The sequence below is a fragment of the Lynx rufus genome, unplaced genomic scaffold (genome assembly GCF_022079265.1).
Source record: "Lynx rufus isolate CCGP_SWC_20201006 ecotype Redwood Valley unplaced genomic scaffold, mLynRuf1.p SCAF_15, whole genome shotgun sequence".
Lineage (NCBI taxonomy): Eukaryota > Metazoa > Chordata > Mammalia > Carnivora > Felidae > Lynx > Lynx rufus.
The window spans coordinates 50543888-50688066 of NW_025814829.1; the positions used below are offsets into that span (position 1 = coordinate 50543888).

The window sequence follows — 144179 nt, forward strand, 5'->3', positions numbered from 1 at the left end:
AGTATCCCATTTAAACATGGTCTTTCAGATTCCTGTCGAGTGGAGAAGCAGAAAAGTACATGGCTTTCCATCCTCTGAGTGTAATTCCCATAAGGTGTACCAGGATCTATCCCCATTCCACCGGAGCTCAGACTCCAAACTAAGAACACTGTCAGAGCCTCAAATAGGTTCTGATTTATTTGAAGCCCAAATGTGAAAATGAGACCTGTTCTCAAACAGATGCCCTATCAGTTGCTCTGTGGCCTTGATGAGAATTGTGTGTAGAGAAAGAAAGGAAACAAGATCCCTAAAAACATCTCATCACTGTAGAGATAAGGACAGTGGTGACAGCGTGAAACCTGCTTTTTGTAGTGTTTGAGTTTGCAAACTCAAGCTTGCAAGAATATTTTATATATATATATATATATATATAAAATATATAAATATATACAGTATATATATATAAGTGTGCATCTGACTACCCTTAAGGCACTAAAGAGATGTAGGCCATGCCTTTCACAACTCAGTCTCTGTTTTCCTAGAGAAATTTCTCTCCCTCTCTCAAGCGAAATATATTTCTTTTAACAAATAGCCCGTGACAGCAAATCATTCAGAAACAACAAATATCTTTAACTTAATGTGGCTGACTGCTCAGATGGGGGTGAGGGGCGGTGGTGATGGTGATATTATCATCTACAGCTTAGAGCTTAAATCTATAGCTTATAGTAAATAGAGCTTAGATCTACAGCTTGGAGCTTAGAACTAGCCAGACACAGCCAATCGCGTTGGATCTGACAAGCCAGTGGCCAGATGTGGTTAACAGTAGCTGATGGAAAAGCCGTACCGTGACCAACAGAGATGGAGACAACGAGAAAGGAAATCGTATCTGGCACAGATTCTGCAGAAAGACTTTGGCTTTCCAGAAGTTTCTAGAGCTTCTATACAGAGAACTGGGAAGAAGGAAAGGGTAAGGCACTGAAGTTCAAGCAGGTCACTGAGGAGACTATAGACAATGATTCTGAATATATATACGATTTCTTTGGCTGCTGTAGGTTTTTTTTTTTTAAACCCATACAATCATGGGGGTGGGTGGGCTGAACCTAACTGAAGAAGCTTGGAGTATATTAAAGCAAAGCGCATGAATAGAAGGAAAAACAAAATTAACACACACAGAAACAAGTGGTGGTGGGATCCCAGAGGGAGGAGAAACATTGGTTAACTAATTTTCATTTTGCTCCTCTCCTGCTTTTCTCTGCCATGGTCCCAATATTTTAGTTCAGGTTTTTGGTTTGTTTGTTTTTATTGATTTTTTTTTTCCAGCAGATGAAGAAATGACAGAGCAGGATAGGTGTCTTATGGTTTTTGATTTCTTCTTAGGCCTGCTTAATTATTTTTTTTTCCTCAGTTGACTGTTGGCACCTGGTTCCTCTGTAAACTATATTCCTTGGCCTTCAGTCTCAGGTTGGCAATGCTGTTGGCCATGTTGATGCCCTGTGCAGGGCTATTGTTGGCACATGTGGCAGAGTAAGTGGCCATGGCGCTGTAGGGACAAAGGAGAGAGCAGGGAGAATAACAGGCATTAGTTTCACGAAGCCGCAAGTCTGTGCCCCAGATGGATGCAATTCTCAGCACGGGGCAGGTGGGGGCAGGTGGGTCGGATGAATGACCTCTGAGGTCCCTTACTTACAGCCCCAGATCTCATTGGTCTAAGGCACTTGGGAAAGTGTTTGGAAGGGCAGGGGAGAGGGGGAGAGTGAAACAGGGCAGGGAGAGGTATCTGCTGTGTTGGACACGGTGAGTAATCATTTATTTCTGGGGTGAGAGAAGAAAGCTGCTTATGTTGAATAGCAGGTGTTTCGTCAGCCGACCAATTGAAACAGTATTGAATCTCTCTTCCTGCTTACATCGCCAGCCTGGGGGAGCGGCGAGCCAGAGAAGCAGGCATTTGAAAAGGAACTGAAGGGCATTTTGTCCTCTTTGCTCTGAGTAGCGGCCTTTAATTCTAACACATTTTAGGTAATCAAGGAATACCATATTAAATAGTGTACTTGAGAACCAGTTCAGCAGCCCATTCTTGATTGGTGAGTGGCGCTAAGTATAGCCAAATCAAGAGCTTCTTATCCCGACTGGGCTTGATTTTATAGCTTCTTCTCAAAAGCAGTGAGAAGCTCACGATGTCTTCTGGGTCAGTTATTTGGGAAATGTTGAAATCCCCTAGATACACCAGCAGAAGCTCCAGCCGGTTTCAGGATCCCTGACCTCAGAGGTAACGATTTCCCTCTGTCCTTATTCTGGAGGAAAACCTGAAGTTGTTTCACATTGTCAGAGATTGTAATTAAAAACCTAGAAATACAACTAGACAGAAATGTGCACTTGGGTTTTGTTTTTGTTTTTGTTTTTTTGCTAATTGCATCCATGAATTTCTTTTAAAGGAAAAAGCAGTGCTTTCTTAGCCTTGAATGTAAATTATTCATTACTGTGTACTAAACAGTTAAAAGGGAGCTCATGTTAATTAAGTGAAAATGTTTCTAGTTGTTTCTAAGATTAGCAAAATCCTTTTCAACTGAGGCCTGAAATGAGATAGACTTATAAATGGAATGACATGTGCTTTGCTGTTGCCTGCATTCCAGTGCAATTTTATCGGCCACACAGGAGTTTGTGGCTCTGGGGATCAAGTGACAGACCAGAAAGAGAGAAAAAGTAAAGCTACTCTACAAATAGAAAGACTGTATCATGAATACTCATCTGGGAGACCGTATAGTCAAGACTTATAGTCAAGACTCACAATAGCCTATTTCAGTTACTAGCAATTAACCCAGGAAAATTAGGTTAATGAAATGTAATTAGTCCCAGATCACTAGGTTTTTCCAGAAATGCACATCCTTAACTTAAAATCCTTACAGCACTGGTGTGTGTGTGTGTGTGTGTGTGTGTGTGTCTGTGTGTGTCTTATAACTGAGAAATAGCTACTATAATTAAACTGATTCCTGCTCAGTGTCATTGATCAAGCAGGGGCTGATGATTGCATATTCTTGATCCATTAAAAATATCTTTTCATAGTTAAAAAATGAACAAATATCAGTGCAGGTTAGACCTACTCAACAGACCATCATCACTCTACCACCGTCTACCGAATGAGGCAGAAGGGACCCCAGTTAAGGTAGTTTTCACTTAGGAGTGAGATAAATGATCAGAATAACCTCTTAAAATGGGGCAAGGTTTTTTTTAGTAATATCTCCAAAGTTCTCATTTGTTTTCGAAACCCATACACATATCATTCAATTCCTATATGAATTACGTGCTTCCATTCAAAACACTACCAGAAATCTAAGCAAACCTGTAAATCTTACACTCAAGAAATTGCTAGGATATACTGAAATCTAAGATTTCAGTGAAATCAAAGATGTAAATAGTGAAGAAAAGAGAACTGAATTTGGGAAATGTTCCTAAGTTATAGATAATAAAGTGAACCAAATCAACTGGGTTTCTGTGAGAGAATTAAGTCCTAAAGACGGTTCTTAGTACCATTTAACATGTGCAGGAGAGAAGCTGAAATGGTGAGTTATCTGTATTATTTGTTAAACACTGAGAGTCAAAATGAAAGACTTCTGAAAACAGAAGGCTAAAACTTTATGAGACAGCATAAAGAAAAACCTTCCCTGATGGTAAATTGTAGAATGTCATAGAGTATTGCATTTTTAAGCACTTGACCTAATTTTCCAAGGAGTCTGTTTTCCAGCCTTTGAGATTCTAGACAAGCAAAGTCCTATTTAATAGAGATTCCCTCCTTTTTTGATGGTCAAAGGTGTGGTCCATTTTCCTTGGCAGACAAAGGGAACTGGAACCTTGGGGGATTATTTTCATTAACTGAAGATGCTACTACTGTTTTCTAGAAATGTCTACTAGAGTTGTGACTTCAGTTTCATCTACTGTAGAGTCATTTCTGCCATTCTTGCATCATAGTTTACTAACTTCATCTGACAGTCTGGTTTGAAGACTTCATATGGTGACACATCTCTTAGAAATACTGAGATTCTCTAATGCGGGCCAGATAGTAACATCCCAAATGAGATGAATGTTGGTCCACTTTCCATCTCAAAACCAAATCAATGCAAATTAGACTTGTATGTCGCACTGGTCACACTGGAAATTGGATTTTCACTGGGACATTTTCCCTTAAATGGCAGCCTGAGCTGCTAGAGTTGAGTAAGTACCCCTGTCCGACTGTACTGTGGTGCCATTCTAAGGACAGCACTGTATTAGCGATACTCTGACGATGCCTTGTAGGTAGCCCTCAAGTTCGTGGGGCTTGAAGACAAAAAAGCAGCTGATATTAACGAGTTTTGCCATTCCCTAGGAGCTTAATAAATGATAACATTTGCACTTGATAAATGTCTAGGAAAATTATTAACTTTCAAAAATGGATTCAACGTACTCCAGCACCTTCCATAACCCTAAGAAATAGGACAAAAGAACAGAGGCAGTCTTACTTCATGGCCTCTAAACCAATGTTTAGAATATATAATCCTGCAAGTAGAGACCATAGGGAGATTTTGTGCACATACTAAAGAATTACAAGTCCGTGTTCCCTCCGGTAGTTTGACATGGGTCTCGTTTCTCAACTTGCACCGAGAGAGTCATAGAGGCAAGCAGAGAACAGTCCTTTGACACCCCGGTGGCAAGCAAGACTTGTGACAGGTCAGAGAAGACAGAATTAGTGAGTGGGTCCTCTAGAGCAGCTTAGTCATGCTTTAAAAACAGCATGAAAAGTAAGTTGGGGAGGGACCCGCTTCCTAAAGTGACAACAGATGCAAGAGAGCCTTGAATGGCCGCCAAAGTGAAAGATTGTTTGTGACCACCTGTTTCCCATGTCATCAAAACGTATAAAGCTCTGTGTTAGGAAAAGGGAACCTTGAAACGTTTTCTCACAGGACGGAAACAAGTGAGGATAGTTAGCTATTTTCGACAGATTTTATAGGCACATTCCAAAGGTGAAATACCTGCTCGTTCCTATACAGGATCAAGCTTCCCGAGATTAGAAAGTGAGACAGAAACTAAGTGATTTGTATAGATAAAGCACATGATAACTCCAAGAGCCTCCTTAGCAACCCTGAGAGATCCTGTGCATTGGTCCTGCCTTCTAAGAATCACCTGCTCCTCTAACAGGATGCAGACATGAGCTGAGTACAGGGACTGGGCTTATGGGATTTGGCCGAAGCATCATTTCTATTGAGGTTTGAAGAATGTATGTTCTTTGTGTCTGTGACCAAGAAACTGCATTGCCAAATACAATGCATGGAGGAATTAGAGATGAAAAGGAAATGCTTGTATCCCATCTGTCGATTCAGCAGATCTGCACCGGGACTTGCACAGACCTGACACATTGAAGCAAGCTTGAAATTTTTCCATCTCCTTATTTGGAGATTCCTAACAGATGGAGCTCGGCCATAGACAGCAGAATGCTAACCACCAGCGGGGTTCGAGTTCTGTTTGCACTGGGGACAAATCATTTCTGATCATTTCAACCTACCCCGAAAGGTTGTCGGGAGGAGGAACGTGTTCGAGTGACTGCCAAACACCAAGGAAGCATGGAAAATTCTATATACGGTATGATTTTAAAGCCAGGAAACTTACGGACATCTGCCCCTCTGCTTTCGAATCACCCGTGGTGTTATGTCCCACAGATCACAAAGCAATTGAGGAGCGCTGGGGGAAGAATAATACCTGCCTCAATTTTCAACTCTAACTTTGTTTTCTATTTGGCCCTTTTGGACAAATGATGACAAGCTGTTGAAAATTTCCCCCCAAAGACAAATCTGTCAGCCCAAGAAGCCCATGTGTCATCCTGAGATCCTAAGGTTTCCCCAGCTTAGGGTTTTTTCCAAAGGCTGTAGAGCTTGAGGCATGTGTGACCCTGTCTGCGAGGTGTGGAGGTTGGAGACCATCTTTCTGGCTTGTCCTCTCTGTGCAAGAACAGAGGTAGACCTGCTCCGTCTAAGACAACTCAATACCAGCTTTCCTGTGGACATTTACTTATAAAGAGAGACCCCATAAATCCTTTCGGAAACCATCTTTCGTGATTTAAATAGGCATTTCTAATTTCTGTTTTTAAAATTCAGGAGCTGATTTTTTTAAGGGCGTATTTAGCTCTTAAAGTAGGTACACTTGGACCACAGTTCATTGGCAAGCGAGCCTGGAGTTTGCACTGAAGGTTCTGTGAGCCTTCTGCCATTTTTAAATGTTCTTTCTAGACACGTCTTTGTACCTGGAGCCTTGCGTCTTTCTCTCGTCTCAAGGACTTTCTTATCTCCTGCTTGAAATGCACAGTGACTACCTGAAATCAAATGCCCCTGGCAGATACGCAGTAGGGAAACGTTGCTAGCTCAACCTTAGATGCAAGGCTGCATGAGGGACCGATGATCCAACTGGCCTGGGGAAGAGCAGGAGCCAGGATGAGAACGCAGGTCTTCGGACCCCTGCCCCATATCCTAGCAGTCATCGAACACCCGGTGTCGATAGCATCAGCACCACGTGGAAGCACGTTAGAGATGCAGACCCCGACTCCTGCTCCAGACTCACAGAAAGAGTCTGCCCTGTAACACGCTCCCAGGTGATTCACACGCTCAGCGATCTTCGAGGAGCCCTGCTCCAGGCCATCAGACTACCCTTAGCTTGAGGGACACGTATGCTCACGGCTCTGGTTTCCCGGGGGTATCCCCCACTCGAGGACCTCACTGCTGCCATTGCTACAGCTGCAAGCCCCGCTTTCTCGAACACGCTTCATTCCCACTGAAACCCTGCCCCCGCAGCAGCCACCCTCTTCCCCCTCTGACAAGTTACCTTTTCAGTGTCTTCCGTTAGAATCCGTTATGAAGCCCCTCGTGTAAACAACATCTTGGGAGGGACGAGGATCTATTTTTGAAAGCGTGAAAGGGAGAAATGAGCCAAATGCGTTCAGCGGATGTCAGGCAGCACCGTGACCACGATCAAATGGGGGAGGAGGAGAAGGGCGGGGGAGGGGAGCCGTGGACAAGGATAGCTGGCCTCTCTTTCGCTTGTCTCGACTTTTCTGTGAAGCCCAGCCCCCCACTCTGGAATGGGCACCACAGACCCAGCGCTGCAGATCCAGGCCATCCTCTACCTCCCAGAGGAGAGGATGTCTCCGGGGAGGGGCTTCTTGACCACTTCACGGAAAATAACAGTTAAAAGCCTAGGATTTGGTCGATCACTGCTCCCCAGGAGGCAGAGCACCACTAGACTAGTGAGTCTTAATGCCTCTGGTGTGGTGCAAGCTCTCCTTCGCCTATGGAAAACAGATCTGAGCTAAGCAGCGGGCCCATGTGCCAAAAACAAGCTTCCCTCAACCGGCTGTGAGTAAAGAAGACACCTGCCCGGACAGTAGTGTCTGTGTCGTCAGAGAACGCTTGCCTCCTCCTGGTGACTCAGTTGCCTGCCTGACGTCATCACCTGTAACATGCTCAAGGGAATGGACAAGGCCATGTCGTGCTATAAATAGGATGAACCATATGTCCCGGTTCCGCCTGTTGTCCTGGTGTAACTATTCACAGCGGTCCCCTTTCACTCTCAGCAGTGTCCCAGCTTGGATGATAAATTGTACAGCCACCACTCTGGATATAAAAGACACCCAGAAAGAAAAATGGTTGGCTGCTTCCCATCCCATAATTCTGCCCAGATGCAAACAATTGCTTTGAGTCTTGGTTTCCTCCTCTCTTCTTCCAGGGGAGAGCCGCGGAAGTCAGCGAACCGTCCCCCCTGGCCAAACTGCTCACTGTCCCTGGGTTGCAAGGCCAGGCCACATCCGAGGGGAGGCTCACACACCCCAGAAGGTGGCTTGCAGCTGTGGGCACGCTGCACCGATCTGAGACCGAGCCTGAATCAAAACGGCATGATCACACAGTCTCCCGATCTTCTAGTTTTTATTACGTCCAACGTAACGTAAGGTTTAATTTGAATGAAAATATGGTTATGTGGCCTAATATGTTGGACCGAAACAGGGATCACGAGCACTGGGTCTCGTTCTGCTTGCTGAAGCCTTAAACTTGGGCCACTGTTCAGTTTCTTCTTTGGAACCAAAGCAAGGACAGAGCCGCACACAGGCGCGTTCCAAGGATTGACCGAAAGAAATGCCTTTTAATGAATGTCACACGTGAGATAACTAACTTGACATAATAGTGCCAACAGAAATAGCCCATTAATTTTTTTTATAACACAAAAGGTCTATCATTGCCTTCGCTTTTCATCACGTGTTTCTCTTTTATGTTTCCGAAACAAGACATGTTTCCTACCAAGCTTCAATATGTGAAACCATAATGTATTTTGGTTCTGAACGTAGCAGAAAAACCTCCGAGTAACAGAATAGCTTTGCCACTGTTAGAAATTAATCAAAATAGAAACACTTCAGTCAACATTGGGTCAAAAACATTGAGGTTGATTAAATTACTGCTTTAAACCATCATTCTACTTCTGTCTGGAGATTAATTTATTCTTCACACAGAATATGAACAATCAGATTCTATGCAATTTTTAATTATTTTTTTTTTACAAATTCTGTATCTAAGAGAAAAATTATATAAAAGTATACCATGAAATGAGTAAAAAGCACTAGTTTATAAGATTTTAAATGAAAACAGCAGAATACAAAAATATGTAGACTAAGGCTACACTATATAAAATACTGTGCTCTAATGGCAAAAATAAACAAACTCGTCATGTAAAGATGATAGAATTATGTTTTTTTTAAATGTACCTACTATTTCTCCATAAACTTTCAAAATAAAAATAGAACATTTCCCAAAAAGGCACACACAAACTGCACGTTAATAATTTCAGTTAGATGCCCATATACAAAATACATACGATGGAGGCAAAGGAACTTGAACTTCCACTGAGGTGCAGGAAATCTAATCCAATATTAACGCAGGAAGGATTTCATCCCCACCCGCGCAGTGTCCCCTTAGACTCTTACTGGTAAGGATAACACAGCAGCCAACTGCACTGTTCAGAGCTGAGGTGAAAAGTTCCTAACGGGGACCCAGGCGGAAAAAGGAGCACTATTTCCTGGTTGTGACCAAATCCAAACCAGAGCCCTTGAACATCAAGCTTTGAATCACATCCATTTCCCAAGCCATGTAGCGAGTCTATGAGCTACCAATATATCAGAGAGACAAAGCAGTCCTCCCCTTGTTTAAAAGACTAAAGAACACGTGCTTTTACAACGGTCTCCAAACTGTGTTTTTAGTAAATCCTATGGGAAAAGAGTCTACGTTTTAAGTAAGACATACAGATGTGACTAACCTCTGGCAATCAGCAAGGCTTACTATATCGGAGAGCAATAGAAATTTCCAATTTCCCATGTATAGGGGTCTCTGAGTTCTAAGACCAACGTAATTCAGGCTGATTTCACAATGGGGGATTTAAAAAAAAAATCCCAAATACATTTATGGCATTTCTTTCAAGGAACTGATTTGGAACAGAAAGAACATTTAGGGGAGGCCTCATGCTTCGATTAAAACCATCAACTTTTGAAAATTATTTGTACATTTCGCAAACGTGGCATTTCACATCAGGAGTTCAGCTTTAGCTGGGAGATAATCTCCTATGATTAGTTTAAGACCTCTCCTTAAACCGCTAATTAACCTTAGCAATAAAAAGGCCAATAAATGGACAATAAATGAATTTGTGAATACTTCCTCCACTGCAAATGGCCAGAGACAGCACACGGCCTTGACCCGTTTTCTAAGAGTACTCAGATTTAGGTTCAAAGAAAGGCACTTGGGATCAATGACAATGTCTCAGGCACTCACGTCTCAACTTCCCTCTAGCATTCACCTGTATCGTAATAACCTGAACAGCGTAATAAAAGGAGGTTGAGAACCTCTCCAAGAGATTGAAATAGTACTCTATTAGTTGCTTCTTTAAAACTTTTCACCTTTTTAATATAAAAGTTTAGCGTAAATCATACATTGTTGTTTTTTTTTAATTTTAAAGACTCCACACCCACAAACCGACCCCCAAAGAACTTCAGGTAAGTAGATAAGAATTAGCAATAGAACAGGAAGGTATTTTAGATCATGAGACGTCCACACCTACTGACAAGGACAGTGGCCGTGAGGGTGATCGGGATGATTGTGTATACTCCTTCCTCACCTCTCTCCTTCCTTCCTCCCTTCCTTTCTCTTTCCTTCCTTTCCTGGTTTGGATTCAAAACCAGTTTTACTGTGAAATTTGCCTTTGAGCCTACACTTAGAGCCTTCCAAGTTAAATTTCTACTTGAGCATGGCGAAACCAATCTCTCTTAAATTTGGAAATGGAGTCAAGTTTTGTTCCTGCGTGGTTGCAAGAGGGACTCTGGGCATAGCTTATCAATCTTTTCTTTTAGATTCTTCCCCATCTTTGAAACCTTTGCAAGAGTTCCTGAGTCCAAGAGAAGGTTGCTGATGGCCTGCCCCTCTCTCTTCTGCCCCGAACCCTGCTCCTGGGGCAACTAGTAAGCTCCCGTGAAAATCTGGGGGTGTCAGCAAGTTGAATGTCTCTGAAGAGGTTAACCCAGTAAGAAATGTCAGCCAGCTGCACAAGCAGCTTTGCACGTGACCGAGCGCTGAGAAACGCATGGAAGCGGAGCAAGGGAGGGCGGGCCAATCATTCACCTGTACGGAGAGGCCGTCCCCCAGGACAGATAGTCGGTGGGTCTTGGAGCAGGACGAGGTACAATGGGTTGTTCCACGGCAGTCACGTCCCCTGAGTAGGATTTGAGGAGGGAAGCGTTTTTATTGGCCAGCATGGCTCTCTCATTCCTGCGGAATTTGGCTCTTCGGTTCTGAAACCACACCTGGAACAGCATGGGGAGGAGAGGAGGGCGTGAGGAGGGAGAGGGAAACAAAGAAGAAGAGGTTACACGAACAACGTCCTGGCTGACTGACCCTATAAATGCGTCCCCGAGGAAGACACAGGACAGGGACCGGATTCTTCCCAGAGCAATATAAATATGCCGCAGTCCTTCCCCGGTGGGCCAAGCTAGAGGGCCACTGAGGGCCAAGACCCTTACAACCGGACCCTGAGGTACTTCCCTAATCGAGCCTCCAGAGGTGAGATCCATGGCTAACATATGGGTTGTGACCCCTGTTGCTTTGTAATCAAGGAAAAGAGACAAACCTCATTAGAGTTCGGCCATGGATACAACGACATTTCTTTTTTAAGTTGTTTCAAAATTCTTCAAAATGTGACAAGACCATCTGCTTTCAAAGTACTTATTGGACATTTAAAGAAAAGTCTCTCCATCTCACCAAAGGGGCGTGTGGCAACAATTTACGAGGCAAGTGACTTGCTTGGAAGGTGCGGGGAGCATCGGTGTAAGAGCGAGGTGAAAGGAAGTAAAAGGAAGTAACAGAGAAGAAGAGCAGCTTCTAGAAGTGAGTTTCCAGGCAGCGCCCCCGTGATGGCCCAGCCCCGGGGCCCTGAAGACCAGTGCAGGACACAGGGCCCAGCCGGGGTGAGAGAGCCCACGATTTGTACGCTGGCTCCCATCAGTCGTGGGTGATGAATGTTCCAGCACTTCTAGCATGCGGAACACAGGCAGGGCAGTCTCCTGACGTTCTAGAAAGAAACACGTAAAATAGAAATGCAGATACCCAAGGTTGGAAGTGGACTGGAGCACGTTTCCCGGCAGGGTCTGAGGGATGTGGGCAGCTCGGCCACCAAGAGCTGCACCCGATGACACAGCAGCATTGATCAAGTGCCGCGAGGACTCGGAATTACGCGAGCACGTGGCGTACATTACTTCCAGTTATCGTGGCCATTCCATACTTTAGGTTGCACTGTTTTCTACTTCGGAGCTGAGGAAACAGGTTCAATGAGATTCGTCTGTTGAACTTCACACATAATAAGTGGCTGCGTGTCTGTGCTCACGGACATCTGACTCATGATCATACAACTCCTCCAGAGCACCACGGAATTCTATTCACTCGGTTACTCATTCAAGAAATCTTTATGGAGTTCCTGCTGTGTTCCAGGATCTGTGCTAATTGCCGGGAATAGACATGAGATTTACTCTCTGCTCATAAGCAGCTCATAGTCTTTTAAAAGAAGGCAGGCATGCAAATGTCAAAAACCGCCAAACAAGTCTTTTAGGTACAATTATAGAAATGCATGACAAGATATGGGAGAAAGAAATTCTCTGGTGTGGAGTGGGACAGGTGCACAGCCTTTGGGAGCAACATTCCTATAAAATAGCATGGGGCTGGTGCCCCACAGAGTCGCGTCACTGGAAGGGCCCTGGGGGAAATCGGTAAAGGAGAATCTGGACATCTCTTTCTGGCTTCGCGCGTGCCCGGCTCTTTCGTTTCTCATGTGTCCTTTGCATGGCTATTAGATTTCTCATCTTAAATGCAGATAGAATCGTGTTAGTGCCCTGCTTCATAGCATCCACTGACTCGCTCTCCATTACTCACAGAATAAAATCAAAACTTCTTACCATAGAGCAAAGGCTGTTCAGGAATTAGCTCTTGGTCCACCAACCCGGCCACATCGTGCATCACTTGGGCCTCACACGCTGGCCCTCCATCATTTCCAGTTCCTATCCTGGACTCAAGACTACCAGACGTATTCTCTCCTCTGTGTATTCACACCAAATCTCCCTCTGCCTGCGATGGTCTCCCCCTCTTTGTCCAGGTATCAAAAGACTTGTTTTTCAAGATTAAAAATTTTTTAATGTCTATTTATTTTTAAGAGAGAGAGAAAGTGGGAGCAGGGGAGGGATGGCGGGGGAGCAGAGGATCCAAAGCGGGCTCTGTGCTGACAGCAGAGAGCTTGATGTGGGGCTCGGGCTTACAACCCGTGAGATCATGACCTGAGCCGAAGTCGGGTGCTCAACTGACTGAACCAGCCAGGTGCCCCGGTTTTTCAAGATTTAATACATCACCCCTCCTTTGTAAAGTGGTGTAGTGGAAAGAATGTGACTTTAAAGTCTGTCAGAGTTGCATAAAAATACTGGCCCTATTACTTTAAAAAATTGTCATTGAATAGTTCTTTAATGTCTCTGATCCTCTGTTTCCTACCCAAATGGAGGAAATAATAGCCACAGGGCTCTTCTGAGAGTTGGCACAGAACAGGTGCCTGACATATGTGTATTTTCACCCTTTTTCACCGGGCAGGTCTGCTCATTCCTTCCTCTGGTCTATCGCTATTTCTTGTATATTCCTTCAGTGTAGGAATCATCTTACTATATCATAACAGTGTGGTATGCACATCTGTCTTCTCTGCCTCCAGTCTACGACACCCTAAAGGAGAGGGCCAATGTCTTACTCATCCCCAGCAAACCAAAAACAGTTCCAAGAGTATAACAGGTGCCTGATAAATGTTTGGGGGTGGGGGCGGGGAAAAGAGAGGAAAAAGAAAGAGGAAGAAAAATGACTTGTGCAAAAATGATACGCTATGACCTCCATCCAAGAGGATTCGCAGTCTAGTTGGGGAAGCTGGCCCACATACAAGTCAATATAATACGTGTCATGTGATAAATGCCATGAAAGAAAGCCAGAGTCACAAGGGACTGGTTCAGGCTGGGGAAGGGTAAGACTTCACGGAGGAGGAATAAAGTTGCACAGGGAGAATTCTGTCCTGCTCGTGTATGAAACGCCCGCAGCTCTGAGAGGCATGAGAACATAGTAGGGTTGGAAAGGAGGAGGAGAAAATAGTTTCAACATATATGAAAGCATTCGTTCATTGTTGGACTGGGAGGAAGACCAACTCACAAACTGCTCCTTCACATTAAAAAAATTATTTTTTTCCAGCTTTGCCCCATCCAGGTTTCCTTATTTACAATTCAGATCACCAGGGCAGAAGTGGTACTTCAAGGTACGGGGGGTGGGGGGGGAGGGGGGGCGGTTATTGGCCTAAAATGACTCATTACACCGCTGTAGGCCAAGCTTGGGGCACAGAAGCTATGGGGGTTTTGAAGGGAGAGGAAGGGATTGAAAAGTGGAAATACGGAGCATGTTTGGAGAGCTGTGGTTAGCTGCACAGGGGACGAGGATGTGGGAAGGCAGACCTCAGGATTTCGCTTTGGATGGTGGGATCCAGGCAGCAAAACCGAGTCCCGTCCCTGCACATCCTGCCGGTCTCTCTCACCCGGCCGTGAGGGATTGCCACGCAGTGCCCAGTGCCTCACGCTTTCTCCTGACCCACGTGGCGCCATGAGGTCTGGGCCACTTCCCCTTTGGTGGCTGACCTCTTTTTGTTCTCCTGGGGAGCACTTCTAGGTGAGGCGGATGCGTCCCTATGGGGAGAACTCTTGCAAAGTTTCTCGCCAGGCTGAAGGGACCTCCAGAACCCTCTCCGTCAACTCAACCGGTGTCCCTCACGGTACACTTCCTGTCAAGGCACAGACAGCCTCAACGCCCTGAGGGTCTAGCTCAAGCGCCTGTCAGTCGAGAGATCTGTCATCTGCAGAAGGGAATCCCTCAAGCCCAAACTGAACACAAATATACAAACAATAACTTCCTCAAGAAGACAAGACAGATTGGCCTGGTCCCCTTCCACTCTTACCAAGATGGCGGCCCACCCCCGGCTAGGCAGAGGACAATGAGATCTTTACTTCCAGCAGAGGTAGCAAAGGGCCCCTGGAAAAGCACTTAGCCAGCAGACTCTTATTTATTCAAAGTCGACTCCATGCTTAAAAGCATGAACTCTGCATATCTGCACTCAAATCCGAGCTTAGCTACGCTACGCCCTAACTGCGTGAGGCCCGGCAAAATAGTGTAACCTGTCTGTGTCTCAGTTTCCACGTCTGCAAGGTGAAGAATACTATCCACCTCATTGAACTAGCAGGACGATTAAACAGACAGTTTATATAAAGGACTTAGAACACTACTCGGCCTATAAGGGTTCAAGTAGTGTTATTATTACATTATTACCTTCATTAGTACTAATCCCGGGTTGTGTTATTTCTAGATGCCTGGATTGCAGTTGATGTGTCATGGCATTAATGTCAGAAAGAATTGCTGTTCTCTCTCTACGCGGTCTTACGTGCCTTTGCTCTTCATCGCTTCACAGAAGCACAGAATCATCTACCGGAACGTGCTCTTAACGCAGTTCCTAAACTCAAGGTCTCTGATGGGCTCATTTCTACTGCCACCAGGGTCCATAAGCGTGTATATTTGTAATACGTCTCTTGAAGGTTTGTATGTTCCCAAAGTCTGGGAAGGAAAACTGACGTGGGGAACGGAGAATTCATCTCCGTGGCCACCCTAGAGCTCAAATTGAAAGCTGGGGGGTGGGGGGGTGGGGGGGGGAGGGCCAAGTCAAATGCTCCGAAGTACAACGTTCATACCATGAATCTGAAAGGGCGGGCAACAAGGAGTGAGAAGTCAGAGCTGTAGCGAGGCATATTCTGCCCACCTAAGGGCTTACATCTGATTTTTAAAAATACTAAGCTGCCCAAAGAAACGCAGCTCGGATCCGATTCTCCCTCGTGCTGCCCCTTTATCATCTTTCTCAGCAGCAGCCCCTGTTTGAAACCAACGACCCGTGTTTCCGAGCAGTCTGCAGAGGTGTGCCCCTGAGGTGGTACTTTGCTTACCTGCACTCTGGCCTCGGTGAGGTTCACCCGGCGGGCGAGGTCCTCTCGCACAAAGGCGTCTGGGTAGTGTGTCCGCTCAAAGACGCGCTCCAGAGCCTGCAGCTGGCTGCTGTTGAAGGTCGTCCGGTTCCTCCGTTGCTTTCTCTTCTTCTTTTCCTCGGAGTTCAGCTGGTCATCTGGAGCAGAAGAAATTGATGCTAAGGAGCTAAAGTCATGTCGGAGTCCCCAGGTACACTCTGGCTGAATATCTATGGTAAGGGATCATCGCATTCGCTCACATTCTTATCAAAGTGTTGGAACCAAATGCCACTTTCAGGGGGCAGATTCGGGCATCGGCGCTCTTGAGTTCACAAGCCGACGACCCCCAGGGAGTTCTGATGTTTGGCTGTTGCTTCTAAATCTGGGACCAGACCCGAACCGACAGGGAGACATTTCTTGCACGTTCCTCGAACCCTGTTCTGTCAAAGATGGCTAAAGGAAAATCTTACTCCTACCCATGATCCCTAGACTTCTCTAGAGATGAGGGAAGAAGGGTGGATTGCTTTGGACCTTATTTGCCTTATATTATGTTCATTCAAACAATTTCACAACCAAGGAAACCAACTATTCCCTGGTTCCTTCTCCTCAACATACCCACACAAACACAAATGCAGAGTTACGGAGGGAAAAAATGTGTTCAAACTGATTAGAATGATTCCTGTTTTACCACGCATTCTCCCAGAAACCTCAAGTCATTTCTGACTGCATCTGCTCTCGCTAAGGCTGGCTAGGGAGGCCTCAGCCTAGTTCAAGGATGGTGCTCCAACACCATCAACCAAAGCCAGCATCGGCTTGGGATGTGCCCTAGGAGAACACAAGCACGGGGAAGAGTACTGAAAGATCTCTGAAACAGTTTCACCCCAAACTGGAGTTCTAGGGCCCTGAGATCTTAGGAACCTTTGGAGAATCGGGACCCCAATTTTTCACCTGTCAAGATCCCCCCTGCCTTGTTTTCCGCTGAGTTCTCCCAAAGGCACCTTGGCAAACTCATCGCCCAGGATGCTCTTGGAAGTAAGAGGGTAGCATGCTCCTATCCTGCCACCTGACACAGTCCAAGCAGGAATGACGGATGTGTGAATCCAAGCGGAACACCTGTTGTGCTACCATGACCACCATCCAGGTGAGGTCCAAACCACGGTAAAGGCCATGTAGTTCTCAGAGGTGCTGAGGCCTAAGACACACACTCTGCCTGAGGAACTGGACTTACACTTCCAATGGTCTTCCCCTAAGAGTCTCGGCCCAAAGAAAACCAGGAATGAGTGGGAAAGCGGGGCTTGGGCACTTGCTCCACGTTCGGTAGAGATTAGCTCTCAGCCAGTTTTATTTCCAACATGTGAGGTTGGAAATCCTGATCCTCTCTGACCATAAACATACAACCCACTCAAGAAAGGGACCAGCATGAATCATGATGTCCCAAAGAAAAGTGATGCCTACCTGAGCTATAGCATTATGTAGATTTGGGTGTGCATTCAAAGCATAGCTTGAATCCAAGAGCTCCTGGCCCAGATCTCTGAGCGCCTGACAACTGAGGCCTCTAAGTAGTTTTGATCAGAGTTTTCATGAGTGCTGCCTTCCCAGAATAGATACTTGGGGTAGAGACTGTGCATTTCCCCCGGATATTTAGTATATGTGCTGCCGAAGCGAGCACATCCCCCGGATATTTAAAGCACCTGGATAGAGTAAGTACTTGTTGCATTTGTTTTCAAGGAAAATGTGAAACTTTTCTTGTCTTTAGAAAACTGTTACTGTTGAAAGAAACCACATGATCCCAATCCCATTCTTCCAGCGAACAAGGTGCCGACACCCATTCTGTCAGCTTCGGGGTTGTGATTCACAGTTGACCACCTCCCTGGTTTCTTCCACTCGTGGTACCCCAACCAGGAGCCCTGCTTTGAAGATGCTGCTGTGACATTTTCAATAAGAATGTCAGACCAGTGGCATCCTGAGAATGAAGCCAATCTATCGTGATCTCTGGGATCTATCAAGGCCGGGAACATTCCACCCAGCATCCTGTTCGGCTACCAGCAAAACCCATTTGCAATTACATCTACACTAGAATTCACACACCTGGGGTCAAACCGCTCTCAGCGGCTGCCTCACATCTGTGTTCTCCTTCCTATTAAATATTGGGAGGCTTTCCTGTTGGTCTCATTCTCTTTCCCAAATCTCTTTGTCTACAGTTTGATCTGTCTTGCACTTCAGTTCTCTCTGGGTCGTCTAGGCCTTTTTCACAGTGCCACCATCTGGATTTCATGCTCCTACGAAGCCAAAGTCTGGGGGAAAAAAAATCCTTAGTTTCCATACCTGCCCAGGACGGAGACCAATTAGACCCTCGGCTATTATTCTTATTCCTATCAAGGAAATCCCTTCTTAAGCCAATCCCATGATCTATTTCTTCCCTCAAAGAAGTCTTCCTCAGGTATAACCACAAATTCTAAATCCTTTCTTCTGCTTTGTGAGCCTTTTCTTTTTGTGCTGCCACACTCTGATCAAGAACAAGGGTATTTTGCGTTTTGTTCTTAGTACTACAACCTGCTACATAATCTCTTGGTAGTTCTTTGAAATCGTCCACTGTTCACTCAAATTCCACCGACTGTCCACCATAAACCACCAGCTCCCCCGACGTGGGAGTAAGGGAAGTGGAGAATTATAGTTTGTGACACAGAATAAATAGCTATGATGGCCTGAAACAATTCCAGCAAAAGTTTCCCAGTGAATGTTCTTGTTGTTTTTAACAAATGAAAACACCAGTCCAGATCACGTCAAGGTGAGAAAAGACACACAAATAACAGGGGTCCACGGACTCTCGATCTGGCAAACGTCCTTCAAAGTGCAAGGATAATGGAAAGAGACACTGAGTGGGCAACAGAGACAGCTTGAGCGGCAGTCCTTGGCTCGTCTGTCTTTGCTCACTATCCACAAGCTGTGCGCTCCCTGTTTTCCTCCAAGAACACCGAAGACAGGACCCAACACGGTCTCCCGGGCAGCACAAGAGGAAACGTAAACATTGCAGAGGTTCACAAATGTGGGGCATCTGAAGGGCCTGTGATAAGCTCTTTTACCAGATTCTGGACTCCGGTTAAGTAGAGGGGAGAGAATGCAGTGTATTTTTATCACTGCAGGTAAATCATCTTTCTCGTAAAACCAGTTGCTTCGAAAGTTGATTTTGATACCCTTGCTGCCCAAGGATACTGATGTCCGATTGGACTTCGGGAAGCATATCCTGTTTTGAAATTCTGAAGTGGGTAGGAATCACCAAGCTGCAGAATAACCACAGAGGACACGGACGGATTCGTCTCAAAATCAATATTTCTATTCCAAGGTGTTTATGGATTTTATGAAGGATTCTGTATTTTTATGTATGCTGTGGATGACTAGTAAATTGCAAGTATACAGTTACTGCCACGATTTCTAATAAAAAACTTGGACTCACGAGTCATAAAACATTGGCACCAAGTGAAGCCAGAGAAATTGCCTAATTCAACCCCCTTATTGTATAGATGAGGTAAACGAAGGCTTGAAGGATGAAGTGACTTACCCCAAATTACACTACCAGCTGTGACTGAGCCAGAGCTAGAAGCCAGGACTCCTAATTCCACTCCAGTCTCAAGTACAAATGACAATAGTCATGTTGTACGAAGCATCAGAGATATAAATAAAAACCCCTATTCTGGGAAAATTTTCTGGGGAACACAGGTTTTTCCATATGAGCTACATAAAGAGGGTCTAAGATAGGGGGTGCATGTGTATCACATGTTGTCATTCCCATCAGAACATTTAAAAATGCAAACAGTCTCATCTAGAATAGCTACTTTGATCCAGATGTTCTTGAATTTTCTTTTTCAATGGCTTCTATAAGTCCCTGCCTCATCAATTAAACATGTGCAGGGGGATTTTTGCACAGTAGGAAACTCCGTCTTCCATCTTCTCTCCACATCCATATTAGCCCTTCTCTTCCTTTCGTTCTGGGACACAGTTCAACATCTCTGCTTCCTGTGGCACATCCCAAATGTTACCTCCTCTAAGACTTTGCTGATAACTTCTATCCATATTGATCTCTCCATTCTCTTAATCCCCACATATATTTTAGTATACTACCAAATAGTTTCTTTTAGAGGGGGGAGGGGGGCAAAGAGAGAGAGAGAGAGAGAGAGAGAGAGAGAGAGAGAGAGAGAGAGAATCTTAAGCAGGCTCCACGTTCAGGGGTGAGCCGGACTCAGGGCTCAATCCCACGACCCTGGGATCATGTGCTGAGCCAAAATCAAGAATCAGACACTCAACCAACTGAGCCATCCAGGCTCCCCTAACCAAATATTTTTTTAAAAATTATGGTTTCATCCTTTCTGTGTAAATGTTTTGTCACTTCGAGGCACTCATATATTCCTGTAGAAAAGGTATAGGGTCCCTTGATAAATGGCATGACAATAAAAACGTAAGAGTCAGGTAGTAATTGTAGCATAGAAGCAGTCTCAGAAAATCAGAGCTTTGGTGATTCATCTGGTTTTAAACGGCTGAATGATTTCTGAATTCCAATTATTTTTTTTAACAGCCCATAGCAAATAGTTAGGCTAGCAAATAGTAACCATTTAGGTTAGGTTAGGTTAGGTTAACAGTCTCTTTTGTTTCTGGATCACCTTACCGGTGGAGGAAAGAAAACATTTACCGTTTCTTTTTCAGATAGGTCAGTCGTCATCAGATCTAGACCTGGGAAAAATCTGCGTGCTTCCGATTCCTTTGTAAGTGCAGGAGTTAGTCCTTCATTTTTATTCCTTACTAGAAAAGCAGCTCCGAGATAAATGAATGGTTTCCACAAGCGGAAGCACAGGCGAGAAAGAGGTACTAAAGGTGTCTGCAATGGATCAGGATGTTAGAACACTCCAGAAAAGAGAGCCCCTAAGTCCTAGGCGGGACGTCCCTTGTACATTCAACCAGTAGTTAAAGGGAACACCAGCTCCGTCCCTGGTTCTGGGCTGAAATTCACGGTGGACTCCACTTATGGCTGCCGGAGGCTCCCTGGAGAGAGGGTGGAGAAGACAGCGTGAGGCGTGAGGAGGGCCATCCTCAAGCAGAAGGGCCAGGCGGCACGCCGTGACCCCCCCTCACTAGGGCGCCGCACGCACCACGCAGGCTTCATTAACTCCCAAAGACCTCGGCCCTCTTTCTGCCCCGCATCTGGTGGGAGATGCCTCGGAGATTCCAAATAGGTCAGCCAAATGTAATTTAAAGGTAGAGCAAAAACATATTTTAGGAATAAAATCTGAAGAAAAATGTGTTTCGTACGCCTGAGTCACATCAATTTGGAAAGAAATCTGATGCAAGAAGATAAAACGCCAGCTTCAGTAGCAGAAACCAACCACCACATCAAAGCGTGTCTTCTTCCTTTGGGTTGAAAACATGGCAGGCAAGCGGATCTAAAGAGCAGCCCGCTGATCATTTTATGGGCCTGGAAGAATGTTTTCAAAGGAACTTCCATTGCACAACAACTACTTACTTTAATGGGATTTGTGTGGTTCGGGCCCGGCAACCTTTGGAGAATTGAAGGGAAGTATAATTGCAAAAGCCACTAAAAACCGTTTAGCTTTTATTGCAAGGCCTATGAAAAGCAGCAAGATACAGCCGTGGTATTCGTTTGAGTTTCTTTGGTTACACTAAGCTGCAATTGCAATTGAGACAGCATCCTTTTAATACGCACCCCGATAGATGGCACATGGGTCACTTAACGGGGATGGCTGTTGCAGTGTGAGCTCAGTGCGTCACAACGACCAGAGCCAAATTTAGCAGCACATCTACACCTTCTCAAGAGTAGACCTGGTACCTTCCATCCCTGAACCCCAGCAACTGTCAAGAGTGCCCAGGTCTCTGCCAACGCAAGTGTCCAACGTGCAAGCTATTTCCACCTTAGGGTGCAGCTGCCAGACCCTGAACGTCGCGTGACGGTCCTTGATGTGTAGAGTTTTTTTCTTTCCTGTCAACTTGGCAAGTGCCACTCTTTCTTTTCAGTCAAGTATCAGTCCTAAACCCTAGAAATGAGCATGAAAACACGTTAAATGTAATTTTGGGGCCATCTGTCCTTTGGAGAATACAATACTTTTCTCATAATTCTCAATCATCTTATCTACTTTACCTCTCTTAAGACACTTTTCTGAAAAGATTCCTGATCGGAACCCCAATGAGACCCGATATAAAGCCAGCCTCCTCATGCAGTCCCATACTGGAACCCTAGCTTTCTTTTGGGACGAGGTGCATAATTTCCCCCTGCTGGCATTTTCCACGTGGCTCTGAGTTTATTTTATTTATTCACGTATTTCTTTTTTGTTCAAATTCGAGTTCGTTAACATACTGGGTCATCTTGGTTTCGGGAGTAGAACCTGGTGATTCGTCTCTTACATAACGACTCCTGAGTCCGATTTAGTAACCTCAGAGTACAAAGTTTATGTTTGTACTCAAATGAAGCTCTTATCAATACTCAATAAATACAAATTAGTAATCAGGTGTAAAATATCCTATACTGGAATTATTATTACAGAGGTTCAGCTGCTGAACAAGTTACCTTCTCTTTGATGAAAAATAAAATTCTGGCTTCAGATATGTAACCTACTCCCAATGTCTCTGTGGACGAATCACGTATACACTTATTTTCAATTCATTTTTAGATGTCAAAAAAAAAACCACTGAAAAATAAGAATGTTTCCATCAGACCCAACTAAACTGCCACTGGCAGGTGGGCACAGTGACAGGGAGCAGAAGTTGAACTGGCTTCAGAATCAAGATGACCCGTGCTCTCCCACAGGCCCTGCTACTTCCTGGCTGTGTGGCCTTGGGTAAGACCCCTCCCTACTCTGAGACTCAGTTTCCAAAACAATAAAACGGAAGACCACCTACCTCCCAGGGTCATTTGGAAATGTAATGACCACACAGTAGGCATAAAGTCTGGCACATAGTAGGCATTTGGTAAGTGGTGGATTATATAGCTACTTCGTTACCCCTCAGAGACAGGCTGCTCAAAACCCCTGCTGTTGTTTCTTTTTTCCTTCTGTTCACTGTTTGTTGGTATTTAATCGGCAAGCTTTCTATCGTAGCCTAACAGTGGAGAAAGCGAGAAAATCATTCACATGTGTGAGAGGGCTTCGTTCGTTTGAAGGAGGGCAGGACTGAGACCTAGGGAGCTTGAAAAATGAGCAAAAGCCTTAAAAAATCAAGATCTGAGACATGGTGGTTGACCAAAAATTGTACCATAGAAGTCATGCACAGACATTTGTCCAAAAAGCCTCATTCGGGACATGTTCTGTCATTAGTCAATCCTGGCTTTCTAACAAGACATTTTTCCTTTCTCACTTCAAATGTTGAGGAAACATTCAGAAAGCAGGCCGACTCTCCACTCAAAGACAGGGAAGCCATCGGTACCTTGAACAAGTAATCCCAGAAATGAATTTTAAAAAAGAGACAGACAGACAGGAAAAAGGAAGGAGGCCAAGGGCTAAAGCCAGGCTATGAAAATTCAATGATTTCCCAGCCTGTTTGCCTTGGGTTGACTAATTTGGTTGCCACATGTCTAAAAACACAAAACTTGGGTCATATTACTCAATATTTATTCAGTGACTTTTTTTTTTTTTCTAAATGTCTGAGCACTTTGGTAAATGCCAAAGGGATGAAAAGAAAACCAAGAAAGGCAAAGTTCTGGGAAAAGAGCGAGCTCTGACTGAGATTTTAAAAGCTTTCTAAACTTGCAGTATTCCAGGTGTGTGGTCCCCTTGGAAGTGCTGATGTTCCGAGCAGGATTACAAACACAGCTCTAGATGAGCCATAGGCTCCTGCCTTCTTCTGGTGCCATTTTTTCCTTTGTAGTGAGACTGTTGTCATCTTGTAAATGACACAACATCAATCTTGACATGAGCAGTAGAAATTGGTGCCTTCATGGGAGGTAACCACCGTGTGTTGGTTTTTTTTTTTTTTTGATGATTTCATTTTTTTTTTGGCAATAAATTTTAATGGTTTTAAAGAAAAAGCTGGTTAAAAAAAAACAGCTTTAAAAAAGCACAACTAAAAGCAGGAGGAATGAAGGAGATGTACCTCATTAATGAGGAAGCTCAGCTCTTGGAAGGACAGTAGCGATGGAACAACTCTTTTAGTTGGAGAAAAAGACAATTATGAGGCAATTATGAGGCATTTAAATACTTGAGAGCAGGGGCGCGACTCGTGCTTCCTTAACTTTGTCATCTCAAGGGTTTTCTCTCTCTCTCTCTCTCTCTCTCTTTTTTTCACCTCAAGTTTTAACTGTAGGACAAGAAGCCCACAAGAGAGAAAGCCACGGGGGACAGAGAATTCACGTTTCATTGCAATAAAAGACGGGGCCAAGGTAATTCTGTAACAACACCACATAGAGTAGAAGAGGGAGGCCGGAGAGAAAATAAAAGCCCCTCTCAGGTGTTGCCCCAGTCTTTGACATCAGACTAAGATGAAGGCCGAAACATATTAAAATGGTCAACATAAGAGGATTGGTATTTTTAAATAATGTTTAAATGAAAGGAAATAAAAAATTGTCCTTCAAGAATAAGAAAAACCACACAGTGATATAAAGCTGAATGTTCTTTGGAGGAATATGCCACACCATAACATCGCTGCATTTCAAATTTCTCATCTGTCAAATGGGTCGTGTTGAGATATAAACAATACATGTTTTTAAAACTGTAATGATTAGGCATGCACATTTCCTTCTATTTTTTTTTATTTTTTAAAGATGAGAATTCTTTTTTTTTCAAATGTTTATTTATTTTGAGAGAGAGACAGAGACAGAGAGAGAGAGAGAGTGAGAGTGCACGCCTGAGCCAGGGAGGGGCAGAGGGGGAGAGAAAGAGAGAGAGAGAGTTGTAAGCAAGCTCCACGCTCAGCGCTCAGCACAGAGCCCATCCTGGGGCTCGAACTCATGAACCGTGAGGTCATGACCTGAGCCAAAATCAAAGAGTCGATGCCCAACCAACTGAGCCACCCAGGTGCCCCTTCTATTTTGTTTTAAATGCTACTATGGAGCAATTGTGGAGACGGCTTTGGAGTGGCAATCAGGAGGCTCACATTCTACCCCAGCAGCATTCCTGGCCAAATCTGTGATGTAAAGCCTCGGCGGACTTACGGGCAAAGTTACAGGTTGGAGTAGGTGACTAAGATCTCTTTCAATTCCAACGTTGTGGGTTTCTACAATTGTTTTATATTTTCCATATCTTGCCCGATAGAAAAGTATGAATAATTGCTTATTTAAGGCAATGTCTGAATCTTGTCCTTTGTTGTTATTGTTGTCACATTTTTGTTTTGCCTTGTTTCGTTTTGTCTTTGTTCTGGAACATCCTTGGCTAGGTGTTATATTGGAAGAAGACTATACTGTAATTACCCGTGCCTGGAGAAAGCCCAGGTGATTGACCTGTTCCTCTATATCCAGAGCATACTGCAGAGGTCAGTCTCCAAGCTGGAATCAATGTGACTATTTTAAAAGAAATTTTAAAAAGCAGGGGGTCAGAAAGTGCCTGGTGGCTCAGTTAACAGTCTGACTCCTTCAGTCAGTTAACCAGCTGACTCTTGATTTTGCCTCAGGTCATGATCCCAGGGTCGTGGAATTGAGCCCAGAGTTGAGCCCCACATCAGGCTCTGTGCTGGGCATAGAGCCTGCTTAAGATTCTCTCTCTCCTTCTCCCTCTACACCTCTCCCACTTGCACACTCTGTCTCTCAAATAAATAAATAAATAAAATCCGGTCACCTTTAAGCACAGTCTAGAGAAAGAGGAAATCTGAGAGGTTCCTAAAGAGACAGCTATTCTAATCTTTAAATTTGCCAAACAGAAATGAGAATAACTGCTATTTCTTTTCTTTCTTGTACCGGCCTTGACCTCCTAACCACGGCTTAGCTAACCATGGCCTTGCTGAGAACACTGTCTATATCAACCACCTTAGGCTAATCCCAAAAGTGACATCACTAACAATGGTCACACTCAATCTTGACCTTCACAGGTTTTCACTAGCACCCAGTTCATTCATTTGAACAAATATTTACTGAGCACGTGCTAAGTGCCAGGCAAATAGGTGCTCTGAGAAATGTCGACAAACCCTTTCAAGAACTTCATCCCTGGTTTGGGGAAAGAAGTCACAAGTACTTGAAAAGTAAAGTGACAGTAACCAAGAGATATTCCAGGAGGGGTGGCAGCCAGCAGAGCCAATGATAGGCAAGGGAGGAGGGCAGAGACAGCAGCCTGAGTGGTAGGTCCAAAGACAGTCTGTAGAGGTTTTCTCTGTCCTATGAAAGTCCAGCATCACTCTCTCAGCCACATTGTGACATGTCACTCCATCACCCTACTCTAGTTGTGCTGCAGACAGTGGTGACATTTTCCTCGTCTTTCATTTACATTCTTCTTTCACCTTGATTCTGCCTAACCCCACAAGCTTACCTGGATCCACTGACTCTATACATCGATGGCTCCTTCCTTCTCCAAGCCTCAGTTTACCTGTCAGCAATTCACAAGGACCTTCTCTGATCACCAACCAAAAGCAGCCTTCCTATCATTATTCTCTGTCCAGCATCTGAACCATCTGCTCTACGACAACCCTTCTGACCATCTGTAATTACTGCTGCTGACTGCCTCACTCGAATACAAGCTCCGCGAGGAACGATTTCTGACTCGTTACCTGTAGCGTCCCGGCATCTGGCGTTAGTGTCTGGTACATTTTAGGCACTTTTCTTGGGACGACTGAATGAATATGTTAACCGTGCTTGGTGAAAATGCCTATTTGGCACAGCCTGATCGGTTCACATTCAGCCACCAAACCTGACAGCCCCTTCGGGGATGAGTCTCAGGTGAAGTCTCAGCACACAAATTTTCCTGAGATGAAGGTTTACTTCACTCTTTATAAGACACGTAAATTCCAAGAGCGTGTGTTATCCAGGTCTTGCACGAACTTCCTCCGTGCGAGACTTTGCATCAGTGATTAGCTCCCCAAATTAGAAGGCAAGCCTGGAAGGCGGGTGAGCCAAGCCTATAGAATGGAGCCCCCTACGTCTTGGCAGCCCCCAGTAAATGCTTGGCTTTGATAATGATGACCCGTATGGAATTATTGACCATTTTGGACATGCCCTGGCACGGTCATGTCTATGTGCCAAAAAATATGTTTAGCTTTGGGTTGTATTTTCTTCTAGTTAGTCATTTCTAGTCACTGTGTTTTCTGTTCCTTTTCACTGGCAGAGGAGCTTGGGCCAAAGCCTGGCTACTTTATTCTCTACCATACAGCGACATGACTCCCTGCCAACCACACCTAAACCTTAATTATACGGTGATTTCCTCTCCAAGGATGTGTGACTGTTTTAACTAGTAAGAAAGCTGATGCACTAAGGTCACATGAAGTTAAAAAAAAAAAAAAGTTTTGGGCAAAACACTCAAAACTCCATGCGGAATAATCTTAGTCCACTGAATCATGTCCCCTGTTGTTGAACAGCCCTAAAGAACTCCTTGTTAATAGGTGATTCTGTCCGCCTGGAGTGGAAATCTATGAGTAATCTATGTGTCACTGTGAGTCATGTCATGGCCACCACTTCCAACTCCCCATCATCTGAAAGTTGGCAAGAAGAATTCAGACTGCTCAACTCATAACAGGAAGAAGCCAGGATGGAGGAAAGACCTAATAACCAATTTTATTGATTAAAAAAACAAAAGATACCAGAAAAGGAGGCTAACCCAAGGTAAGAACAATGGCTTCTTCGTCGCCACTGAACACATTCTCTTCCTTGGCATCTGTTTCCAATGTGCCTCTGGCACTAACACAGGTGCTCTTCCTTCCACAACCTTGAGTCTTTTTCCAGATTTCCCCTAGTTTTAGAGGGCTTTCAGACTTGTGAATTACTTTCAAGAAAGGACTTTGATAGCAATATGTTGAAGCAAGAGGAAGGACAAACGGGGGCAGGCCAGTGTGTAATCCCACTACAGCCATTCCCCAGCCATCGATAGGACTTTCGTTTGCCAGCTTTCTTCTTATTACACTTCCATTCCTCTGCAATTCCAATTAAAATGGCACAGAGTTAATGATGTGATTAACTTACTGGGAAGTCAGCACATTCAAAATAAAGTGTCTCGAGGATAAACTGGAAGATTTTATGAACTCAAGGGACCCCAGTAAAGGACATATACTGATTTGGTAGGTAGGTGGAAGAAGAGATTTTGGAAAATCAGATTTTATAAGCAAACTGTTTGCCATAAATTGGTTAAAGGAAAGTATGTGTATGGCAGTGGGTTTAGGCAAAAGTGGGGACATCTTAGCGTGTACAATTTTTTATGTAGCCAATGAGGGAGTTATTTACAAGGACGTATGCTCCTCTTTGGCTCTTCAGACGTGTTTTGCAGACCCTTGCTGGGCTCCTTCATCTTATTCATTTGATTATTTCTATCAAGGTTTTTTTTAGGGATAGTGATCACACCTCCTTTGGTAGCATCAGTAAACTTCTTCCTTTACTACAGATCTGTTAGTTTGGGGGTAAAGCTCCTTGGTTAGAAGGATCCTTGTGATTTTCTTTCCTGAAGACTTCAGTTTTAGATTGAGTCCCAGCTCTTCCCAAGGCTAAAGGGACACTAGCTTTGCCGGCCGCTGTGGTTAGGTGGTCACTAAATAATATGAGATAGTTAACTTCTTGACTGGAGAGAGCCCATTTTTTAATATCAAAGCTTATCTCTAGTCACAGCCCCAGACCAGATTTATTCAATAGTTTTATACCCCTTCTCACATTTTCCACAATTCAATATTCTAAAAAGTTTTTTCATAGAATTTTATCATTAAGGCTTTACATAATGGTTGGGGGTGGGGCTTCGGTGGATTAGAAATCAGACAATGTGGGGTTTCACTCTGTCCCTAAAAAGTCATGTGATTTTTTTTTCCAGCCATGTAATCTTAAGAATGTAACTTTGCCAAGTGGGTTTCCATTTCTATTGCTGTCAAAAAGGGTACTGCACTAGATTGTTTCAAATATCTCTTCCTGATTTTAACTTACAAATTCCTTTTCAAATACTTGACCAATGGAGAAATCTAATAATAATATGTTTACTCCATGTTTGTAATCTACTAATTTAACAATGGATTAACTAGAGTTTATAGAATTCCACAGCTACAGATTTCTATAGTCAAATGTGTAATGTTCTCGATGTCCTAAATAACATTGCTGTCGAGTTTTGCGGATGTCAGGGTTATTTCAACATTGTATGGATGTTTATTTTCTTTTAAGTAAGTTTTAAAGAAAATGATCAGATCCGGCAGGTATTCAAACAATTGAGAAGACAGCAAAGATGAAAAACTGCTTTCGCAAAGTTCTTGAATTTTAAAATTATTTTACACTGAAGGATGGGGCAACATATTTCTCATAAAATGTCTGCGTACCTGTGCACGCATACGTGGCACGTGTGGGTGTCTGTACGAGCGTATGTGTGACTCAACTCAGAGAATCCTGGGTTGAACTATAACAGCGCTATAAACACGAGAACCAGAAGCAGATCCAATTGCCCACAGGGAAAAGGACAAACCTGTGGCACTGTGAGAGATCTTACTTGTTTGGGCTTTCTGTAGAGCCCACTAAAACTGCTGAGACCTATCATCATTACCTAGTCTCATGCCAACTATATCTGGTAACGCACTTTGACATATCAGTTTCTAGGTAGACGCTCCAAGACAATGGCTCATGTGATATCCGTGCCAGCTGGAGTCAGCTGCAAACAAAACACACACACACACACACACACACACACACGGTATTTTAAAATAGATATTTCAGATGTTTCAAATTTAAATAAAGCAAGGCGGAGTGTGTGATGTTCCAAGCGAAGTCAATTGCCAAGCTGTGCTGGTTGGTACAACCAAGTGCTGTATCAACGGAGCCATAAATCGCTGCATAACGCAGACACGGCGGAGGGAAAGTGGCAAGAAAAAAAAAAAAGAGCGTGTGTGCATTAAAGATGAATCCCTAAGGATACTCTTCCGTGAAACTCTGAGAGTTTCCAAAGTGACACCATCCCACCAGGACCCACGGAATATGTGAGCCTTTGGAACCATTTGCAGTATGTGTTTCAAAGTCCAGACAAAGCTACTAGGCAAGTTTTATTGGTCCCTCTAGAAAGCAGTTTTTTGACAGGGCTGGAAAAACGATGTTACAAAGGATCCAGTAACAACAGAGTCTAGGCCTGTTAGTTAGATTCCAAGTTGATGCCTCTTCCAAAAGCAGAGCATCCAGAAAAACACCATATTCCCCGGACTAGGAGAGGAGGTCCAACATTGAGGATTGAGAAAAGTTTGGTAGATAGTCTATTATACGCAGGGTGCACATCTGTTGGCGCAAATCTGTTTTACCCTCTTATTTGTTTCAACAAAGACTATCACAAAGGTGAGTTTCTCCAAGATCATCCCATGTGGGAACTTGAAACAAACGACGGGAGGATGTATGTATCGCTGGCTTTCCAAAGTCTATCTTGCTTCTCAAGTTTCTTTAAGAACTAGTACAGCCGAGAAGACAAGTTTGCATGCATACAGTCCTGTACAATGACCTCAGTGACCAAAGGCCAATGAATCAATTACATCACATGCACCCTACTTAACCTTTGGGTATGATGAATATTCGGAGTGTGTTTTTGTGGTCTCGAGCCAAAAATTAACCGCAGCCTAGAGGTTGTTGAACCTCAGGAAAATCTCTGTTCCCCACTTTATTTTCAGTGCAGTTGGGGAGGACAGAATTCCATTAGAGAGAGACAATGTAATGGTGTTCATAACTGTGCAGTTGAGAGGTTGCATTTATATGGTGCCTTTCTTCCAAGGATCATAAAACACCTCACATATGCTATTTCGTTTATATTTCAAACGTCTTTATGGTATAAGAGCACAATGCAGTTTCAACAAAACAAATGTACCAATAATTTATAGAGTTTAGCAAAACTAAGCAAAGTAGCATTTATTAAATTTAGTATAGAGGGGAAACCAACATCTACTAACATGCGGAGAAAAAAATGGTCAGTAGGTGGGTACATTATTTTTAACCTTTAGTGAAAATCTTAATTTTATTTTACTTTTCTCAGCTTCTCCAGATCACATTAATTACTCTCTTTTCTTAACTCTAACTGCACTAAGTGCTTGAGTCTGACAATTTAGTACATCGTTACACACCGTCATATTGTCTTCTTTGTTTTCTATGGGTTTGAGTCTCAAGAGCTACTAAGCAGAGATACTGGGGTATATTGAAAATGGCACTAGAAGGCCGAACTCCAGGGTGCCAATCTTGCCTCTGTCGCTCCTTATCTGTCGGCAAGCTCCCTCATCCTTCCCACGCTCCAGTGTTTTTACGAAAAGGTGACATTAAAGTCTGAAATGTCTTCAAGGATTGCAAGTGAAGTTCAAGTGAGATGACTTTTCTGAAAGCACGAGGCGGATAAGTAAGGCAGTATCACTGTAAACTCCGTGAAGGCAGAGACAATATTTTGTGCCTCTTTTACACACTTTCTAGGATCTGATGTTGGATGAACACGATTTCCCAAGTAAGGACTTAATAAACGTTCCTTGGTAACAATCACTGGAGCACTTACCATTTGCCAGGAACCACTGTTAAGCGTGTTACATGGAATAGTCTCATATTTCGCTCCCCGAAGAGGTCATGTTATTATTAATCCCCGTGCTGCAGATGAAGAGGCAGAGAAGGGCACACGGCTGAGGCTCCTTGACGCCTGGTAGTTTGGGCACGAAGCCCAACTTCTGAAAGGCTCTCCTCTGCCTGCCTCTCCTACAACCCGCGGTCCGGAATGAATGCGGAGGTTAGGAAATGTGCTTCCCAAACTATTAAAAAGCGGAAGAACTTTTAAGAAGTAGACAAGAGGGGCGCCTGGGTGGCGCAGTCGGTTAAGCGTCCGACTTCAGCCAGGTCACGATCTCGCGGTCCGTGAGTTCGAGCCCCGCGTCGGGCTCTGGGCTGATGGCTCGGAGCTTGGAGCCTGTTTCCGATTCTGTGTCTCCCTCTCTCTCTGCCCCTCCCCCGTTCATGCTCTGTCTCTCTCTGTCCCAAAAATAAATAAACGTTGAAAAAATTTAAAAAAAAAAAAAAAGAAGTAGACAAGAATCGGAGAGAGCGTGTTGGGTATCATGTCAATCCAGAAATTGAAATAAAGAGGCCAACTTCTTGATGTGATTGGTTTGCAATCATACGATTTTTGTGAGAGGTGTTTAGTTCTGAGAAACTCTCCTAAACATCTGATTTGGCAAGAAATTGAGAATTGAAGTTACGACCTGCAAGCTAGTTCTATTCTCCTCCTGATCATCTAGCTGCAGAACTCTCCCCGAATCGTGGGAGCATAAATCCGATTATGCACGAGGCCAATGGGAACGAGATAATTGCGTGGATCCAGTACCCATCCATTACGCTCGGCACCATAAATCACTGAGCTGCCACAACCTCAGCTTTCTGGAATCCCCAAGTTGTTTGAAATACTCTACGACTGCCATTTATGGAAGAACCATATTATACTGTCTTTGCCTTAAGTGCTGTCAAAATAAAATTTAAAAGTTGAGTGTTTACCCTTCAGAGGATGTTCATGTGACACAACAGTGGAAAACACGAGAAAACCCATCAAAATTTGTGTCTTCCAACATCAGCATGCACAGGCACGAAGGAACTGGCTAAGAAATTAAGCAATGACGTTGGGTAGTTCTCTTTTCCGTCCTTTGGTGATGAACATTACATTAGTTAGCAGAAATGTGGGTCTGGTTTTCCCTCACACACACCTCACACACGTGCCAACTTCGTGGGTTGGCGGGGGGAGGGGAGCTTGACAAATGGGTAATTCTTGAAACCAGCAAGCGAAGCATTTGGCCTTAGTAGAGATGGAATGATCAGATGGCCACAAATTAAAATGAGTTCATGCCCAAGGCTTATTTGAGCCCTTAAACCATGCAATTGAAATTAAGTTTTCCTACCTTGTATTTTCTTTCTATTCATTGTAACATATGTTTACTGAACACCTACTGGCTGCTGGGTATGAAAGGTGAGTGGCCTCCCTGCCGCCCCACAAGGAGCTCACAGTGTAGTGGGAAAAACAGATATATACACAAGTAAGTGTTTTAAACGAGCTAACTAAAATAGTGGAGGCAGACACCGTAAAGCTGCGGCACCAAGGAGGAATTAACTGTATCTTAATACGTGAGAAAAGAGTCACAGAAAAGGAGGGAGTAATCGCACTGAGTTCCGAGGGGAAAATACACATTGTGACGGGGAGGAAAAGTCTGGAGCGGATGGAGCAGAGTGATAAAGAGCAGTATTACTCATTCCTAATAGTGGATTTTCACCTCATTCATTCCTCACTAGGGTGCTGTGTCGGGGCATGTCATTGTCCCCATTTTAGAGGTTCAGAGAAGGAGACGTCTCAAGAATGCAGGCAGGGCTGGGAGGTGGGAGGATCTTGACCCTCTCGCACAGATGAGCATGGGGGAGCTCTGAGGAGAGGAGAAAGGGAGAGCTGGAGGGAAAGCAGAGCCAGCTGCTGGAGAGCCTCTTACAAGGAGCCTTGCAACTTCATTCTTCAGTGCAGGGGGGTCAGGAACGGATTTTTTGGCTGGGTAGTGGGCAACAGGAACACGTGTGCCTTTCAGACAGCATCCTGGAAACGGCACGGAGCTTGCCTTGGGCTGGGCATGAGACAAACATCCGTGCTTTATAGATTCAGAAAGTTAGCACAGATAATGCCGCCCATCCGGCTACTTTTAGTGGTCAGGATGCTTGAGGCTTCTCTGATTCCTAAACTGCCACCATAATATTTCACTGTCCACCGTCTCCCACGATCTCCCCGACCTGGGCCTGTTTTTAACTCTCCTGCTCATCTTTCTTCCGACCTATGAAGTACGTATGTATCAAAGTTACTAAAGACGCAAAGTACACGTTCAAGACACAAAGAAATGTGACTCTTAATGTGTGGACGTTCCAAATCGTCCAGATACGTATCTGAAAAGCCCACGCACCCCTAGGTGGGAAACCTGCAGTAACACAGCGCACCGAAGGCTCTACACCCACCGGAAGTGTGTCTGCCTTCTAACCTTCCCCCGGAGTGAGACGGGCGGAACCTGCCCGAACTCTGAGGAGCCTCGCTTTAAGACACTGGATTCATAAAAAAAGGAAAATCTCCAAAAATACAATATCGGATGTGACAAAAATTGATCTCGGGATATATACTGTTCTTATTTTAGAGCGGGGAGGGGGGCGGAGGGAGAGGAAGAGAAAATGTTAAGCAGGCTCCACGCTCGGTGCACAGCCGGACGTAGGGCTTGATCCCACGACTCTGGGAACGTCACCCGAGCTGAAATCAAGACTGAGGTGCACAATTGACTGGGCCACCCAGGCGCCCCGACATTAGTATATTTTAAATTGCTAACTCCACTAGTACATTTAAACTATAATTGGGGCGCCTGGGTGGCTTAGTTGGTTACATGTCCGACTTCGGCTCAGGTCACGATCTCGCGGTTCCCTTGAGTTCAAGCCCAGCATCGGGCTCTCCGCTGTCAGCACAGATCCTCTGTCTCCCTCTCTCTCTGCCCCTCCCCCCTCCAATAATAAATAAACATTAAAAAAAGAGAAATACTTAGATATGCTTTTAAAACAATAATTAAAAAAGAAAATAAAATACAGTTTCATATATAGGAAAAGCCCAGAAACACATCCATTTGTACTCTGAGGGAAACTAGTATTTCTCATTGTGTTTTTGTGTCGCTTCGTTTCATTTTTAAAGGCAGTAATCCCAATTCGAATCTCAGCAAGCCTGTCTCCATTTGAGGCCGCAGGAACCCTTATTTCTCTCTTCTTTGCCACTTTCCAGCCCCTTTCACTGTCACTTCTCCGCTCGGGCCTCGTGCCGACGGGCAGACCCCCTGAGACTCTCTTCCCGGATTCCACCGCTCATAATACGCTTTTCTCCAGGCTGAGGGGAGGCTCCTCCTTGCCATTCATCCGGAGGAGCTGTAGGCGAACCAGAGCTCCAGAATGGAGCAGAGGAAGAAGCGAGACACCCTGAAAAAACTCGAAGAATCCTCCTCCTTTCAGAGCACCAAACATTTACCTCTCTGAAAGAGTTTTGCGAAAGAATCAAAGTGAACCATGGAAAAAAAAGGAACACAAAACCTTCTTAATGTCTGCCGGGGAAACAGAAACGCTTTCTCCACGAGAAAAGTCCTTTCTGTACTGAAATTGGCAGCCAGACGGCCTGCACATTTATCTCCTGCACAGAAAGTGCTCTGTCAGGCAAGCTGTGACTAACAATGCACTGAAAAACACGCCACAGACTTCCCCTGTATTTTATTTGGCAGAGAGGAATTATTCCTCGGCACAAAGAATTTGCAACTGGCATCGGTTAAACAAGAAATTACAACCTTTAAAAGCCCTATTTATCATTAGCTGCAAAAGTGCAGACTTCACCGTCAATTACTCTGACAAAAGATTACAGATCATCAACGCCGCACGCGGGAGAACAACAGCCTTGGGGGCCAGCGGGCCTCTCTGAAGGGAGGATTAGAAACTTAAGGGCCAGGAGCCCCTTCTCCGGGGACCCCCCCCCTCCGCACCGCAACACCCTTCCTCACCCACCCTCCTCCCCTGTGCGGGCTGACTCTCCCACCTCCAGCATGCTCTCTCCCTTCGCCTCGCCAGCAGAGGCTGGTAGACCAGCAAGCCTTCCCCAGAAAGACTGGACGATGGTTGTGGAAGTCAGTGCCTGAGGATCGCTGGCCAAGTCAAGTCAGCAGCAACTTTGCTCCAGTTCTGCTCTCTGAATGTGTTCTGTTGATAAATATGGAAATCGCAAGATTGATTTCCCAAAGCTAAAGAAATAATATGGCGTTATTCCTCTCAGCTGCTCCATTTAGTGGGTCAATGGTCAGAAAAACAGTGGATTTTAATAAGCAAAAGGCCTCTACTGTGATGCTAAGACATCCTCCCAAACACTGAATGGTGCCTATGTATTCTTGGAAGAAGCCTTTTTGCATTTCACTGAGGCATCTACCCATCTTTAAATGATTTCATCCCCTAGGAACAGAAAAACAAAGAGATGCTTTGTTCTCCACACTTTAAAATTAAAAAAAAAAAAATGTATTCTCAAGTACTTATATAAGTGGCAAGAGATCTTTATTAAGAAACATACTTATACATCCTTACTTGGCTTTAACTGTCCAAAGTCTGAGGTCATTATGAGTGTCACCACCACCTTGTTGCCAGTTAAATCAGTTTATATAGTCCTGAAGCTTCTCTCAGAGGCTTACGGGTTAATATTATCATTTTCTTCGATATTTTATATTTATTGGCTATGTTTGTCTCAGTATACAAACATCAATATTTCATGAAAATGAAATAAAATAACATGTAAATTACTTATATATGGTTTGCTACAGAGTGTTCGATAAATGATGTTGGCGATGTTTCTAACGATGAGGAGGGGGGATACGCGATATGAATAGTTATATTTATAAAGGTGTTTTACTATGAGAGCACCTGTGAGTATACATGCATGTATATTCGTATCCATTTATATGGATACAACTTACACATATGGTGTATTCTTAACTATATAAAACAATATTCAGCAAAAAATCAAAAGACTGGAAGGAAATAAAATGTTAAGAGTGTTCACCTCTGAGAGATGCACTAAGGGATATTTTCCCCTTATTGCCTTTTCCGTACTCTATTCTCATTTTCTCTGATGAGCTTGCCTTACGTTGATTATGAGAAAAAAAATAAATAGGAAAACATAGATACAAAAATAGAAAAGTTACAGGCAAGGCAAGGATAAAAGCTAAAACATTATACTTGCCAGGTGATCGTGAATGTACACACTTGTTTATATCCAAGAGGATAACTCTTCATGGGAGACAATTGTTCCCATTTCACAATAAAGCAACTGAGAGTCCAGTGGATTTGCCCAGTGCTGCAACCAAAACCCTTCCTCTTTGCTGCTTCCTGGAGTAATGAGTGTGTGCGTGCACACGCACACGTGTGCATGTATATAAGCATGGGCGCAAGTGCGCACTCACGCACGATTGCAGGCACGTTCACATTCCACATCTTTTCCAGTTAATGCGTGTTTAAGGAGTGGGTCTATTCGTGTATGAAGCTCCTAAGCTCTCCAGATTAGAGCATGCCCTGCACATTCAGTCTGCTATGTGGATAAAAACTCTCACAGCGCTATCACTTGTGGGTGACCTCCTTTAAAAATCACAGGAGTTTGGATAGCTTTATTTAGCTCTATTAGGTTCAAAGAATGTACCAGGCAGATTCTCAGTCCAAAAATAATCTCCCTTTATTGGTGCTCTAAATTAACTCATGGAGGAGTGAGCTGAGCTAAATTAAAGCTTTCATACGGCGAAGCCCAGGGATTTTTACTGAGTGGTAAACGTTTTCTCTCTCTGTGAGAACTTTACTGTTTCCTTCCTCTAAGAGAGGCTGTGCTTAGACGCAAAGAAAGTAGCTCCAAGCAGATCTCGGAGAATTCCTTTTATTTGACAAAGACTCTTAGTTTAAGCCCCCTGGTGTGGGACATTTAAAATTTTATAGGTTTCCCTAGCTTTTAAAGTAATTTGCATGTAAATAAAGATACTAATCTCTAGCACAAATGGCAAAACGTGTCCTTCGCCCTTTTTACACTGGAAAACTGGATTCATAAGAGTCATTGGGGGCAGTATTTTTACGTATAAAGAACTTCAAATGGCTTGACAAATCTTAACCACATCCTTCTGCACTGCCGGCTGCACCTTGCGTTATCTTTTCATAACTGTTGGAATACTGTGGTACGTTCCCATCTGAGAACCACACACCAGGCGACAGCCAACCACAGACCTAAAATACGATATTGAGATTCAAGGTTGCCTCTTTTTCTATGATACAGGCGTGTCTCTGCTGGTCGCAGCTAGTGACGCATTTACCATCATTCCTGCATTGTGGGACTAACACCCACTGAGTTTCTAAATAGCCACAGAAAAGCGTGCCCAGCTTGTCTTACTTACTGCCACATGGCCCTGGGACTTCTCATGGGTCACTCTCTCCTTTGCTCCTGCCTACCTCGTACCCCGAATGAGTGACTGGCCAGGTGTGAGGTGTTGATCTTCTCTGTCTCTCTCTCGTACAGGATTTTGGATATGTGCACCACCACCGACAGAGCAACCTGAAAGGCCAAAGCCTTTCATGTTGAAATCTAGAGGACAGCAGGTCTCCATTTTATTTCTCCACACTGAACATCTGGAAGGTCCCAGAAAAATCATCTTAAGTTAGTCTAAGCCTGTGCTGGGTTCAACCGAGGTTCCGGCAAAGGTCCCCAAGAATAGAGCAAAAAAAAAAAAAAAAAAAGAATATACCCAGGTAAAGAAGTGACAAGAGAAGAGGGGGTCAGGATAGCCGTGGGGAAAAGATTCAAGTTCCTACCTCCGCCAGATTTCTTGTTGAATTTGAGGAGATATGAACTAACAGAAACTATCATTGGCTGGGAGCTTGTGCGTCCAAGTGAAAAGAACTCAGGCACAACTGGGAAGAGAAAAGGCTTCCTTCTGGTCCTGACTCGGGAAAAGAAAACACTCTCCTCTACCTAAGTGTGGCTGTGACTCTCCCGCATGTATACATTCTCAGCATGAAAGAGTGAACTTTCCACCCAAGGACACTCCCTTCCTCCACCAAGCATATGTGAATACTTTCCATGAAGATTTTGCTAAAAGAAGGGGGCGGAAGGGGGCAAGTGATCGAATGCATGGGTGCATAATACTGACAGAGCCTCTGATTCTGAGTGGTCACAACCAAAACGCAGCTATGGGAGGCCATCGGTGGAACGTAGTGGGCATTGAACGGGAGCTTGAGTTCCAGCCCCACTTCTGCAACTAGCCAGCTGGTCTTGTGCAAATGGCCTCAGTTTCCCCACTCTGCAAATAAGAGGCTTGGGTAGACCACCCTCGGCAGCCCCTTCTCAGCTCTGACAGTCCATCGGGGGCAGTGAATGCCTTCAGCCATTCTAACAGCAGATAGCTTATAAATCAGGACCCCAAAGACATCCCGGTGGGGGAACCCGACCCAACAGCATGCCATCTCTCCCAGGGCACTGGATTCTCGCTCTCTGCCAGTTTTCGAATTTGTTGCAGGAAGAGCCTGAAGGACAAATCAGAAGAGCTGATGCCTTTAGCCACCTCTTAATTTCTATACGCATTGTTACTCCAACAACAAAAACATCCTTCGATGTTCCCGTACTTTAATTTTTATCTATAGGAACTACTTGAAGCACAGCTGTTAGTCATTATCCTCTAGTGGCTGAAGTATTTGGTGACTCCAGGAAAAGGAAAAAAGGAAATCAGTTAAGTTTTATTTACAATCTGCTTTCGTTGTGAAATAGTAGAAGTCCCTGAATCAATAAAAAGATGCGCTTGTTTCTACAAGCATAAATATGTTTTCTTAAAACACTGGTAAATACTGTGGGCATGTTTCCCAGATTTTAAGTGCTATCCCCATTCTCTTATTTTCCCCATAAGTACGCTCACACTTCTTAGCCCACGTGACCAGCTTTTCAAAGAGAAAATGCAGTTACATAAAAAAAAATATATATGCCTCTTGGGGCACCTGGGTGGCCCAGTCGGTTAAGCGTCCGGCTTCGGCTCAGGTCATGATCCCGCGGTTTGGGGGTTCGAGCCCCACGTGGGGCTCTGTGCTGACAGCTCAGAGCCTGGAGCCTGTTTCGGATTCTATGTCTCTCTCTCTCTCTCTCTCTCTGCCCTTCCCCCACTCACGTTCTGTCTCTGTGTCTCAAGAATAAATAAACGTTATAAAAAAAAAATATGCCCCTTACAGGGCATATGTATTATACATGCACACAGGCATATACATACACACAATTTTCATATAAACTTTATAAAAATAATTTGCACCATACAAAGAAAACAGCTGTTCTGTGAGATGGTGTCCTCCCTACCTGTGAACATCTTTAATTAAGCAAGCCTGGCTTCCGTCTGCCAGGAATACCAGAGAAGGAGTTCTAGATTCTAGAGTAGATCTGATTCGACCACTTACAAACTCAATTTTGAATTCACGGATTCCCTGAAGTCACTATTTTTTTCCTAAATCCATTAAAAAAATTGATCCAACCTTCCACCTGTGTTTCAGGTGTTGGCCTGTACCCATGTGAGAAACGGAAACTTCTCAGTACTGACATCTGGACACAGGAATCGAAGTCCATGGAGTAAGTCCTTCGTGGTCATCCCCTTCCTCAACGAAAACTGCAAAGTGCTTTGGAACACAAAAACTGGATTTTGAATTCACGGATTCCCTGAAGTCACTATTTTTTTCCTAAATCCATTAAAAAAATTGATCCAACCTTCCACCTGTGTTTCAGGTGTTGGCCTGTACCCATGTGAGAAACGGAAACTTCTCAGTACTGACATCTGGACACAGGAATCGAAGTCCATGGAGTAAGTCCTTCGTGGTCATCCCCTTCCTCAACGAAAACTGCAAAGTGCTTTGGAACACAAAAACTGGATTTGCCTCATGGGATCTCTGGGTGGTACACGATATCATTCCCACTTCTCACAAGCAGAAAACATGAACGTTAGGAAGTAAATATTTGTAAGTAAGATGATTATTGCTCCAAACCGTTTTACTTGGTGGGCAGAAACTCACCTGAGTTCTACAGAATGTGGAAGCATCGCTTCGCTGCTACATCTCGCCTTCAGTTAAGATCAGATGTCGACGAGAATACGTGTTCCTGGATCCCTTGTCTCAGCCGGAAATGTAGTCCAATTCCAGATCTGAGTTTCTCAGCTTTCTAGCTCAGTCTCTGAGAAATCGCAAGGAATAAATGGACCCACTCCCCCTACTGTCCATCCTCCATCATGCTACCCATACAACCCAACTTCTTATTCATAAGAGTTTTCCTTTGAAGAGTCTGGCTGAGCAAGTTTTACCCGGCAACACAAAATTGCAAATTATTTACGATGGTGACTGTGGACTTCAGTGGGTGTGGGGGATGGGGAGGTGGGGGATCGCAGCCCAGCAAGAAAGTCAACTGTTATTCTTTCCTGGTCCCCTTCATAGGGAAGGCAGGACTGCCATATCAAATATCCTGTTTCCTGAGAGCCTGCCTCTGAGATCGGTATGTGCAGGAAATTACATCATTGCAGAATTCGGTCACACTGACCCTAAGCGCACCCCTATTCCAGCATTTGCCCTCTGACCCCACCTCCTTAATCACATTTGCATGCTGTCTCCACTCCTTAGAGTAATATTTAGAACCTTTCTACAGCATATTCTATGCTTGCAAGTCATTTATCAATGCTAATTCATCTTTTCTCACCTTCGTTCCGCTGAGGCAGAGCCCTGTGATTAGAAATAATAACAAAACCATGGTATTTGGCTTTTCTGTAGCTTCTGTCTCCTGAGAACTCTACATATATTAACAGCACGCACATGGGTCTCCCGGAATGGCTCAGGTCACAGGAGGGGTGGGGGAGAATGCTGTGTGACTAGCCCAAGTGGAATAAATTGAAGGCTGGGTTGGAACCGAATCAAGATGCCGGTGTTAATATGCCCGACTATTTAGGAAAAGTTCCAGGATCGCTTAATGATGAAAAGCAATAAGGCTGTCAAAATTCGCCTGGAATATATATAGGATTAGGCCAGCTCCTAAAATTTCCCAAGGTACCTCAGGGTCAAGGGCTTTCTGCAGAAGGTAAGCCTTCTTGATGATATAAAAATTTCAAAAGCCCCAGATGCAGAAAAATGTAAGAGAGGTAGGGGTGTGTGTGTGTGTGTGACAGAGAGAGAGAGAGAGATTGATTTAAGGGTTTCTTTCACTTATTTCCACAAAGGTTCTCTATTGGACACATTCCAAACCTCATTACTTGTTGTAGACTCTCATTTCTTATCTTGAAAAAGTGATTCTATATCCAGGACAAATCTGACTAATAAATAATAAGAGAATGCTAGTGGTCTGAAATAAAAAGTGTTAGTTTTCCATCAAATACATGTAATACAGCAACTTAATAATAATGTAAGATTATAATGCTTATTATAATGTAAGGTTATACTCAATAATAATGCAAGGTTATCCTTTAATTATATTCTAAAGAGTCAGCTACATAAAAATACACAATTCAACAGTGAATCAAGAAAGGATTTCCTGACACATTTACTAACTCCCATTTATTGAGGTTTTTAAGGCCTTTCTTTTGAGTTAAATAAAACTTTCAAATCAATTAACTTAATGAAAAGTGTTAGAACCATGGAAAAATAAGAAATTAGTTCTTAACTCATAAGGATTATTGGAAGTTATTGGAAGGACTTCCTGATCATGGACAATTGTAAACATAAACACCTATTCTTTCCTGGAAACATATAGAAATGTTTTTCCTGGAAATGTATTTCCAGAACAGATCCTTCTTATTCCAATTTTGAACTGCCAAGATAAAGATAACTCCCATATCATATAGTCCATTCCTCTTTCATAGTATCCCTTTCCACTTGTTATTATATTTATTTGTTTCCATATCTAATCTAGAGTCTAGATTCTAGACCCATCAACCAACTCTTAAGTTTCCTGAAGAACAAGGAACTTCATATCCCCCGGAGTGCTTAACATAGTACCAAGTACATACAGTTGTACATTAAATATTTCTTGAATAAATGTTGCAATAAAGCAGGCTTAAGTGTTGTGATAAGGCACCGTGTCCTCCACCCCAACAGAAGTTCCCATAGTTCCCTGAGACCTGCTGCCGGAACTCTGTGAGCCACCCAGAGCACAAGGGTTAATGTTTTCCCACTTCCCATTAAGCCCTCGGGACTACACTCCTTTATTTTATTTATTTTCAGTACTACACTTGTCCCTCACACAAGAACAGGGGAGGGAAAAAGAGGGGAGGAAGGGGAAGAGGAAGGAGGAAGGGAGAAAAGGAGGGTGAGGGAGGGGGTACAGACAGGCAGAAGGGGGAGAAATAGAAGAAAGGAGAGGGAAAAAGAAAGGGAGAGAAGGAGGAAAGAAGGAAGCTGAGGAACACATAATTCCATGTACCTGAAAAAAAAACATGAGAAAGGAAAAAAGAAGGAGAGAGGGAGGATGGGGGGAGGGACGAGAAGAAGGGAGGGAGGAAGGGAGGAAGGAAAAAAGGAAGGAAGAAAGGAAAAAAGGAAGGAAGGAGGGAAGGAGGGAAGGAAATTTCTTCTCAGTGGTGTTGGAATCCACTTGAGCGGCAGCTCAAAACAAGTTGGATCTCACCACTTCTCTGTTTTACCTGATTATACCCAGCAGCAGTCTCTAAAAAACACTACTTTATATTTCACTCTCAGGTTGGCTGATAAACATATTAACCCAATCTCTGCTTGCTGGCTGGCACCCAACCCATCTGCTTTATTTCACTACTCATTTGATAAACACCTTTGAGCAACAATTTTCCAGGTGTTGATTGGCACTGAAAAAACAGTGGTGAGCAAGACGCATCTCTCACTTGAAAGGCTTGCCTTACTTTCTCCACAGCCACACCAAACCCACATTACTGGTATGATGCATCCTCAAATTGGATCAGGCAAGCACCTTTTTATAGCATTATCCTCACCAGACTCATCTGGTCTGCCGAGACAGAACCTTCTCCCTGCAGTCAAGCCTCTTCTAATGAACCGCCTCTGATCAATTCAAGCAGTCCTTTGTTCCCATACCAATGACATCACCGGCCTGCGTCAGGCCAACTTACTATTCTCCCTCTGGGCTCTTGCATTTTCTGAAATTTCCATCTGTTTGAATAGTTTCTAAATTTTATTTTACTCATGCTCTTCCCGAAATCATACTTTTGGGACCTCTCCGGCACATAATCCAGGTACCCCGTGTCTATCCATCCTGACCTCCCCCCCCCAAATCTTGCATATTTAAGCCCAGTTTATATTATAATTACTCTTATCACACAAATTCTCACATATGACAGGTGGTGGAGAAGTCAAGTTTTGCCAAATGTGTATTCGCTCCCATTTTCAAATTCAAAAACTAGTCTACTAATGGTAACTACTGATTGTGCTTTCGAGCATGATTATGAATAAATGCTAAGACCTGACCAACTTTTTTTTTCTCATATGTGCCACACACTTGAATTGTTCATGGTGGCAAAATTAACTATTATAATAATCTCCCTCTCTCTATCTATTCTAAGCGATGGATATCTATTCATCTTTCACTATCCAGCTCAAAGTTCATATCTTCCATGAAGTTTTTGCTTGACCACTGGATAACAACTCTATCCTTTGCATCCCTTCTTTATCCTGCCCTAATCCTGACTCCATTCTAGAACCCATAACATACTGCCGATTTAGGATTCACACGTCTTCTTTTTTTAACCTCTGAGCTCCTAGGGGGCAGGGACCAGACCTTATATGTCCCAATATTTCTAGTGTTGTGCATAGACTATTGTAGGTGTTCTGCAGAGAATGGATGGAAGGGAAGAGAGTTGAGAGAATCTTAAACATAATGAAACACTAAAAAAAAAAAAAAAAAAGTGACTAGCAGGAGCTAGAGACCTTCTGGTAGCTCCTGAATTTTCCAAGTGAAATATTATCTGAAATCTCATGAGAGAAGTGTTTCATACAGATGATGAATGCCAACCTCGTCTTTCTCAGCCAAAAGGTAACCAAATCTTCAAAAAGTTTTCCCTTTTGTGATCTATTCATCTGTGTGTCTCTAAAATGCACACTGATCAATCTGCTCTCCGGATCTCCATCCACATGCTTTCCCCCCTCTCACATGACATGATCCAGTCTCAGTGCCCCACCCCCCGCCCCCCCACAAGCTCCCCACACCTCACCCCATATCGCCCCCTGGTGTCCTAAAGCAAGAAAAATACCCAAGAAATGAAAATGATTTTTTTTTAAGCTGATACATATCAGGACCCTGGAACTATATACTGAAAGTTAAACAAACAAACAAACAAAAAGCAAAAACAAAAAATCCACGTCCTTCTGAGCATAGACTTCTGGGCGCAAACATAAAAGATTAAGTGTATAAACCCCCCTCAAAGCACAGCCTTGTTTCCACATATATCTTCACAACATAGAAATGCTCTCAATCTTTTCAGCTCCATGGATTGCCTTCTCTCCATAGATTCCATGTTTTGCAACCCTTTCTACCAAGTAAACTATATTCCGTCACTTGCATTAATTAAATTCAAAATTGTCTCTCTACAGTACAATTTAGCTTGTGACAGGCAAGAATATCATCATTCATTACTGCATTCATTCAGTTCTTTGATCAGCCCCTACTGTGTTCAGGGCTCCACAGAATCACACTAAACTCACATTGATAAAGTCAAAAAATCTTAAAGTTTTTTTTTTTTGTTTGCAGAGGATAAACATATATTATTATGAGGTATCTTGAAATACTGAAAATTAGTAAAAGTTCCCTTTCCTGCCCCCTAAGACATTGGGGAATATGAGATTGGGTACCAGTGGATTAGGAAAAATATACATCCTGGTGGATTTAGTACAACTTCAGATCAATAATTCATGTCCCAAATGTCTACTTTTAGCTCAGATTCTCTTTCATCTGGTTTTAACTGTGCATTTGGTTATTCATGCATATTGATGATCATTTTATTAGCATGGAACTAGGAACCAAAAGATGTATAGCTAAAGAATAATAGCAACTTTGCTTGAACTTGGGTCACCACGAAATCATCAAATGAGTATCATTAATGAAATCAGCAACCATATAGTGAAGTGTAGAAAGCAAAAAATGCTTCAATCAGAGATTCCCAGTCAACAATCCTCAGAACAGAGACAAAGTTTTCAAGACTCCAGAATAAAATGCGGAAGGGGGGATAAGAACAGTATAGTGAGTTTCTTCTTAAGTTAAATCCATTCGTTTTGAGATTACAGTCATTTTGTTATTTTGGTGCTATAATGTCCTTTCTTTTCTAAAACAATATACACAGAAAACGGTAGGAAGTTTATGTAATATCCTTACTTAGCTAAATAAATAAGGATACTCAGATTTTTTTTTTAAATAAAACTTCACTGGGTAAATAAATTTCTAAAGACTAGATAACCCTGAGCATAAACCTAAAATTAATTTTGAAGGGATAACATTCAGAATCCTTGCAACATACTTTGCTTTCTGTTATCGTTAAGATCAAATTTAAAAATCAAATTGCTTTTTCAAATGGATTGGTTAAATAAAAGCAATCTTTTTAAGAAACATAGAAAAAAATCAGACGTCTTAATTTTGCCACAAGAATGGCCCAATTGCAGAGATATCTACTAACACTATGTAACATTACATCTTCCTGACCCACACTGTACCTTCAGTATTAGTGTTTTCTCAAGCTATTTTTTTATTTTATTTTATTTTTTTTAATTTTTTTTTTCAACGTTTATTTATTTTTGGGACAGAGAGAGACAGAGCATGAACGGGGGAGGGGCAGAGAGAGAGGGAGACACAGAATCGGAAACAGGCCCCAGGCTCTGAGCCATCAGCCCAGAGCCCGACACGGGGCTCGAACTCACGGACCGCGAGATCATGACCTGGCTGAAGTCAAACGCTTAACCGACTGCGCCACCCAGGCGCCCCTCTCAAGCTATTTTTTATTGCTTTCACAGTCCAAAGTTGTAGGGGGTTCTAGGTTTTATTTTCTCTCCCAAGATCTCTTGGTTAATAGGAAAAATGATAGTAACAATTCAAATTTCTAGAGAGGGATGACAGCAGACTTAGAAGTCACTCCACAAACATGTGAAGGGATAGGCTGATGCTCTGACTCCTACATGACGTAAGAAACACCATGTTGCTTCTCAATCAAAATATTCTTGATGCTTAGACTCAAGCAAAAGCTATTTCTCTCCCGCCTCTTCTTTTTCACCCTCTTTCTTTCCCCCTTTCTCTCATCACAAAACTTTCTGGATCTTACTTTTAAGTAGTTGGTCACTTGCTCTTTGACCCCAGAGTCTCCTGAGACTATATATTCATTTTAAGAATGAGTCCCTTTAGTTACCTAAAGTGTCCTCGGACTAAATTGCTTCCAGATGTTTGCGACTATTTCAAGGAAATATCCACACAGCTTTTATGGCTGAGTGATAAAGGACTCCACAGTGTCTGCTCAGTTGTATAATGGGAACCAAGTACTTATTATAAGACAACTTCCATCCAGTAAGGATCTGTCGCATGCCTGGCTCAGCGCTAAGCGTGTCCCTTACTTTATCCCAGTGCATGCTGACAACAGCCTTCTGGGGGAGGCCACGCGATCCTCATTCCAGAGAAAGGTGAGGTTCCAGAGAAACTGCACAGAACAATGAGTGACAGAGATGAGTGCTCCCCAGAGCCCGTGGTCTTGGCCTCGGGGTCCTCCCTCTCCCTCTGAGCCAAACTCTGTTAGCTTAGAACAGAGAAGAACAGAAAGAATTCAGGAAAGTCATGGGGTACTGCTGAGCCACCAGAGACATTTCCTATAAGACACTGCAGAGGGGGGTTCGCAGACCAAGAATCCTTGTTCAGTGTCAGTGAGCACCTCCAACCGAGTCACGCACCAAATATGACTTCAACAGACTATGAGCGTTCAATGCCAAGATGTTCTCATCATTTCAAAACCAGCTTTCACATATGGGGTCTGAACGCCGCCTGTTTAGCGTTGGTGTTGTTCTTCACTCAGTGTTCTGAGTTGTAAAGACAAAAACAAAGACACAATCCCAAATGGTCAAGGTGACCTTAAAAAAAAAAAAGAAGCTCTCAATATCATTGAAATCACGCTTTCTGTTTAATTCTGTGCTACCCTCAAAACAGGCTGTCATTAGTCCGAAAACTTAAAAGACTTGGATTTGGGGTGGAGGTAGGGAAGGGGCCAGTGGATTCTTGATTATTCTAACCGGTGGAAAGAAGCCGGGTGGAACCATTGACGAGGTACTCCGGGAATGTTAGTTCCATTCCCCCAAACAAAAGCCCGTATTTATTTCCCGGGAAATTATATGGGGTCCTTGCTTTCATTTACCCGGAAGGTACACACTTCTAAAGTTTCACCTAGGTTGACTTTCCAGATGACGGTGGATTCTCAAAGCGCATCCTCCCTGACAGCGAAATGAAGGAACTCCGGCGTGTGCGCGTTAGAAATGTCAACTGCAGATTTTAAGAAGAATCCACCAAGCGCGGAACCCATATGCAGGCAATTAAGAGGTGATTCTGTTTGTTCTGGAAATGCCTCCCATGGAATTGAGTAGGCAAGCTGCTGCAGCCGCCTGTCTCCTACCCATGTTAAAAGTCATCTGCTCAAGGCTTCTCTTCCTCTGCTCTCATCAACCAGCTACCCCCCTAAGGCTAGAATTTGAATGAGTGTCAGAAATTGCTGACCTTGGCAAATCACATTTTCCTTAGTCCCACTCCCCAAGGCACCAGAGAACTCTCAGACTTTTGACCTTGCTGAAAACCATGGGATTATTTGAATGAGAAATTCTCTTCTCCACTTCTCTTCCTTCGCCTTCTGCTTCTCCCCCTCCCTCTCCAGGGCCGCTCTAGCTCCTTCTAAAGAAAAGCTGGGTTATAAAATGCAGGGTGCCCTCTTAGGGTTTTGGTCCTCTAAGCCGGCATTTTTTCCAAGCTGCCATTCTCCACGCAGCAGACCATATTTTTTAAAAATATCTGAAACACAAACAGCAACTTGTTTTTTTGTACCCTTGACCAAAAATCTAACCGGGCTTTTTTTAATTCTATTTTTTTAATGTAATGTTGTTTCAAATCATTTTTAAAGGAGTTTAATGTTGGTGAAAGGTGCCAGATTGACAGCCTGGAGGCGGAGAGTCTGTATTTTTAACTATAACAGGGTGAAGCAATGTCAGCTCCTGCCAAGGAAACTCACAGGCCTCGCCCTTCTACTTGGAAGGGTTCTTATGGGATCGAACAGGTACGTGCCCATGTGAGATTTGCTTGCTTGGTGTTTATGTTGTTCTTAGCTCGCAGTCGTCTGACTTGTAAAACAAAATTTCTGGTACGCTTCAGTCCCGTTCAGGTGACGCATCTTCCATGAAATCTTTCCTCATGTGTCCCTGTCAGGTGTGAAAAGTCCACCCTCTGAATCCCTAGCAGTGTGTTACCCACTTGTTGTACTAGAGTCTTCCAGAAGTATTGATCCGAGCTGGAACCACATGCATCCTTTCTTCCACACTGCACCCCCGAGACGCCACAATGATAAAAATATCAGCAGACATTATCGTTCCATTTTATAGACAGGTGACAGAGGCCAAGAGGGGCACGCGCAAAGCAGAAATAAAGGCAGAACCGAAATCTAGATTTTTCTGATTCCGGGTTCTTTATCCTTCATCTCTGGAAACAAATATTTTTTAAACTTCCTAGTCTGAGCAAAAGTACTGTAAGTCCCCAATCATCTTCCCTCTAAACGTGTCTCCCGAACCGCCCCCCCCCCAGGGCTGGGAGTGAGCCTTTTGAGAGCTGCTGAGGCGTTTCCTAGTCAGCTGTGAGTCCAGACTTGAGTCAGCCTTTGACAGGACATCCCACGCCTGCCACTCTGACGGGCCTTCCCCACCTGGCACTGTCCTGCATGTCCCCTGACATCAGGAGGCGTCGGGGCTGGTGGCGTCAGTCACATATGGGGCAAGCTGCTCTCTCCTGACTCTATTTTCTCTGCTCTTTTTTTCAGACCATTAATGAAGACATTCGGGGATGCTCGGAAGAGAGAAGCCCAATAAAACCTCAAATAAACCCTCTTGCGAAGCCAACGTTTCAGCCTCAGGAAAAATATGGATTCGGTTCCCCGTGCTAAGAAATTAAGACACTGATTGCCTCTGAGTTCTAGCGTGGAAGCCTGTCGTCTTGTTCCGAGGTTTGGTGTATATGAAGCCTAGTCTTTCTATCCGAACGCTGAACTTGTTTGCACAGTTTGTTTAATCGATTGCATACATAATTATAAGTGTATGCTGACTATAACTTTCCATTTGCCAAATTACTCAAAATAGCATGAGGGGTGTTGGCAGACTTAGAATATTCCGGAAGATGAGCTACGAGGAGCTTCTCAACTCGCCGGGGCTACAAGTTGCAGAATGCCTAAACTACTTGGGGTTGAAAATCTTCTTTATTTACAAAAACTTTTTTAATGTTTATTTTTGAGAGAGAGAGACAGACAGACAGAGCACGAGCGAGGGAGGGGCAGAGAGAGAGGGAGAACCAGGACCTGAAGCAGGCTCCAGACTCTGAGTTGTCAGCACAGAGCCAAACGCGGGGCTCGAACTCACGGACCTCGAGATCATGATCTGAGCTGAAGTCGGGTGCTCAACGGCCTGAATCAGCCAGACGCCCCTCAAAATCTTCTTTAAAAGCAGGATGGAGCTATTCAAAATTTCTCCTGATAGTTTGCCAACTGGTGGTTTCTTACAGGTTTGAAATTCTTCCTCTAGGTCATAAAGTTCCATCTGTAAGGAACTGCGAGGAAAGATCCCACCCAGCCCCCCTGTGACACAAAATGTCTGCCCTGAGAAACAGGCCTGTAGAATGAAAGACAGGAAGGGGGTGGGGTTGCTGTTGAGATTTTTGAGCTGGTTCCTCCCCCATCCCCACCCCACAGCTTGAGATACTGTTGAATAACAGGGAAAAGAGGAGGAACAGTTTGCAGGATTGATGATTTCAGGATTGGACGTGTTAAAATTGCACAGAGGGGAGCCACATGAGAGCCAGTATTAGATTTATCTCACCAATTAGACAATTGGCTCTCTTGGCCATTGCCCATGGCCATTTGCTTCTTTCGGATCCTGGGGAGTGCTCCGCACTGGGCTGAACACAATAAATATTTGTTAGCTGAATGACCGGTCGTAGGTAAAACGCCCTGATTGCAGCTCAAGGGAACCAGGATTGCTATTCCATTGTTTGGAGAAAAGACCTGATGGATTTCTGACCTTGGGCGGCATTAATGCATACACACGAAAGCAGAGGAACTCTAACCTAGGAAATACAAACCCCTTCCTACGGCAACACAAGCCTTCACGTCTCCGGATCGTAGCTGTTAGCGATGCTGCCTTCTGATGTTTTTGCTAAATTACAAAGAGGCTGCTTTTGCAGAACTTAAAACAGAACCCTTCCTTTCTGGGAAAATTATAGGCAGTACCTGAATTACAGGCTCTAACTTTTCAAATAACAAACTCAAGAAAACACTGCTCCCATATCACACCCCGATGCATCCAACCACTCCCTCTCCTTTGTCAGCTGCTTCCAGGGAGCCCGCCAGGGAGAGGCTTTTGAGTTTGAGAAAAAACCCGGGTACAGAAATACAGAAAAGACGCGGCTAAGAAAAGCAAGTACCCTGAGTGAGTCCTCCAGGCAAGGCCTCTTGCAGCTACGAGGCCAGCTGGCTCATCAGCCTTCTGAGCCCCTACAGCGAGGCCACTCTGGGTGCCCACTGGGAACCCAGTCTGCTCCGCGCCTCACCCAGAAGGCCATTCAAAACACCATAATCCCTTAGCTGCCCCCATTGCAAAGGCCTCTTCATCACGTCTCCTTTCTCCCCCAATATACATTCTCAATACAGCAATCAGATTGTTCTTTGGGGGCGCCTGAGTGGCTCAGTTGGTTAAGCGTCCAACTCTTGATTTAAGCACAGGTCATGATCTCCCGGTGCCTGAGTTCGAGCCCTGCGTCGGGCTCTGCACTGACAGCACAGAGCCTGCTTGGGATTCTCTCTCTCTCTCTCTCTCTCTCTCCCTCTGTCTCTGCCCTTCCCCTGCTCACATGCCCACACGCACTCTCTCTCTAAATACATAAATAAATAAACTTTAAAAATTGTTCTTTTAACTACATAAATCAGATTACAAAACTCCCCAGTTTAAATCTCTCCAATGGCTTCCCACTGCCATCATTCTTAGCCTATAAACCCAACTCCTCACTGTGATCTACAAGGTCCCTGTCACCTGACCCCTACTCCAGTTCTCCGACCTCATCTATCACCTCCCATCACTTGCTATCTTCCGGCTATACTGTCCTTCATTCTGTTGCTCGGACTTAGCAAGTTTATTCATGCCTGGCGGCCTTTAAACTGGCTATTCACTTCTGCTTTGCCTGACAGACTCTTTAATCTCATCTCCACATAGTTAATATCTTCTTTTCATTCATATCTCTCTGCTCAAATAACCCTGGTTCGTCTCCTTTATAGGACTTATTATTATTTATGATTGACTTATTTATCTAGTTGTTTATTTGCTTGTGTATTGCCTTCTTTTCCTAGGAGAGCGTGAGGCTGATGAGAAGAAGCAAGTTGTGTTTTTCACCTGAACCCCCAGGCCCTGGAACAGTGACTGGCACACAGCTGGCACTCAATACACATTCGCTGAACGTAAGACAAAGTGAGTGACAGAAAGAGTAGACAGGGAATCTGTTCTGCAATCGTAACAGACTTAAGCCTAGGCCTCCAACTTTGTCGTATCAGCACATCCCCAAAGACGGGGCCAGGGCTGATTGAGCGCTTGTCCAGATGATGGCCATTCAGCATTTTATCCCCACTCATCTCTTGCTCTGTTGTTTCTCTTCCTCACTGAGAACTCTGGAGAAGAGGGGTGAGCAGGATGACGGAGGCACCGAGACGTCAGTGGCATTCTTAAAGAGGCCATGCAACGTGCCCATGCCATGGAGGGTGACGGGAGGGCACACAGGAGGAGCACCAAATACAGACACTGATAGTCAGGGTGGGTGTTGCAGCAGGCTGCCCGGAGATTAAATTCATTTAGGTCTAAAGTTTACCCGGCACTGGTCCTACACCAATAAAGAGGGCAAGACATCCCCTTGCCCCTCACCGCTGAGACGCTTTCTTCTAGAAGCAACACCCTGGCTGCCTCCACCATCACTACAGTTCATCTGCATCATACATTTACCAGCCTTTTGGGGGCTTCCAGGGAACCTAATCACTGCTTGCAACATTGCATCTGGAAAATGAATTTCGGGCTCCAAACAACCAGATCAGACTGTCTGAATCTTTCAAATATAATCCTATTCTCGGGGCACCTGGGTGGCTCAGTCAGTTGAGCGTCTGACTTCGGCTCAGGTCACGATCTCGTGGTTCATGAGTTCGAGCCCTGCATCAGGCTCTGTGCTGACAGCTCAGAGCCTGGAGCCTGCTTCAGATTCTGTGTCTCGCTCTCTCTCTGCCCCTCCCCTGCTCATGCTCTGTCTCTCTCTGTGTCAAAAATAAATTAAAAAACATTTTAAATCCTATTCTCAACTTTAAAAACACACATACAAACAAACGAGCACCACTCATTCCCATAGAGGAAGAGAATTGAACCAGAAATTTTGGATCTGCCTTTTTTTTCCCCCTCAATATTCCAATTCAGCATTAGAACTGACACAAATCCAAAGCTTTGTGCCACCTGCGAGGTAAGGTAAGACAGATCCACATACACCTGATTTAATCTTCAACAGACTTGTCAAAAATACATTGCTATTCTTCCAGCTTCATAAGATTATAGTTCAGAGGGGCGTGGTGGCATGTCCAAGGTCAGAGGCGTGATCCGAATCAATTCTTCACCTTCAGGAAAGCCCTCTGGTTCACCCGGTTTCTTCTCTCGTACTATCTTCCTACTCACTCTTTCATTCAAGTTCCCCGAGCCCCGTAATTAACCTCAGTTTAGCTGCTCAACTGTCACTGAAATATCCAGTGCCACAGGGGTTTTCTTTACAAAGATACAATTTCCTGATGGATTATTTGCATGTTTTCACTTATAATCCCAATACACAGTCCAGGACTACAATCACCGGAGTTCTGTGTTCCACTCAATAAATGTCGCAGAGAAGCCATTGAGCTCAACCAGCTCCTTCCAATTTTCTAGCCACCGGAGGGTAAAGGCGAGGACAATGGAACACAGTGTTCCAGAGGGGTCAAGACAAGTTCTGGTTTTGTCAAGACTACCTTTGAGGCTTCAGGCAAGTTGCTAAGCCTCCTCGGAGCCTCAAAGCCTACTTGTAAATCAGGGCGACAATATCTACCACTCAACCTTATTCTGAAAATTTAAACAACATAAGTAGTACAAATCACCCAGCACATCACGTGGTCATGTTGGGTGCTCAATAAATCTTAATTTCTTTCCTTTAGAAAAGACTTAGGGAATCTTAATTTCCTTCCCTTTTTTTCCCTTTCTCCCATTGAGAGCCCCCCCCCCAAGGCACTAGATAGGTGGGGACATTTCTGAGCAACAGGGCCCAACACGATGAAATACGGAGACTAATCCACCTTCCCTTTGCTAACCCAGAAACCTTCTTTGTTATCTGATTGATTCATTTTGTATCCTTATGGGACACTGGGAATAAAACCACATTTTATAGTTCCATTCTCAAAGTCAGTATCACATTCGGGACTGTCTTTCTATAGAAACTCAGAAAACTGCATTCACACTCGGAAGCCCAGCTGTCTTGGGTAACTGTTCCTGCAAAAGGAAAACTCATTGAGAAGGTGAGTCAGCCGGGACAACTTTCAGGACAATCACAGCCGAGGCCAGCATCTGCAAAGGTCTGAAATATGGGATGTTATGACACTTGGTGAATTACTTCTGACGTACTTAATTATGCAACGACAAGATTTGCAGGACCATAACCACACAGTTCCCCTGGGTATGCTGCCAGTGTGCTCCACAAATGATTAAATATAAAATAAACAACAGCTAACTGTGAGTTATGAAGTTGTAATTCCGCCAAGGGGGCTCCAGTGATGTCAGAAACCACCAGAGCAAAGTTCATGTCACCAAAGGATCCCAGATGGGCTCGGAGGCCTGTTACACAGCAGTTGTCTCTGCTGCAAAGAGGGCTCCAAAAAAGCCTTTCTCTTTGCTTTTTGGCCCTTCTCGTCTCTGCAAGCGCCCTCCATTCTTTTTCTCTTCCTCTGAGCTTTCTAAAGTCACACAAACCCTGCTTTTCCAAATGAGTTAAATGGTCTGTCATTTAAGAGGCTACTTCTATCGGGGCGCCTGGGTGGCTCAGCCAGTCAAGCATTGGACTTTGGCTCAGGTCATGATCTCGCAGTTGGTGAGTTCGAGCCCCGCATCAGGCTCTGTGCTGACAGCTCAGAGCCTGGAGCCTGCTTCGACTCTGTGTCTCCCTCTCTCTCTGCCCCTTCCCCACTTATGCTGTCTCTCCTTCAAAACTAAACAAATAAACATAAAAAAATATTTTTTTTTAAGAGGCTATTTCTATTCTCCCCTTCTCCCCATATACACACTCTTTGGAAAGCAATCTATGAATTTACACATACTTCATTAGGAAAAAAAAAAAGCTTTATATATAATAGAAAATCTGCTTAATACAAAAGCCTTGCAGCATACCTTAAAAGGAGACATTTCAGATGCAGCTTTAGTATATGCCAAGTCTAATACCCCACGGATGGAATATACTTGTCTTTAAACAGGGCAAGGTTGGAAAAGTTACATTGAAATTTCAAATACAACCTTCTCATGGCCAGTGTCTGAAAAACAGGGTAAATTTAAAGACTTGGTGCCTCCACCCAAAAGCTCCTGAATTAAAATTCTGGGAGTAGAGTCCAGCACTCTGTGTTGTAACACCCTCCAGTGATTCTGGTGAGTGCTAATGTTGGAGAACTACAGGTCTGTAACTAACGGCACCCAAGGCTGAGTCTGGACTTGGCTTCTACTCAGTAATGCAAGACCGTATCCGTCTGAAAATCCCACCCCTCCCGAGTTTCTGGTGGGTCCTCAGGGGTGCCTCCAGCATGCTGATGGATAGCCTAGTCAGTTACCACGTGACACCCCACAGTGGTTTTCCTCTGTAGTATGAGTTTATGAAGTTATGCAGCACCTTATCAACTCAGGCTTCAGGGTCTTGTTTAGAAAACGTTGCGATCCATCCTACTCATTGAATGGTTTTTAATAAAATTCTATATACCGACCAAAAAAAACCCACTTGGCTTTTTTCAGACCGTGTAGAGAAAGAGTAAGCAAAATTGCATAAACATTGGAAGAAAACTGGGCTTTATCAACCATGAGACAGCAAGGAAGGACTTTGTAAAGAAAAGAGACACACAATACTGAAATACGGCTTTCTAAATGTGGCATACTTTCATCTGAAAACGTACTTAAAACTAAAGTCAAATTGTAAATATTAGTGTCTGTGTGATAGCGTGCCCTGTCTTTGGCACAAGGTTTTTCTTCTAGAATAAGAGTTGAGAGGGGCGCCTGGGTGGCTCAGTCGGTTGAGCGTCCGACTTCGGCTCAGGTCACGATCTTGCGGTTCGTGAGTTCAAGCCCCGCATCAGGCTCTGTGCTGATGGCTCAGAGCCTGGAGCCTGTTTCAGATTCTGTGTCTCCCTCTCTCTGACCCTCCCCCGTTCATGCTCTGTCTCTCTCTGTCTCAAAAATAAATAAACGTTTAAAAAAAATTAAAAAAAAAAAGAGTTGAGATAGCAATCACCTAAAATTAGCCACAGTTAGGATTTTTACAACCTTCAAGAATCACCTTAGTTTCACCTTAAATGGTGTGTCTTTCTTTCTTTTTTTTTTTTAATATGTGAAGCAGTTAAAACAGTACCAGGCATCTAGTGAGTGCTTCATGCATTCATTTACTCAGTAACTGCTTATTAAAGTCATTTACAATAGGAAAAGCACCATCTGTTCTCTGACGTATAAAACATCTTCCTGTCTGCCCTTGTCTTGAAAACTTTACATACCTCGTTGAAGAGATAAGACTAATGCTTAGGGAGAATTTAGTAACAACGGACCACACGGGACACAATGGACGGCACACACAAAAAGACGTCATTCGACCGATCGGTATTGGTAGAGAACACGGTCTGCGTCCGTGTTGTCAAAACTTATGGTATATGAAAATCATCTGCAGTCAAAAGGCACATGTTTGGGAGATGCTGATTCACTGGCTATAGACTGGGATCCTGGAATCTGCATTGGAAGACATTTCAGTTCATTCTGATGAAGAGGAACCAGGCATCATCACCCTTTAAGATATGTAGGGTTCAACTGTAAGCACATTAGAGAAGGGATCCGATTATCTGTTATTTCTCTTTACCTCTTTCCTCTAAATCATTAGAAATGAATAGCATATGGGAGACACATAGAAGGTGGAAATGCAGGAAACAAGGACCAAAGGAAAGTTTTCCTACATGAGGAAGGATTCCGTGCTCTCTAAAGGAGAACAGTAATCCAGCTATCCACACCCCAAACAGAGACTACATACTACTGTAAAGCACACACAGCATTTTTAGCAAACACACAAACACTTTTCCATATGTCAGAATGGATATTCCTGACAGATCCGTGCTCCTAATCTCAACTAATACCCACTGAGCATGCTTACAAGCTGACTTGCCTCTCTTTTGCATAAAATGTACAGTAAACTGCTTCTCTAGACCAGCACACAAGTCATGTGACAAACTCATCCAAGTCCCTCACCCCCACTGACCCGTTTCCTCCCCATGGACCAAGGAGATGCGCATCTATTACCAAAGAAGCTCATCTATTACCAAGCATCGTTAATTGTTTGGCAAAAAAACAAAGAGCCCTGGATGCTTTATGATAGAGAAATGCAGTCTGAATACCTTCCGGGTTTCCCATATTTCGAAGCAACATATCTGAAAGCAGGTCACATATCAAACTGGGGGACAGATGTTTATCCTACTCACCTGGTTGGGAAATCCAAGTTGGCACAAGAATGGCAACTTCACATATGATCACAGTGTGGCGAGTATTATTCATGTATAAAAAATTAAATAAACCCAAGAAATCTCAGAGGGGTGGTAAGACAGTGCTATGTCAGAGATATTACACTACCGAGAAAATTTAACAGGGCTGGCGTCCAGGAAACCTCGTGGCTGTGTCAGGTCTGGGATGAGAAGTCTTGATGGCTGATGTCCTAAGCATATGTCGTATCTTCTCCATTAAACTCAGTGTCTAAACTGGGGTGAGGCATTTGTCTTCTTTAGTCACCGTTCAGTCCGCGGTGATGGATGAAGCAAGTGGAAATAAAAACGGTTGGGGCCAACTCAAAGTTTAAGAAGATTTAGATTACTGGTTCATGCTGATGAGGAGAAGGGGTGGCCTGAAGGAGTGGACCACAGACCGGGACTTCTGAGCCAGACTCCTGGCTCTGCCGGGCACACATGGTGTGGCTTCTGCCCGTCATTAAGAATCATAAGGCATCAGTTCCTGACCGTAGATCAAAAACATTTGTCTATTTGGTCTCTTGGTAAGGGACATGTTGTAAGAGCGTGACTTTTGGAGTATGGGAATATTCCTAGTTTTAACGACATTAAGTGGCCTCCGACATCGATTGGGAAACCACATTGAATACATATCCGAGCCTGGAATGAGTGACACTTGTCAGACACGTCACAGAAGTGGGAGCAGGAAAAGAGCAAGCATTTATCTGAGTGCCATCAATGGGATGGGAAATAGGGTATTGGGGTCTTTGTTTACACTACCTCATTATTCCAAGCAACAGACTTGTGTAATAGATATTAACGCGCCGGGTTTTTAGGTGAGGAAATCGTGACCCAGAGATGCATCTAAAGTCAAGCAGCAAGTAAATCGTAGAATCGTAATTTAGCACAGAAGTCTCTAAATACAAGGTAAAAGGCTTTGAAACCCCCAATGCCCCTAAATCTGAATGAAAGAGTCTTGCTTTTGGAGGGCTGGGCATCAATCTACTGAGACACCTTCTTAGCTTTAAATTTTTGCTTGATGACATCATTTAGAAAAGTCTCTACTCGATTCCTTATGTATGATGATAAATTTGGCCCTTTATTCCTCAAGTGTTTTCACAAAGGCAGTATCTTTTGGGGCCTGCTGCATTCCCACGAGGAAGACAGGTACAGTGGTTAACACGTTCCCTTTATAACACAGAATGCGAGCCAGAGGAAATAAACGAGAATTGTGCCGCATGGTCATGTGTTACGAAGTTGGCATGCTAGTCTCCCTATTCGTGACTCAGCATTGTTTCACTGAACTATAATGCATGAACAAGAATTTGGTTGACATCAAAGATGATGAGATAGAATGAAAAAATAAATAAAATGGGATCAAGAGAGAAATCCTCAAGTCACTTAACAGTAGCTTCCTAAAATTCTCTGAGCCAGTTTTCTTACCTGTAAAAGGAAAATAATCATGCTACCCCTACCTGCTTCTTAGGACGGGTTTTATAGCATGGATATATATGTTCTTGGAGTTTGTGAAGCAAGCTTTCTTTTTTTTTTTTATGTTTTTTATTTATTTTTGAGAGGCAGAGAGAGACAGAGCACGCGCAGGGGAGGGGCAGAGAGAGGGAGACACACAATTCGAAGCAGGCTCCAGGTTCTGAGCTGTCAGCACAGAGCCCGATGCGGGGCTGGAACCCATGAACCGCGAGATCATGACCTGAGCTGAAGTCGGACGCTCAACCAACTGAGCCACCCAGGTGCCCCACAAGCTTTCTTATTCATAGTAATGTTATTAATTCTTTAAGACAAACTAAGACATTAACTTACACAAGTAATCAGGGAAAAGAATTAAATCCTCCCACAGTCAGAGTATATATAGTAATTCAGTTAAAATGATCGTGCTTTAAGGCCTACCCAGGCACATCTGGAATTTCTTGGCTGCTCAAGGTAGCCCTGACTCTCCAAGCCAAAAAATGCAAAACAGGGCAGAAAACAGATATTCTTACCACCCTGAGAAAGAATACTGTCAGGGCAAAGGCGGGGGGTGGGGGGGTGGGGGGGGGAACCATACATTTAAATAGAGCTTCATATATTCTGAGTAAAACTAATCACACCCAGAAAAATCTCGTCTTCCCTGAGGGAAGCTAGGAACAGACTTCTAACAGTCAAGTGTACATGGTAGGATTTTCTGTTGCTCTTGACAGAAGGGATTCAGCCTTTGAAATATGTGGAGCAAAACTGCAGATTTCAGTTTCATGATTAATGAACTAAATTACGTTTTATTTCTTAAATGTGTTGAGGATTCATCCTGTGGTCTTCCTTCAAACTTGAGTAGGGCTGCTGAACAGCACATCTGGTTACAGGCAAAGAGCTCTCTGGGTGGTTCTCCTTTCTTCCCTCAGAAATAGGCAACGCAGGGAACTGCAGAAACTTTTATTGGACAAGTGTGGTTTTTTAATCCTCAAATGTAATGATTATTCTCTCTGCCCCCCTTTCCCAGGAGAAGGAGATTCATTATTAAGATATATCTAATTCATATTTTAAAAATTCTGTTCCACATGATTTTACATCACTTTTTAATACTTGCCTTAAAGAAAATATTTGCATGCATCAGGCAAATATTTTAACATCAATTTGCCTGGGAACGATGTTTAAGTATACTTCATAATAACAATTTATATTTTCTCTGTAATTATCACTTTAAGTAAGGGCTGTGGTACTGTAGACTTTCATATACGGATAAATGCGTTATTTTTTTATTTTTATAAGTGCTTCTCCTATCAAAACACACTGCTGTGTGATGAAATGTGTCACTAACTACCTGACCATCATTCTACAAGGTATATAGAGAAATAAATGTTGCCTTCCTCCTCCTATGTTACAAAAGCATGTATGAGTTTTAAAACATTTCAAAGAAACGTCAAGGGGGTTTGTGAATTCGAGCCCCACGACGGGCTCTGTGCTGACAGCTCAAAGCCTGGAGCCTGCTTCGGATTCTGTGTCTCCTTCTCTCTCTGCCCCTTCTTTGCTCATGCTCTTTCTCTCTCTCAAAAATAAATAACATTTAAAAATTAAAAAAAAAAAAAAAAAGAAACACCAAGGGGAGCCTGGGTGGCTCATTCGGTTGAGCATCCGACTTCAGCTCAGGTCATGATCTCACTGCTCGTGAGTTCGAGCCCCGTATTGGGCTCCATGCTGACAGCTCAGAGCCTGGAGCCAGCTTCATATTCTGGCTCTCCCTCTCTCTCTGCCCTTCCCCCGCTCATGCTGTCTCAAAAAATACATAAACACACAAAAAGTTTTTTTAAAAACATCAAGATCCAGAGATCTACAATAATAGAAAATGTGCAGTCCTTTAAGACACTTTCTCCCCACCAGTTGTGTGGAGCTCTTCCTTACCAAACTGTGTAAAAACTAATTTCTTGAGCAGTAGCCCTCCAACTGTGGTCCCAGAATGCCCTTTAACTATTATGCCGGCTTTTCCAATTTTAAAAGGAGACATGTGCTCATGTCTAGGGAAGGTTCCCCGCTAGAACAAGCAGAAAAGAAACAGCAACTGTTTACTCTGAAGGTCCTCACTGCTGGATGGAAATGGACCCACTGGCACCTGAGGATTCTGGGAAATGGCTGTGATGTCAGGGTTCCCACAATCCTTGAGGGGTTGCTGTTTGTTGTTCGTGTGCTGGTTGAATTTTTCTGATGAGAGCAAGTGGGTTATATGTTTGTGTATGTTCTGAATGTGGGGGAAACAGAGTCTTTGAAAATGAGATTAAAAATTCTTCTGTTGGGGCACCTGGGCGGCTCAGTTGGTTAAGCCTCCAGCTCTTGATTTTGGTTCAGGTCATGATTTCAGGGCCATGGAATGGAGCCCTGCATCTGGCTTCATGCAGGGCTTGGAGCCTGCTAGGGATTCTCTCTCTCTCTCTCTCTCTCTCTCTCTCTCTCTCCCTCTCCCTCTGCCCCTCCCCTACTCTCTCTCTCAACGGAAAACAAAACTGCTCCGTTGGTTTAAGAAAAATCAGTAATGGACGACACTAATACAAAATTGTGTAAAAAATAGAAAGGAAATATTTCAGCACCAAACTATGAACTGTGTCTACCTCAGGGTGGTGAAACATGGGTGACTTTATTTTCCCATTTAAACTTTTTAGTGTACAATAGAACAGTTTCTAAAATGAGCATGAATTGCATGTTGGTGTTATGCCTATATATATGCGTATGTATATGTATGTGTATATATATGCATATATGTATGTGCATATATATGTATGTGTATATATATATATATATACACATATATATATGTATTTTAGGGTTTTTTTGAGAGCGAGTGAGAGAGAGTGAGTGGGGGAAGAGAAGAGAGAGGGGGGAGAGAGAAAGAGTATCCTAGCAGACTCCACACTGTCTGTGCAGAGCCCCATGCAAGGCTTGAACTAACAAACCATAAGATCATGACCTGAGCTGAAGTTGGGTGCTTAACCAGACTGAGCCACCATGCTTTATTTCTAAAATATTACTCTCAGCTAGAGAGTGTAAAACCAGCAGAACCACACTATACAAAAAAGAAAGAAAGAAAGAACAAAAGAAAGAAAGAAAAGAAAAAAGAAAAGACAAGACAAGACAAGAAAAAAGAAAAGAAAAGAAAGAAATCTATTTACTTACACAGCTTTGCTATATACACTATGGAAAATGCCTCCCCACCTCCCTACAAAACTCTCTAATCTTAAGAAAATCCTCAGGGTAAATTAACAATCATAGCTCATTTAGAAAATAATTAAGCAATACTTGTAAAAGTGCCAATCACTTCTACCGGAAGCATGGAGGAAAGGGGTTCACTCAGGCCAAAAGGAAGCAGATCAAGGAAAGAGTCTCAAGGAAGGGAGATGGGAGCAGAACCTTGCAAGGGAGCACAGGTGGGTTTGCAAAGAGAGGCGCAGAGAAAGGACATCTCATCAGAAGTGAGAGAAGCAGGAAGGAGACTAGAGGACCTGGGAAATGTCCCAGCCTAACTAGCACGCTAGGGAAAAGTAGGGGAACAGTTCTGATCTACAGTGAATGGGCAGGCTGCTGGGACCTGGATGGAAATCCAGAAGGCACTGGTGATTTTAGAAGGTAAACTTGCTCGGATCCCGACATGGATTGGCCAGAGGTGGAAAGGAAGGAGTCAGGGTGAGCCTGTAATTTCTGAGGTTTGCATCCTGGGTTGTGATACAGAAACACAGGAAAAGCTAAAAGGGGATCGACTGGGAAAAGGGAGCGCCATAGTGTCATGTTTTGTTGTTGTTCTGTGATGTTCACATGGAAATCAGTTGAACAGGGCACTACCTATATGGATGTGCAGTTCCAAGGGGGGCCCTGAAGCTGTAACCTGGGAGTCATTAGTATGCAGACCTATGCTGAAATGGAGAGCCTGGGGGAGATCTCCCAGGCAAACAGTATAAAGTGGGAAGGGAAGTAGAGGGGACCCAGTGCTTGAGCTGGATTAGAACGGGGGACCCACTAAAGATGGGGAGGTCACCCATTCACTTAAGCATTCCCTGAGCCCAGGCAACAGTTTAGCAGCTGTCCCAGTGGTATGGGACTACTGTGACCCAGACAGGTATTTGGGACAGTAGCCCTGGTGGAAAATGAAAGAAAAGTCACGATGTACACAATTATTTAGTGTCACTTCCCAGTCTGGATTGATGACAATATGTCAATGCCCAGGCATAAAAGTTGAGATTCAATACCTATTTCCACTGGAAGATTCGACTTCAAATATTTATGAATCACCTGAAAAAGAAACAAAACAGTAACCAGTTCCCCAAACCTCTATTTCCGAGAAGTCTCTAAGTACGCTAGTATAAAATGAAATATCAGAGAGAAAAAAATACATGAAAATGCTTGGTTATGTTATAAACCATTGACCTCAACAGACCCTCTCCTTTTCTGAGGATTCTAGAAAGCAGCATTTAGGGGATTTCCAGGGTCTGTAGGCAGGAGTCTTCTGGGCAGCACACATACCTTGGGCAGCCAGTCGGGGCACAGGGCATGAAAAGAAAAGGATGGCTGACGAGGGCAGGAGGCTGGACACTGATTCCCCTACCCCCCACGAGGCCCAGGCCAACTCCACCAAGCCCTTTGCACCCTAGCATGAATCTGTGTGGATAAATACAATGGAGATTGGAGAAAATGGGCTTGTCTGTAAAAATCCCAAGTGCTGGAGAGGCCTTTCAGTTTGCCCCAGAGTCAAGCTGATTAAACTTAGCATGTCCTGGCTCAAACTTTGATTGAGTTGGGCCCCTCGGCCTTTAAGTTGTATATCTGAATCCTCTTTGAAAAGATTTGGCCTCCCCATATACATTTCGAGTGCTGGGAGAGTGCCCATCTGTTTTTATGCTTATTTATAACCACAGCACCTTCCAGCACCGTGAGGTCCTTAAAAATATAATGACATGACTGATGATGAGTAATTAAGTGAATAGGGTGAATGTTCTTACTCTCAGACAAACGTTTGTGGGAAAGCAATTTCCCTTGCGGCCCTGGCCTGGCACTTTTGCTTCTAGTGAACACCCAAGCTCCGATTATCTTGGAAGCTATGTGTGAACCACCACCTCTGCTAAGAAGACAAAGTATTCTTTCTGCCCGTTCGTTCCTTGCTCTCACTGCTGCCTTGCCTTGTTGACCTCCAAGTTCAGCGTGTGGTAGGGAGCCCAGTAGAAAAACCCAAGATTTACAGAAGGGGGTTCAGAATCTTCCTCAAATGTCCTGTAAGCCATTTGCCTAAAAAGGGAGGATAAGGGGAAGCCAGGGGTCAGATCTGGGGACACACACACACACACACACACACACACACACACACACACACACGACTTGGGGTAGCTGTTGTTCTTCCCTTGAGGGAAAGAGGGTTCCGCTAACCCCAGGGCCTGACTCTAGGGTGGCCAGTGTCTGTCCTGCGTGAAGACTGGGGTACAGTGAGGGTGTGTGTCACAGCTGGGCGGCCCCTCCCTAACACGCCAGCCCTCCCGCTCTCGCTCTCCCATCTGCCCCGGTTTCTTTAAGCACCTGGAGTTGATGTGCAGAAGCATCTCACCCGCCTCCACGGAGACAAAGCCTCTCCTTCCCAGGCTCCATCCCTAGCACCCGCTGACCAGGGGCATCTAGTCCCCCCCCCTTTCTCCCCCTTCCTGGAATCCTGACCACCCTCATGTCAAAGGCAAGAAAGGCAGAACTCCTACCAGCTAACTCCGTGTTTCTGTGAACACGCGTGTATGGCATACATTTATGCAGTCCCTGGAGTGTCTTCGTGACACAGATATTTCCTATCTGTTGCTACTTGCGTAGACGGGTCTTCCAGCTGGTCGCTCTGCTGCCAAAATCCAAGGATTTTGGAAGGCAAGGCCCGTCCCGCCCCGGCCCCGGGGGGAATGCGCCTCCTTTCGGCCGGAGAAGGCAAGCAGGCTCGCGGGTACATCCCGCGGCGCCCAGGGCAGCCGCCTCGCCGCCCTGGGAACTGGGAAGGCGAGGGCGGCGGTGGGGTGGGAGTGTTTGCATCTTTGTTCCGGCCCAGATGAAGAGCAAGAAAATCTAAGCCACTGTCAAGCTCTGTTTCGAAAGTTAAAATCTAATTTCTCTGTTCTATCAACTCCCTCCTCCACCGCCCCCCCCCACCCCCAAATGGAGAGCCTGCTGTTCAGGCCGGGTGCTATCTCCATTCCTGCAGAGAAGTTTCCCGAATGGTGTCTCCTCGCCCGCCCGTTAAGAAAATTCCCAGTCGCTTGCAAACAGCTCCAAGCAGACGAAACAGGAACCGGAGGACCTGTCCTTGTCCTTTCTAATAACGCGAATCGTGAGGATTCAAATAAAGACGCATTTTTCAGATTCGTTCCTCATTTGAAGCTGAGTCTGGGGGTATCAATAACGGCAAAAATAAGCCTCAGAGATCTTGGGAATTAGAGCTCCCTCATGACGTGGTGCAGCAAAGAGGCTGGGACATCCAGTACCCGAGGACTGATTTCTGGTCATGACTCTCTTCCTGTATCTGAGAACTGCGGGGCGCAGAACCCTTAAGATTCCGATTGTCCCTGGGCTCTTCTGAGAAGTCACTCGTGTATGTGTGTGATTGATTTGTTCTGACAAGTTTATTTTCTTTCATAAAATTTCCTTCACCAACCACTGGTTGTGTCTTTGTTCCCCACCCCACCCTTAAAGTGACTATCGTCCCTGTAATCAGCTTCCTAGATATTTTTTCAAGAAAAGTGGTTCCAGGGCAAGTGAAATGTAGTGATTTTTTGTTAAGTCTAAAGCTAAAATCGGTAGTTCCTAATTTTCTGTACAACTACTTCCTCCAGGCTGCCTCACTATATTAGACAAAATGACCACGCCAAGAATCTACTAATATTCAGACTACGGTGGAGACATCTTACTCAACAACTTCTACAGGTGGAAAGCAAACCCGCAGACCCCGAACACCGATGACTGTCCCTTCCTCAGATGTCTTGGCAATGCATTTCTGCATTTCCTGATTTAATAAGAAACAGCATTTAGAGAAAAGAAGGTCGTGGCAGTTTGTTGATATTGTTATTACTGTTTGAGATAGATTTTAATTGAGTGTTGTTAGCCTGCTCCTGGAGCTGGTGGAAATTACAAGAATCCAAATTCTTGTGGATAAACATTAATGCTGTTGACATAGACATCCTCTCTGTATTGTTGAAAAGGGAGTTGAAGGGAAACCGTTTGGGGTGGTACTCGGTCTGAGTTAAATTAAAACCGAATTCCACCACAGAGCACCCAATCAGATTACAATGGTGTGCACTCACAGGTAGTTCTGTAAATGTTTGGACACCAAGTGGACACAGGAAGTTAGACCTTATCCAAGTAGACCTGTAAATGTCTAATCTCTAGCTCAGAGGAATACTCCAAGAATCCTGTTGGTTGACCTTACAAATTGGCTTGAATAGAGGATGCTGAACTCCCAAATTTTACTTTTTTTTTCCGGGTGGAGTTCTTCCCCAAGAAACTCTTCTACCCCTTGGGGGGAAAAAAGAAGCAAAACTCAAGACTTATCTCCTTTTCTATAAACACTACTCGCCCTATTAAAAAAAAAAAAAAGTACCTCCTAGCGCTTCTTCTAGCTCCATCTCTCAAAGACTAAAAAATAAATATATGATCTTAGAACCGCCACGGACAGGAGGCACGCGGGGATCGCGTCGCGCGCACAAGCTCGCAGAGATCTGCGACATCCCGTTACCCTAGTCCCCGATGAGCCTGCGAAGAAGCCAGTTCTCTCTGGGCTAGCGGTCAGCTGGGGTGGCGGTCCCGCTGAAGGAGGGAGCAGGTAAGCAGGGTAGAGGGGAGGGATTGTAAAAGAAACGCATTTAAAAAAAATAAAAATCAAACTGACCTCTAGTTGAAATCTACAGATGCCATTTAAAAGTGAAAAAAGGTCTCCGAGGTGGCTGCTGGCCGGGCACGCAGTCCAAGACCCGGATCTCAGTTTATCGGAGCCAGTGGAGTAGGAAGGTATCTGTGGTTCTGAAGTTGCTGGGGTTCCCCACCCCCCGCAGGGCAGGGGAGCGTATGTGACACCTTGTTCGTTTGGAGATGGTTTATTCACTCGTGTTGTAAAATCTAAAATGACGCCGCTGGGAAGACGAAGGAGCTGCTGGGCCCCTTGCGACCCCCGGTCTAATCTAAGTATGCGGGGGACCCTAAAGTTCACCATGGCAAAATGCACGGGTGCCTGACGCCTAAGATGCGGCAGAGGCGCGCTCGGGAGTCTTGGAAAGGGCTTCGTCAGATAAATGAATGGTGGAGACACTCGCTCACTGTCTTCTACAGTCCAGGGGTCTGGAGACCCGGCGAGTATTGGCAGTCTGCGGCCTCGGACTGTACAGGCCCGGATCCCTGACCTTCGCACTCCGGGCTGCCCTTCTCCCCAGGGCGGGTGAAAGTCACCAGACTGTCAAATTCTCCAAAATATTAAGAGAAGGAGGCCATCCAGCGCCCTGCTCCTGCCTGTCAGATAAACAGGATTTGCCACCTCTCCTCTGGACTTGACTTGCGACCATAGGGGCTCCGTGACCTGTCTTGATTCTGGATTTCACTGCCTCCTATAAAGAGAAAAAAATCTCCAGGCTACCTTTAAAATGATATATTTCCTTGGCTCCTCTTTGAATCAAGATCACTGAGGCCCAAATTCAGAGTGCCAGCACCGGCTCCAGGGCCCCAGGGTGGTGCCGCAAAAATTTCTGGCGCCTTGGGCGTTACAAATGCTGAAACTCCAGGGAAATTGATATTCTGGTGTGAATTCCAACTAGGGAGCACCCTAGAGAACATTCCCGCTCCCCTGGGCATACCTCGTGCGGGGAGGAGCCGGCGGAGCTGGGCCCAGGGAGTGTGGCCGGCGACTCCTTCGCGCCGCGTTTACACCTCTCCCTTTGTGACAAATCGATTTCCCGCGCCGCTGTTCTGCATTTGCATCCCGCCGAGGCCCGGGGCCCAGCTGCGCCCGGTGCACACTTAGCACCGGCTTGGGACTGTGTGCGTGTGTGCACGCGTGTCTAATTGACTTTCCGTCTACCTTTTTATGACTACATGTGTTTCCAACAAAAGGTCTTATTAGGACAATCTGGTTTCACTAATTTAGAGGTTGGGAACGTGGAAGGCAGGCGCTTTTTTTTTTTTTTTAAGAGTTTGCAGAAGTTCAGATTAAGAAATGACAGCGGGATGCACCGTGGTCCTAGGAGTAGGTCTGCCTATTTTTATGACCTGTTCCTCTTTCCTCTCCCTGGCTTCCCCTGTTCCACCCCCTTCACACTCCACACTGCCCCATTAGCCACTGGATTCCTAACTGTTAAAGAACCATTTCTTTAACACTTGAGGCGTTTGAACCCAGAAGTCTGAGAAATTTACTGGGCTGGGGAAATCAGTAAGAGGGAAAAGAAATCATTCTACAGAGAAGAAAGTGCAATGAATATCAACCGAGGAGGAAACAGAATTGTGCTGAGGAGTGACAGAGATCAGTGAGGTCTTACTAAGGTCGGCCCAGGTTATAACTGGAGAATTTGCAATATCGTTGTAAATGAAACCTGTTTTACTAACGGGAGCTGAAAAGAATATTTAGGAAGAACAGGTTTCTATGTCACTGAGAGAGTAAACCCGGGTCTTCTACATGTGCTCCATCCCTCTGAAGATTATGGCTTCCCACTTTGGGGTACACTGCCAGCAGGCTGCAAGGGGCACCTGATTCTTGGGGTCATTCTCCGTCCCTGTCGGGCTCCAGAGCCCAGCTTTAGTCGTCTGCCTGAAGACTCCTCTCTTCTCTGACTCGCCCTGGGAGCCTCACTGTCCACTGCCCACTGGAAGCCCAGCAGGGCCCAGTGGGGGGCCCCACTCGAGCAGCTCAGGACAGCTTCCTTCGAGACCCCTGATGGCGGACCCGAGGACTGAGGACAAGGGTCCTCCTGAACACTATCACCCCACTCACCAGACCTTCCTATTCTCATCTCAGAGATGAGTGAGGAGGTTGAGGAAACAGGGCTTCTAAAAGCAACAACTGTTTGTTGGAAGAATAGGCCCCAGTCATCTCCAGAAAGCCAGGCCTTGTTGTGTTTCTCTGCTACTTTCTTAGCCCCAAGTGTCGGTCACTTTGTCCCCATCAGCGCGGTCTGCATTTCTGCTACCTTCTTCCAGAACCGTCTGTCCACCATCCTTCCTTAAACAGCCTCTCGTTGGCTGGCACCCGAGCCTCAGTTTCCTCTCGGGGGCCCACTCCCCACCAGGCCTGTCGTTACTCCTTGAAACTCTGAGATGCGTTCAAGAATCAAGGGGGCGGGTTCCCGAAGTTCGCATCCCCTTCCCTCCGGACACACGGTCCCCAACTTCGCCCGCTGCCCTTTTTGTGTCCTCCCGCACCATGGCGGACGCCACGTGCGCAGCGCGACCTCTGGCCACGCCAGGTCTGGGTCTCACAGGAGCCACCACCGCGCGCCACCTACACCTCAGGCGTTTCCCAGGCGGCCTCCACAGTCCAGAGTCGTTCCATTCGCACCAGGAGGCCACCAGGAACCCGAGCTCCCTTCTCGTGGCGTTCCCTCGGCAGCCCTCCAGCCCTCTTGTATCCGGCGCCCATCCAGGCCGACGCGGGCCCCGGACTCGCTGTGACCACCGGCCTTGGGCCTGCTTTTCACATCCCTCTGCTTGTTTTAGGGGTAAAGCCACACTGGTTGGTCTCGCCCGCCCCATCCTGGTCTTTTCACGCAGCCGTTTCTTCACGACCGTGTTTTCGGTTGTGGGTCCAGCCTCCAGTTCTCCGAACAGCGATAAAGGTGGCGATTAATAATTAACCAGGGCGAAAGGAGAACCGCGGAAGGTGCGGAATCAGAGAAGCTGGGCGATTCAGCAGCCTAGTCTCCCTGTGCTTTGCATATTTAAATTTTCCCTAGCGAAACGTTTAAAAAACAATCACATTCCGCCGCGCTTTCTCTTGGAGCTCCAAGTGTGTACGCCAGCAATTAACTCCTGCTGCGGACGCGTGCAGCGCGAGCAACCCCCCTCCCTTCCACCCCTTCCAGGCTCCAATATCTTCAAGAGAGCCTCCGCCGCTGTGCCCAGCCATTGCCCGGGACTTGGGGACACCGGGTCTTCATTCCTCAGAGCTGGCCTTCTTTCTGTAGTAACAGAGCGGGCCACATTTCCATCAGCCTGAACTCCCCGTCGCCCTCTGCCTCTGGGAATACGTAGGGTGGATCGACCCCAGTTCGATTTGGGCTGAAAAACGCGGAGGGGATCCTAGGCCTGGACCCAGGAAGCTGGGCGAGGGGCAGGCGGCCTGCCCGAGCAAGGGGCTTCCCCTGCCGCCTGCTTCTTTTCAGCCCTTTGCCCGGGCCTTGCTTCCAGCTGTCTCTGGGTCCTGTTTGCTTTGTCTATTTCCCGAGAGTCTGATATTGGCTTTTTTTTTTTTTTTTAATCATGGAATGCCGGCGGGTCTCCTGTGTCTACAGGTTCCCAATTTGAAGACCAAATAAATAATGACACGGAAAGGAATTAGCTTCATTTAAAAACTTCCAGCCAAGCTGAGACCCTTGAAATCTCAAAAAGGAAATATCAAGCCCCATGTCACCTGGGATGAGCCAGGTGACAGGTCTGTTACAGACCCCAGAACGCAGGGATACGTTTGGGGTCACCTTTTAAGGCATGGTTAATGAGGCCAGCGACATATCCACGGAGACGCGGTGTATCAGTAGGGAAGGATGGGGAAGGGAGACTGTACGGGGACTTTTCTCGAGGTCTTAGGGCCAATAGGGAGAGCTCCTCGAATGTGACACTAGGCTCGGCTTTGGGGCCCGCGCTTCCCCTGCGCATCTCTCGGGTGCGGGACCGTGCGGGCCGGGAGCTCGGGTTTCACCCCCAAAGGACACTCCCTCTGCTTCGCCGAGTCTTCCCCAGGCACAGGCCTTTGATTCCGCCGGGGGTCTCGAACCCAACCGCAGGTAGAGGGCGGCCACCGCCGGGCACAGAGAGCGGCTGGGCCGCTGGGGCTCGGCGCTCCAAGCGGCCCCTCCCGCACGCCCCGGCCTCAGGAGCCCCGCGCGCGGGGGCCGCGCGGGTGTCGCCGCTGTGCGCCTTGCCCTCCTCCTCCTCTGCCCCGCCTGCCTCCGAACCCGCGCTCGCGACTTGGGAGGAGCCCCCCCCCGACCCGGCTCGGCGCCTTTAACCTTCCGCCTTCCCGAACAGGGCAGGCTCCTTTACACCCCTCGGGGACCCTTGCCCAGCCAGCCCGGTTGCCCCGCGTCGCCGCGCGCGCCCCGGACTGAGGGGCGGCCCAGTGGGTTTCAGAGACAGTCGGCGGCGGGCAGAGTCCCCGACCCCGACCTCGGGGCCTCTCCCTGCAGCGGCCGCCTGGGCTACGCCCTCGGCAGGGCCCTCCTTTCCTCCCCGTCTGTGACCGGCCCTTCCTCCGGCCACTGCCACCACCTCTCCTCGCCCCCTCTCTCCCCTGGCCCTGGCGGGCTGCAGGCGCCCGGCCGGGACCCCCAGCGTCCCCAACCCCCACCCCCACCCCGTCCCGGACACACACTCCCGCGGGCATGCGCCCCTCACTCACTGTCCTGCTGCGGGGTGTCGCTGCCGCTGGTGAGTCCCGGCGACTCCAGTAGGCTCCGGCCGGCCTCGCCCACGCTCTCGTCCGCCTGCGCCGCCACCATGTCCCCGGCTTCCTCCAGGTCTAGCAGGTGACTGACGGAGAAGTTCTTTTTCGCCTGCAGGGTGTCGAGGTTGCCCGGGCTGTCCAAGCGGCCGCCCAGCGCCGGTTGCCGCTCCAGAACGTGCCCGTAGCTGGAGGTCATGGTCTCCCCCTCCGATCCCACCCACCCCCCTCTTCCCGCTCGAATCAACACCAAACGCTGTGGGCGCGAGGGGGGAGAGGAGCCGAGTGGGGAAGAGAGAGGGGGGAGTGGAGAGAGAGTGAGTGAGAGAGAGAGAGAGAGAGAGAGAGAGAAGGAGGGGAAGGACAAAAAAAAAAAAAATTGGAAAGAGGGCGGGGGACCCCCTTCTGCGGAGCAGAGTTCTGCACCAACAGCCTTCGACAGCCTCGGTTGCTTTCCTGAGGCCAAGTCCGGCGCGGTCCAAGGAGATAATCCACACCAAAAAATAAAATTAAAAAGTCACCCTATGTTCAAGTCAGGAGAAAAAAATTCCTTCCAGCTCTCCAAAAGCGTCCACACGCACACACTAAAAATAATAATAAGGGGGAGAAAGGAAAGGGGAGGCCAGCAGGGCGGGGGAGTTAGGCAAACAGAAGAAGAGAGAAGAAGGGGTGGGAGAGAAGAATCAAAGTGGGTTTTTTTTTCAAGGTTAAAAAAGTTATTCCCAGGCAAGAGTTCAAGCACCAACAGAAGAAGGCTTGTTCCAGCTTTAAAACATCTTCAAGAAAACGTGTTCCCCCTCTCTGCACTCCTGTGGATTCTCAGGAGTGACTAAAGTTTCAGGAGGAGAGGGTGATGTCTTGCAGATGTATTGGAGAGCAGGATTCTCACTTTACTTTTCGTAAGAAGAAAAAAAAGGGCTTCAAGAGTCCGAAGGAGGGTGGTGGTGGGTTTCCCCCCTTTCCCTTCTCTCTCTCCCCCTCTTCTTGCTGAGCTCCTTTTTCCTTCTCAGTTGGATCAAGAAGCTCTCTGGCACTTCAAAAGGCACAAACTGGCATGCAGAGGAGGCTTTGTAGGGAATACAAGAAAATTGGAGACCCCTGGGAGGGCAGATCTCGACTTAATAGGAGCCTGTAATTACGTGGCAAAGCCTTTGTGCGGTGCCTGACGTTTTACAGACCCCCTTTCTCCATCACAATCTCCTTCTTCCTCCTTTCCCTCGGACCAAAAAACAGTCTGATTAAGAAAACCCCCTTTGCCAACATCTGAGCTAGAGAGAAAGAGAGAGGGAGGGAGCCGGAGAGGGAGGAGGGAGCGAAAAGGGAGGGAAGAGAAAGCGAGAGAGCCCCTTTGGATTTTTTAAGTAAAGGTCTAATTATCATTCCCCTGCAATAGTATCACGGGGAGGAAAGACAAACTGAAACCCACAGTCACTTCAAACGGACTGATTATTTTGCTTGGGCATTAACTCCTCCAGATTTGTTTAAGATCTTGTTGGAAAAGCTCATTTGCATGTTTTGATAACAGCTGCGGGGAAACTTGTTGGAAAAAAATCCACAACTATCTCAATCAAATTTTCTTCTCTCTCTCTGCCTTTTTTTTTTTTTTTTTTTTTAGCGTTTCCTGCAGTTCTAACAGTTTTTGGGAGTGGGGGTGGGGGAGTGTCTGAGAGAGAATGAAGGAGAGAGCAAGCAAATTAAAGCTACGTTTGGCTCCGTAGAGACAGCCTCTTAAATAATGTAATAAACTAACAGGAGCGGTAATAGTGGGAGGCTCTCCCACGCTTCTTCCGCGAACCAAAGGCAGGTTAGGGGAGATCTAGAAGGCGCCGAATCGGTTCGAGTCTCTCGCCGCTAGGAATCCCGGGGCCAGGGCAGTGGGAAATTTACATATTTATTTAGCCGGAGGAAAGGACTCTGCGAGTGTAGCATAATTGCTCTCGCCCCCCCCACCCTGACCAATTTCGTAACCTCTTTGGTGCGGCCAAGGTCGCTTCCCCAGGCGACGACGCTAAGCCGGGAGGGTCGCGTTGCCCAGATGCTCGGAAGGCAGGGGCACTCCTGGAGCGAGCGGCCGGCCGGGCGAGGCTCCTGCTTAGTTCAGGGTCCGGCCCGGGTGCCTGGGCGGGCGGCGGGGGGCGGGGGGTGGGGGGTAAGAGGAAGGACGCGGAGGGATAGAGGAACCCCCAAGTCTACGGATAATGCTCTGCCGTCTGTCTGCTGAGCCCTGACTTGACAAGGAACAGAGAGGTGCTGAGGGATTTTTTTCATGACCTGTTGGAATTTGGTAACAGCTTTAATAGTCTCATTAGAAATGAGTTACTATATGACGAGTAAGTAAAATATTAAGTGCTTATTTGTGGCATTTTATGTTCTTCAAATACACACACACACACACACACTTTCCCACTGCCTTGATTACTAGACTCCCCCCCCCCTTTTTTTTCCTCCTCCTATAGCCGAGAGGCTCTACTGGAGAGAAAGAGGGGTCCGAGTGTGTGTAAATGCTTTCTGGGCTCCAAACGGCCATAGTTAGCCCAGAACTCCCAGCCCTGATCTGGGAAAAGAACATTTGATGCCATCAAAGGGCTGCAGATTGAAACCAGATGTGCTCGCCTCGGTTCTTTCCATGCATTTAATTAAGGAGCCGGGATGGAGGAGACTTTTTCATCATTAGTCCACCCACTGCCCCCTCCTATTTCCATCCCCTCGCCCTCCCCCGCCCCAAACCGGCCCGCGCGCACCCCCGACCGGGAGCCCAAAGCCCCGCCAGCGCCGCGCGGTGCGCCGCGCGGGTCGCTGCGTCTCCCCAGCGGTCGGGGCTCCAAGCAGTAAACATCTGTCCGCGTCTGGGCCCGTGCGAGCGGCGCGGCGGGGCTAGCGGGACGCCGGTGGGAGGCGGACGCGCACCCGGGTGGGCCCGCACCGAGTGCGGGCGCCGCGCCGGACGCCCTCCGCGGGGATTTCCAGCACCGCAGCCTCTGGGAGCCCAGGCCGAGCGCCTCACGTGGCACTGCCACCCGCTCTCTCGAACCGACGCGACTCGATCGCGCAGAGGTTTCCCCCAGACGTCCTGCTGGATGAGCTTAGGGGCAAAGGCCGAGGGGCCGTCTCCCCCTTCCCCGCACGCCGAGCGCGAGGCACTGCTGGGTTTGTTCCCGCAGCCGGGGGCAGCCTCCCCCGCTCTCCCCTAGCCTGCTCAGACCCGGAACGGGCCCGGGCCTCTCCCGCCTTCTCTGCCCTCGTTTACAGTTGAATTTCACGTTTCTTTCCGTCCTGACACTGACCGAACTGCCCTTTGGGACAAAGGGCTGGGTAAGAGGCCGTGGGGCTTCTGACGGCCCCCCGGAACGTGCTGCTGCCCCTGGAGACCGACCCAGCGATCTGTCAGTCGAGGAAGATCGCCCTTCGGAGAAAGTTGCCTTGTCCCTGGTATGCGGTCGGGCGGTCTGGTTACTGACCGAGAGGTAGCGACGGGGGAGATCAGGGATGGGCCGTTGGAAACAGAGTCGGAAGTCTCCACTTCTACTCCCCCGTGTTCTCGGGAGGGATCAGGCACTCCCTTAACATCATCCACTTGTCATTCGTGTAATAATGTCAACCAGTCCTACCACTACCAACGAGGATGCTAACGGCTTCCACAAAAACATCAGACACATTTGCTTAACATTTGCCGACTAAATATGTGTATGTGTGTATATATGTTATATTATATAGAAGTTTCGATGCACAACATTTCCCTAAAATGTCTCCGGGAGTGAGAGCTCGAATACCGCCGCCTGCGTGGGGCTCGCTCAGCGCTGGCGAAGCGGCCCCTGCAGGGGCTCCGGAGGCCCGAGTCTGGGAGCCCTGCTCCAGCAATTGGGGTGGCCTTTGAGGACCTTGGTGAGGGAGTGGGGGCAGGGTCCAGAAACTGGAACTTGGGAAAGAGAGATGCCAGTGTTGGGACAGGGATTCCAGGCAGGAGGCAGGGTCCCCGTCTCGCAGACCCAGAGCGCTTTTTCTGGAATCCTGCGGAGGAGGCCGCGGGAGAGGAGAAGGCTCGCGGAGCTCTTCAGCCCTCCCGAAGGCAGCTCCTTCCCAGGGCATCCCGTAGGCCGCCGTTGCAGGGGTCAAGCCCCAGAATCCCCCAGCCTCCGCCCCAAATCACCGCAGGGAGTCGGGGCTGCAGGGTGGGCTAGAAGAAGGAGCCGGCAGGATCCCCAAGAAAGTAAATCCCCGAGGCATAGACCCTGCAGAATTGATATTTTTGTTTTACTTGTTTACACCTTTTTAGTTTTTTTCTCCCCCCCCTTTTTTTTCTATTAACAATTGCTAGTGGATTGGATCCACATCCTGATTATGTTTACATACATTTGTAATTTGCTGAGATTCTGGATTTGCTGGATCGTAATTAAAAGCCATCGGGATAACCCTACAGGGAGACTCAAGACTGACTGGAGAGCGCAGTTGGCCCAAGTAAAATGGTGAAAAGCACGGGTTCGTGCCGCCAGCCGGCCAGGCCGGAGAAGGCTCTCTGGGACCCTCAGAGCCAGCGCCGCCAGGTGCTCTCTTTTAGGCACACAGAGGTGGGCAGGAGAATGCCTTTCCAGAGCACCCAAGGTCGCAGCCTGGCCTCCCCTTGCTGTCCAGGCGCCAGGCCTTGTTCACTAGAGGGGTGGAGGGAGGGGAAAATTGGTGGATCAAAGTTCTCTGGGCTCAGGTTGCAGGAATCAGAAGGGCCAAGCACCTCTAGAATTCAAGAAGGACCATCTGGCAGAAAGATGTCAGAAGAAGGGAAGCTGTGGCCGGGAGCACATGCCCATCTCAGCAAGCAGGCAGCAGGCCTGGCCTGGGAATTTAGAAGGCCCCAGAGAACGCTGTGGCCTGTTTAGTTCCTTAATCACTGCTTTGCTTTCCCCCTGTGATTTCCTTTTGGGAAGACTTGGAAGGAGAGCATTTCGAACTCACAATCTCTGAACATGTGTAGATCTTTCCTTGGCTTTCACTTTGACTTCCATCCATCCATCAATCTTTATTAAAATTCTGAAGCGCTGGGTGATGCAGCTAAACAGAACCCTCTTCCACATGATCCTTCCGGCATCTGAGCGCGCCTTTGCAACCCTTCCTTCTGCCCCGCCCTGTTTGAAAACTAACTCCTGTTTCTGGATTCCTCCATAAGCAAGTGGGAGCAAAGCTGGGACTAGCAAGGAAACATGATGAGAGATCAGACCATGGTAGGAAGGAGGTTTGGTTTCTAGCCACGTGCCCTTGGGTGGTCCTATTCATAGGCAGGTTTGGTACTGATCACTGTCCAGGGTTTCCCTGGCACGGGGAACTGGCAGAACACTGCCTCATCTGGCTAGCAGAATGTCCCCCACCCTAAGCATTTCTCCCCCTGAGGTGGGAACCAGGAGTTGCACTCCCTGATGTGTTAATAAGCTGATGTGGTAATCACATGTGACAGGTCACAGGTCCCACGACACATAAACAAGACAATACCACCCTCATGCAAATAATACGCTTTGGGGGTAGAAATGTTCTCCTGCTCCTGGTTGACAATCTAATATATTATATATTCATAGGCGATGAAACAGGGGAAGAAAATGAGATGCAAGATGGATTCCACAGGGGTGTCATATTTTAATGTTTCTGAGAAGAAGGCTCTCTGCCAGATTTGAAAGAAACTCTCCTTTGCCCTCCCAATTCTGGTTCTTATAACCATACGTGGCATTTTAGGAACATCCCATGCATTGGGTGAATGCTCTCTACCCACACCCACCTCCATCCAATAGCCCTATTGAATTATTTTGAAATTTTGCAAGAATGAAAGAAAATAGGACTAAAAACACATTTCCAAAATAGGACTAAAAACACATACCCATAAGATGGATAATGTGTCCATCCTACTCCAGGCTGGGAGACCCAATATATTCCCCGGGGCCATTTCACCACTGGATACTAACTTTGCACGCACCGTTGGGCCAGCTTCAGCTAAAGATATCTGTAATCTGGGGGCACCTGGGTGGCTCAGTTGGTTGAGTGTCTGACTTCAGCTCAGGTCATGATCTCAGTTCATGAGTTCGAGCCCTGGGTCGGGCTCTGTGCTGACAGCTCAGAGCCTGGAGGCTGCTTTGGGGTCTCTGTCTCCCACACTTGAGCACGCAGGCGCGTGCTCTCTCTCTCTCTCTGCCCCTCCCCCCCCCACACTCTCTCTCTCTCTCTCCAAAATAAATACACATTAAAAAATTTTTAAAAAGATATCTATAATCTGTAATCACATTGGCAAGTGCAATGAATATTCTCAGACCTCAGTTTGTTAAGTGCCTCAGCTGTAATTGACAGTATCGAACACTCTCATTTTGAAATTTCTTCTCCTGGCCCTCTGCTTCTCTGAGCACTTCTTGGTCTTCATAGAGTACTCCTTTGCTTTAGCTTACTCCTTAAATATTAATATTCTCCAGAGTCCTGCCTTTTGTCTTCACTGTCCTTTCCATTAAACAGGTTGTTACTATAAGATCTCATAGATTTTCATGTGCTAGCTGCCTCTTGTTTGACAGTGAGTCTAATATCTAAATCTTAAGCTTTCTCGTCTACTGACGGTTACCTGGGGCAAATTGAGCAAGTTACTTAATTCTCTACGCCTCAGTTTACTCATCTTTCCAATAGGGCTAATCATGGCCCCTACTGGCATATATTTGCAAGCATTAAATGAGAATGTATGCAAGCCATTTAACACAGTGCTCAGCATATAGTCAGCCCTGAAAGAAAAAATTGCTGTCTTCTTGCTGACATTCATTCATTCATTCATTCCGGAACCTTAACTCAACATGTCCAAAACTAAACTGACCTAATCGTTCCATGCTTCTCCTCTTTCCCCAGTAGGAAACCAAGGAATTACCCCCAATTCCTGCCTCTTTGACACCAACTCTGGCTTATCCAGGCAGTCACTAAGGTCAGCCTATTTTATCTGGCTGGCATCAAATCTGTCACCAAATAGTCACCAAGTGATTGTTGCATTGGTACTGAAGACTAAGTCATACTGGAGCGAACGAACAGGCGACATTACGTGCGAATGCATAGCTATGGTTATTATAGAGTGTTCACGTGACATAAAACATAACAACTCGTCAGGATGCCTTGCCAAATGCCCTCGGAGGAAATATGAATGTGCAGGTACTCTACCTTCTCTCTCCTGAGGAACTCAAGCCCTTCTCGCCAGGCGAATTCAGAGGGACCACACATGGCTGTTGGGAACATTAAGAAAACAAAAGCAAAGTGCCTTACCATAGTCGTTATTCGTTATTCGACAAACGTGAATTTCCTTCCTCTGCTCTTTCCCTTAGGCTCAGATGGCCGGGGCTTCAGGTAGCTCCGGGCACCACTGAGAAACAGGAGGCTAAATTCCTGCTATCTTCCTATTTTAGAAAAATCCTTTAAGGACAGGCATACGCATGTGACTAAGAAGCTGAAAACCGGGAAGGGTTCTAGGCAGGCAGCAGCACACAGCGCTGCCAGGGAAACCATTGCTGACCCTTCATTCCTGCGCCAGAACAGCTAAAGCCTGCTGGGTTTTTGTATCACACTCTGAGAACCAGAGAACCTGCGTGTTCACTGGATTCTTGGCCCCGCACGAGACATCTGAGCTGAGGTCCCAGGCTGGCTTGCTGCCTCGGCGGGCTCCCCAACTCCTGGGCCCTGGAGCTCTGTTTCTAAGCCAAGCAAAAGTGAGGTGGACTCTTACAGGATAGGTACAAAATGCTTTGGGCCTGGCTAAGTTTGGCTGATTTGAAACCCGTAAGGCCCTTCAGCTGACTTGAGTGCTTATTTATAGCATACCCAGTGGGTGTGCCGCTTTGGATAACCTTCTTTGGCTTGCTGCTTTCATAAATGTGGAGCCAAGCACGGCCCATTCTCCACCTGCTTTCTTCTTTGGAGCCCTTGCACAAACCCCTACTCCCAGACGGGGCTCTCTCTTCTCCTCTCCTGTTGTCCCCTCTGCCTTTAACAGTGGCCCATACGTAAACAAACTGGCTGTGTCTTCTATTGGCCAGTTACACTTGTTAGGTTAGGTGTATATATATTATCTTCTTTTTTTTCTATTTTTTAATCATATCTATTTTTTTTATCATGCCTTATTTTAAGTTTACAGTAAACAGTAGCAACACATTTCGGCGACATTTTTTTTTTTTCTGGCTCACCTCAAAAGGGTACCGTGAGATAGCAGGTGTGTGAAGGACTTAATATAAAAGGTATGACTGTAGATAAGGCCAGCTGTAGCTACCAATACCTCTAGTTGTCACATTTTCCTGACACTCTTTTCTCATTTTCATCACTACAGAAGGAAGAATTGATAGAGCGGGATTTATGAATTTTTGAAGTTTAAAGTCTGAAATAATGTATTATTTCAACACTTTGCAGCTCAGGACCCATTCACTTAAAGTCACTATTCACCTCTCTTACACAATACATACCTTTGCTTTTCAGGAACCTGGTGTCCAGCTTCATATTTAAAACACCAGAACCGTCCCTCCCAACATACATGATAAAAAACAAACAAAACAAAAACACTCACCTTTTGATCCTTTCCTCTTTCTGAAATTTTTCTTGTGAGTATCTTCTGCTCTTTAAGCCAGAAGTCTGAATCATTTCCTTCAAAATTTGAAGGGTGTGGTTTATTGAGCGCTCTAATTTGTCAGGTATCTTAGTTTCTCCATTAAAAATTAGTATACAGAATCTCGGATATCCAATTTTATGTTGTTTTTGGACCAAATGACCATTAATCTTTAGCCATTATCAGACAGGCTATTTTGAGCCTAGTGTGACAGAGAGAGTAGAGCTTTAGAGGCTGTGGAGGTACGTTCCTTGGTTCTGCCTCTCAAAAATTTTGAGCAAGTTACTTAGTCTGTCCGAGCTTCAGCAATTCAAAGAACTGCTGAAAAAATGTGAGCCAACACAGGTAAGGATCCATCAGAGTGCCTGGCAAATAGTAAATACTCAACAATAGTTCAGCATTTCCACTTTGGGCTATGACATGGTAGTTTGTAGCAGACCAACGTTGTTCCCTCGGAGAGCAACTGGAAAAATCTGAACTACTTATGTCGTCTTCACCCTAAATATCAGAGGGCTTCTAAGGCAACCAAGACTCAGTGGTTGGCTCATGGAAGTAATCATGTTCCAGAAAGAATGCTTTCTGAGGTAAACCAAACTTGATCCATTCTCTCTTTATCCTTGGGTTCTCTTCCACCTTTTGGCATAGAGCAACAAGAGGGAAGGACTTGAGTCCGGGCAGAGCTTTATCAATTGTATGACCTTAAAGGAAGATACATGTGAATCCGGGATTGTTGAGATTTCATAAAGGAGGGAGACTGAGACAAATGAGACCAATATTCACAATCGTTCTCCCCCTCCCACCGCCCCGAGGTAGTTGCCAGTTAAGCTGCACAAGGCCAAAGGTTAAGAGGCAATGTGAATAAAAAGCAGATCAGAGATTCTGGCAACCGGACAAGGGCCAAGAAGACCACAATTGAAGTTCATGGCATACCAAGGAGAATCCATGAGAAACACTTCAGGCTCTCTGTTAGGAGATCTAGATAACTATATCCTAAGAAAGAAAACAAATTAGATGTAGGCTGACTCTTACCAACATTGAGTTCAGTCACAAAATGAATTGAGCTGATTTGCCTCTCTGTTGTCCTTTAAGATAGGCTGAATCCTCTATGAAGAAATATCACATCCAGAGTCACCGTAATTTTCATACAAAATGTCCAGCATTTGATCCTAAAACAGAGAAGCAAAACTAGACATATTAAGAGACAAGACCAAGAGAAATGACACATACAACAGAAGTAGGTGGCCCAGGTATTAGGGAAAGCAGGCATGGACTTAAAAGATTAATAATTAAGGGGCCCCTGCGTAGTTGAGTCAGTTAAGTGCCCGACTCTTGATTTCAGCTCAGGTCATGATCTCACAGTCGTGGGATCAAGCCCCACATTGGGCTCTGTGCTGAGCATGGGGCCTGCTTAGGATTCTCTCTCCCTCTTTCTCTGCCCCTCACCCCTGCTAGCACTCTCTCTTTCTCTCTCTCTCTCTCTCAAAATAAATAAATAAACACATTAAAAAAATAAATCTTTAAATTAAAAACATTAATAATTCATATAACCAAAGGAACATATAAGATGAGAATTTCACCACTAGAATTGTAAAAACTAAATAGAATTTCTAGCACTGAAAAAGATGACTGAACTTGAAAGCCCAGTAAATAAGTTTAACTGGATATTTGACACAGTTCCAAAGAGAATTAATGAGCTGAAAAATAGACCAGAAGAAAATATCTAGACTGAGGCATGGAGGGAAATAAATACTGGGAAGCAGAGAGGATTCTGGGAGACTGGAGGAGTCAGAAACACCAGAAACTGTCTCTCTACCTAGGCAACAATTGCACTGGCAGAATCTGTCTAATATAATTAATTTAAAACTCCAGAGTCTATTAAAGGCTTGAAACTTCCAGGGGTAAGGCTTGGATGGTAAATTGAGGTTAATTTCAGTCAGTTTCTCAGCCCCATGGCAGGAAGCTGCGCACATGTTCCCAGAGCAGCTACACACAGTTTATTGGACCCTATCCTCCAATATCAGGGATTTGTGCTCTAATTGCTGGTTGTGGCTTCTGATCACAGAGGTGCAGACAAAGAGGGCGGGTGGCAATTATTTTTCCACTCCCCGCATTGTTGCAAGCCCCCTCCCCTCAAACTAAAGTGATTTCTAGGGGTTTTAAGTGGCCAGTGCCCTTTCTCCCCCTTCATTTTTCTTTTTCCCCATTTGGGAGATAGACAGTTTTTAAAGACGAGGACATTCAAAAGCAACTGCCTATGTGGGGAAAATTAGAAAGTGACCATGTATGCCCAAGGAAAGGTGCAAGCTCAAGAAAGACCTGAGAAGATCTTAAGTTTGCACCTCAGGCTGATCCGTGAACAGAGAGCCTGCAACAATAAAAAAAAACAATACACAAAAGCAATAACTGAAACCTTGGGAAAGGGGAAGAATATGATTTCCAGGATTACCAATTAATTAGATTCGAATGTCCTGCTTTCAACAAAAAGTCACAGGGCATACAAAGAAACAAGAAAGTGAGGCCTGTTCAAAGTAAAAAAATAGATGAACACAAAATGTTCCTGAAAAAGATTTGATAGAAGATCTGCTAGAAAAGCCATTAAAACCATCATTGCCTTAAGGATGTTCAAAGACTTACAGGAAGATGTGGAGAAAGTTAAAAGAAAAAAAAAAAGGTATATGAGCACATTGGAAACACTAATAAAGAGATAGAAAACATAAAAAGGAGCCAAAAAGAAATTCTGGAGCCGAAAAGCACAATACCTAAAATGAAAACTTCACTAGAGGAATTCAAAAGCAGATTTGAGCCAGCAGAGGAAAAAACCCACAAATCTAAAGGTAGGAAGGTGAAAATTATCACATGTGAACAGAAAGAAAAAGTATAGAAGCAAAGTGAATACAGTCTAAGTGCCCTGTGGGGTGCTATCGAGCAGGCCCTTTACATGTTATACGAGTTCTAGGAGAAGAGAAGGGGGCACAGGGAACATTTTCTGGAGAAATAATGGCCGAAAACTTCCCATATTTGAGGAAAGACACGAATAGAAACACCTAAGAAGCTCAACCCTGTGCAAATAAGAGGAACTCAAAGAGACTCACTCCAGGACGCGTTATAATCAAACTTTCAAAAGCCGACGATAAAGAGATCATCTGGAAGCAGCCCAAGAGAAGCAACTAATCACGTGCAAGGGAGCCTCACTACAATGATCAGCAGATTTTTTCGTCAGCAGCTTTAGAGGCCAGAAGGCAGAGGGTCAATATATCCAAAGCACCTGAAGGAAAAATAAAAAACAAAAAACCTGCCAACCACGGATCCTATATCTGGTAAAACTGTCCTTCAAAAGTGAGGGAGAAATTAAGACATTTCCAGACAAGTAAAAGCTGAGGGAGTTCGTTACAACTAGAGCTGCTTTACCAGAAATGCTCACAGGAATCTTGCAAGGTGAAATGAAAGGAAACTAGACAGCAAACTGAAGCCATTTAAAGGAAAAAAAATTATATATATAAAGTTAAATGGAAGCTAGTATTATTTGCAATTTCACTTTTTCTGTTCTACATTGTTTAAGAGACTAATGTCTCTTAGTCTCAAAAAAAAAAAAATATTGTCTAGGGATGCCTGGGTGGCTCAGTTGGCTAAGCATCTGACTCCTGATTCCAGCTCATGATTTCACAGTTCATGGGTTTGAACCCCACATCAAGCTCCATGCTAACACTGCAGAGACTGCTTGGGATTCTCTCTCTCTTTCTTCTCTTTCTTTCTCTCTCTTTCTCTTTCTCTTAAATAAATCAACTTAAAAAATTATTGTCTAAAAGCTAGTATCACTGTAACTTTGGTTTGTAACTCTACATGTTTTATATATAGTTTAAGAGACTAATGCATTCAAAAGAATTATTTGTTTAGGTTTGGGGACTCACAATGTAAACGATATAATTTTGTGACATCCACAACCAGAGAGGTAGGAACAGAGCTGTCAAGGAGCGGAGTGTGTGTGTGTAACTGAAGTTAATCTGCTATAAATTCAAATTAGAGTGCTATAACTTTAGGATGTTCAATGTGATCCCCATCATCACCACAAAGAAAATAACTATAGAATATATACAAAGGATATGAGAAATAAATTTAAATGTTTTACTACAAAAAAAATCAACTAAACACAAAAAAAGATAGTAATGCAAGAAATGAGGGACAAAATGCTGTAGGGTCTAAAGAAAATAAATAACAAAATGACAGAAGTCCTTCCTTATCAGTAAATGGATTAAGCTCTCCAATCAAACAAAAGACAGAGATTGGTGAAAAAGCTAAAGTGTGTGATCTAACCATATGCTGTCTACAGAATTCTTTTTTTTTTTAATTTGAGAGAGCACGTGAGCAGCAGAGAGGGGGCACAGGGAGAGAGAATCTTGAGCAGGCTCCATGACCAGCGTGAAGCCCGATTGGGGGCTCAATCCCATGACCCTGGGATCATGATCTGAGCAGAAATCGAGTCAGATGCTCAACCAACTGAGCCACCCAGGCGCCCCACAAGAGACTCACTTTAAATCCAAAGACACAAACAGACTGAAAGTGAGAGAATGGAAATTGGTTACTTTAGCAAATGGTAACCAAAAGAGAGCAAAAGTGGCTAGAAGAATATTAGCCAAAATGGACTTTATATCAACACAGGTTAAAAGGATAAAAAACACTATATATTAATAAAAGTTTCAATACAGCAAGAATATATAACAATTATGAACACTATGGAACTGATGACAGACCAGCAAAATATAGGAAGAAACTGACAGAATTAAAGGGAGAAGTAGCTCTATAATAATAAAAGATTTTAATACTTAACTCTCAGTAGATGGAGGTCTTCAACAACATCAGAGAGCAGCTAAATCTAACAGACATTACAGAACACTCTACTCAACCACAAAAGCACTTGCTTTCTTTTCAAATGTGCATAGAGCATTTTCCAGGTTGGACCATATGTAAGCCACAAATTAGGTCTCAATAGATCTGAAAAGACAGGTATACGAATCCTTTTCTCCAGCCACAATGGGATGAAATTAAAATTCAACAACAGAAGAAAACTGGAAAATTGACGAATTAAAAAACACACTCTTAAACAAGCAATACTCTTTGCAACAGATTCAAACTGCAAATAACCCAAATATTCAATGGTGTTATCAGTAAATAGTGTTAGGTTTATATAATTGAATACTACCTGCTGTTACATGCATCAATATGAATGAGTCTTACAGAGATCATGTTGATAAAAAAACGCCAGGCACAAAGAACAGATTTTGTTTGTTTATTTTTTTAAAAAGTTGCTTCCCTTCATATTCTGCTTCCCAAGCTGAAGACATCCCTTGTTACATTTCCACAGAAACTATAATTCAAGGAAGAAATTGGAGGCCCAATGGGTGTCATTTATCTATCATTTGTCTTTGACCGAGAATTTCTGTAAGGATGAGTAGAAACATGTAAAAAACAATACTTAAAACTGAATATTACTTGGTCTAACAAGCATCAAATATTTTTCAAATTGCCTTCTGACATTTAGCAGGATCTTAACTATATTTTTGTGTGTTTAATTAAGTGATATACTAAGTATATAGCATTGAAATCAGATATCTGGAACATACAGGCCATGAGATTTTCTCCAGCTATATGATTGTTCACATTGATCTCGATGTCGTAACTTTGGACCTGCAGTAATAGTAATAATTGCTATCATTAGATGAATACTTACTATGTGCCAAATACTGTGCTGAGTGTTTTATATCCATTACCTCAGCTAAGCCTCACAATAATCCCAGAAAATAGGTTTTACTATCCTTTTTGCCAAGGTTAAATCATTTTCCAGTGCAGGAGAGGTCACTCAGCCACGATTAGAATCTGGTTGACTCTGACCATGATCAGGCGTCTGCTGGTAACTCCCTTGATAAATGTTGTATCATGTTGGCGTGTGTATCAGTGATTTAAAGGAGTGTCAATTCAATGGTCTGAAACTGTAAATGTAAGTTTTAGTACAAATTTAGCCCTAAGAGTACCTATTTCCCATCCCTTGGCCTCTACTCTCACTTGACCCTCGTGAGATACTATAGCAGTAATGAGAAAAAAAACCTAGATATATCATGAGGAAGAAGTCCTCAATCCATTTGCTTATCTCACCAAAGGGTCCATATCCCCAAACAGGGTTATCATCAAGCATTTTGGACCCTGTCTTTGCTTTCTTCTCCTGGGAATGGAGTAAAGAGAAAAGTTGTACGGTAGCATTCAGAATGACAAAGCGTATGCTTAGATAGTCTATAAATCAAAGGATATTTGTACTTAGATTATTTTTTCTTTTTACCGTTTTACTCAGCTCTTGTTTGAAAGGTTCCAATCTTTTGTGTCTCATGAAAGATTCCTTTGTCGTGTCACATTGGGAAGAGTACTGTCATACGCATGTTCCTCAGTTGCCGGGACTCAGACTCCTGTCCTTAGATCGTAGGAAGGACGTGTTATCATGACCTTGGACTGTGTTGGTGAAATATGTTCTCTCTGAAGATAACAGTCTCATTGAAAAATGAATCTGCACTTCCATAGGTTGAAGAAGAATTTCAGCTCCTGCACCCTGCTGTAGCAAGAGTACTAATAAAAACCTTGAACCCATTACTCATGTATGAGAACAAAGAGACCTTTATTGAAAATCAAATAAAAAGTATAGAGAGTCAGGCAGCACATTAAGTGAAGATTCCAGCCTTCTTCTTCGCTCATATTGCTTTTCATGGCATTGAGATTAAAGGTTTGATAGAATTCAACACAGTGACCTTTGCAAGGCTTGATTTTGCTATATCTGCAGAGTCTATTCACCTCTTTACCCAGAACTGACCTTCACTTCTCGACAAGATGTCTGTCTTCATTGTACCTTTCATGCCTATCTCAATCCTCACCAACAAAATAGGTACTTTTAAAACAGTTTCTCAGGCCTTTCTGCATTCAATACGCATTCATTCACTCACTCAACATGTGTTGAGTGCCTACTAACACTGAGGATTAAAATAAACAGATAAACAAAAAAATTGGTCGCCTACAGTGTGCTCACTATCAAAGAGAAGATATAAACACATAATTAAAAATGTATTCATGTAGCAAAGTTGATGATTGAACACTATATTTTTCTCTTTATTTTCTTCTTTCTTTCTTTCTTTCTTTCTTTCTTTCTTTCTTTCTTTCAGAGAGAGAAAGAGAATGAGTGGGGAGGGGCAGAGGTCAAGTGCAGGAGAGAGAATCTTAACTAGATTCCATGCCCAGCACAGAGTCCAATGCAGGGCTCCCTCCCGTGACCATGAGAGGATGATCTGAGCCAAAATCAAGAGTCAGACTCTTAACTGACTGAGCCACCCAGGCACCTCTGAAAACTATAGTTTTCAAATAAAAAAGTAATTTATTTAATTTACAAAATCTATCTATTTCCCTAGTCCACCCCTCTGCCCCCCGCCCTTCATCCAGCAGGGCCAAAAGAAAAACTTAAATTCAACATTTAATGGTATCTCAGACTCCTGGGGAGCAAATATTCTCTTAAAGATAACTCAGTCTCTTTGGGGATGTTGATGCTCAATCTTTCCACTTGCTTTCCATCCCCCTGGCTTTCTTCTAGGATAGCATCTGAGCACATCAGGGAGGGGCTTCAAATCTCAAAGAGGAGAGAGATCCTAAGACCCACAAATAAGATCCACAATCCATAAATAAGTCCTGTTTTTATTTCTAGGTCCTCTGTGACAAGGCTTCTGGTTGGGACCAATTCCTGGCTTCCCTTTTGCAGGTATTATTGATGAAAGTATGATTTCTTGGTCTTAGATGGGTAGGCCAATGTTCACCATGGCTTCCTAAGCCACACTTTGGTGCAATCCAGCACACCCGTCTCAGTTTTCAGCCCGTGGGTTCAGCTCTCCAGCACTGGGATCCTTTTTACAAGTCTCCTCATCACTTGCCACAACAATACCATACAGGTGCAATGGTTCAACTCATTTACTTTCCTTACCCCCCATCGTCCACACCATTGGCATGTGAACCTCTGGGTCTCTTCTATACACTTAAGGAATTGAGGGAGTCTTCCTTCAGAGGGCTAACTCAGGCCTCATAAGCAAACCAAGCCTTTCCATGTTTTGTTTGTTTGTTTTTTCTTGATACAGGATAAAACTCTGTGAGGTCATCTCTTCCTGAAGTTCCAAATAGGAAATAGAAAAGCCCTTGGAGTTGGAGCGATGGGGGGGGGGGGGGGAATCTCTATGGGAGAATGCTTGAGAAACGGATTCTGACCATTTACTTCCTCCCATCTCTTTTTTCTTTTCTTTTCTTTTTTTTTTTTCCCACGATCTCTTACTCCAGAAGGTGGGATTTTTCACTTTCCTATATGGAAAGGACATGTGTCTTCTGAATTCTCTCTACCCGTGGGAATTTGATGCTCAGGTCAACCTTTCCTGGCCCTTGATGATTTTTAAAGAGTAGAAAAAGTTAGAGGTTTATTTTGCTCCCTCTACAATGCTTGGCTTCTAAGAATATTGTCATAAAGATTACTCAAAAATCCCATTTTGGGTAGCCAGTGATTGAATATCACCTCTTTCTTTGCTGTTCCTGTTTGGTATCTCCAGTAGATGGATATCGCTAAATAACTAGGAAGCTACATTCATGGAAATATAACAAGAAAGCTTCACATTTTCATATTTATTATATATTATGATTATTTATACATCTTCTGAAATTTAAAATAGATTACATATTTGTAGTTTTATAATATGTTATATGCTATTATATAAAACAGTCAAAGATTGCTTCTCAGCCTTATGGCTAAGATCAAGTGTAGTATCTGTTCTTATCAGTTTAATAAAACAGTCAAAGAATATTCTATCAGCTTCTGTGATTGAGTGAACAAACAAGAGTTGGACTGGCTGTAGTTATCACAATCAGGTGCCATTTATTACTATCGTTTATGCCAAACAGAAACTCATAGAAAAGCAGAAATAGAACAGATCCTTTTTGACAATAAGACAATATAGTTAAAAATTACATTTAAAAAAGTATAACATAAATTATGACAATTAAAATTAATCTTTATTAAAATTTTATTTATTTATTTACTTATTTGAAAGAGTGTGTACAAGCATGCATCACAAGAGCATGGGAGGGGCAGAGAGAGAATTCCAAGCAGGATCTGTGCTTTCAGTGTGGAACCCTACATGGGGCTCAATCGCAGGAACATGAGATCATGACCTGAGCCGAAATCAAGGGCTGGATGCTCAACCGACTGAGCTATCCAGGCGCCGCAGAAAATTAACATTTTAAATTTGTAAAAATACATGAACCTAAGCATAATGAAAACTAGAATTATAAAATATTTAGAAAGTTATATAGACTCCTGGTAAACATGGCAAGTTGAGTAGGCAAACGCCAAACCAATGAAAGGAATGACTGAGTCAGAAAGGAGACCCTGAAGGAGCCTCCTGAAAAATAACTTGCACTGAGTTTTCCTCTGGTGCCTTGATCCTCTCTCTTTGCTGTAATTGTTAAAAATTTCACAACTGTTTGAATATGTGTGAGCTTCTTTTAAGCTCCTGCTAAGGATTTGATATCTTCCTTTTCATGTCTTTTTTCAATTCTGGAAAATTTTTTAGTTCTTATCTCTACCATAATTGGCTCTCTCCCATTCTCTCTGTGCCCTCTGTCTGGAATTTTTTTAAACAACATATATCAGAATTGGTGATTACATCCTTCATGTTCCTAACTTCTCTATCCTATATTGTCTCTGTCTCTCGGTATGGTGTTTTGAGAAACTTGACTTCCTCAGACCTATTTTCCAATTCTTTTTTTTTTTATTTTAATTTTTTATTTTTTTATTAAAATGTTTTATTTATTTTTGAGACAGAGAGAGACAGAGCATGAGCAGGGGAGGGGCAGAGAGAGAGGGAGACACAGAATCTGAAGCAGACTCCAGGCTCCAAGCCGTCAGCACAGAGCCTGATGCAGGGCTTGAACTCATGAACCGTGAGATCATGACCTGAATCAAAGTCAGATGCTTAACCGACTGAGCCACCCAGGCACCCCCTATTTTCCAGTTCTTGACCTCTTTCTTGAGCAGGGTCTGGTTTGTTGTTCAACCTATCTGAGTTATTTTATTTCAATGACTGCCTACATTAATTGATTCTTTTCCATTCTGTCCTATTCTTGCCCAATGACTTCTAACACATCTTTTATTTTTTGAAATACTCTGAACATATTTATTTAATCTCTTTTAGATTATTATCTTTCGTTAAGGTAAAAAAATTCCCACTTATGCATCCAGTGCCTTCCCTCAAGTTGGTTTGCTCATTTTTGATGTTTGTGATTTTATTATGAGTAAATATAAAAATAATCACTAAATTGTTATAATTAAAAATCAAGCTTGACCAAAAATCTAGGCAAAAATTACATGGAAAATAAGAGCGTGGAGCTAAATCATTCTAAGGTTTTTTAGACTGTTTAATAGGAAGATATAGATAATGATTAAATTTTAAACTATTAAATTAAATTAAATTAAATTAAATTAATGTTACAGATTTGAGGTTAACCACTAAAAGAACATAAATGGAATGTATAATTCCAAAACCACTAGAGGAAAATAAAGAATTTAAAAAATTCAATAAAATCAATAGAAAACAAAAAAAAGAGGGGGGGGATATAGAGAGAAGCATGGTAAATATAAAACACAAAATCAAGTATATCAATACTCAAAATATTACAAACAGATTTAAATTAATTATTAAAAGTCCAAATTGGTCAGACAATATTTAAAGGACAAATCCAGCACTATGATACCAACAAAAGACACACTTAAAGTAAATTGCACCAACAAGATAAGTAAGTCCAGGGCAGGTAAGGTATCATGGTGACCATAGTTAACAATATTAAATTTTATATTTGAAAGAGAGAGTGGATTTTTAAAGTTCTCATCAGAAGAAAAAAAATGTAACTAAGTGTGGTGACGGATGTTAACTAAATTTATTTTAATCATTTCACAATACATATACCTATATCAAACCATTATGTTTTATGCTTAAAACTATATACAGTGTTATGAGTCAATTATACTTCAGTTTAAAAGAGTAGATTATACCTAAAGACTAAAAAATAAGAGGATGGAAATATTAATAAATGAAGGGATTAAATAAACGCTGGTTTAGTCACATGACAAAATACCATACAGCGGCTAAAAACAAATGAGCTCTCCATATCCAGATGTATCAATATATCAATCAATCTATATAGGTCCATTAGTATAGTTTTTGAAAATTGAATATAAAAGATGCAGAAGTATACATCGGTATGGTAGTATTATAACTACTTTAATAAGTGCTTTAAAAGCATAAAATAGAGGCGCCTGGGTGGCTCAGTCAGTTAAGCGGCTGACTTCGGCTCAGGTCATGATCTTGCGGTCTGTGAGTTCGAGCCCCGCGTCGGGCTCTGTGCTGACCGCTCAGAGCCTGGAGCCTGTTTCAGATTCTGTGTCTCCCTCTCTCTGACTCTCCCCCGTTCATGCTCTCTCTCTCTCTCTGTCTCAAAAATAAATAAACGTTAAAAAAAATTTTAAAGCATAAAATAATACTGTATTATTTTATGTATGTTATGTTATGTATATGTATATTATTCATGAATTTGTAGACTTGTAAATTTAAAGGTGTGGAATTGACAGTCATATCAAATTCATGATGATGATTGCCTCTGTGAAAAGAAGGAGAAAAATTATCATGGAACAGGAAACAAAGACAACTTCAACTTCATAATGTTTTATTTTTGCCAAATCCTAAGAAAAAGTAAAAACTAAAATAATGAATACACTATTTAATAAAGTAGTAATAATAGGAACATTATTATCAAGGAACATATTCTATGTGCCAGATATATATAATATTAATTATATAAGTTATTTAAGAAATAAAGAACGATAGAAGGAACTTACAATCATTGATTAAAAAATGTAAAAGCATTGTAAGAGAATACATCCTATAACTTGAAAGTAAATAAGCAAAGTGTTTCAGGAAAATGAAAATAAAATGTACCGCTCCTAGAAATGGTAAAAATATTTACTGGATCAAAATTCATGGAATAAATAAAGACATTTGTTAAATAATTGTCCCTTCAAAAGACACTGGAGCCAAGTAATTTTATGGATGCATTTATCCAAACATTCAGGGAACAAATAATTCTGGGCTTTTTAAATTGTTCTAGAACATAGAGAAAGAGGGAATGTTCCCAATTTCTTTTTTTTTCTTTTGATAGCTAACAAAACTCTGATACCAAAATTTTATAGAGAAGCGCAAAAACCAAAGGACTCACCAATTTCCCAAACAACCTAAAATATTTCTTAAAAGACTAAGCTATAATGACTAAGCAGGATTTGTTCTAAGAAGAAATGAGTGGTTTGATATTAGGATATGTATTACTATCATTCATCAAAAGAAAAGCATCAGAAGAGATGCTGAAGAGGCAGTTAATAAAATTCAACATCTATTCTCATAAAAGCTTTAAAAATAAGATTAGAGAGTAACTTTTTAGCATGATAAGATACACAGCTTAAAATAATTGAACAATATCATGTCTTATGATGATGTAACTCTACAGAAAGTCAGGAATAATGAAAAGAGCCTATGATCACAAAGGTTGTGTAGGATTGTCCAAGAAATGCCAGCTAACACAATTAAATAAGAGAACTGTGTAATGTTGGAAAGAGGAAGCACACTTATCAAGTGTTATAAAATGATATGATTGTCCACCTGAATAGCCTGAGAAAATCAACAGAAAAAAAACCCTTAGAACCAATGAGTTCAATACTGTAGTGAGTTACAAATTAAAATTTAAAAGTTCCATAGTTTTCCCACATTTCAAGTATAGTCAGATACAATATACAATATTAAATAAAATACCCTAATCATAATGGTAATAAAATGTCAAATGCCAAATGATAAAATGAAAAAGACATGTATAGGACTTACAAAAGGCCAACTGTAATCCACTCTTGAAGGAAATCAAAGGAGACTTGCTTTGAAGAGGAGAAACATAGCACATCTCCAGATGAAAATACTCAATATGTTAAAAATGTTGATTAGTCCTGGGGGGACGCTGGGTGGCTCAGTCAGTTAAGCATCTGACTTTGGCTCAGGTCATGATCTCGTGGTTCCTGAGTTTGGGCCCCATGGGGGACTCTGTGCTGACAGCTCAGAGCCTGGAGCCTGCTTCAGATTCTGTGTCTCTCTTTCTCTGACCCTCCCGCACTCGTGCTCACCCCCTCTCTCTCTCTCTCAAAAATTAACATTAAAAATCTTTTAAAAATTAAAAAAATAAATTAAAAATGTTGACGAGTCCTGAATAAATCAGTAAATTTAATGTAGTTGCAACAATAGTTACTTTTTTTTCAATTTCCAAAATTATTTTAGAGTTAAGCTAGAACAAAGATACAAGCCCAATTTTCTAAAGTGTATTCTGGCAAATTGTATCAAAAAATGTATGCTTTGATATAATAAATTCAGCTTTTAGGAATAAATTTCTAAAACATAATCAGGCAGGAGCACAGCAATGTATATACAAGAATATTCATAAAAGTATTTTTTATAATGGAAAAATGTGAAAAGAACTAAGTAATAGGATAATGATTAAATACATTATAAATTTATTAAATACTATGCAGCTATTAAAATAATGAAGTCATTGGAGTACACTAGTTTGGGATGATGTTCACAAGGTACGAGGGTTTTTTTTGTTATGTTTAACTTTTAATTCCACGATAGTTTACATACAGTGTTATATTAGTTTCAGGTGAACAATATAGTGATTCAACAATTCCATACATCACCCCAGTGCTCATCACAAGTGTCCTCCTTAATGCCTGTCACCTATTTCACCCATCCCCCCACTCACCTCCCCTCTGGTAACCATCAGTTTGTTCTCTATAGTTAAGACTCTGTTTCTTGGTTTGCCTCTCTCTCTCTCTCTCTCTCTCTCTCTCTCTCTTTGGCTTTCCTCATTTGTTTTGTTTCTTCAGTTCCACATATGAGTGAAATCATTTCACATTTGTCCTTCTTTGAGTTATTTCGCTGAGAATATACTCTCTTGCTTCATTCATGTCATCACAAATGGCAAGATTTCGTTGTTTTTTATGGTTGAATAAAAATTTTTATGGCTGTTTTTATGGCTGAATAGTACATTCATTGAATATAATATTACATTCTTTATCCATTCATTTATCGATGGATACTTGGGCAGTTTCCATAATTTGGCTATTGTAAATAATGATGCTATAAACATCGAGGTGCATATATCCCTTTGAATTAGTGTTTCTGTATTTTGGGGGTAAATAGTAGTGCAATTACTGAATCATAGGGTAGTTTTATTTTTAACTTTTTGAGGCACCTCCATACTGTTTTCCACCGTGGCTACACCAATTGCATTCCCACACGCTCGCCAACACTTGTTTCTTGTGTTGTTGGTTTTAGCCATGCTGCAAGGTGTGAGGTGATATTTCATTGCGGTTTTGATTTCCATTTCCCTGATGATGAGGGACGTTGAGCATCTTTTGATGCTGATGCGTTGGTTGGTCATCCAAATGTCTTCTTTGCAGAAATGTCTGTTCATGTTTTCTGTCCATTTTTAATTAGATTGTTTTTTGGTGTTAAGTTGTATAAGTTCTTTCTATATTTTGGATGCTAACCTTTTATCAGATGTCATTTGCAAATATCTTCTCCCATTAAGTAGGTTGTCTTTTAGTTTTGTTGATTGTTTCTTTTGCTGTGAAGAAGCTTTTTATTTTGATGTGGTCCCAATAGTTTACTTTTGTTTCCTTTGCCTCAGGAAACATATCTAGAAAAAAATTGCTATGGCCAATATCAGAGAAATTACTGGCTGTGCTCTCTTCTAGGATTTTTATGGTTTCAGGTATCACATTTAGGTCTTTAATCCATTTTGAATTTATTTTTGTGTATGGTGTTAAGAGAGTGGTCCAATATCCTTCTGCATGTAGCTCACCAGTTTTCCCAATACCATTTGTTGAAGAGACTTTTTCCCATTGCACATTCTTTCCTGCTTTGTCAAAGATTAATTGATCACATAATTGTGGGTTTCTTTCTGGGTTTTCTATTCTTTTCCATTGACCTATGTGTCTATTTTGTGCCAGTACCATACTATTTAGATTACTAGAGCTTTGTAATATAACTTGAAGTCTGAAATTGTGATACCTCCAGGTTTTCTTTTTTAAATGTTTGTTTATTTTGAGAGAGAGAGAGAGCACATGTGTGCAAGTAGGAGAAGGGCAGAGAGAGAGAGAGAGAGAGAGAATCTCTAACAGGCTCCATGCTGTCAGCGATGAGGCTGACACAGGTCTCGATCCTACAAACCGTGAGATCATGACCTGAGCTGAAATCAAGAGTTGGACACTCAACCGACAGAGCCACCCAGGCTCCCTCAGCTTTGCTTTCCTTTTTCAAAATTGCTTTGGCTATTTGAGGTCTTTTGTGGTTCCATATAAATTTTAGGATTTTTTTTATCCTAGTTCTGTGAAAAATGCTATTGTATTTTGACAGGGATTGCATTAAATGCATAGATTGCTTTGGATAATATCAACATTTTACCAACACTTATTCTTCCAATCCATGAACATGGAATGTCTTTCCATTTCTTTGTGTCATCTTCAATTTCTTTCATCAATGTTTTATAGTTTTCAGAGTATAAGTCTTTCATCTCTTTGATCAAGTTTATGCCTAGGTATCTTATTATTTTTGGTTCAATTGTAAATGGGATGTTTTTCTTAATTTCTCTTTCTGCTGCTTATTAGTGTATAGAAATGCAACAGATTTCTACACATTGATTTTGTATCCTGCAACTTTATTGAATTCATTTATCAGTTCTAGTAGCTTTTTTGGTGGAGTCTTTAGGGTTTTCAATATATAGTATCATGTCATCTGCAAATAGTGAAAGTTTTACTTCTTCCTTACCAATTTGGATACCTTTTATTTATTTTTGTTTTCTGATTACTGGGGCTAGGACTTCCAGTACTGTGTTGAATAAAAGTGGTGAAAGTGGACCTCTTTGTTTTGTTTTTGACCTTAGGAGAAAAGTTCTCAGTTTTTTCCCATGGAGTATGATGTTCACTGTTGGCTTTTCATATATGGCCTTTATTATGCTAAGGTATGTTTTCTCTAAACCTACTTTGTTGAGGGCTTTTATCATGAATGGATGTTGTACTTTGTCAAATGCTTTTTCTGCAGCTATTGAGCCGATCATATGGTTTTTATCCTTTGTCTTGTTGACATGATGTATCACGTTGATTGATTTGCAAATACTGAGCCATTCTTATATCCTGGGAATAAACCCCACTGGATCCTGGTGAATGATTTTTTAATGTATTTTTGGAGTATGTTTGCTAGTATTTTGTTGAGGATTTTCACATCTATGTTCATCAGAGATATTGGCCTATAGTTCTCTCTCTCTCTTTTTTTTTTGTGGTATCTTTATGTAGTTTTGATATCAGGGTGATATTTTCTCATAAAATGAATTTGGAAGTTTTTCTTTCTCTTCTATTTTTTTGGAATAGCTTGAGCAGAATAGGTTTTAACTCTTCTTTAAATGCTTGGTAGAGGGGCGCCTGGGTGGCGCAGTCGGTTAAGCGTCCGACTTCAGCCAGGTCACGATCTCGCGGTCCGTGGGTTCGAGCCCCGCGTCGGGCTCTGGGCTGATGGCTCAGAGCCTGGAGCCTGTTTCCGATTCTGTGTCTCCCTCTCTCTCTGCCCCTCCCCCGTTCATGCTCTGTCTCTCTCTGTCCCAAAAATAAATAAAAAAACATTGAAAAAAAAATTAAAAAAAAAATAAATAAATGCTTGGTAGAATTTGACTATGAAGTCATCTGGTCTTGGACTTTTGTTTCTTGGTAGTTTTTTTGATTACTGCTTTAATTTCATTACTGGCGATCAATCTGTTCCAATTTTCTATTTCTTCCTTCTTCAGTTTTGGTAGGTTATATATTTCTGGGAATTTATCCATTTCTTCTAGATTGTTCAATTTTTTGGCATATAATTTTTCATAATATTCTCTTATAATCCTTTGTATTTCTGTGGTGTTGGTTGTTATTTCTCCTTTCTATTGGTGATTTTCTTTATTTGAGTACTTTCCCTCTCTCTCTCTCTTCTGATGAGTCTGGCTGAAGGTTTATCAATTTTATTGATGTTTTCAAAGAACAAGCTCTTGGTTTCATTAATCTGTTCTATTGTTTTAGTTTGTTTATTTTGTTTTTGTTTTTAGTTTCTATATCATTTATTTCTGCTCTAATCTTTATTATTTCCTTCCTCTCGCTGGTTTTAGGTTTTCTTTTTTGTTCTTTTTCTAGCTTCTTTAGGTGTAAGATTAGGCTGTTTATTTGAGATTTTTCTTGCTTTTTGAGGTAGGCCTGTATTGCCATAAACTTCCCTCTTACAACAGCTTTGCTTTGTCCCAAAGGTTTTGGACTATTCTGTTTTCATTTTCATTTGTTTCCATGTACTTTTGGATTTCCTCTTTGATTTCTTCGTTGACCCATTCATTGTTTAGTACCATATTATTTAACTTCCATGTATTTTTGCTCTTTCCAGATTTTTTTTGTGTGGGTGATTTCTGATTTCCTAGCATTGTGGTCAGAAAAGATGCACAGTATGACTTCAATTTTTAAAAATTTGTGAAGGCTTGTTTTGTGGCTGAATATGTGATATATTCTGAAGAATGTTCCATCTGCACCTGGAAAGAATGTGTTTTCTGCTGTTTTATGATGGAATGTTCTGAATATATCTGTTAAATCAATCTGGCCCAGTGTGTCATTCAAAGCCATTGTTTCCTTGTTGATTTTCTGCTTGGATGATCTGTCCATTGATGTAAGTGGGGTGTTAACCTCCTCCCATTATTGTTGTTGTTATTGTTATTATATTGTTATTAACTGTTTTATGTATTTGGGTGCTTCCATGTTGTATGCATATATATTTACAATTTTTATATCTTTTTGTTGGATTGTTCCCTTTATTATTATATACTGTCCTTGTCTCTTTTTTAAGCCTTTGTCTTAAAGTTAATTTTGTTCAATGTAAGTATTGCTATTCCAGCTTTCTTCTTACATTCCATTGTGGGATAAATGTTTCTTCATCCCCTCACTTTCAATCTGCAGGTGTCTTTAGGTCTAAAATGAGTCTCTTGTAGGCAGCATATAGATGGGTCTTGTTTTTTTATCTACTCTTTCACCTTATGTCTTTTGATTTAGTCCATTTACATTCAAAGTAATTATTGATAGGCATGTATTTATTGCCATTTTGTTACTTCCTTTGTGGTAGTTTTTATAGTTTTTCTCTGATCCTTTTATCTCTTTCTCTCTTTCATGATTTGCTGATTTAGTTTAGTGATATATTTGGATTCCTTACTTTTTATTTTACGCATATCTACTAATTTTTTGATTTGTGGTTACCATTCAGTTTATATATAACATCTTTTGCATATAGAAGTCTATATTAAGTTGATGGTCACTTAATTTTGAATTCATTTTTTACTTCTCTCCACATTTCAGATATTTGGAATCATAGTTTACATCCTTTTATTTTGTGCTTCTCTTGACTGACTTTTATAGATATACTTAATTTTTTTTTGTTTTTGTTGTTATTGATTTTCTGCTTCCTATTTTTCTTACTCTTTTTTTTTACACTTAAAAATTTTTTTTTCAATGTTTATTTATTATTGAGAGACAGAGACAGAGCATGAGCATGGGAGGGGCAGAGAGAGGGAGAGACACAGAATGCGAAGAAGGCTCCAGGCTCTGAGCTGTCAGCACAGAGCCCAACGTGGGGCTCAGACCCACAAACCGTGAGATCACGACCTGAGCTGAAGTCGGATGCTTAACCAACTGAGACACCTAGGTGCCCCATATTTTTCCTACTCTTACTTCTGCTTTTTGTTTTCCACTCACAGAGTCCTCCTTAAGATTTATTATCAGGCTGATTTAGTGTCATGAATTCTTTTAAGTATTGTTTGGGAAACTCTTTATCTCTCCTTCTATTCTGAATGATAGTCTTGCTGGATAGACTATCCTTGGCTGCAGATTTTTTCCTTTAAGAACTTTGAGTACATCATGCCACTCCCTTCTGGCCTGCAAAGTTTCTACTGAAAAATTAGCTGATAGCCTTATGAGGTTTCCTCTGTATGTAATTGGCTCCTTTTCTCTTGCAATCTTAAAAATTCTTTCTTTATCACTATTTTTTCCCATTTTAATTCCTATGTGTCTTAGTGTGGACCTCATTGGATTGTATTTGTTTGGGGATCTCTGTGCATCCTGAATCTGGATCTCTGCTTCTCTTCCCAGATTTGGAAAGTTTTTAGTTTTCCTTCAAACACATTTTCTGCCCCCTTCTCTCTCTGTTATTTTGGGATCCCTATAATACAAATGTATTACCCTTCATGGAGCCACTGAGTTCTCTAAGTCTATCTCATTATGCAATATTTGTTTGTCTCTCACCTGTTCAGCTTGGTTGCTTTCCATTACTCTATTCTTCATGCCGCTAATATGTCTCTGCCTCCTGTAGCCTACATTTTATGCCATCTATTGTATTTCTAATTTTATTTATTGACTGCTTCATCTCTGAAATGATATTTTTTATCTTTTTGTGAAGGTCTCACTGATATCCTCCACCTTTTTCTGAAGTCCAGCAAATGTCTTTATGTTCACTACTTTAAATTCTATATCAGGCAGATTACTTATATCTGTTTTGCTTAGATCTTCTGCTATGATTTTGTCCTGTTTTTTCTTTTTTTTTTAATTTTTTTTTTACATTTATTCATTTTTGAGAGACAGAGAGAGACAGAGCACGAGTGGGGGAGGGGAAGAGAGAGAAGGAGACACAGAATCGGAAACAGGCTCTGGGCTCCGAGCTGTCAGCACAGAGCCCGACGAGGGGCTCGGAACTCACAAACTGTGAGATCATGACCCGAGCCGAAGTTGGACGCTTAACCGACTGAGCCACTCAGGTGCCCCTTGTTCTCTTTTTTCATTTGAGACATATTTCTCTGTCCCTTATTTTGTCTAGGTCTCTGTTTTTGTGTGTTCGGAAAGTCAGCTACATCGTCTGCTCCTGAAAATAGTGGCTTTATGAGGAAGAGGTCCTGTAATGCCCTGGGGTGCAGTTTCCCTTGCTCACTAGAACCTGGCACTTCAGGAAAGTCTCATATGTGTGTTCCTTGTGTCCCGCTACTGCGCCTGAGTCACTTTTCCTTTCGGTTCAGGCATATGCACTGACTCTCTGCCCGTCGTGGCTGTGCTTGCTGTGTTGCAAGTGATACCCAGGCAGGCCAGCTCTGAGGGGGTGTGACATTAAAAGAGCTTGGAGGCAGGGTGGTGGTGTAGAACAATTTTTGCTGAGCTTAGGTCAGATCCCCCACAGCCTGGTGGCTGCCGGGGGCACAGCACTCGGTGTTGGTGTTGGCAGCCAGGAGCATCGGCAGCAGGGGCGTGTGTGGTGTCTTCGCACCTGGTGGCTGGGCAGGCCGTGTGCAGTGTGTGCGATGAGCCACTGGTCCTAGGCCAGATCCCCTGAAATACAACGGCCACCAGGGGCATGACATGGAGGCAGCAAGGAGGTGGGGAGTACACAGCGTTAACAAAATTTGTGCTGAGCCTAAGGGTCAAGACCAGCAGGCTTGGAGTGGGTGGGAGCTCGTGGGTGGGGTGCACAGCAGGTTACTAGCTCGTGTCTGTGCAGTGCCACCTCCCCCAGGTGGAGGGGACTGGGGGAGGAAAATGGCACCTGCCAGCAACTTTGCTCCTGGAGAGGTTATCCCGACCTGCTCTGAAATCTTATAAACAGCTTTCCCGCCCATTGTGTAAACGATGGCTTGCACATTGCCTCTCCTCAGGCTGTTGTCTCTTTATGGGAGGGAGCCAGTGATCACTCACCCTCTCGGCTTGCCTGGTGCCATGTCAGCTGACTTAATAAAGCTCCAGGCTCCAAGTCCCGCTGGATATACAAGCGCACAAAACTCAGCCCCTCTGGTTTTCAAGGCCAGATGTTATGGGGATTCACTTTCCATATGTGGGCTCCCTGGTGCTTTCCCCTTTCTGCACCTGCGGCTCCCTCCTGTCTGTGGGCAGCTCCCCAGCACTGTGTCTGCCCTTCCTAACCTCTGCCATGTGGCTTCTTCTCTACCTTTAGTTGTGGCCCCTGTTCTGCCAGTATTTAGATCGCAGTCTGGTTTATTTACTCAGATGTGAGCGGTATCTAGTTGGCACCGTGGGAGAAAGCGAGCTCAGGGTCCTCCTACTCCACCATTTCCCCAAGCCTCTCTCCACAATGTAGGAGTCTTGTGAAAATTAGGCAAAAATATTTATAAACCAAATCTCTGTTTGCATAAAAATGAGACCAGAAGAAAGCACACGAAATATTGAAGAGTCGTCTTTAAGTGCCGGAATCTTTTAGTGATTTTAATTGTCTTATTTTTTGTTTGATTGTTTATTTCTTCCAAAATTACATATATTTCTTGTATTATAAACAAAACACAAAAGGCAATTAAAGGAAATAGAAAGAAACCATTCTATAGCTATAGGAGACTAAGTAATGTCAGTTTTCCTTTCTTTCCTTTTTTTTTCTTTTTTATTTTTCATTTATTTTTTTGTTTATTTTTCCTTTCTTTCCTTAATATCATTTGTCTTCACCCTTTCTCCACTGCCTGGACCATTGCAGCAATTTCCTCACTGGTTATTTTGTGGCCAATACCCCTCTACTCTGCCAAGAAAGTGGATTTCCTAAATTGCAAATATGATCATATTTGCCTCTTTTGGCATTATCCAGTGGTTCCTTATTACCTATGGGAGGATAAACACCTTAGTAAAGTGATTGCATCCACTTCCTTTCATGAACTAGACTGACCTTACCTCCCACCCTCCATTTAACATATCAGTACCTAAGCCATTTACTCATCCGTAATGGTCATCCCACCTACTTTGCTTAAGATTAGCTTCTGATCATTCTTCCGGTGTCAGTTCCAAAGTCACCTCTCACAAGAGTACTTCCTGGACTTCAAAGAGTTTTTCTGTTCCTCATCTCCTCTCTATTCTCCACCTTAGCCTTCACTTTTTTTCTTTATAAGCATTTATAATTAGTGCTTTAAATTTTTACATAATTATTTACATAGTACTTTTAAAATCTGGGCGGGCATGGGCTGAACACATCTTCTTCACTGTTTTAAGGAGTTTGTTTAATAAATGAATCAGCCCTTATTCTAAATGGCACTAGCTTCAGCTTTCTGAATGTACTGAGCTGTTTCAGCCTCTACCCTCACACGTTCAGTTTCCTCCATCTGGACCATTCATGTCCTTCTCTGGAAAGTCTGATGAATACATGGTCATATTTCATGACTGGGTTCAAGTTTTACTTCTTTAGAAAACCTGGTAGTGTTGACTATGCATATCTTTGTGTCCTGCTGAATCACAGTTCACCGTCTTCTCAGAATCTATCATTCAATTGCTTTTTATTAGTTCACATGTCTTTTTCCCCCTAGAGATGGCTCTCATTCATCTCTATTTTCCCCATGATTAGCACAACATATAGTTGGCCCTCAATGATCGATTGGAGCTGATTGGATGAATGCATAAATGCATTTCTCTGAAATGCTTCATAGCACTGTGACTTAAACTTTCATTTTATGTCAAGTGATTCTTATTAAAAACCGCCACAAGATTATTTAGTTCATAGTAGGAAAAAAAGACAAGAGGTTTCCAAAGGAATCTTCGAAGGCTATTTCATTTCTCCATAATCAATGGGATTTGTTAAAATAGCATCCATAGTCTTTGACCAATACCACCAAAAGCAACAACAAGAAATAAGAGTCAAAATAGAGGTTAAATTCATTGACTTCACCGATCTTAGCCAAGTACCATACTGTATCACAGTCGTGCAGCCCTTTGAAAGGACTGAAATTGGGCACGGTCTAGAATTCTCAAATCTTTGGCTTATATTTAATTTCTTAAAAGCTGCATTGACCTCATCTCAGCTCACTACCTCTGAACCGGAGACGCTTGGGACGCCTTCCTCTTTTGGTCTTGGGATCATCCTTGTGCTTTCCATGTCCAGGTCTATAGTAGTGATGTTATTTCCTCAGCTTCAGACTCACGCAGTTATGCAAGGACAGCTTCTGCTGCACAAATGAACATGAAACAGCCATCACTGCAGGTGCAGAGATGCTTTTATAATGAATTACTGCCTCCTTACTGGGAACCAGGAGAGACCTGCTGTGTTGTCACTTTTTAGTTATTAGGCAATGTCTGCAGGCACTCAAAATTTCTATTCCATGCTTACCCTTTTCTGGAGCAGAAAGCAAGTGCTATAACAGCTGTGTGTGTATTTGTTTTCTTTGGGGGCAAAGAGAGGCCAAAGAAACCACAAAACGGTCTAAATCACAGCTCTTCCCTCACTTACGTAAGGATTACAGAAGCAGGTGCACACTATTTGTTTCTTCTGGGTGTGTAATAAGGCCTCTGAGTTTTTCTATTACTAATTTATGAGAAGCCTATCATTACTGTCATATGTGTGGGGTGAGTGCTGTCTTAGCTACACGATAGAACTCCTTCGAAACACACACCCGATGGGGGTCTGGGACTGAACATTTCAGTCCTATCTCAGCGTCATCGTTCCTCTCATGTTTGAGGAACTGCAAAGTGAAAGGTCACAGCTACCTGGTGTGAGAGAGGTCTACGTTCAACTGAGGCTTCATTCTAAACCTTCTAAATTCCGCGGAGCCAAAAGGGTCGAGCAGAACATATTTGACGTTTTAGGGATATTTCTCACTCCACTCCATTCTGCTCTTGATCGTTCACTAAGGGGAAGAGTGGACCGTTTCTGAAAGATTCACATCGTGACACACCTAAAAACGAAGACTGGCCTTTTCCCTGATCTTCACACACTCCAAACTTGTATTCACCATGAGGGTCACGAGGAATTGCTTGCTCATAGACTATCATCACGTTTTTCATTTTTATAGATACTGCCAAATTGTGAAGCACAAAATTTCCCAAGTTTCTCACACGGGATTTCATGTGGATAATGGTGATGGGCGAACAACATCTTCGACCACAATTGCTAGTAAATACAATAGCCCGTCATGTGTTTTGAAAAAGACTAGTTGTCACTATCAGTAGTAAGTAGGCATAAAGCAAAATGCTTTTGAAGCCCAAGGTGTGGCTATTCAGTTTACTTTTCCTGATAAGTGGGAGCCTAAGGAATGTTGTTGTGCTGCTGTGTTTCGTGGGGTGGGAGGCATCCTGCATCTGATTTCTGTGCCTGGAGCAAAAAAAAAAAGAAGTTATCAGAAGCAGCATCCCAAGGTGACGTCGGATAAAGACAAGTGCGTTAGTTTGCTAGTGCTGCCTCAATAAAGTGCCACACAATTGTGTAGCCTACACAACAGAAATTTGTCATCTCACAGGTCTGAAAGCTAAAGTCTGAAATGAAGGTGTCGGCAGGGCTGAGTCCTTCCGAGGGCTGGGAAGGAGGGCTCTGTTCCAGGCTCCTCCTTGGCTTGTAGCTAGCCTTCTTCCCTCCGTGTCTCTTATCATCTCCCCACCATACACTGGTGTCTGTGTCCAAATTTTCCCGTTTTGTAGGGACACTAAGTCATGGTCAACACCAGTCATTTTGACTGGATCGCTTCTCTAAAGACTCTCCAAATCCGGTCAGAGTCTGAGCTACTGGGAGACACGACTCCAACACATCTTTGGGAGGGGGCAACACAAAGACACAATGAGGGTTGGTTTGATGTCAGGTGACCAACAGATGAGAAATCCCAGATCCAAAGGCAAGGGGAGATTTGAGATTTAAGATAACCAATTTGTGAGGGGGCTCAAAGAGTTCAGAATGATCAGAAATTTGGAATAATTCCTGGGCTGAAATGGCAGTGATTATAATAACTTATGTGATGCACATAGCCCCTGAAATGTTTGGGTTAAGAGCATTTGAAGGGGCAGAGACGTTGGACAGGAGGAGGAACTGTGGTAGTAATGACATAAACAAGGCCAAGTTGTGGCACTGTTCATAATTAGGAGATGACAATACCGTTTGGTATTAGCATGTTTGACCCTTCTGAGTTCCTTATTGGTTATAATTTGGTTGTTTGGTTTTTTTCTTGTTTCTTTTGAGCTCCTTCCTATAGCTTTACACTGATTTAATTTAGGTTGGGTTTAATCCAAAGGGGATTTTGCAGAAATAAAGTCTACTTTGCTGAAGCCCTCTGTGTTCCATATTTATTACTTTTCTGACAATGGTGAATCCTGTTAAAAGAAAGCTAGAGAGAGGCGCCTGGGTGGCTCAGTCCCGGTTAAGCATCCGACTTCGGCTCAGGTCATCATCTCACAGTTCGTGAGTTTGAATTCCTCGAAGGGCTCTGTGCTGACAGCTTAGAGCCTGGAGCCTGTTTCAGATTCTGTCTCCATGTCTCTCTGACCCTCCCCCACTTGCGCTCTGTCTGTCTCTGTCTCTCAAAAAGTAAACATTTAAAAAATCTTGCATAAAAGAAAGATAAACAACTTTCTGAAACTATTCACTACATGCTAGATGTGTACCTTTATTTTAAAGAACAAGAGCATAGGGATCTTATAAAAGTGTAAATATGGCTACAAATTCAGGTCAGAAAGAAATGTTGCTACTTCCTTCTCCCTCATCATAAATCAATTTAATTCATGTCTTAAGCAGATTCCATTCCATAAGGCAGAAAACATAAGCACCTGGACTTCTCCACCCTGTGTTATATTTGTTCTTAAATTTTATATAGAGTGAAGATATTGGGTGGGAGGGGGGGCATCTGGTTTTCAGTCTTTCCGCTTCACTGATAGCCACTGAAATGGCTGCATGACCTTTTCAGAAAGTACCAACAGATTCCTACCGCTCCCCTATATATCGGGGGGTGTACCCCTTTCTTGGTGAGATGGGCTGTTCTTCCACCTTCCAGCCATTCCCTCTCAGGAGATATCAGCACATTCCCTGTGCTGCTACTGAGAAGCAGAATGTAGATCCTTTTTCTGTGGGCTCACAAATCTCTGTCTTCTCTTTCCATCCCCTAGCTTGCAGTGTGGGGGGAGGAGGGGAGAGGATTATTTTCAGTTTGGTGGAAATCATTTTCCATTGCACCATGCTGTTCTGTGCCCTTGAATTTCCTTCTTTCCACTTCCTCATAAAACCCCATAACCAATCAATTCTCCTAAAGTGTAGGCTTTTGGAAAAACGATAGGCAAAATGCCTTTGGGTCCATTTTTGGTTCCTTCCCTACTCTGTGTCATCTCCCCTGAAGTGATGAAAATAGGGCAACCTTGAATGTGGAGAAGAAATGGTGGAAAATGGAAAGAGAAAAAAATAGTTAATACCACAAAATACTATTCTAGGTACACAATTAAGGCACAGGCTTTTCAATCCAGTTACTGTCATCCACGGTAAGCGACAACCAAGACTAATATGAAAGCTAACATCGTGGAAAGAGATCATACCCAGAGTTAGCCAATAAGTTGTTTATTGTCTCGCTGCAGTAAGGACCAATGAAATCTGACCTAATTGAAAACCTACCAATAGTTATTTTCATCTTTGAGCATGTGCTAAGTCCCTTCAGTTTAGAATTTGGTGACTCCGGAATTCCCCAGTGCTTCACTGAGACCCCACTTTCTAGAATCTATGTGTAACTTGTATATCACTGACATCTTGGTCATAGCATCAGCAAAGGATGGGCCAACGGAATACTCTCCATTCTGTCAAAGCATCAGATTTTCCAGTAAAAACAGAAGTAATTTGGAAATTACAGTTGCTTTTCAGACTTGCATGTCTCAGTCTGCACTGGAGTCACCCTGTGAAAGGTGTGAGATATGTGTGTGTGTGTGTGTGTGTGTGTGTGTGTGTGTGTGCAAAGAATGCTGGCCTTATAAGGATCACTCATTTATTCCATACTTTTTCCCCCAAAAGCCACACATTCCTTAGCTGCTTCATTGTCTACCAGAAAAAGTCATTCCATAGCATTTGACTCACCAGAATGAGAACCGTCTTGTTAAATTTTTTTAAGTTTATTTATTTTGAGAGAGAGAGAGAGAGAGAGAGGGAGAGAGAAAATGAGCAGGGGAAGGGTAGAGAGAGGGAAAGAAAATCCCAAGCAGGCTCTGCACTGTCAGTGTAGAGTCCAATATAGGGCTGGAACTCATGAACTGTGAGATCATGACCTGAGCCGAGATCAAGAGTCAACACTTAACTGACTGACCCACCCAGGTGCCCCACGAACCATTTTTTTTTTAATTTTTTTTTAAGTTTATTTTTGACAGAGACAGAGAGCGAGCATGAGCTGGGGAGGTGCAGAGAGAGAGAGGGAGGCAAAGAATCCGAAGCAGGCTCCAAGCTGTCAGCACAGAGCCTGATGTGGGGCTCGAACTCACAAACCGTGAGATCATGACCTGGGCTGAAGTTGGACGCTTAACCGACTGAGCCACCCAGGCGCCCCCCAACGAACCATTTTTAAGTTGTTAAAGAGTTGCTGACTTTAGAATCTCTGTTCTGACATCATAGTGTATATGATATAAGCACTGTTGCTAAAAGTATTCGTCTGATGCAGTGGAACTGAAATTAAGATGAAATTACAGATAACACTGGAATATTATTTTTTCACCTCTCAGAAATAATGTCATCTGGGCACAGATAGATAAATAAGGGCTCACTGTTATCTCAGGAACAAACAATTAGCCAACTGTAACAAGCATGTATTTGTAATTTTATGTATCATAAATTAGACTTCCGGTTTCTGGTCCAACATGTAAGGAGCTTGGAAACCACGGCTCCCATCCTCACGACAGGGAGAAAGCTGAACAAACTGAAAACAACTCTTTTTAGATACATCAGAAAATTAACGTCACAGGGCAAACCACTGTCCCTCAAACTGAAGTAACAAGTGAATACAGAGAATCACAGTTTACCAGAGCAGAAGCCCGGGAGCATACGACCTCTGTGAGAACAAGTGGCAGCATAAGAGAGTTTATACTGTAATTGACAAATCGTTGAAGGCTTAGTCGGTGGCAAGTTTGAACATTAGAAACTCCAGGGGGCCTGATCTCAGGGGATCCCTCACACTTCTGAGAGTTTTACCTCCAGCAGTCCTGCCAGGTTCTCACAGTGAAGATCCAGTAAAATTCTCCTTGTGTTTTCAGCAGAGAGAGAGGAAAATGGACCATTTTGAAATTCACCCAGAGTATTCTGTACTTCTCAACAAGACTTGACCTCAAAATAAACTATTTTCCCCCAAGCTAAGTGGGGTCTTTATCAGAGACCGAATGGCCTGGGAGAAGGGAAATTCCCAACACAGTCCATTCTTGTCTTCCTGACTTACCTAAGTGGGGGGAGGGTCTGACCGAGAAGCACTTATGAAAGTCACAGCCCAGGGGCACAGGCTCACTCAAAGACGGAGACCTAATCACAGGACTACAAGACCCTCCCCACTCCCTACACCTTACCACCATACCAGTAAGTTCATGTATAATAAGTGGGGAATACAATGGAAAGAACAGCCTTCGTCAGATGTTATTTAAGAAGGAAAACCCAAAGTCAGCAGGGGAGACAAACACAAGGACACCTTGTGGAAATTTTAGCTTCTGACACCTACAGATACAATAAACACTAAACACAACCTAACTCCTAGTGAGATAAATGTAAAATCCCACACAAAAAGCCTGTTTACCTTAGTTCCTTTTACCCTGTATATCATGTCTAACTTTCAATAAAAAAAAAAAAGAATGTTCGAAGCATACTGAAAGCCAAAAACCACAGTTTGAAGAGACAGAGCAAGCACCACAGGGTCAGACATGGCAAGGATGCTGGAATTGTTTGACTGAAAATTCAAAACAGCCACGGTCACTATGGAAAGAGCTGCAATGGAAAAGGTGGACGGGATGCAAGAGCAGATGGGTGATGGAGGCAGGGAAGTGGGAATTTCAAGTAAGAATCAAAAGGAAATACCAGGAAGTGAAAACGTTGCACCAGGAATGAAGAATGCCTTTGATGGGCTCTTCAATACACCAGACACAACCAAGGAAAGAATCAGTGAGATTGAAGACACGTCTATAGAAGCTTCTAAAACTTAAATGCAAAGAGAAAGAATGAAAAAGACAACAGAATATCCAAGAACCATGGGGCAGTTGCCAATTTTATATATATTACTATATATAAAAAACACATAACATACATACAGAGGGAACAGAGACACATTTGAAGTGATGATGACCGAGCATTTTGTAAAATTAGACATCAACCATAGATGCGGAAAGTTCAGAGAACACCAAGGAAGATAAAAACCAAAAATTTACACAAAGGCATATAATACAAACTGTGGAAAATCATAGATAAATAGAAAATTTTGAAAGAAACCAGAGGAAGGTGGGGGGGGGGAATCCACCCTACCTACTGAGGGGCAGGGGTAGAAATTGCATCAAACTCCTCGGAAGTCATACAACCAAGAAGAAAGTAGAGAGAAAGTAGATATTTAATGTGTTGAAAGAAAAGATCTACGAATCTAGAATTATTTACCCCATGAAATTAGCCCTCAAAGGTGAAAGAGAAATAAAGATTTTTTCTGAGATAAACAAAAGTTGAGGGAATCTGTTGCCAGGAGAGCTGCCTTGCAAGACTTATTAAAAGAAATTCTTTAGGAAAAAGGGAACTGATGGAGCTCAGAAACCTGGGATCTACATAAAGAAAGACAGTGTTAGAGAAGGAATATATGAAGGTAAAATACATCACACACTGTGAGATTCTTCTTCAAAGGATGTGCTTATGGACCTACCAAACTCACTAAGGGTGCAGAACTGGGGTTTCTTTCAGCAGAGAGTCATGAATAACAATGGTACGTTTTTCCTTTGTTCGAAATGTTACTCCCCATCAGTACTATAGGTCATTCCTGGTGCTTTATTTCTTTGTTCAATGAATAATTATTGAAAACCTACTAAATGCCAGACCCTGGCACTAGGGGAAAGGAAAAAATAGATCAAAAGAACTATGTCTACCCAAAAGAAGTATACAATTTACTGAAGATAGAGAAATACTACTTACAATTTAATAGTACGCTAAGGTAATAAATAGCTATAAGTGGCGTAAGCACAAAGGGAAGTGGTGCTTTCTGGGAAGGGCTTGACTTTACTTAGAGTTGTCTAGCAAGGTTGATGAGAGGACACAGCGTTAAAGCTGAGACTTTAATGGTAGGAGGAGCCTGCAAAGGGATGACACATTGTAAAGATGGCATGAAATGTATAGAGAAAGCAAAGCGATTTGGTATGATTAGAATTCCGACTGAGGAGAAGGATGGGAAGTGAGGCTGGGCCAGTGGGCAGAGTCAGATGGGAAAGGTCTTGCATGCCTGGCAAAGGGGTTGTTTTATGTTCTTTTGTTTTTGTTTTTCTACAGGCAGTGCAGGTTCACTGAAGAACACCGAGTTATAATAACAAAAATACTAGGTAACATTTATTGACTCTCAACCATATCCCAGGCTCGGTTCTAAATGGTTTACACATAATAATTCACTTAAGCCCCACCACATCCCACTCTAAGGCACAGCATGGTTAAATTACTTGCCCAAGGTCATGTAGCTCAGTGGCAGAGCTGGGTAGGAGTGTGACAGAGTGGCACTTCTGTTTAGAGTTACCCTCTGATAGCCATGCAGAAGACGAGGTGGGCAGCAGTGGTCTTGGAGATAGGAAGGAAGGGCAGATATTCAGCAAACAGAACTGACAGAACTGATGACCATTTGGGTATGGGAGGACAAGGAAAGGAGGACTGCTGAGAATACTCTGAGGTCCTCGGCATGGGAAAATGGAAGGATCTGATGACTCCATTCTGAAAACAGGGAAAATTGGGAAGGAAACTGTTTTGAGAATACTTCATTCTTGATCTGTTCATTCTTCTGTTCATCAATACTGACAATCTACCTACAGAAGGCTCAGGCATTCTGTTAAGTGCTGGATATATATATATAATACTGAGCGAATTAGACAAAATTCTCATACACCTTACAGTCTAAAAACAAATCCAACTTTTTGGAAATGTTGAGGCACCTATGGATCATCAATATAGACATGTGTAGGAAGCAGCTTTGTAGATAGCTTTCTTTCCTGCTGATTCTCTAAAATTTATTGGAGAATTAACCTCTTTCTAGATGTCCAGTCCAAGTCCAGAATTAAGCCTTGAAATATGCCTCAGACTCCATTCACCTTCTCTCTGGTCTAGGCAAGTCCACACACAGAGCCAGGCTCTGGTCTCTCACTAGTAACCATGCAGCAAGCCACCCTTGGGGGAAAGGGGATTCTATCCCTAGGAGAACAGGCCCAGAAGTGGACTATGTATCTGGCTTAAAGAGAACTCTGAGCTGGAAGTGTAGAAAAGTGAAGGTCATCAGCATAGAGGAGGTAGATTAAGCCACTCATGCGAATAGCATTGAGAAAAACAGAAGATTGAGAATAGTGCTTGGAGTAGGCATTAGGAAGGGGTGTCCCACAGAAGACTTAGAAGAAAAAGCCAGACAGGTATCAGGAAAACCCGAATACTGGTTCACTTATGCTGACCTTTCATCCATGTATATATTACAAAACTTTTCTGGGAATTTTCGGTGTCGATAAACAATGAGTTTCTATCATTATAATGAGGTCTTGCACCTAAAATACACAAGCTCTAGAGTGTTTTTGGATTGGAGGCGTAGTCACGTCGGCAAATCATAGTCATAGTCAACTTGATGAGGTGTTCTTTCAGGATGATTTGTTTAAATCAGAAATCTTAGACGCAGACCTAGATCTTCTGAGCTCTTCTATTTTTTATTTTTCTTTGATACCTCCTGAAGTAGGAAAATAGCCCAAAGGCACAGGAAGCAGTATTTCTTCTTCGGATGGTGGATCTATTGCAGTGGAGTTTTTATTGGGGTAAATCCACATGATCATCAACTTGGTCAGAAATCTTAAGATGTTATTTATCTGGTCTATCCACTTTAAATACCAGAACGTTGACCTCAAGAATGAATTTGGCATCCCTCTCATCCAGGTATCTTTTGACATTCAGGCAGAGCACAGTGGACGTGGCTTGTCTCTGTTCCATGCTATGTGTGGCCTCAGCTGGAGACACTCCAATGACTGGGAGTGACTTGAACGGCAGGGGGACAGAATCATGCGGAGGCTTCTTACATGTCTGGCACCTCATCGGGGATAATGCAAAGGCTGACTCAGTTGGGGATGTCAGCTGGAACTCCTACATATGACCATATGGCCTGGATTTCCTCCCAGCAGGGAGGCCTCTAGGTGGCAGGACCTCTCGATGGTTCAGCATTCCATGAGCAAGTGTCCCAGCAAGGTGGGAATGTAATGCCCTTTTATCACCTATTCTGAGAAGTCATGTGTGTCACAGTTTCACCCAAATCAAGGGGAGGGGACATAGACTCATTATGGGAAAAATACCAAAGACTCTACAGCCATGTTTTTAAAAACTGCTATACTTATTAAAGGTGTTGAGAGAATCAAATAATAACAAAAATGATTAGTTAAGATCAACTAGGTATATTTTATGGTGTAAGAGTCGTACGGAGCTTTAGTTGGAAAGACTTGTGCTAGAATTAGCTTTCCAAGATTCAGAAGGAGTGCAAAGAAGTTCTGGATTCAGGGGTGTCTGGGTGGCTCAGTCGGTTAAGCGTCCATCTTCGGCTCAGGTCATGATCTCACGGTCCATGGGTTCGAGCCCCATGTCGGGCTCTGTGCTGATAGCTCAGAGCCTGGAGCCTGCTGCAGATTCTGTGTCTCCCTCTCTCTCTGCTCCTCTTCCACTCATGCTCTGTCTCTTCTCTCTCTCTCAAAAATAAACATTAAAACAATTTTTTAAAAGAACATCTGGATTCATTCATTCATTCCACAAATATTGAGAATACAGTTGTAAAAAGACAAAGTCCTTGATCTCATGAAACTTAGATGGTGGTAGAAGGATGGAAAGGAATGAAACAGATAATAAAGAATGAAAGAATATGTGGACAAGATGATTTAGGATAGTGGTGTGTCTGAAGAAAATGAACCAGCTTGATAAACACTGAGCATTTACTAAGAAGTTCAGGGCTAGACCAAAGGATTTAGCTTACCACAATCATGAGAACATGGGACACAAGTTATAGAAAATCCAGAAAAATCCGTAATGAGGAAAAAAGCCGAGATGACAAAGTTTAAGCACTGGACAACATTTTTAGGGGCCATAGAACATCAAATATCTAAGTTCAAATGTCAAACAAAAAATCATTTGAGGCCCACAGAAAGAATAGGGAGCCAAGGGTCAAACGCAAGTTGTAACTGGAATTGACAAGAATAGAGTTGACAGAAAAGCAAAGTGAAATTGCTGCATTTCTTCTTGGTGGATTGGGCGGTCTTAAAGAAGAGAGGTGGGCATATCAATATGTAAACATTATGTACAGGAAGAGGCATACTACAGGGAAGTTATTTGCAAGGCACATAACTGTCAAAGAATTGATATCTAGAATCTATTAAGAACGCCTGCAAACTAATTTCAAAAAGTCAAACAACCCAGGGGAAGAAAATCAGCATCATTATGATCAAGGAAACACAAACTAAAATAGAAAAATAAAATGTACAATACAAATGAAAAATGATAATAGGGGACTATCACTAGATGGTATCTCCCTGCCCCCACCCCTACCCACACATAAGCAGACCAGTGTTAATGGTCACAATGATTAAACTAGATACGTATACCAACTTGGATAAATGTTAAAAACATTGTGGAGAGGTAAAAAAAAAAAGTAGAAAAGAATGTAAACATTATGCCATTTGGGCAAAGTTAAAAATGTGCACACGATACTATATAATATTGTTTGATGCATACAAGTAGAGCATGAAAACAGCAATAAGAATACACACCAGTATCAGGTCATTGCTGAGGAGGGACAAGAAGAAATTGAATTGCAGGGTGCTGTGTGGAGGGCGGTATTCCATTGTGGGGTTCAAGTGTATCTGCTCCGTCCTCTTCTTTATAAACAATTACATCTAAAGCAAACTGGCAAGATGCTAAGATCTGTAAACTGTAGCTGGAGATAGTATACCGTTTGCTATATACTGTTTGAAATATTTAATAGTCAGCTTTTTAAAAATATTAGAAACACAAGCTATGTGGGATATTGACATTTAACTCCTCTGCACAGAACACCTGGGGAAAGCCACTTGTTCAGAGCTGGTCGAGGAAGATGAGTTCATTGTCCAATTTGAGTCACATTTTCCTTTAGCAAACTTTTTCTTTATCCAATGAAATTTTTGTCCTGTACCTTAGAATTTAAGTGTTTACTTCCATACTTCAGAATTTTAATATTAATTACAGAAAACTTTTGTTTTTCCACTTTACACATTGAGTTCACACAGAAAGTGCAGTGTTGTTTTGTTTTGTTGGGGCTTTGTTGTTGTTTTTTGTCTTGTTTTGTTTTGTTTTGTTTTGTTTGAGAGAGAGAGACAGCGAGCGAGCAGGGGAGGGGCAGAGGAAGGGAGAGACTCAAGCAGGCTCCACACTCAGCGCAGACCCAGACACAGGGCTCGATCTCATGACTGCGAGATCATGATCTGAGCTGAAATCAAGAGTCAGATGCTTAGTAGACTGAGCCACCCAGGCACCCTGAAAGTGCAGTTTTTTTAAATCAACTTTATTTCTAAGGAGATTTATGTACCTGACAACAGGGATTTCTAGCTACTTCCCAAATGATATTGACTATAAGGCTCCTTATGTTTCTCTCACTTCAGTTTTCAATCTTACGTTCTTCTACGTTACAGGGGAAATTTGGGCGTGTGTGTGTGTGTTTCTTTTTGTTGTTGTTTTCTGGGATTTTGTTTTGCTTGCTTAAAATTTTTTTTTTTATTTAAGTCTCTGCTGGGAAAAGAACGCTATCAGTTTGAGCAAGATTTGAAGAAAAGGCTCATTCACTGTTCAGAAATTATGAACTTCATATTTCATTTCTAAAACTATTTACCCACCTAGTTCCTACTGCTAAGTGGCATTTCAGGATTGAAGCTTTAGTTTATCCAAAGGCCATGTGGATGACACTAGAACACAGGGAAGCAGCCCCTTGGCGAGTCTCAGGAAAGAGACACCGCCTTCACAAAACTTAGTGTAACGATTTGGCAAAGGGTGGTTGTTAGGTAAGGGTAGATTTTGTAGCAATTTAAATACCAAATCAAATGCCCCCAGTATTAAAGGGCAGTTCATCCTTTCCCTGTCTTCTTTCTAAAGCTCACAATGGTACCAGTAATTTTGGAAATTGTTTCCAATGAGATTTTGCTCAAGTTATTACTACTAAAGTCTGATTTCTTTTGCTTAGTGACATCACATCCGCATCAAGCACTCATGTTTCTCAGTAAGCTCAAAGCTTTGGCTGGGGCAACCTGAGCGTAGCTTTCTGCCAGGCACACTGGAATGTACAATTCACAATGGTTTCCAGATCTTTCGGTTCCCTTCCTGTCTAGGACATTGCATTGCCACATGACCTTTGCCAAGTCACTTCTTTCTGCTCTCCCATAACATAAGGTTGTAATTATGATGTTCTCCCTCACAGAAATGTGATGAGAAGCTATTCATAACAAAGACTGTAAAAATTGTGAACATGATGAGAGATGCAGATATTAAATGTATGAAAAAGTTCTTAATTGAGTATCTATTTCCTCCCTGGCTCAATGTGTCCTTAAGAGTTATTCGTAAGGACAACAGTAGCAAGGGTGTCTCATTAGGCCCTTCTGATAATGCCACCCATTAAATATGAATTTTTCAACCCCAAATGTGGCCTTGATTTTGAGATTAATGATCTTTGTGTGTGTCAGATATTTTTTCATTGTTCGCTCATCAGCCACACGGTCTTTTTTCTTTCCCAAGCAAACTGAGGTCATTTAGTTGGTTTTAAATTGGCAATGTGATCCTGTTTAGTGCCAGACACATGACATGTTCTAGTAGCCGTCTGGACTTGGGTCTGGGATCAGATTCCCTTCCACCCCCAATATATGTTCCAAACACTTGTGAGCGCGCTGGAGGGCAGAAGGCTTAAAGAGGTGAGATCAGGCCAGGCTGGCATCCACTCTGTAGGATTCGGGGACGCAGTCATGCTTCAAAGTGGCGCGAGGGAGTGATTGACAATGCACCGGGGTTGCTCGTGGTGGGTGGAAGGACAACGGGAGAAAAATAAGCTGCCTTGGTGCATTTTTTTCAAGTTTCTGTTTATCTTCCATCTGTAGACTCTTTAAGCTGCCTTCATATTTGGATGTGGACATTGAACTATTGCTGACCGATGCCAGAGTCACAGGAATATCCTGCTGTGCTTTTGATCTTCCCATATGACTGGATTTCCTGAATCATCATGTTACTGTGTGTGCACATATGTGCACACGTGAATCTTCTGGCACATCTCCCAGAAGCGTTAGTCCTGGGACAAAGGGCCCATTGGTGCTTTCAGAATGTAATATTGATCACTTTGGCTTTCCTTGGCTCAGGGCCAGGCACTTCGTCTTTCACTGCACAAGATGGCTGCCGGCCCCATAGGCTTGTCTCGTGGTGACAGCGCTCCGCAGTGCTGCCTGAAGCGCAGAGTCATTCCTTAGAAGCCTTGAAAAAAGTTGTTGCAAACTGGAACTTTGCGTTTTGCCAACTATGGGCAGCGCTCAGAATTTGCCTCTTGGTTTTTAACCCTTACGGTCTGTGGTACCGTCTATTTTTAGTTCCGTTACACCCAAAGTTCAGTTGAGTAGGAAAGTCAGTGAGACAGAACGACTCACTGGGTTCTTTTCCCCTGTGGTTTTACATAACTTGCCGTGTAGTACCTGTCTTGGTCAAATCCATAATTTGGGCTTCAAACTTAATGATAGTTCAAAGGTCAAATTCACAAGGCTGCGGGGAAGAAATCACCTCCTAGGTTTTCACAGTGTACCTTTCGTGTAAAGGATTATAAAAGTTATAAAGGCAAATAATTCAGAGAAAAACCTGATGCTAGTGCTTGACTTTTAAAACGATACAAATCATCAGTGAATACCAGAATAGAATAAAAAATTATGATTATCTTCAGGCAGGCTTCCTTCAAATTAAGGACATGGCTATAAATTTCAGACCCATTGCAAGTTTTTAGATTACCCACAGAAAAATACACCAGAATCTTATTTTCGCCTTTTTTTCCCCAAGTACTGAGTCTAAGATTTGACCTAAGCAGGAGATAAAACGACATTCTCTCATTTCCAGATTTCCATCCTTCTTTTCTGCCCCACCGCCTTCTATACACCAAAATGTGTTCGACCACCTTTTCTTCTCCTCTCATAAGATGACATATTTACACCCGAGAATGTACCAAATACCTGAGTGTGAATTTATTTCATGTACAAGCCTTTCCTGTTCTTCAGAGAAATAATTGTGGTTTCTTTTCTTTTTTTTTAAAAAGGGCATAAGGATGGGACACTCGCAGTGGACTTTTAGAACTCATGGCATCTATGATAGGGATGGCTGAGAGAGTTTTCACTCCTGCCTTAATTTTTATGGCCAGTAGTGAGACCCTCTCCCTTGCTACTGTGGTGTGTTATGCTTTGTTAGGAGGTGAATCAGCTCTTTTCATTAGCTTCTATTTCATTCGATTCCTGAGAGGTGCCACAGGGTAGGTCTTTAATTCAGGCCCGAACAGAGTTCAGTCTGAATTCCAAACATTCCAATTGTAATGGAAAGAGCACATGCTTCGGAATCAGGTACACTTAGGTCGGCTTCCTCATTTTGTCACTTACCAGCTGTGCGAATCTGGGGAAGGTATTTAACCTCTTCAAACCGCCAGTTGCTCATGTATAGAATAAAGATAATAATGCACTTAGTTAATGGGGTTCTCAGGAAGCTAAATGAGATCGGGGCTAACATAATTTGACACGGCAGATTCTTTAATAAAGTAAATTCCCTTCCTGTGTATCCCTTCAGTGTTGGTAGACTCTATCAAACTCCATGGAGCTCAGTTCTTAGGGACAATTTGCGTAACGTAAACACTCACCTATGACATTTCTAAAAAATTATTTTCCGTGCTTACGATATCACCAGTATCAAATCTGAAACTGTGATGACAGCACAGCTGTGAACTCCTTGGGTGTCATAGACTTTGTAAGTAGGGCAATGTGACAGTCCTGGAGAAAACTGCCATGTTGGGCATTCTTTGAGTACACTCAGATTCTCAAATTCCCACACAGAAAGGGCTGATTGAATCTCTTTCATTTATTCTGAATAGCATGCCTCAAATCCTTTCTTTGAAAGTAGGCAGATTATAAGTGTGTAGTGTTATTATACACTCCATATTCCTTCTCATGGATAAGTGGATCCAATAGTCTCTGAGGTTAATAAGTCTGTTTTGAAACTCATGTTTCAAACTCTCGGAGAGAGAAAATTAACAAAGAAATTTAAAATTAGAGAGTAAAATGAGATGGGTTCAATAGTAAGCCCAGGACAAGTCTACTAACTCAACAGAATGACACTTCTTTTTTTCAGAATAATATCAGCAGCCTCGAAAGTCTAGACATTAATATTTTGACCTCTCTCCATGCTCTTGGGGGAAAATGGTGTTTTGTCACAAATGTTACTCAGTGCGCCTGGTACTCTCTATTAATCCCATACATCTTGATGTTGTCTAGGAACACCAAAGGCAGGTTGTAATTAGGACTGGGGCTCAGGTTAATACAGGCAGAACTATGGTGAATAGACCATCAGAGCCCAATCAGGGGTTAAGTAGGTTTGCAATTCAAACCCTGGAGTTTTGGCCTTTCTCCCTCAAATTTTGAAATCATGTTTGAGCCCTCATCTCAGACAATCAATTTTGCAGCATTATAATAGATTCCTGACAATGATTCCATTGTTTTTCTTTCCCTACAGAAGTCTCTTGAGAGAAGCATGGCAAATAGGAAAAAAAAAAAAAAAACAAAAAAAACCAAAACTACAGTTCTGAGTTCATCCTCAGACCCTACCTTACTGGACAAGAGTTTGCATTTAGGTGGTTGTTAGACTCTAAAATCTTCAAATCCACATGGCTGGGACAAGACTTCCTGTCCTTCTCCTTAATCAGTATTCACTGCTCAGCTAGCTCTTTGCTACAGAAAAGTTGGACAGCTGAGATTTTGCAAACATTCGGTGTTCTGCACAACTCCCAAGTATACGTTCCACTCACCTCCACTAAAAGCAATTTCAGGGAGTTTGTTTTCCACAACACAGGCCTCATCCCTCTTTCATTTTCGATCGCCACATTAGCTGCTTCTTTACTGCAGGACTGTTTATATTCACAAAAGCCAGACCAATGGTCCATTAGTTCCTGATGGTGGAACCAACAACTGTCCTTCTTTGTTCCGTAAATATACATTCAGTGTTCTGTGCCTACCTTCTGCTATACTTGGAACCTTGGAATACAAAGCAGAGGATATGGTTCTGCCTGCAAGAAGCTTGCCTAAAAAGAAGGCATGATAGTTATCCTTCGTGATGCAGAACTGCAGAGTTAGATATGGCCATCTAGCATCCAGAGATCTATCATCTGCTCCAGAAATCCTAACCTGGGAGCCCACAGGCTAAATTCAACCTAAAGACATATTTGGCTTGTTTCACAAAGTATTTACAACACACACACACACAGAAGTCATCCATATTTTGAAATGGGAAGATAATACACAAAATTCTGGATTTATGATTTCTCTTTTACAAATGAGAAGATGTTGGGGCACCTGGGTGGCTCAGTCAGTCAAGCGTCCGACTTCGGCTCAGGTCACGATCTCATGGTTCGAGAGTTTGAGCCCCGCATTGGGCTCTGTGCTGACGGCTCAGAGCCTGGAGCCTGCCTGCTTCAGATTCTGTGTCTCCCCCTCTCTCTGCCTCTCTCCCGTCCCCAGTTGCGCTCTCTCTGTCTCTTTCAAAAATAAATAAGAATTAAAAAAAACTTTTTTACAAAGAAAAACGAGAAGATGTCACAACAGGGCCTTCCTTGTCACTTGGCAATAACTGGATGGTGTGCTCCATTTTTCACAGTCCCTATCTGTTACTTTGTTCTCCGAATTTCAATGATTTCTACAGAAAAGAGTGGAAAGTTTCTAGGAAGGTAGCAACCGGAAAGTATTCTGTTTTCCCTTTTAGTTTGGCATCAGTGTATTCTGCTTTCAGCCTCCAGACCCCTAAAGCTGATGGATATACTCTCATGTGCTAATAAACCCAAGCTCCAGGGGACACCTAGAGGAGAAATCTCACACAGGGCTTTTTTTTCTGTGTCTGGGAGAACCTGGAGATCCCCGAGGTAAAGACTGAGAAACTATGGATCCTGGAAAGCACCTAGTTCTAAGCCTGCATGGATCCTTGGAAGAAGTGTGTTATTATTCCTTTGAAGGTGTCTGGTCTTCTGGCCTGTAAGAGCCAAGGAGAGGGGCTCCTGGGTGGCTCAGTCGATTGTGCATCTGACTCTTGATTTCGGTTAAGGTCATGATCCCAGGGTTGTGAGATGAAGTCCTGCATCAGGCTCCATGCTCATTGTGAAGCCTGCTGCTTAAGATTCTCTCTCTCTCTCTCTCTCTCTCTCATTAAAAAAAAAAAAAGAGCCAAGGAGGAGCAAAGCAGATTGTTTAAACTCTCATTATCCCTAGGACTGGAAGAGAGGAGGATGGCTAGAAGCAGGATGGTTTTCACAGTCTCTCAAGAGCAGTCAGCCTCTTGTTTGTGAAGGCTGCTTCTACAGTTCAAGAGCTGTAATCACTTGTATTCCAATAACCAGACAATGAGTTCATCGTGAAAAATAATCAGTTGAGGAGAGTCCAATGGTTCACAAGAACACGGTAGGTCATAATACAGTGTACATTTCACACAAGTGTTGAAGGACAGATGACAATTCGTAAAGATTCAGGCAGCGCTCGAATACTTCCTGTATGTAAAATCCTAATTTCTGAACTAGGCAAGTCAGTAAAAGAATGATGGAATGGTTGGTTACCACTGAGACTCAAATTAGTGGCCTGGAATATCAAGTAAAGGTAATAGCTCAAAGCACAAAATCGTATCTCAAAAATATGGAAAACGGGCGCGCGCGCGCACGCACACACACACACACACACACACACACACACAGGAAATTGAAGGATACAGCAGGAGCCCTACGTGTGAATGATAGAAGTTCTGGAAGAAGGAGGCACAAAAAGTGGAGAAGCAATAAAAAAAAAAATAGAAGATTTCCCTCAAGTTCAAATAGAGGTCTAATCTGCAAATTAAAAAGACTGATGAGAGAAGACATAAACCCAGTAGATATTTTAAAAAGAAAAATAGTAGTAATATGATTAAAATTTTCTCACAAAACTGCTAAAACTTTAAGAGATAAAGTATAAATAAATAATGATCAGGAATTTAAAAAGACATATCATATATTCATAAAAGATAAAAAGAATTATAAATGAGTATTTCATACAACTTTTAACAATAAATTTGGAGATGTCAAAAAGAATAATTCCTTAGCAAAGTAAAATTACTGAACATGATCCAGGAAAACTGCAATCAATTACCACAGAAGAGATCATCAAATGATTAAAGATTTACCATTAAAACAGTACCAGGAACAGCTGGATTAATAACTATTTTAGCTAACCATTTAAAAAGATAATTCCAATGTTGGTTTTACTATTCCATTTTCCAAATTATTTTTCAAAGCCTATACATGGCTTTCATATTAAAATCTAATAATTAGAAATACAAAAGAGTGATAGTAAAGACCAATCTCACCTACAGACAATGATGCAAAAAAAACCCATTCAAAATATAAGCAAACAGAATCTTGTGCTATATGAAAAGAACAAACAATTATTTTTACAGGGACAGTTCATTGCAAGGATGAAGGGATATTTCAATAATTATCAAGATACTCCATAATGTGAAATCTGAAGGTAAAATTATATTAATTTATTTATATTATTAGATGTTAAAAAGTCATTTCATCACTTTGGCAGTATTTCCCAATTTTGAAAAACTTTACCAGCAGCTAAGGTTATCCTAAGTGACAAAACACTAAAGACATTTCAATAAAATCAAGAACAAGATAGGTGTGGGTACAAACCCTGTTATTATGGAACATTATTGTAGAGGTAACCACAAGCAAGTAAATCAGTTAGAAGAAACTATTAATAGGTGTAGATATGTTTTTAAAGAAATAGAACATACATGAAAAAAACATAGAATCAATTGAAAGATATATTTTCACAAATGAAATCTTTCCATATTCTTTGATTAAAATATAATAAGAATGTCAATTTGCCAAAAATTATTGCTTAAATTTGATGTAATATCAGTTTTAACATTACAGAAGTTTAGGGGAAGCAGATAGAAAAACTTCTAAGTTTACAATGAAGAAAACATTTAAGTGAATAGCCAAACAAGTTTTGACAAAGATGAATAGTGAATAGAGACTTGCCTAACAATCAGAACATACTGTTAAAACAGTTGACATTGAATTAATATGGTTATAGGCATAGGAAGAAACAAAGAAACCAGCAGAACAGAATACAGGATCCCGGAAAATACATGATTTGATATATGAAAAGAGGGAAAATAATGGAGTATTTCATAAATAGTGCTGGCACAAAAAGTTACCCGTCTGAAAAAAATGAAACTGAACTTTATACAAATATTAATTCCATATGGATTAAAACCTTTAAGTATATAAAAATAATAAAATAGAGCAAGAAAATTTAGTGTACAACAAGTATAATCCAGGGACAGGAGAGACTCAGCAGCATAAAAATTATTTTGACGATACAAAAATTAAATTTTTTGAATGTCAAAATATTATCTATCATCTATTATATATTAAAATATTAAATATTTACACATAATATATCCCAAAACATTCATAGAACTTATTTGGGAAAAATACTTGCAATTCAGAAGATCACCAGAAGTTTACCAACTATGATAATTAAAAGGCTCTTACTTATTATTTTTTTTTATCTCAGAGAGAGAGTGTGGGTGGGGGATAGGGCCAGAGGAGAAAGAGAGAGAATGCCAAGCAGGCTTCATGCTCAGCGCAGAGCCGGACCTGGGGCTCAATCCCATGACCCTGTGATCATGACCTGACCCGAAATCAAGAGTTAAACTAAGCCATTCAGATGCCCCCAAAATCTCTTACTTATTGACAAAAATGAGATAAGAATCCTAATAGCAAAGGATTTGAATAGTCAACCAAATGGCCTACCAACATATGAAGATATTCTTACATTAATTTATATTTCCCTAATTCTCTTTATTCCTCACTAAACTGACAGAATTAAAAAGTGTTGAAACATTTATTGATATCAGGTTCATGGAGACATAGGTTCTCCTATATTGCTGGTAAAAATGTGAATAGTTTCAGCCTTTATGGACCTCACTCTGGCAAAATGTTAAAATTAGCAAGACATGTACACTTTAACCCAGTAAATCCCATTCCTGGAAATCTATCCCACAGAGGGAAAAAAACCATCAACTTTTAAAAATGGATTTTATATGATTGGATATCTATTGAAGCACAGTTGATACAAACAAAAATAAAATAGTAAAGTAAATATACCTGAGCATATAAACAGTAAATTATGGTTTAACTACACCATGGAATATAATGGAAGGAGTCATTAAAAAGAATGAATTAGAGGTCTAGAAGTTAATTTGGAGAGATTGAGTAGGTGTTTTTGAATACAAGGAAAGATAAAGAAAAGTATAAATGATGCCGTTTTTATAAAACAATGACAAGATGCTATATGTATGGGTATCTATGAATATGTACATTTATACATAGAAGGATGTGACCAGAAGACACGTGAATGATACGGTGCTAAGTTATTAGCGTGGTATGGCAGAGTTAGTTAATAATTGTGTTTTTTCTGTTTCTCCCAATTTCTTCCTTGTGCCTCCCAACATTGCCCAACCACCTTTGCAGTTAGGTTGGGGCCACGTGACAAGTCCTGGCCAATGGATTGTGAGTAAAAATGAGGCAGTTAAATGATGTGCCTCCCGCATCTCTCTCTTCCCTTGCCTTAGAAAACTTGGAGGCCACATGTTCCAGATGGCGTAGCTACAAGTTTGAGGAAGATTGCCAATCCACAGTAAACTTTGTATGAGAAAATTAAACTCATTTCGCTAAGCCGTTCAGATTTTGACATTTTCCCCTTATGGCAGCTATATTAATTATCCTAATCCAGAGATTAATATTTTGAGAAACGAGGGATTGTGGAAATAAAAAAAAATCTAAAATATATGCCTTGCATTAGTGTGAAGCAGGCAGTGAGGAAACTGACATCAGGGGAAAGAAAGAAAAATGGATGTTATTCAGTGGCAAAGATAGAAAGGAAGAAAAGGGAAAAAAAAGAAAGAAAAGAAAACGTAAAACCATCACTTATGATAACTTGGGCATTAGGCCAGACCACATGCACAGCAGAAGAGATTAGAAAACATAACAATTAGAAATGAATATTGGTATTGCTAATTGCTTTTGTCAAAATATTATAAGTGATGAACTCAGAAAAAAACGGGCCAATTTGTGAGTAGAAATGAAAAAAATTACAGAGAGAAGAGAAATTTTAGATCATACAGGGTTGGAAAAACTGATTTTTTTTTATCAACCTCAAAGAGTATGAGATAGTAATGACAAAAAGTGTAAGGGTAAATGTTCCATAAAACCTCCCTGTTGGCAAAAGTGATCACATTCTGATTTCTCACCTTCAAGCCTGAAAGCCTCCACTTGGCTACTGTTAAGCTGAAAAAGACAAGTGTAGAGATAAGAAAGCAAAGACCTAAAGCAGATCTGAAAACTATGCCTAAAAAAATTTAGAGTATGGTTATTGGCACATAGCACCGTGTGAGTGGATGAGAAACCTACTACATTTAAATGTTAAGCTTATCAAGATTTTAAGGAACGACATTGCCAAAGAAACACGTAGCTTTAGCCCACGGATATGGAGATTTCTATTTCCCATCAAAATGGATCATCCCACATAAAACAACTAAGTAACCAAAGAAAATATGTGAAAAATTACTTTTCAAGACATCAGGGATGAGGCAATGAAGGAAAATCATTCTTTTTTTTATTAAAAAAAATTTTTTTAATATTTATTCATTTTTGAGAGACAGAGACAGACAGAGTGCAAGCGGGGGAGGGACAGAGAGAGAGGGAGACAGAATCCGAAGCAGGCTCCAGGCTCTGAGCTGTCAGCACAGAGCCCGATGCGGGGCTTGAACCCACAGACCACGAGATCATGATGGGAGCTGAAGTCAGCCGCTTAAACAACTGAGCCACCCAGGCGCCCCAAAGGAAAATCATTCTTGAAAGATGGGAGACAAGGGGAGCTCTACAAGTATCCAGCTTACAGCCCAGAGAAAGTTTCCAACCAGGGCACAGATAGGGAAATTCAGGTGGATAGTGGCATTGGAGGAATTTGAAGAAGCAGAGCTGGGGGACTGGGCTAGATTTTGCCAGAGAAGAGAGAGCTCCACAAAGAAAATTCTAGACATCTGCAAAGGATTCTTCTCAAGTATGTAGCTAAATACTGATGAGCACATGCCTTTAATGGAATACCCAAGATGGGGAAAAATCACCTGAAGAGATCAGAGATAACAATCCCCCACCAGTCAGAAAGGAAAGACTCATAATGCATGGAGCTTTGATTAGAGTATTCAGAAGGATTTTGTCTCAAGGTATGGAAAAATCAGTCCCTGAATCAATGTTGTCATGTTCTAGTCAAACAAAACTTAAAAGCAAGATCCAAAAGATCAAACCATTTCCAAATAATTTAACAATGTCCCAGAATAAAGCTGAAGAATATTTATAGAAATGGGGTGCCTGGGTGGCTCAGTTGGTTAAGCATCCAACTCTTGATTTCAGCTCAGGTCATGATCTCAAGGTTCCTGGGATTGAACCCTGCCATCAGGCTCTGTGCTGACAGCAGGAAGCCTGCTTGGGATTCTCTCTCTCCTGCTCTCTCTACTCCTCCCCTGTTCATGCTCTCTCTCTCTCTCTCTCAAAATGATGAACATTAAAAAAAGAGTATTTATAGAAATAAAAACAATCAAATGAAACAAACAAAAACCTCCTTAGCCACCAATGTAAAATGCACAATGTCTGTCATCCAATCAAAAATTATCAAGCATGCAGGGGCACCTAGGTGTCTCAGTCAGTTAAGTATCCAACTGTTGATTTCAGCTCATGTCATGATCTCATGGTTTCATGAGTTCAAGCCCCACATTGGGCTCTGTGCACTGACCATGTGGAGCCTGCTTGGGATTCTCCCTCTCTCCCTCGCTCTCCGCCCCTCCCTCACTCATGCTCTCTCTCTTTCTCTCTCTCAAAATAAAAATAAAAATAAACCTTAAAAAAGTTATCAAGCATGCAACTACTTTGATTGATAATATGGAAAACATTAAAAAAACCAAATCATAAATGAGACGTGATAGAATTAATAGGCAAGGGCACTGAAACAATTATAACTGCATTATGTATGTTCAAGTAGTTAAGGGAAAGTTTGAATATTTTAAGTAGAGACATGGGAGATATAAAAGAGAACCAAACTGAACTTATGAAAATAAAAACTACAATGTCAAAAATGAAAAAGACATTGGGCAGGATTAAGTGCAGATTAGACATTGCCTAGGAAAAGATTAGTGAATTTGAAGACATAGAAATAGAAACTATCCACAATTAATAACAGAGAGGAAAAAAGCATATTGAGGAGAGAACAAAGCTTTAGTAAGTTGTGGTGTAACTTTAAGCAACCTAATATACACATGATCCTAGTACCCAAAGGAGAGGAGAGGAGAGATGGAAAAAATATTTTGAATAATGCTGAAATAATGGTCATAACAATTTCAAATATGATAAAAACTATAAATCCATAGATCCAGGAATGGAAAGAATCCAAAACAAGAACAAAAGTATGAGGATCATGACACCAAAGAACATCAGAATAAAATTTCTTAAAATCAATAAAGAGAAAATTCTTGCAAGTAGTCAAAGAAAACACGTTACAAAAAGAGAAAAAAGATAAGAATGATAGCAAAGTTTTAATCAGAAATAATAAAAATTAGAAGGCTGACAACTGCTTTTGACTTACCTACCCTTTGTTTCCCTGCTTCAGCTTCAACCCCAAAACCTATCTAGTACTTGGCACTTCTGGAACCTACTTTCCTATCTTAAAGCCTCTGTCTAAAGGCATGGAACAAACTTTTTCTTTTTTTAAACTACCAAACTCTCCACTGTTTAAAGAAAAACATATCATTTGCTTTAAGAAGACATACTGCATGTAATCAACTAAAATATATAGAATTTAAAAGAAATTTATATTCCACCAAGAAAAGGAGGGTAAGAAATAGATTTATCAACTGGAGAATAAGCTAGTTTACCCAGGAAGTCTTTTTTTTAAATATTTTATTTATTTTAAGAGAGCACAAGCAGGGAATGAGCAGAGAGAGGGGGACACCTCTGTCCCCACCTCTGAAGCGGGCTCTGCACTGACAGCAGAGAGCCCGATGTGGGGCTTTGAACTCACGAACCGCGATATCATGACCTGAGCCGAAGTCGGATGCACAACCGATAGGATAAGCAACCAGCTGTACTTGAGATCTCTTCTTTCTAGGTATTATGTTTGGGACTTGGCAAAGTTAAGAGATGCTGGTTAAGGACTGAATTGGAACCGAGAGGCATTCCTGACTCTGTCACTTACTAGCTTGGGAACTTGGGCCATTACCTAACTTCTCTAAGCCCTAGTTTCCTCATCTACAAACCAGAAATAGCTAAATGTACTTCATATGGTTATAGTAAGAAGTAAAGTGTTGACATCTGTAAATCACCATGTGCCGTGGATGCACAGTCAACAGCAGGGACAGCAGCACATCAAAGTCCTGCTCCCTGTGCAATGCAGGCTGCGTATGAAAAAAAATGCTGTCATTGGTTACCAGATTTATCGTCCGTTATGAAGAATCTCTGAATGAATTAAATCAGGTCAAGGCTGAAATAAACGGAGCATAACTCACCAGTTTGTTAAAGATAATCGACAAAGTCACCAGCTTCCACTGACAGTTTTGGAGGGAATGCTTGACTTGCTTAGTGGCTTACGTTAAAAGAATACACAGGTAAAAGGGGCCACTTGTGATCCATAGTGGAGTTGAACTCATGGTTGTTTTGTATTATTTTATTTTAGCAAGAGGGAGAAGAATGCAGCAAGTTTTCTAAGGGTTAAAAAAAAAACACAGGCGCAAAAGAAGTAATTTCAGGAGTAACTGTCACCAATTGCTTTTTAACCACCAGATACCATTAAATAGTCATCAATGATTCACTTCAGGCCCCTGATTTTGCCTTCTTAAGGATTTGGCCGGTATGACAATGACCAAAGCTGTGGACCACTGCAGTACTGGAAAAACTGCTCAGCAATTTGGGAGTCTGTCATTTGGATGTTAGGAGCACCAAGGGCTCCGAACAGACTCTGACCCTAATCCAGCTTGAGTGTTGCTGAAATGGGGGCCTGACCAGTGGGAAAACTGTGTGCTTCTCCTGCCTCTGTGGCTCTCCTCTGTGGCCCTCCCCTGTGGCTCTCCTCTGTGGCCCTCCCCTGTGGCTCTCCTCTGTGGCGAGCTGGACAACTGCCAGGGGCCAGGGCTTCATCCTGTTGCCCGTGAGGCACCTCACTTTCCTCCTCGACAAACTGAAGATGGACGTCTCTCAGCTCATTTCCAGACTGTCTTCTCTGGCTCGAGGATCAGAACAAACCTTGCCGATTTATTTTCAGACTTTGCAAATGGGAACGGAATTGAAAACATTTTTTATTTCCAAATGCTAAATTGGATTTCACACACACACACACACATGTGCACATTCAGGTTTAGCACGAGAGAACTCTGGCCTCTCCTACCAGTAATTGCCATGCCTTGTCTCTGCCACAGAAATGCCAACCACGCAGGACTGTGGATATTACAGATTGTCTTCCTTCACCTCCAGGCAGCCCAGAAAACACACACACACACACACACACACACACACACACACACACACCAACTAAACTGAGCCTAAGTGTAAGTTAGTTCTTCCTAAGCCATGTAAATATAATAATACCTATTTTTACCTAGAGTAGGTATATACATATTAAAAGCTTTCTAGCCGAGGTGCCTGGGTGGCTCAGTCGGTTGAGTGTCTGACTTCGGCTCGGGCCATGATCTCACGGTCCGTGGGTTCGAGCCCTGCGTCGGGCTCTGTGCTGACAGCTCAGAGCCTGGAGCCCGTTTTGGATTCTGTGTCTCCCTCTCTCTCTGCCCCTCCCCTGTTCATACTCTGTCTCTCTCTGTCTCAAAAATAAAATAAAACGTTAAAAAAAATTTTTTTTTTAAATAAAAAAAAAAAAGCTTTCTAACCAATTCATGTTCCTTTCCAAAAGTTGAATAAATGTCTTCCTAGGATTCATTTTAGGAGGACGATGTTTTCAGAGATGCCTTATGCTAACCTATGCTATTTGTGTCTTGCTTTCACCTTGTAAGCCCTTTCAGTGCTGTATATCATTTTAGAAAAAGAACAAAACACCAAAGGGTTTTAATGTTTCCCTCTTTCCTTTGCCATTCCCTGTGGCCCACCTACACTGGAATCGAGTGGATTTCCTCCAGAGGCCTTGCGAGTGTCTGTCTTCTTTCTAAGCTGTTCCTTCCCCTCTGCTGGGCGGCTCCCTGGTATTGACAAAGTCTGTGTCAAGCTCTCTCTGCCCTTCCTTGGTGTGCTTGTTTGGATTTTCCCTGCCTGAGGTTGGGCTGACTGTGGGGCTTTCCACAGAAGAGGCAGGAGTTTGGATAAGCCAGCAGTTTAGGCAGGTTTTATGACCAGCCAGTGTAATAAAATGCATTCAGGGGTCACCCGAGAAACTTTAATCAGCACCAGGGGTCACTGGATAGCACTTCTAGACAGGAGAGACAGAAATGAGGAACAGAGATTCAAAAGAGAGGAAGAAGAGTTGGGGGAGGGGGTTAGGGACCTAAGGTTCTCCAGTTATCAGAAATAACTTAAAAAAAAAAATCAACGTGTCTTGCAATCAGAAATGGCAAAAAGCGCCATAATTGCCCAGCGGAAATGAGAGATCTGCTGCAAATTTAGATGAGAATTTTACCCAAAGACTTAATTTTTTCCCCTTGTGCAGTTTTGCATGAAAGTTTAGCCTTATGATTGGTCTCAGGATGGATATCAGATATCTCACCCTGAAGGGAGAAACATTCCCACCAAATCCTTCTCCCCTGAAAGAAAAAAAAAAATTCTGCATCCAATAATCAGAGCCTGGGCAGACAAATTGGCACCACTTTTTTGCTTTCCAGCCTCTTTTTTATTTTCTGCTAGAAATAATTCTGCAGACTTGAGTCACAATTCACAAATATTTGGTAGTATTATGTTGCAAGGAACTGGGGGGGAAAAACCCAGAAGAAGGTAATTCTTAAAAGCTTTGCCTTCAAACAAACTTTATGCTTCTCAATAAATCTTCTGTTTTGTAAGTGGCCATTAAAATAACAGATCATTTGATTAAAATTCTGTTTTCACAACGGTCATTTGGAGTTTTGGGGAACCTCCAAATGTGGTCTTGGCCATGATGTCATTAGCATTTTATTAATGCATTCAAAAGGTTAAAAGCTCTTACTTTTTATAGGGCTTTTAAAAGCAAACATTTGATTGTCTCTTGCATAAACTGACTCTGAACCCATTAAAATGTGACAACAACTTCAGAACTGACCCTGTTTAAGGGTAAGAAAATTGATCAAGGATTTGCCACATTTTTAATTGCTTTGAATGAAATGGAAACTGAACTGAGGCCAAAATTTGGGAATGGAAAGAATTAAATCCAGTCCAACACCTTTCAATATAATAATGATATTTTTTAAATTAGGGTTTTTCCTTTTTAGAGTTGAATGATTCTTTATGGCACAAAAAATAGTTTATAGTTTGAAAGGTTTATTTTTTTCCTCTAGTCCAGTCACAATGCAGTTTGTCATTAAAAATAAGATGGAAATATTTTTTTAAAAAATACATTTCAGGTGTCCTAGCCTAAAAAAAAAAAAAAAAATGCTCAGGGCAGCAACTGTAAGTGCGCCTTTGTTGTTTATTTGGATGCAAAAGCATGTGTGTTTGTGTAGATTTGAAATGATGTTATCAAACTTTCAGGCTCTTATTTTTCAGTTAGGCACTTTGGGGAATTAGGTAAAATCTCCACAGTAAAATAATAAATCCAGTGGTGCTGGGGTCTATGTAGCCATTTATTGCTCTTTTCTATTCTATCTCATTCGCATCCCATATAGTTTTTAGGTTGGAAGGCCCCATTTCATGGAATATTTTGTATATAAAGAGAAAATTTCTGCCCCCCAGCTTCTACTCCAAATGGAAACATACACCCTCCATTCTAATTTTTTCCTGTTCTTACATCACTGGTCATGAAAAGTTTTCAATTACCCTTATTGTTTTTATTCCTTTAGTTTTTAGTGACTGATCACATTTCTCACTCTAGTACATTCTGTTTTTTTCAGAGCACATTAGGCCTTTATTTTTTTTATCCCTTACAAATGAACTACTGAAAAACCCTCTCCCTGAGCCTTTCTGTTTTAATCGCTTCTGTGTTCTGAGGCATTGGGGGAGCTCCATAACTAGCAGGAGCCGATCAGCAGATAAGCTTGCATAACACGGGCTTAATTATACAAACAAGTCTTTCTGGAGAAAGTCTTCTGACAATTACCTCCCGAAATAAATATACCTTGGTGACTGTCAATAGTAATAAAACCTGCACAATCATTTCTTAAAGCTTTTATTGTTTGCCTGTAATTAGCATGTTGATGTGATTAAAGCTACATTTGACTTCTGATAAACCCCAGACTCCTATAGATAACATTTCCAGCAGTTCAAAGCTGCTTTCATTAGAAGCGATATTTATCTGATTTGTAACCAATCAATTGGAAATAAAACTTTCCTGTGGCATGCCGTTAAAACAGCCAGCAGCAGCCCTGGTTTCCTCAAACCCCTCTTCTCGTCTATGTCCTTGGATGAGATGGATTCCATATGGTCAGGCGCAGGACGGGCAGTGGATTGGAAAGGTAGAGAACGCAGCTCTGCGGAGGCCCCTCCACACTTACTGCCTTATTTCTACTTGCAGCTATTAGAAGGCATGGTCACTGCTGTAACCAATTTTCCCGAAAAACACACTTTTGTATGGCAGTAGAAAAGCCTGCATAACTGGGGTTTGCAAAGGGCATATTTGCATGTTCACTGTGCTCCCCTGTTTTTACGCTTATGTTGGACTCTTTTACCAGAGCCTTTCAATTCTGTTTTTAACTTCATCGTCTTTGCCCTTCCCCAAAGTTATTTCTCCCTTTATTTCCATATTATTGTTCTCATTTTATAACTCCTTTCTTTCTTCCTTTCTGATTTTTGTTTTTTATGTGTCCGTTTTCTGTGATAGTATTTGGTTTGCAACTACTTGACATTTCCTTGTTCAAAAAAATCACAAAGCTCTAAATTTTGATATTCTGACAAACAGGGACTTTCAAAAGTTTATCTGTCCCAGCAAATACGCTGAGGGCGTTCTAAAGGCCCAGAAGCATTTGAGGAGCACAGAGCTAACAGCATCTCTATATTATCACTGCCGTGACGCCACATCCTATTCCTCAATTTCTGTGTAATTTCACCTCCGCACGGATTGATCGATTCTTGTTCTCAATAGGAAGAAACAAGAAGGAAGAAAGAAAGGAGAGAAAGAGAGAGAAAGCAAGAAAGCGAGAAAGCAAGAAAGAAAAAAAAGAAAGCCCACTTTCAGAATCTGTATGTGTTTATTCAGAGCACTTCTTCCCTCTTATCCTCCAACCTCTCCAAACATTTCATATTTTTAGAAATGAAATAGAGAAAGGAAAGTATTTTCTACAATGGATCCAGTGTTGACATGCAAACCTTTATGGATTTCCAGCCATGGCTCATTAAAATCCGTCTTTAAATATATGGTAAACATGTGCATAAATGCCACATATGCCATGCTTTCTAAGTAGGGTTTTAAAGTGCATGTACATAAACAAAATACTTTATTGCCATGAAAATGAAAACATGAAATCTGTGTCTGTGAAGCCATTTATACTAATCTGGACGTGTTCAAAGGCTTTCAATTTTTATTTAATTATATGGTTTCTCAGTGCCCATGTCAAGAGTTTTCACAAACACTGTAATTTATAACTTTATAGATAATCCTGCAAATTTACAACCTTATTTAAACGCATGTATGTCTTTGCACAGATAATTCAAGTGCATTGTTTTGAAAACACTGATTCTTTCTAATCTTAAAGTGACCTCCACTATGACATTTAATATCTTGGAAATGAATACCATTTCATGTGCTTATTACCTAGAGGCAGTTGCATTTAAAAATTGAGGAACTAGGAAGAGGGAATATTTCTGTAAAGTGAACAACTAGGAAGACAGCAAGATTGGGTGCGACAAGTATGTCTCTATGGGTCTGGTGTTTATGAATATGCCTTATAGCCAGGAGAATTTCTGGAGAAATCCAGGCTCAGGGAAAATGTCAGTAGTATACTGTGTGGCTCTTGAAAGCAGCTTTTATCAAATAGTTGAAACATTTTCTTCCCATTTTTTTAAGAAAATATTTTAGAAATCATTAAAAATCCATTTTAAGTAAGTCGACTGTAAAGTAGTTCTTCACCTTGAATGCACGCCCTCATCTCTCCATCTCCTAATCAATATACATTCAGGTAAGTTTGTTGGCAAATATTTTATGCTACTAAAACACGAAACATTTATTCTCATCATCTTGATCTGAGATCCCTTAATCTAAGGTTATTAATTGTGCTCTTCAGATACAGTTTTCATTTCTGTTGAAAAAAATGTTAAGTAAATTTTAGAAACTGAAGCTGGAAATTTTTTGCACATAAATTATCTTATATTTTCAGCAACCATACGATCACTAAAATAACAGACAAGTCCAGAGCACTCTGGGCTTGAGCAGTGCTTTTAAAATATACTCTGCACATAACTGAAACCACAGTGACAATATTTCAAGTAATAGAAGGAAAAATGGTTTGCAGATTTACAAAGAGAAATCATATACTTCTGCAAAGTTTTACTCTCGTAGGAGTTGTCAGGCTTACGGACGAGTAAGATTAAGATAATATCATATCAAATAACCAAAGACAGAGAGGGAAATCTGGCCTAACTGGATTTTTTTTAATTGGTGCTTGAGTGTGTATGTACTTGTGTGTGTTTATGTGTTTGTGTATAAAAGAGACACATAGGTGACCATGGCATCGTGACTGAACTGTTTTTGTGCGTGTGTGTGTGTCTCTATTATTTATTTTTTTTGTATTACCTATGCTGTGTATGTGTGTGTGTGTGTACATACATATACACAAATATATATATATTTTTTAAACTATTTTTTTTTGGTGGAGAAAACATATACTTATCTAGCCATTGATTGTAGCCATTGACTGTATCAGAATGAAAACTAAAAAAATCTGAATTGTTTCCTTTTATAAGGCTACAGCACTGAGTGTCCGAAAATCATCAAGGCACTGAACTAATGGTTTCAGTTTTTACCCAAGTGTTTGGCATCATGTAGACATGGCCACAGGCTCTGTTCCCTGTTGGCTGTGGGTTCTTATCATCTGTAGATACGGCATATTTCAAAAGAACTCAGCAGAGCAGTTGCAGGAGTGGTTGAAATGACAACCCCCAGGCTACATACTTAAAGAGGGGAAGGTCTGACCACCTTTCATTGCAGTTAGCCAAGCCAAATCATTCCCGTTCACATCTCTCTTCTTACACCTCAGGTGATTTTCTCCCACATTGGTCTTTGCACTTGTGTGTAGATTAATGCCTTTAGTTTTGTTTCCTGAAATTAACACGACTATTTTTAAAAGTCCTCTACACAATGGATATTTAAATTTTGCTCATAAACGCTAGGCACATCATCGATAAATGCTTCTGTGTTTCTATGTCTTTTTGAGAAGTGCTCCTGATAGAGTAAAAGAAAAAGAATCTTATTTCAAATTTTACCTGAAAACAGAGTGGGCTTCATTTTTCACAGGTAAGTCTTTCAAAGACACAGAATGTCCATGAACTTGGGCAGGGTCTAACAGGAACAAAGAGTCTGATTCTACTGTTATATTAAACCACAAAGCAAGTTCAAGTTAACTCAATTTGTTAAAGGAATTGATTGGCCTTTTATTTTATTTTTGATTAACATGCCCGATCTGAAGCACACTTAGGAGCGTATTTTGATGTTAAATGTCCTTTCCAGTCTGATCCCACATTGATGTAAACAATCACACGAGCTAAACCCACTCCAGCTCCCCAAGCAATCTGTAAACAAATGAATATAGTAACCTCTACTCTCTGGGTCTCAAAAAACTAGCTCTTAGCAGCAGCTGGGAAGATTCCTCTGAAGGAGGTTCTCCACACAAAATGGCGGCATTGGGCAAGTCTGCTCACAGGGGAAAGTGTAGGGAGAGGTACAAACCCTCCCAGAGAAGTGGATCACAGGCAACACGAAATTGCATTCGTGAACATGTTCCCAGGCCACTCCTCAAGTCTGCTCTTTACATGTGGCATGAAGGCCTGATGGGAGCAGACGGGGTGGGCTCCAGAGGCACGCCTCAGGTTTGCTCTGGTCTTAGAAATTTTTGCAGAGTCACTGCAGAGCCCAGAAGAAAGAACGCCAAAGAAGAACACTGAAAACACTAAAAAAAAAAAAGTTTTAAAAGGAAAGAAAAGAAAAAGAAAGGGTGGGGGAGAAGAAAGAGCAGGCCCTCTCAGCTCCAACGGAAGCTATGCCAAGAAGCAACTAACTAAAAACAGACTGAACAGAGAGGGGAAATGAGGAAAGAATAAAATGGTTTGGAGTCAGGCTGACAAATGCACGAGAAAAAAATTCACATGGTTTTGGAGCAGTACTTGGCATCTATCTCAGAATTTCGTGTTTGTGTATGTGTATGTGTGGTTTTTCATTTTTGTTTCTGGAAGAATAGTTTGTAATTTCTTTTTACTGAAAAAGATGAGCTATTTTCCTTCGTTCAGAATAGTACAGAGGGCACCCCTATCTCCCCTCAAAAAGTCCACCTCCTCCGACTTCATATAGTGTTTAGGCATGTTTTCTTGTGCTGAATCACTAGATGGCTTCCTATGGTCTCTGAGCAAACAGAGTACTAAACCCCAAATGTCTGGGCTCACTGTCTTTCAACTAATTTCCTAACACCCCCTTCTGAGGAAATAGAGGACCCCTGGTTTGTTTCAAAAGGAGGCAGGTTGCAACGTGGGCCAATTTTGATTCTGTATTACTTTGAATAGTCTAAGCAGCCCCAGGGCTGTGGTCTGCACATATTTGGCTTATTAGATCTAATCCACTGATGGCTCGTGTGGTAACGAATGTCTGAAATGCTTGTCTATGATTAGAAATTTTTAATGCTGTCCTCATGGGCTCTGCTGCGCTCTCCTGCTTGTAAACGGAGGCTTAACACACTCAAATCACCGGTGGAACTGTGGGAGCTGGCTACACCCAGAGAGAACACTTGCCATTGTGATGCTAATTTCCCTCTCACCTTTGACCAGAAGGGGTAATTACATATATAATTTGTAGAAACAGTCGTTCTGCAATGAGAAAACCTAAGGGAAACATGGAAGTTTGTTTAAACCTAATTGAATACCTTTTAGATAAGAAATACAAATGCAGTTTGAACTGGATTATTCCCCTCTGTCCCATGATCAAAGCATGGTGGGGGGGGGGGGGGTTGTGACAGTTCTGAAAGCCAGGAAACAGTGTGGACATTCCTACGTGGCCCCTCTCTGCAAGGCTACAAAGACTAGAGTTGGTGAAGCAAACACCCTCCAAACACCTGCCAGGGACTTTTCTTTTCTTCTGTGACTGACATCGTCAAAAGGCACTGCCAGTGACTTATTATAAATGATTTTGTCCAAAAGAGTAGCATTCAATCAGCCTTGTCCTGTCCTTCTCCCTTGCCACTTTATTTCCCCTCACCCCCCACCCCCCTCCCCAACCAAACTTCACTAAGTTGTGTCAGGATAGACACTCTGGAGAAGTCACTCTAGAGAAGTGTGTAGGTGACCTCAGGTTGCCCTGAGACCATTTCTATGATAACATGCAAGTTCCCTGTGCCTTTTAGAAGAATCTCTTGGAATATCTATTCTACCTTTTGTGTCCCAATTTCTAGCATTTTTTACATCAGAGGTGAGCTCTTCCAAGGGGTAAACCTTTCAGTAGTACAGAAAAAGATGAAATCCAAGCAGACTGATGTGGATAATGGTAACGATTCCCAGATACAGCACTAACTCCCTTTCTGGGGTAGATAGTGGTAGCTAAGGCACATGTATTTTAATCATTTTAACCACAGTCAAAGAAGAAGCCAGAATGTTGGTATGTTAATATTAATTGAAATATTGTTTCTATCACTTTCTACTATTGATTGAAAGTTTCAAACAATTGAAACTCAAATCTGGCCACTCCCATGTCTTGGAAATAGCTTGAGTTTTAAAGTCAGACGGGTCTGGATTCACACATTAACTATGCAATATTAACTGTGTGACCCCTGACTTCTCTGATCCTCAACACCTCATCCCTAAAGTGAACACCACTGCATGGGATTTTTAAGATAAGATACAGAAAGTGCTTGGTATGTTAAAATAGACAAACAAAACAGAGGAAATAACCTCAACACTCAATGGAAGTTAGTTAGTTCTTTCTTCTCCCCTAAAAATAAAACAGAACAGCAATTTCAAGGGGAGCCATTTTGTCGCAAATCATTCTAAGGTCCAGTACTCATCTCTCCTTAATAACTGATGCCCTTGTTATGCCATCATAGACCACCACGGTTGGAGAAGTTAAAGAAGACACGATGACCAAATGCTGAACCTGCTCTATAATCTGCCTTTGAGCCAAGTATCTATAGACAGTTTTCTCACGCTGTAATAATCATAATCCTATTTTTGAATGTTGTGCTGAGAGCTATAGATATATGTTTTCATTTATTTCACATAACAAGTTTACAAAGTCGTTTTTCATAGTTTGCAAATGGGAGAGTGGAAGCTCAAGACGGGTAAAGATGTTTGCCACCACACAAATAGTGTGAGATGAGATGCGAACCCGGTTCTATCTGGCTCTGAATCCTAAGCTCTCAACTGCTATCTATGCTGCCTCATGCTACCGGACAACACAGTATGGAACTTCAACATGCATCGGCGCACATCATCTCTTAGACTCTACTCAAATACTCTGATGACATGAAATTCACTTTGCCATCTAGGCAACTCATTCCATTTCTTGATGGTTGTGTTTTTCTATGAATCTTTAATTGGAATCTGATGGTTGTCACTGTGAAGCCGAGAGGGACACTTAAACAATTGTATGCAAAGAAATGTGCCGTAAGAGGGAGTAGACAAGAGAAGAAGCTGTTGAATTCTTTACAGGTCCCCTGGCCATTATCCAGTTTTTAGAAATATTCCCCAAGGTCACCAAGTGTTATGTCCTCATTTGTTGGAACATTTTCGTGACCAGCATTTTAGGACTGTGCTTGCTGCATCTGGCTATTAAGAATCTGAGGGACTTTTGGGTGGCTCAGTCAGTTGAGGTCCGACTTCGGCTCAGGTCATGATCTCATAATCGTGAGTTTGAGCCCCACGTTGGGCTCTGTGCTGACAGCTCGGAGCCTGGAGCCTGCTTCAGATTCTGTGTCTCCCTCTCTCTCTCTGCCCCTCCCTTGTTCACACTCTGTCTCTCTCACTCTCAAAAATGAATAAATGTTAAAAAAATTAAAAATAATCTGAAATGTGGCTAATCCAAACTGAGATGTAAACTGTGCATACAAAATATGCACTGTATTTCAAAGACCTCATGCCTAAAAACAGCAATAATAATACTTTTGAAAAATAACAGAATTATTTATTAATTGATTATATGTTGAAATGATAATATTTTGGATATGAATAATTACTTTATTAAAATTATTTTCACTTTTTTTTTTACTTTTTAAAGCATGTCTACTAGAAAATGTTAAATTCCATATGGATAGATTTACATTTGCAGCAGACATTATATTTCTATTGCACAACGTTGTTCTGTACCCTCAAGCCTGGAATGTACCAGATGTTTGAAATGTATCAAATCCACACCTTGCCCCATATAGTCTCAGAGAACAATAAAAGCAAAAACTTATTTTTCTTCCAATCTATGCTGCTTTAGCGCTTTGAGTATAAAAGTTATTTTGTATGTATTGAGGGACTGGGGCATGGCTATTGGTAAAGTGACTATCGCTTATCCACCCGTTTAAGGTTGACAGAATCTTTATTTACACCAGAAATACTGCTCTTTGTGTTACAGGGGAATGCATGGCCTTCGCCCTTCAGACCCATGAAGTTAGCCACGGAAAAATTCAGGCATTTGTCCCCAGTTTTGCTGGGCGTGGGCAGATGGATACTGAGAGGTGATGTGGAGAAGACGAGTGGGGGGCTATACTAAACAGACTCCAGGTGTAAGGATGCTCACTTGAACATGTATAATGAGGTGTCCAACTAAACACAACAGAACGTTATCCAGGGTAACCAATCGTGTTGAAGACCTGAGTCGGCTCTGATAACTGCTCCCCGAGAATCCAAATGGCGTTTCCAACCACCCCGCCTAGAAATAGTCTGTGCAGGTCACAGAGAGGAGGCTACAGCTGATTTCCATCTTGGAGGAAGGAATGGTTCCCGTCAGCCTTCCTGCCTGCCTGCCGCCTGCCTGCCTGCCTGCGATTGCAGCTGAGCCATATTTAGCCTCTAAAGCTAGATGTTTTAGTGCCTGGCTCTTTTTAACTGGCATATGTTAAGAGCTTTGAATTAACAGGTGCATAAAAACTGTCAAAAAACACTTAAATCTCAAGACAGACTGTCAGTTGTATTAAAAAATATGGTGTTACATAACCATGCACTCTCAACACGTCCAGCGTGTAACAGCTTGGAAAGTCCTTTCTCCCTGCTCGAAGCCCAGCGATGCTAATCCATCCCATGAAACTAAAGGCCACGGTCCTTTAACTCTTGATGGAGGAGGCGGGTTGTGTGTGTGCGTGTGCTCACATGCGCGTGTGGAGGGGGGAGTGGGTCAGAAGCATGGAGGGGCAACGTTTCCATTCTGCAACAGAAACTTCTTTCCGTTTCCAAGACCCTCATTTGAAAACTAAGCTAACTGAAGGAAAAAAGAACTCTCAGAGCCCTAGAAGGCACACTTGAAGTTGTTCTTTTTAAGGAAAATAAACAATTCATCACGTAATATAGTGAAATTCAAATTCAAATTAGCAAAGGATGGCAGAGAGAGAGAGAGAGGGAAAATGCGTTCCTTAAAACTGTGTGAATTACACAAAAGTCACTTTGTGGTTAAAATATAAAGTAAATAGAATCGATTATAGAATAGATAAATAATAGAATAAATAAAGTTGCTTTATTACTTTAAGATAATAGTTATAGACCATTAACTCTAAAATTGGGATGAGATCTTTTGAGATGAGCACTGGGTATTGTATGGAAACTAATTTGACAATAAATTTCATATAATAAAAAAAATAAAAAATAAATAAAATCGGGATGAGAGAACCAAGCATCTCTGAATTAAGTACTTTCTTGCACATAATATGTACTATAAAAGCATTAAAAAAACCTCAAATTAGAAGTTAAGTACGACCTTGGCTGTGTTGTATACAGTGAGGTCTTGGATTCAGCATGGGGTCCTAATCTACCAAATAGCTGGGTGATCATGGCCAAGTCTGTTACTTAAGCCTCATTTATTTTTTGAATTGTGATATGCAGCTGGAAGGGGGTGGGATGGGCGAGAAAGACTCCTTAACATTCATGTTGATTCTGAAAAGAGTAAAATCCTATGATTTATGAAACTCTACCTGGAATGAGAGGATCACTTCTAGATATCCCTATGTTGAATACTAGAATCGCTATATTGAAATGACGAGGCAGGTTTGTTTGTTTTCTTTTTGTTCCTCTTGTGTCCTGGTATTAAACGTCTTGTTGTTGTTGTCTCATTTTAATATGCATTCCAGAAGGGCATCATAGGTCAGACTTTCCAGAAAATAGACTCTGAGATGGAGAAGCAAAAGTTGATTGCAGGGTACGTTTGAGGACAACAATGGTGAAGGGGGTCAAGGAAATAGCACTTGCCAGAGAGAGGTTGTGTTGTGACGCGTCACAACATAGGCCTCAGATGGTGGAGGAGTTCTGGCCCCAGTTCTTCTCAACTGAGGCAAGGGGGCCAGTCCTTTGTGTCCCCTTAACTATTAGTCCTTGATTGCAGGCTGCCTCCCAGGAAGGGAGCACTCCTTTGGCAAGGCCATTCTCATTAGCCTAGGGCAACTCCTGGAGAGGGTATTACAGTGAGCCATTAGTGGCCAACACTCCCCCTGGAGAGGGACCAGGGACTAGAGGCCTTGGCCCTGGAAGGGTCATCTGGCAGTATCCACCACGAAGACAAAGGTGGGGTCTGTTCTCATGGCTGTTATTGGAGTTGTCTCTTACAGGATGCATGATCCTAGACAAGATACTTAATTTTTGTCTTCTTAACCCATACTTTGCTCGTTCCCAAACTGGGAATAATAACAGAACCGGGTACAGTTATAATGAAGGCTAAAAGAAATAATATTTGTGAAGCCCCTAGGGGAGTGCCTGACACATAATGTATGCTTTGCCGTCTGCTCTCACGAAAGGATAATCCTTCTTTGTGTCCAGGGATAGTTCCACAAAAGGGAGAGCCAACAGATATTAGATTGTCTTGAGGTTAGTCCACAGATGAAAATATTTTCCTGTTGTAAACCGCTTTCTTTTTTGAGGGGTGCTGACATTTTGGATCTAGGTTGTACTTTCTGCCTTTTGAAGGATGTCACTCTTGTCAGAAAAAAACGTATTGGAATGATGTAATCTCCGCCCCACCACCTCATCCCGTCTTGACCCCAGCTCTAAGCATTACTGGGCGTTTAATTGTTAATACATCAGGGAATGACACAGGATGTATCCTCCAGAAAGGCCTTTTCTGCCCCACGTATACATTAACTTGAGAGGCTATCACTAAGCACCCCGCCAAATTCCTCAGACATCAGTTTATTAAGATGCACCGTGTTTGGAAGGGAGAGCGGGGAGGTAGACAGAGGCCCATAGTTATTTTGCCAAATTCCATTTTAAATGTGAAACCCAGCCAAAACCAGATAGCACACCGTTCCCAACGCTGTTTGCCCATTGGAAGGTGTTAACATTACCGTTATTGTTTTATCCTTATTGATTGGCAATGACAAGTTAGTTTCTGTAATGGGTATGGAGGAGAAAGAGTTTTTGCCAGAAGGAATTACATTCTAAGAGAGATCAAAGTGTGGGTGTTGCATCTGATACACATTTCCTCTCTGCTCGGATCCTGGGCCTTATGGCCTGTTTTGAAATTCCGATACGCATGTCAAATAGTCAGGGCTCCCTCCTCATTCCTGCTCGTTCTCTCCTTCCCTCCACTCTTTGCCCACTGACTGCGGTTTCCTTGGGGCTTCTCCCCTGCTCAGCGTCAGCTAGTCTGATGTAACTATCAGAGCAGGCCAAAGAGGGAGAGGCGGTGTCATAAAACCAAACCCTGTTGGTAAATATTTTGACTTCAGAAAAGCTGAAAAACAATTGTTATTTCGGAAGTTGGATGGCCAAGTCCCGGAAGGAAATTCCTGGAAAGGGCCCTGGCCCTGGCATTGACAGTCTCTTTAGCTGGGAGATATTTTTATCTTTGAATATGGAACAGGAAGATCAATTTCTCCAAACATCGGAATGAAACTGAATCTTTCCCAGCCCGCCAGCAATTTATAATAGAAGAAAGTCACTTGAGCCCTAACTGTGGAGGAGTTAAAACCATATCAATAAAACAAATGAAAAAGACCCAAACAAACGAAACCCACTTTTCATTCCACTGTGCGAGCTAAACAATCCCATCCCTCGGGGTGTATTGGTTTTTATTTGAGTTGATTTACATTTAGCCATCCACTTTGCTTCTCTTTAAAGGAATCTGAGGTGTCTTAGGGATGGAAATGCGTTTTTCTAGGTTATTTATATTCACAGTCTTCATTGTGCCATCTTGATGATTAGGTAACACGTCAGACAGACCTTTTTTTTCCAACCTTGAAAATAAGTATATAACAGGTCCCTGAGATACAGTTAAAAACTCAATTCATTTGACACCTTTAGCTTTGCTAAAAAGAGATGTTCAATGGCTTCATAACTGATTCCTACCTGGCACTTTTGTCAAAATTCAATGGACTGTGTTTCTGTAGCACAAACCTCCGAGCCAACCGAATCTTGTACTGAATGACGGAGTTCCGGGGTGGGGGGGCTTGGGATGCCCGCAGGACCCTAGGGAAAGAACAGGATGGAGGTGTTGGGGGAGGGACTTGGAGGGGGACTGGCACATTCTAAGCACCTCTCAAGACTACCCAGGAGCCTCTCACTTCCCAGTCCCTCACCTCTGACTTGCCTTGCTTTGCCACAGCCGGGCCTTGCCGGCTCACCTGCTGGGGTGGGCAGTCTGCCGCTTTGCGAACGCCCAGGCCTCCCCCTCAGCTGCCTCCCAGGAGGCCAGAGAGTCCGTCTCCGCCCGCGACCTCCCGACTTGGATAGAGCCCTATAACCACAGGCGCCCTCCACATATGGCTTTCTTAAAGCCCATCTGCCAAAGTTCCTGCTGCGCCTGCCTCCTGTCCACCGCTGCGTCTCTGTACCACTGTGGACTGGGTACCCAAAGCACTGGCCAGTGCCGTGTGGTTTCCTATTCTTTCTTATCCTCCCTTGTTTCTTCCTCTCTCCATCTGACTTCCCCGAGCCAAGCCTTGTCAGTTCGTTACCACGGGCCTCAGGATCCAATAAGGAGCCAGAGCTAAAACAAGGGCGTGGCATGAAGTCTTCGGAAAATCTAGGCTTTTCAACCACCCTCACAGACCACTGTTTGAATCTTAGGAAAGGGGTACACAAGTTAGGAGATCTCTCCGAGGAACTGGGAGTTCTAGACAGTCCCCCTTTAAAATCCGGGTAGCAGAGGGTGGCACAGATACACGCCTCTGAGGGCAGAAGGGGAAGAGAAGTCTCTCTAC

At 42.7% G+C, this 144179-nt stretch overlaps 1 protein-coding gene and 1 pseudogene across 2 annotated transcripts; one reads left to right on the top strand and one right to left on the bottom strand.

Annotated features, from left to right (window-relative positions):
• Positions 1-1380: 1380 nt before the first annotated feature.
• On the bottom strand, positions 1381-71589 carry PRRX1 (paired related homeobox 1). Of its 2 annotated transcripts, none has more exons than XM_047076416.1 (4): positions 71349-71589; positions 15572-15747; positions 10647-10828; positions 1381-1519 (listed from the first exon to the last, which is right to left on the bottom strand). In XM_047076416.1, the coding sequence occupies exons 1-4, from the start codon at positions 71587-71589 to the stop codon at positions 1381-1383; spliced, it is 738 nt and encodes a 245-aa protein (XP_046932372.1). The 2 variants fall into 2 exon arrangements, with proteins under 2 accessions (XP_046932372.1, XP_046932373.1); XM_047076417.1 differs by lacking the exon at positions 1381-1519 and adding an exon at positions 6837-6891.
• Positions 71590-88768: 17179 nt separating this feature from the next.
• Positions 88769-88949, top strand: LOC124510529 (uncharacterized; annotated as a pseudogene).
• The last annotated feature ends 55230 nt before the right edge of the window (positions 88950-144179 follow it).

Excerpts from the sequence above, each read along its gene's own strand:
- PRRX1 (XM_047076416.1), bottom strand. The coding sequence starts at position 71,589 with ATGACCTCCAGCTACGGGCACGTTCTGGAGCGGCAACCGGCGCTGGGC. Across the intron at positions 15,748-71,348 it reads CGACACCCCGCAGCAGGACA|ATGACCAGCTGAACTCCGAG; the intron begins GTGAGTGAGGGG and ends CTTCTGCTCCAG. Across the intron at positions 10,829-15,571 it reads TCACCGAGGCCAGAGTGCAG|GTGTGGTTTCAGAACCGAAG; the intron begins GTAAGCAAAGTA and ends ATGCTGTTCCAG.